We start from the raw sequence: 127,951 nt of genomic DNA on the forward strand, positions 1-127,951 counted from the left end.
TGGGAAGGGATCTTTGGGCCGTCTGAAAAAAAAAAAAAGATGGACCGAGAATGACTTACTGAGACCGTAACAGAACTTGGGCTTTGTACTTATTTGGATAATGATAATGATGATGATATACGTAGCTACTTCTTAATTTAGCTTGTGTAACATTTCCGGAATTTTTCAAGTGTTGACAGTTGCGGTTCTCTCCCGCAGTATGACTCACGGCACGAACCTTCTTAATTAGATAACCTGCCAGTCCTTGGTTTCTTCTTCACATTTCTGGACATATCACATATCACACTCACTGTGACTTTCTTCCATAATTTGATTGTATCATTAACCATCTAAATTAAAACAGACGCTGGTACAGACACTCATTCTACCTCACTTCGATTATTGCGACGTTTTGTTCAGTGATCTCAGGATTGATTCCGTTCAGAAACTACAGCGTGTTCATATCGCGTGCGTCCGCTTCATTTGTAATGTTCGATATTACGATCATATCTCACCTTCTTTCGAGAAGTTATCATGGCTTAGGTTACATGAGAAGAGAAATCTGCACTCACTTTCTCTCTTATATCGAATATATTATGCACACTTCATCCTCCTATTATTTATTCGCTCGTTTTCATACTCTCTCTCGCTATCATAATATTAATACTCGATCACAACGCGATAACACGCTAGAAATTCCATTTCATACATCATCTCTGTATTCCTCATCTTTCACTGTTGCTACCTCTCGTCACTGGAACTCTCTGCCGCCTGAAGTCAAGGGCTGCCAAACATTGAAATCTTTCAAATCCAAGTTAGAAAATTATCTTATGACGAGTTGCTAAACTAACTTACTATTATGACAAATGTTGCATTGCATGCTTCCACGTATTCACATTTTTTTATGTTCTAGTGATATTTAACTTATTTTATATTTTTGTTTTCATATTTTCCGATATAGTATATCTATAATGTGATAAGTTGAGCTATATATAATCATAATTTTCCTTACTGTGTGTACTTAAACATATTGTATTCATTGTATGCTTTGTACTGCACTATTTTATTATTACTATTATTATTATTACTATTCTTATTTATTATTATTATTATTATTATTATTATTATTATTATCAATAATTGTCTTATTTTTTTATACTTTATACTTTGTATGTCTCATTTATTTTGACCTGCTGTTCACATTTTATTATGCTTTTTTCTTTCTTTCTGTATGTTATATATTATGTCTGATTTCTACTTACTTGTTGTTTACATTTTATTATTATTATGTTATTCAGTTTCGTGTGTAAAATTGTAGCGTACTTTGTAAATTTGTAGTGTTTTTTGTAATGCAGTTTTACTCCTGGTTGAGTGTTAGAGTAGGCCGTATGGCCTTAACTCTGCCAGGTTAAATAAATTATTATTATTATTATTATTATTATTATTATTATTATTATTATTTCACAGGCTGAACATAGTATAAGAGCTCTACTTTTAATGTAATTAACCATTTCAACAACTGAGCTCATTACGCTCCTTAGGGTTGAAGGAATGGTTTTTGTCACCAAAGCTTCTCTTATGTAAAAAAAAAAAAAAAAAAAAAAAAACCATGAGCGGAAAATTTTGATTTGTTCTTCAAGCAAAGCCTTTCATTCCACCAGAAATTAACGGTGCGCCATCAGTGCACATTGAAATACAATTTTTCCAACACAGTCCATTTTCTTCCAGTGTAGCTTTCAGACAATAATAAGATGTCTGTTCCTGTTGACATTGTTTACGGATAGCAACTGTTCAGCAAGTGACTGTTCGTTTAAAAATCTTATGTTGCTTATTAACTGGCATTTTTTGCTTATGTCTGTTGATTCGTCAACTTCACGTGCAAATAGTTTTGTGCGAGATCGTGCGTATTTGCTTGGTTTCCGCACAAAACCAATCTGCGGAAAGTCTAAAATTCCATATTCAGTATTCCCAACCTAACACACATAAAAATTTTTCTCTTCTTACCGCTTAAGTGACATATTGATTTTACTGCTTTAGGCTTTTAACATATTATTTTTAGAGACGTTCAATATAGTAATAATTATAAATTGGAAACTTACCACTACAATTTCACCTAAATTGCAATGTTAATTATTGTTTTTAAATATTTGCAAAAATTAAGTAAACTCTACAACTCCACTAAAGTTACTGGATTCGTGATGCAAGTAACATTAAGGAAGCCGTGAAAAAATCAACAAGATTCCAGATGCCGATGTTATTACTGCAATATGTTATATAAATAATATTGTTAAAATATTAAAATGAAAAATAAATCATTACATAACCTTACCGTTCATTTTAAGTTCGCATTTATGGACTGGGGGGAAAAAAAGACAGACTATATCACGGCTTGCTGGAGTATAGTAAACACAGAAAACATTTTAAAGCAACAATGTTGAAGATAGATATTTTTGTTTTACAAATTTGCCGTCATTGATTAGAAACCAAGATTGAGATTTCATTGCAACTAATTAGAAATTCCTCTTTCAGGTATGTAATAAACGATCTTCGCACAAAATAATGTACGATACACGAGCGGTATGTTTTCTTTCAATTTTCGGAAATTAAAAAAGCTCAACTACGTTTCGCTTTTTCAAACTTTTCCTCGAACATGAAAACTTCAACATACCGCTCTTGTAACGCATATTACTATTATCTTCATGTAATTTTTCCGTTACTTGTATCTGAATGTCAGCTGACATGTCTTCTATAGGCGATCTTTCGAGACTGCTTACTATTAGAATGATGTGTTAGAAATAGCGTTCGAAATTCCTCTAAAGCAGACAGGGTTGCTTCTATATTAGCGATATGCAGCCATATTCCGCATAACGAAACAGTGTGCCGCGAACCAAAAAAGTTTGAGAACCCCTACATTAGAGAATACAGTAGTGTTGTGCAATGGTGAGATATTCACTGTGTCGTCGTATAGTCATCTGGAAGATATACATCAAGTGCAGAAAGGAGATTTTCGAGGACTACGTTCAAAGGCTGTTCCATTTCATCAAGTTTTTCTTATCCACTAACGTTAATATTGTTTTCCGTGTTTAAACTGGATTTCCAGAAAATTTGCGTCTAAATGCTTCTGCTACACAACTTTCTACATTTGACCTAGGCCTACGTCTTCAAGATGAATATAAATACCAGATGCAGTGAATATCTCAGCATTGCACATTACTACTGTATTACATTGTATTTATTTATATTCCATGGTATTTGTATATCACTTCACAGCTAGAATATGGAACATGTCAAAACATCTTAATAGTATGTACTACAAAGACTTATTTCATAGTCACAGTATAGTTGAAATATATAGTACTACAGAAAGGTTTTACAATATACCGAAAGTTCTACAATATACTAGTACAATACAAGGAGTTAGTATTGACAGAAATATTCATGCAGCGTTGTTGAATGACATAAATTTATCTAAACAATAGAAAATAGGCAGGCTACTTCTTCAATTTGGCTCTAAATAATCTTATGTTTTGAGTTTGATTTTTATATCCATATGGAGGATATTACAAATTTTACTACCAAATAACGCACTCCTTTTTTTATATAGCAGATTGACTTGCCGATGCAGTACGAAAGTATTTTTTTTATTAGTACTATGGGCTGTTGAATTAGTTGCAAAGTTTTCACGATTACATAGGAGGAAGTTTATTAATTATACTGACAAGTCATGGGCATTATTTGTAGTTTTTTAATGGTCCTACACGATTTTCTAGATTTGGCACCTACTATTATTCAAATTACTCTTTTTTGTAGTAGGAATAGTATTAGGCCTACTATCTGTAGAATTTACCCAGAATATTATTCCAAAACTGGTTATTAAGTGGAAGTATGTAAAGTATATTATTTTTAAGGTATTGATATTTACAATCTTTTGCATAGATCTAATAATAAAACATGATGGATTTAGTTTGGAGGTACTTTCTTTAATATGATTTTTCCAATTTAATATATTATCGATTTGTAAGCTAAGAAATTTGGTTGTTATTTCTAATAGGGGCCTATTGTTAATTGTTGCACTTGAAATTTGCGAGGTTGAATTTGGGCAGGGTTTAAATTGGATTATATTAGTTTTGTTACAATTCAATACTAATTTATTGACTGAGAACCAATCACATATTTTGAGCAGAATTACCTCTGTTAAAGATTGGAATGTGTTGGAGTTACTGGCTGTAATTTCTATACTTGTGTCGTCTGCAAATAATGTGAGAATACTTACATCTTTTATTAGAGGAACAAGCTCATTTGGACGGAGTTTCGCAAAAATAGATCAACCGACAATTTAAAAAAAATAGATATTTGGACAAATCTGTTGATGGCAGGCTAATTTAACTCGGAAAAAATCAAGAATGCAACATCTGAATTTTGCTGTTATTTATAAGCAAAAATTCGTTTATTGCATGAAATTCATTTATTTATTTATTTATTTTGCTTTGATATATTAATTCAACTGCTGATCTTTTATTAAAACTCGGTTATTCTTCTTTGGTATTATTTGTCCTATTTTTTGTTTGTAATAGTATGAATGTTATAATACTTCTTGAATAAAATGTTTTGTAAAAACAGCTTTATTTCAATGTCCAATATCTCGAAACAGGTTTTTGGGGCTTGGTCTATTATTGCGTAACTCCATCCACTTATGAACACTAGAAAAAGTAGGGGAACCGGGACCTAATATTGATCCTTGTGGACTCCATTATTAAGAGTTCCCCATGTTGAGGCAGATTTTATAGTGTTATTTATTGTATTGATTTCGACTTTCTGTTTCGTATCTATAAGATACGAGTGAAACATTGACGTGCAACGCTTTTAATTCCGTAATAATGTAATTTGTCTAGTAGCATTTATGATTTATACAGTCAAATGCTTCAGATAAATCACAGTAAATCCCCCAAACTTTGATTTTTTTTATTAATTGCCTCCAAAATTTTATCAGTTAAATTAAATGACCACCTCATCGCTTCCGAATAGCTTCGTTAATTTTGGAAAATAAATATAGAATTGTTATCATTCAAACATTCATGCTGTAGCGCTAGTATTAAGATAAAAAGAAGGTACCGTACATTTGAGCTACTTATTTGCTCTTTTTCAAAACATCTTTGTTATTGGTATTACTTCCTTCCATTGTCAGAAGTAGTTTTATGTGAAATTGCCTATGATCTCACACTGTCTATGGAACTACAGGTCGATTCTGCTTTTTAATTCTATTGAAGTCACTGACGTAGAAAAATTTGTTGAATTTACATTACTTCCTTGTGACATTTCAAGAAATACAGAATCTCTAGTTCCCTCTAGCGTCAACATACTACACTTATTTAATTAATGCTATTACTTTATGGTCGTAGTCACTCCTAATGAGTGGCATTTCAAGGTCACTGTCTGTGGAACTATTATATAAAACTCATTTATCATTTCTCCTCCTCCCCTCTTTTCAATAAAAGTAACTTCTAGGTCACAAGAAGACTGTTATCTTTAGCGATATTATGTAGAAGTGGTAACACGTTCTAGTAGGGAGAAGTGATAAAAACGACTGCCAACTCGACCGGTTTTAAAGCTTTCGCTGAGGAACGAACTGGTCACTTGGGTTCCGCCGACGGCTGAGTGTAGTGAAAGTAATAAATCGAACACATTGTTCACGATGGCTACGAAGAATGAGAAGATTGGGATCGTTGGCAGGTAAGCAGATCTCACAAAACCGGTTTAATATATTAAAAAATAAAAAACATTTTTACTTAAAATATAGTAAATGTGAAAGAAAAGCATTGTAGTAGCATTTGTTGATAACATTATCTCTTTTCAAGGGATGAAATTTAATCATAGTAGGAATACATAACCTCGAAGTCCTGTTATTTGCGTATGTTTAACAAAATACTCTCGGGTGACGTAACGCAACATCCCTCTAGTGTCAAATTGTCCGTACTCTTCCTTGCTCAGAGCACCACAATGCCTCCAATCTCTGTCGATAATACAGTGTTCTTCTAGGAAACAAACTATATATAAGTTCCCTTCCCTCTTCCCCTTCTGACTGCCATAGTTCTGTTGGTTGATTACAAGGGGTGAGTTCACTAACTAAAATTATCTTTAAAACTTCCTAAATTATTTTTACGGTAATTTTAAAGATATACTGGAAAGGTATGACGTCATGGAAGAAAGAGGGGCTAATTAATGTCTGATTTAAGTTTCTTTATGGATTAAATGAGGGGATAGCTAAGTGACATTAAGCCGAGTATGTTCTCTTGGTCGATTACAAGGGGTGAGTTTACTAACTAAAAATTATCTTCAAAACTTCCTAAATTATTTGTACTGTAATTTTAAAGATACACTGGAAAGTTACGATGTCATGGAAGAGAGCGAGAGGCTAATGTCTTATTTAAGTTTCTTTATGGGTTATATGCGTTAAATGAGGGAATAGCTAAGTGACATTAAGCCGAGGTATATAATAATGTTAGTGGGTTAGTCGAGGGGATTATTTAAGTGATATGAGGCGGAGGAATTGTATGACGTCATACCTTTCCATCGTATATTTAAAATTACAATTTTTAGTAGTAAAAAATTGAGGGCCAGTTTAAACATTTGTCTTATAAAGACGAGATTGGGACGAGGGTAGAAATACTGTTCTCCAACCAGGAGATCAACCGTGAAAGGAATGTGCTTACTATTGTGTCATCTATTGAAGCGAAGTAGATAGATAATATTACCGTTATAACATCAGTTTAAAAACATGCGCTCTCCTGAATATGTTATTTCCTATATGGAGGGATTAAAAGACCAGGAGATTAGCAGTGATCTAATTTTGTAGCAGGGTAGTATAAATATGTGTGCATCAATGTTATGGTTTGTGCTGTGAGAGCTAGCCAATAGAGATACGAGTACCCACGTGTGTGACCTTATGACATCTTATGACATCAACATTCATTCACAGCATTACCCCGCTTCGTCTCATTCCGCAGAGACTTTCTCGTGGTTGGAGTACAGTAGTTGCTATGCACTGTAATGTAAAAGAACACCACAGTATTTGTTTTCTCTCAATCCGTTATCTTGTTTGTATACGAATTCTTATACTGTATTCAAACAATCAACGATAAGACATCAAGCCTTGGCGATACAAATTAATGACATAACACACTTCTTGTTTGCCTTCATGCTATATTTCTACACTGGGAACGATGAGAAATATGTAATTAAATTACAACCATACAATTTTCATTAACTTTTTAAAAAAATTATTTAGGTAACTTCAAATACAATGGGATAATGATAAACAACCAATGATGATATAATGAGTTAAGATAATATGATATGATGGGCGAAAGAACCTGGGGGTTCCCTTTTTCCTTAACCGCGGTGTTATATTCGTACTTGCAAACCTTACAAAATGATAAATCTTATGGTGCAGTTCCTGTGAAGATAGCAAAGAAAAAAACCTCTATAGAGTAGGCCTACTCGGACCTTAAATTGCAGTAGAGCAAAGAATGCAAACTATTCGTCTCTTTTCTTCTCATGAATTTCATCATAAGCGCTATCCTTCTCTAATATAATGAGGTTGCCGCATTTCCGTAAAACATATAGTAATCAATTAAAACACATGAATATATAGTTACGTACAAAATTTGAAGCTGCATCTGTTGGCGTTAATGAAAAATATCTTATGAAGTAATTAAAGGTTAAAATGTCAATAAAATGAATATTTACCCCAAATGCAAAATCTTCGCTACACGAAACATATCATGTCATAACTCCTATATTAAATTCGTTAGAAACCTTTCCTTTTACTGTTGGTAAAGAAACATTCACTCTCAACGTACGATCTACATTTGAATGATAAAAAAATGCAGAATGTCTCTTTCTTTTTAGTCATAGTCAGAAATTTTTACACGAAAACACGAAAAAATCAGCCAGAAAAAACTTTTTTCGGCGTTGTCTATACATGGGATCAAAGCGTGAGAAATGTCCTTCGAAGATGGAAGTTATTTTTAAAACAAACCCCAAGTCTGTAGCTCATTCAGTTCCAGATTTATTATTTAGGAAAGGGTGGATATCTGTTCTGTTTCGTTTTGACGCGCCGAGATAGCTCTTGCAGCTATCGCACAACATACTGTCCAAATTTCACGACAGGATCCCTGCGAGGGGAGTATGGTCCTTGCGGGGTAAGAGGAGGGTAAGCCAGTAACTCAGCGTTCTTGAAGGAGCAGGTGGAAGGGAGTGATGTCATTGGCCGGCTGGGACAAACAAGGCTCAGTCAATGGCCGGCCGGTTCCGTGTCGGGGATAGGTTATAAGAGTGGGGGAAAAACTCGCATTCCTTGCTCGGATCTTCTCGTGAAATGCGGACTGTACACACATTCTAATTTTGTGAGATCACGGAGTTTTATACATTTCAATCTTGAGACGGTCACGTGCATTGACGATCATAAGTAATTTTATAGTGTAATATACCCAATTACTGTCGGACCATCGGATCTGTGCCCCTTCAGCGCTGTCGTCGTTCTTGGAAAAGTTAACGCCTGTGCTCACTCCATTCCACCCGCTTTCCTCCCACCATATTAGACAGCAGGCCACGAACCTTGTCGGATAGGGATGTTGCCAAACTTCCATCAAACGGTGTAATAAACAACTGTTCCTCCATGCTACAATATTATTTCTTTCAATCATAATACATCATGTATTTCTACATTTTTTAAACCTAAAACCCATGTTTCGAATCACTTTCCGTAGTTTTTCTCTCCAATCTTGGAAATCATTGCTTCTCTCGCAAGCTTCAGTAATTTCTTCAATGTTGAAACTTCTTTCCGAACGGTATAAAATTCTTGTATCTTTCTTCTTAAAATACATCGGTTCATATCATCTACAATAATCAAAGTTCCCTTGGTCTGTTCTTCTATTGTGATTCTAGCTTTTCATCTCCTGCATTCCCTCTCTCCTGATTTTCTTTATTAGGAGTTCTGACCTGTCTATATAAATTACATAAAATGTTGTATTATTAGTATTAGTTAAGTAAGTAATTTTAATACATAATCAATTGAAATAAAATAAGCCTCACCTGTAATATCAGTTGCTCTTTTCGTTGCCTGATTTATAGGAAACAGATATTGACCTATTTGTTTCTCTTCATCGCAAATTGCTATTACGTACTTGCTTAATAATATTTATTTTTCCACTCCGTGCTACAGTGTTCATGTTGAGTTGACAACACTGAAGTGCAAGTGCAAATAAATTGTCCCGCAAGAAGGCTCAAAATTGTGAATAGTGGGGGAGAGATAGAAAAGAGAGAGATAGGAATGCAGGGAGAGAAGTGAATTACCGAGGCTGAGAAAGAATTAGGGTTCAGTTCGCATATCTTACGGGGGCACAGATGGTCCGACTATATATACAAGTAAGGATAGTAATTTTATGTGTGCGTGTGCGCGTGCGTAGAATTTCTTAAAGTAAAACTTGTGCAAGATAAAATAAGTTTGTTTGCGACCCTCCCCTCCACTGCCATTTAATTTCATTTAAAAAAACACAAATCCCTGTAAAATCGAAAACGACAATTTTACTCAAAACCAGTGGATACCACCAAAACTTCTAATATATCGATAAATGCAAAACGAGAAATTGGAATATGCAGAACTATTTTCCAATTATCTTTGGCTTCTTAGACTGGCCTTCCTTGCTGATATATTTTTCGAACACATAAAACACTTTGAACAGTAGTTTGCAAGGCTAAGATATTGACATAAAAACAGCCAGAGATACAATTGAGTGATTTATAAGGAAGCTTGGTTTTTGGGGTCGACATCACTTAACAAAAAAAAAAAATTATTCATTCCAATGTATTAAAGAACTCATGGGGAATTTGTGATAGACTACAACAAATACTGAGTGTAGACTAGTTAAATTGAAGGGTTCAGAACCATAGTGGGCTAAGCGCCATTTACTAAAACCGAAGAAAACAAGGATTAAAATGAAGTTATTACCATAATTCAATGGAAACATATAGCAAGTAATATAAAGTATACACATTCAAATTAAATATGTCAATCTTCATTAAACTATGGTATTCACTTAACTTTAACCCTTGCTTTCTCCGTTTTTAATAAATGGCGCTTGGCCCACTATAGCTCTGAACCCTTCAATTGCGGTCATCCAGTCATTCTTGACCACACAACACATTGTTTCACTATTCTGCGAGCAGGATCGTCGTGAAAATTCCACCAAGCTAACAAAAAGCGACTTTTGATAGCTCCGCCCCTTTCTCGCGCTATAACTTGCTTCACACAATAGCGTCGGTACCGAATAGGAAGTTAAGAATGGGGAGGAACGAACTTTCTCGGACGAAGCTGTTGTTTCCGAGGGCAGTGTCAAATCCCGCCCTATACAACATCTACCAATGTGGCAGATGTTCCTTCTCCAATAATTCGCTAATAGACATACGTGATAAGCAGATGACTTCGCCTATTGGGTCACCCACCTCTTACTCCCCTTAGGCCCGGTTTCTTCAACCTTTGTTAAATTATAACAGTAACAGTGTGTTATTCCATTTTAACTGTAAACTTAACAGTTGAAGCATTTCTTCAACTATTGTTAGTACTAATAGGCTGTTAAAACCTATGTTAATTTAACTGCCCAATTTCATGCAGTTAAATCATTTAACTCTCTGTTAGCATAGAAGTATCGAATATGGCTGGTGTGTTAGATGCTTAACTTATATATCTGGATTATTTAGAAAATGATATCCATGAATACATAAACAGAGGGGATGATTTCTGTGATTTGACGGACCAGAAGTTCATACAAAGGTATAGGCTATTTTCCGCCAAACCTCACTTTTCGCTTTCAACTTAGATCCGTTTGTTTGTTTATTCTCAATAATTGGTTTATACTGCGAAATAATTTCCAGCAGAAGGTTTCTTTCGAATAAAGAGAAATTAGTCCCACGATTTCTTTTTGTTCCAGTGTTTTCCATTTCATAACAGCAATACCAATATGCCGCTCCATGTTACTGTGATACAGATGAGGAAAGAAGCAGAACTCAAACCTGAGAGAATAGTCCTCTTGCTTCTATCCTCTCTGAATCAAACAACGGAAACAAGCGAGAATCGCAATTGTCAGAGTTCAGAAAACAGAAGTGAGCCTATACTTGTTTATAGGTTATGGTTAAACTCTAGAATCTCTGGTCCTAACAGAGAGTTAACAAACAGAATGTTAAAATGTGAAATGTAAAGTTGAAGAAACGTAATATTTTTAACAGCAATTCATACTTTTAACTTATAGTTAATTAACGCTATGTTAGGTGCATTTTAACAAAGGTTCAAGAAACCTGGCCTTAGTCTGGCAATGTCTAAATTGGACCAATAAGTGACTGAAAGACTCACTTCTATCAGGCGATTTCTCTCATATGTAGGAACATCCCTCACACCTAAACTGTCCTGGATAAAAGAGCGAATCAAATCTCTAGGGAAAAAAATCTCAGCCAATAGACCAATAAGCTACCTGTACCCAAGTGACATAACCGGTCAAACAACATCACGAAAACACTTTTCCACCTATACAAAGCATGGTTGGATCCCCTATGCATACACCCTTCATGTTACCACAAATTTGTCCCATTCAAGTCCCCACACTGCCAGCTGCGCAGAAGATACGACAGGACCCAAATTGAAGCGATGGCTTGCCGCCATCTTGAGGTGGACGGAAAGCAATGCTGATAGAAGGCAATTGTAAAACAAACTAAGATTTATTACTATACAACATAAAAACAACCAAACATGAGCCTAAAAGTAACAAGGATAAAGACAAATATAAATAGTAAAACGTAATTACCTGCATTCTTGTGGTATAACATCAAATAATCAAAGATATTAATCCTGCAACTGTCAGTCAATAATCGTCGTCGTCTTTGTGACTTGGGGGTATTTATATTTACATAATTCATCATATCCGTAGGATGGGCTTCCTGAAATATATTTCAATAACCGAGTGAGAACTTTAACTTAATCTTGCACATTGTGTGCATCTTGCGGTCGTGAAAAATAGCGGACGAAAAGTAATGCTGATAGAACGCAACCGCAAAAGACACGAAGATTTATTACTATACCATAAAAAACAACCAAATATAAGCTAAAAGAGTAACAAGGATAAAAACAAATATAAACAGTGAAACGTAATCACCTGCATTCCTATAGTAGTCTACAACAGCAAATAATTGGAGAAACTGGAACTGTCAGTCAGTAATCGTCATCTTTGTGAACAACAGATATTAAGCTGTTATGCTAAAACTGTCAATTAAAAATTCTTGTCTTCGTGATTAGGCCTATTCATATTTACACAATTCATCAAATCTGTACCGATGGAGTTCCTGAAATATTTAATTAATCGAGTTAGGACATTAACTGAATCTTGCACACTATGTGCATTTTGCTTAGGCCTAATAATAAATATTTCAATAAACAAGGAAATGCATCAACTGTTATTACAGACATCGGATTCTAGGGCAAATGCCTATTTTGTTTCTTTAGGAGAAAAGTAAAAATAATTATTAATATTTGTGTTTCATAGAAATTGAAAAGTATTCAAAGAGTTTTATAGTGCCCTAAAATGCCCTAAAACGGTTATTAGAGCCTAATTTGTTAATATTCGCCTAAAAATGCCTAACTCACTGTAAAGTTTCGCATTTTACTCTTACTTTTTATAATTTATACATGCATTCACTGCGAAATTTAAGGCATTTAAAAAGTGGAAAGTTTGCTTCACACCGGCCATGAAACCATTGATAAAGGAAACAAAATGTTTTGAATCTCACGATACTCGCAATAGATTTCACCGAATTTAACATGTTTGGAGGCATAAATGCCGACCAACCTTAGTTTTGAAGCAGGCAACAATCACAACATGTGCTGCTACCGATTCAGAGATATACTATACTATAAAAATGACTGTTTTCGGTCTGAAACCGATTAGCTGTACTGCCCTTCAGAGTGTCATAAAATCACAATTTTTGGAGAAAGGGTGTTTTTGAAATATTTATGAAAAGTCGTAAAACTGCGAATTAGTAGGGTAAACCGTTACAAAATATTTAAAAGAATGGCCCTCCTAGTGTTAACACTACCAGGAAATGCAACAATAAGTGGAACTTTGTATTTTTGTCCAATTGAATCTCAATAACAACGGTTCATTTGAATGCTCGTTAACAGTTGCTCTTTCCCTCACCTTATTTGTGTTGAGAAGTTTTGAGCGGTAGGACGTTTTCCTGTGAAGTTTAACGCGATAATGCCGAAAAATATAAGTGCAAAATCTACATTGATCCGGCAATGGCTAACAGAATATCCAGAATTCACTTATGATGGAAAAATAATATTCTGCAAGATTTGTAGCAAACAGGTATGTAACAATAGTTGAAATATATAAATTATATTAATTTTAATGAGTAGGCCTATAATATTTATACATTGACTGAGCTATCCTGAGGTATAATTCTTTTTAAGACCACTACACTTTAACCTTTTAAATTCCGATAGTTAAAGTATTTGCAGGTCATTAAAATTTTGATTGTTCGAACCCACTAACTTTGTGATAGAAATACGGCAATACAACAATTAGGATTTTATTTTAATTCAGTTTACTTTACATTTTTAGATTTCGCAAGAAAAGAAGTGCCACCTAAAGCAGCATGTGCAAGGAGCGGCTCATAAGGCTAAAGCTCAGCAGAAAAATCAACTGCAACAAACTTTACTAACACAGCCTACTTCATCCAATCTCAGCAGAAATTTCTATGCTGATTTAACCAGAGCGTTTGTTGCTGCTAACATTCCCTGGAATGCAATTGGAAATCCGGTTTTAAGACAATTTTTACAAAAATACTGCAAACAAAATATCCCATCTGAGTCGACCCTAAGAAAAAATTACTTAGACAGAATATACAATGAAACTTTAGCTTCCATTCGGGAGGATATAGGTGATTCTTACATATGGGTCTCTGTGGATGAAACCTCAGATCCTATGAAAAGGTATATAGCAAATATGGTAGTAGGAAAACTTAGTCCTGATGGACCTTCGATTCCAACCTCGTATGTGTTAAGGAATTTTCGAAAGTGAATAGCCAAGCTATTGCTTATTTTGTAAATAAAGGCCTACAGTCTTTATACTCAGGTAATATAGACGATTCTAAAGTTCTGTTGTTTTGTACTGATGCTGCCTCATACATGGTTGCTGCAGCTCCACTTCTTGAAACATTTTATCCTAACCTCACGCATGTAACCTGTCTAGCACATGGCCTTCACAGGGTTTCTGAAACAATCCGGAATGAATTTCCTCTTGTCAATTCGTTTATTTCTAACACAAAAAAATGTTTTTGTAAAGCCCCATCCAGGATTTCAATATTCAGAGAGAACTTTCCAGATATCCCACTCCCACCTCAGCCGGTTGTTACACGATGGGGAACCTGGATTCAGTCAGTGGTGTATTATTCTAAGTATTTTAAAGAAGTGGTCACAGTTATTGATAAATTACCTGAACCTGATAGTGCAGCGTGTGTGAAAGCAGTGAAAGATTGTCTGAATGACTCACGAGTGAAAAACGATATTGCCTACGTAACATCAAACTTTTCTTTCATACCTGCAAGCATTGAACAATTAGAACGTGAAAAACAATCTCTTTGTAGCCAAATAGCAATAGTAAAGGAAGCTCAAGTGAACATACATTCTGCTTTGGGCGAAACTGGGAAAAAAGTTAAAAATAAGTGGGACAACGTATTAAATAAGAATGTAGGATTTTCACTGTTGGAAAAAGTATCAAGAGTGATATCGGGGGAAAGTGTAAATGTTCCAGTAAGTATTGATGTTTCTATTGTACCTAATTTAAAATTTGCGCCTCTCACATCAGTTTCGGTTGAAAGAAGTTTTTCTGCTTTCAAAATGATTCTCAGTGACAAAAGGCAAAGGTTAACTGTGGAGAATTTAGAAAAAATTCTGGTGGTGTACTGTGCAGATAATTATAATAAAGTCTGAGCATGGAACTGAATTTCAATAACTTAAAATGAGTAATCTTGATATCAATAATCATTATTTCATTAGTTTCAATGTATTAAATTTGTGCAGCTCTGTTTATAAATATAATATAGTATTCTTTTTTAATGTTTAAACATACTTTTTTGTGCGTATTTTAGTGTATAACTAAAAATTTCAGTGAAAGAAATAAGTATGATACCTTGATGTGCCTAAAATGCCTATTTTCATTAAAATAGAGCCTAATTTTACAAATTTTGAGCTTATTTTAGGCGCCTAAAACTGCAATTTTTAGTGCCTAAAAATCCGATGTCTAGTTATTATTAAATCGAATATGTGCAAGAATGTCAAAATATTGTAACTAGGCCATATCTAGATAGTATGAAAATACTTAACCAGATTTATTTTGCACTCACCTATTGATTCATAAATAAAATTGATTGAGAGATATGCTGTCTATCTTCTTGTGCAAAGCAATACTGGTGGTGAATTGATGGTATAAATTTATCGCGTTTAACAGCAGATAACCATTTACTGAGAAGCTCAGGCTTTTGCAATGGAAACCTAAAAAGAAAGTTTGCGCTTACTCCTATAAAACATTCTCTTCTATTAACATAATAAATATGTACTAATGTTCTCAGTCATTTTACAATATCCTAATACAATATATGTAACTAACTTACTAATTGTGAAAAGAAATTTCCGAATCCTTCTTACGTCGATTCGTACAGTTGTATGCAGCACAACTATGCACCATGATTCCACTTACGGAATTTATATAGGAGTACGATGAAAATAAATGATAAAAGAACACTATTTGTACAGTTGTATGCAGCACAAGAGCATACGATGGTTTCACTTATAACAAAGAAATATGATTAAAATACTATTTGTATAGGCCTCATATGTAGCACAATATTAGGCCTACACTGTGATTTCACGTATATCACAGGAGAACGATTCATTTAAACTATATACACACATACTATTGATTAAATTAATACGCACTTACTCCTAACACTTTCAATAATACTGAATAACCTTCTATGTTATTTTAAATTAGGCGGAGTCGTGATGTAAACATATTTTAGTCACATGACACTCACCCTCAAGATGGAGATGCGCGAAAGTGTTCAATTTTTGGTCGAGGAACAGCGCTCGTAGTGAGTCTAGGTTAAACTATAAAACGTCTTTGGTCCCATTAGCCAATCAAAATCCATAATCACTCAGACTTTAGTATCGTTGGAAAGGAGAATCATAAAACAAAGAAAAGAAATCGACATATAACAGCTTTTCTATGTATTTTCCGGAAGAAACTCAAAACAAAATAAATACAACAGTCATAGATGGATACTGAATTTGTTTTTAGACAATTGCACTCAACTAGCTCAAATTCAGTATTAAGAAAAGACTCATTGAAATGTGTACCTACTGATGGAATATTCAAACTGTAGTTTTTTCTTTTTTCGCAGAGCTTTGACCAGTTTTGGATGAAAAGAATGTAAGAATACCTCGAGATTAAAAGAAGTTTCTGAATTTTTTATAGCACTTGCAAACTCGTATTCATGCAAATTAAGTTTCCCGCCATAATTGTCATCATAATACAAGCGAAAATTCCTTAAAATTGAAAACGCTACCAGTGTGTGTGTGTGTGTGTGTGTGTGTGTGTGTGTGTGTGTGTGCATCGAATATAGAGTTTGAGAAGCTACCATCTCAAAAACAGGCATAGGTTAGTTATCTATAGTAATGTCATAAGAGGTCTGAGATTTGCTGCTAATTTGAGATTTGGGAAATATCAGACCTCGAGTGACATTTATTAGGACTATTTCGTGAATAAAATAAAAATGTAAATAATATAAATCCTTAAAATTCGCTCACAAAATGTTAATAATTGTATATTTATGAATACTAAACTTAACCTATTCAGACATTGTGAAGTTGAAATAGATGAATAACGATTACTGCAATAAAGAAATTGAATGCTATTCAGTAATGCCAATTGAGAAAAGCGAAATACAGGTTTTAAAATGTTAATTACATGTACTGCGGTTTTCTCTTGTTATTATAACAGGAAAAGGTTTTCATTATCTGCTGAAATCATAATTTAATTTAAACATTTTATAGTATAATTCGTCCTCAGGTTGCGGATAGAGGAGACGGCCTCCAGATATGGAGGGTAGCTGCGAATATATTGAATAAGCAGTCGTGGACAGCCGATAAGGGGTGGTCCTCCAGCTTGGGGGTTGGGCGAAGGGTTAACAACCCATCACCGTAAAAAACAGCTTGTTACGAATCCTTCAAATAAGCCTTAGGGAGGCCGGAGGGAAAAAGACCTTTGGGGAGGCCGAGACGCAGATGGGAAGATAATATTAAAATGGATTTGAGGGAGGTGGGATATGATGGTAGAGACTGAATTAATCTTGCTCAGGATAGGGATCAATGGCGGGCTTATGTGAGGGCGGCAATGAACCTCCGGGTTCCTTAAATGCCAATAAGTAAGTAAGTACATATAGTATAATTACAAATAACCTTATTAATACATTAATTAAATGAACAATTGTTATGAAGGAGTGTCATTTTCTTTAGATACAATGGACGTGGAATTAGAAAATGAAGATGTAGATGTGGAAGTAGGATTTCGTACTTTATTTAGTACAATGTATTCATGCTCATCGATTTACTTGGAAACAGTTAGCGACACTGACTAAACAAAAGAACGACCATGCGATAAATTGATAGTGATAAATCGAGCTGCAAAAATTATCGCGATGTATGACTGGGATTGGTTGTAATTCAAAATTTCATTACACTTCATTGGTCAAAATGGAATGACGTCATATAAACGAAATAGTCGCATTAATTATTTTTTACACAGCTACTGAAAGATTTTTTATTTTCACGTTCAAACTTGTTTATGTTTTTAAGTACAAAATAAATGTACTATTAATAAGGCATTTTTCTGTTTTTATTTTGTAAACCCCAAGGGGCCCGACCTACACTTTGGGAAACACTGGCCGCACCCGTGAACTACATGTAGTACTATTGTAGACCTTTATCGATCTGTTTATCAGGGTCACAGCGTGCTGTAATGACGTGTAATTGGAGTTAGTTTACACGCAATTCAGTATTTACGATGCAGATTCTTTCTTGAAACGTTACGCGTAACCAGTAAAAGCCTAATCTATAAATTCGTTACAAGTAACCATTAACACTAACGTAAAATTATAAAAGTAGACCTACTGCAGATCTCCTTTGTATCACATTAACATTTTGACATGAAATAATCCATTAGAACCTATAGTCTGAACCTTCTCATTTCTGGCATCGAATCAGAAAACAATTCTGTTTAGCTGACGCATTGAGTATTCGCTTCCGACGACGTAATACTGGTGGCAAAATGCTTCCATGCTGTCAAGTCTAGTGCATCTGTTGTGATTATTGTTCAGGAAGTATTGTTAAACGAATGATCATTATTCAAACAATTTTTATCTCGAAAAGGAAGCAAAAACGAGCAAAATTGTATTAAGCTTTTTGTTTGAAATATCTCAAAGAATAACCCCCTGAAATTAATGACATTACTTACGGTTCACCTCCTATAGTGGATAATATAGATCTTTGCTACTTGTGAATAGTCATGTGAAACTTGTTACCTACATACAGGTGGATTCCCATCAAGATTCTGACAATTTGTTTTTCTGGAACTGTACAGATACAGATAAGGAATTAACATTTGGAGCGAGTCTTGATCAGAGTCCACCTGTATATAGACAACAATTTCGCACGACTGTTCACAAGTAGCATATATAAAGGGGCTCTTGTTAACTGCACATGCGCAGTGTGTTGTAAAGGTGCGTACACACTTAGCGAACGAACAACGAACGAACGACAAACGAATGGATTCGCTGATTGAAATCTGTACGTGTGTACGTCGCAGCAAAGGCAACCGATCGTTTGGTTTGCCTTCGAAGCGATCCGTCGCTTGTCGGTACATCAAAGGAAGTTGGTATTCGTTGTGGACGGGATTTGCCACTAGTTTGTAGTTCGTAGCAGAAAGCAGAGCTTAGTTCAATTTCACCAATAGGATGTCGAAACTGGGGTGGACGGAAGACGCTGTTATAAATCTTATTAATGCATATAGGGAGCAGGAAACTTTATGGAATCCCAAGCATCCTACTTACCACAATAAAAGTAAGGAAACATGAAGTTTGGGAAGCTATTGGAAAGATGTTCAGCTGCAAGATAGGCGAGTCAAACACGTGCAAAATTTGAAAATTATTTTTGTTTATTTATTTTCAGTGGATACATGTTTGTTGTTTATTGTAGGGAGCAGAAGTCAAAAAGAAAATTGAGTCCCTACTGACATCATTCCGGAGGGAACGACAGAAGTCCACAAAAAGATCTGGAATGTTTCGCGTATAAACATATGTCGTTCCTTTTGGACAAATTCACGCCTAGAAAAAACAAAGTTCCAACCTTGTGTACACAAAATAAATTATTGGCACTGAGAAGTGCCTTTTCGTAAGCATGATGCACATTCGACAAACACAGACAAATCTCTCTTTTTAGTATTTTAAGATAATTATTGTCAGTGAGGTATCCGTGTACTGAAACTTTCCCCTGCCTTAATAAAATCTTCCAGTTCCTCAGTTATAGCTGTACATACTTCTGGAACAATCCTGATAATCAGCTGTTTCGACACTTTGAATAAATATATTAAACTTGTATACGAATCTCCTGTAGCGAGATATCGAAGTGTTAATGCTAGCCTTTCCTGAATAGGTCTTGCTTCTCGCCAGCCTGTGTCTTTCTTGGAAATTGTTGGCTCTATTTTGCACAGTAATATTTCGAAGTCAGTTTGTAAAATGCGACAGAAGTTGTGAAACTGTCCCGATTCCATTCGACGTAAATCAAGAAGCAAATCAGTTGCTCTATATTGATTGCAGCTTTCGTAGAGTGGCGTCTGCCACCATCGCCTTTTGTTTTTTAACTTTCTTTTCATGAAACTGCCTATAATAACAACGGCTGCACTTAATATATAATTATATTTTCGTCTGCCTTTATTGCGGATAATCAGCGAACGTGAATGTTTTCTGACCATTTGCTGATGATTTGTACGTTGCTCCAAACAGCGAACGAACAACGAAGTTTCGCTTTATCATTCGTTCGTTGTTCGTTCGCTAAGTGTGTACGCACCTTAAGTGAAACATCCACTAAGGGAACTCCAAATTTTATTTCTGTATCTGTACATAAATAAATATTCTTCCTGCAAAGATGCGTCCTTTGACCCGTTTCTTCTACATTATTATATTTTTACATTTACATTTAACGAACTATTATGGGGTTAATACGGCGAAACCTATTGCATAATACAACTCAAGACAAGCGGAAAACAAGGAATCGATATGTTATTCCAATGGATGAATCTTAATTTTCCTGGCTCTGACTCGAATTCGGATCAACCCAGCCTGCAAGTGATGTTTCGACCTTGGTAGCCTTGCGTTATACACTCTGAGTCTTAAGTTTACGGTAACGACCCAGCCGGAAGGAATGTATTTTAAAGGGCGATAAAATCCGGGAGGCAGGTAAAGCTGGGAGGTTTCTGTTATTTCTATCGTAGGTTCACAGTACATATAGGATTTCTGTTTCTGCTAAAGAGCTCCAGACAAAATTTGTCATTTTCTCGCTCACGTTAATCGATGCTTAAACGTCGGGAGTTGAAACGTCTTTAAATAAACTACAGTATTGCTGCTGCTGCTACTACTCCTACTACTACTACTACTACTACTACTACTACTACTACTACTACTACTACTACTAATGTATTATTTCTTAGGGAAAGCTCTTTAACTCATGATTAGTGAATCCCGTGGATATGACGTAAGATTTGTCTGATGCTGAGTCACTTACACGGACAAATAGATTAATGTGAAAAAAATATGTCCACCCGGAAATTCAGTGTTGATGCAGTTTAAACATCCGCTGGAACGAGTGTAAATAATTCCATGTATATCAGAGGCACCTGCTTGGGTGCTTAAGACTCTTTCCACGGAATAATAATGAAGAAGAAATAAATTAATTTTAAACAGTTGATATCGTGTGTTCAAAAACGTTTTAAATTTCGTTCGTGTCACAGTGATTCAAAATGTAACTTTAATAATAATTTAAAGTGGCACACAAATCCAAAACTGAAAGGATTGCAACAACATTTAGATAGCAAATAGTCCATTCGCTTGGCAGTGTTTGATTTATGTTTTTTTATATACATTACTTGTGTGAAATCCTCTGTCCATTGGACTAATCCATAGTGACACTAGAAGTGGACAAGCTCGCAGTTGGGTTTTCTCTAGGTTCACCCATTACAAGCATCGACATTGTCAGATTTCCATTCCATTATCATTCTCCGATCATTGGTTGGCGACATGAGGAATAGATTCATCTAAGTATATGTGGGATTGTCTGCTTGTATCCTAGATACATAGCAAATCTTAGCACTGGTGTGGGTGAAAATGGGCCTAACTGGGGGGTTAGCCTAGAGCAATGGACCAGCAAATGGTGTACATGTTGGCTCATAATGACCGCTTTCCGCATGTAATTCTAAATCAAGACTATGATAATCACTGATTGATAGTTAATTATTGCGTTTCCGGTCATTGCATTTCAGGTCGAATATCATTTCCGTGGAGTCCTGCATTCAAGCCATAGTTAATCCATAACGTGTACAATCTGGGGATGGAGATATGAAATGAGTGGAATCCCTGCTTGTGGATTTTTGAGCCCCGGAGAAACTATACAAATAGCTCACATAGTTCCATAATTATCACCAGATACACGTATAAGTTACCTCTGATTGAGGTTCTGGCTGATATAGTGATACCCATCCTACTTCTATTATCAGGAGTACATCTCACTTAACTATATATGTCAGAGGAAGAACAATAATTGTTTTTATACTTCTGAAGTCTGATTAGTGTAATATATATCCAGTCAGCGATGTATGCAATGGAGAGGGAAAGGAACTGGCCACCCTACTCAATTATCTCCTGGCCTAGTTGTCTCATGAGTTATGCCTTGGTATCACTTGTGGGGTCCAGACCTGTCTTCGGACAGTTGACTGAACACTACGTATAAGTATAATGACCGCCCATTGGGCGTCCTTCTTCTAACACTGTAATCATCCCTTGTATGCTAGCGAATTTTGTGAACAGAATGTCTGTCGGCTAGCACCAGAAATACTCCAGTGTGCCATCTAGTCTCACCAACTGCCCTTCCACGATCAATGGCTGTACGACTTGCTCATCGGTTCCGTATTATGATTGATAGTTAATGAAAAAAAAAAATGGTAGGGCTTATGCCAATGACAAAGAATAACATTTTTAAAAATATATTACAATCCCTCCGCCAATGGATTATAATAAGCTCTTCCAAGCAGGTTATGTATGTAGGCTTATAGGTATATGTACTTGTGTATAGGAATGGACTCTTGATTGGCATTTTATCTGATAAGACGTAAGCATTTCCATGACAGTCTTAGCGGAATTTCCGTTCCATAAAATCCTTTCATTTTTCCTATTAGTGAAGGACGGATATAGACATTAACCTACACGTCAAAGACTCGCTGAAAAGTTTTCCGTGCAATTCCGTATAATCTCAAAATTATTAAATTATTTTTCAGTTTTTTATTTATATTAAAATAAATTGTCTTTGTATCTGTTGATTAATTTTTTGAAGTTGGACTATAGGCTAGTTAATTTTTACTGTATTTAGTATTTTATGAATTTTCGAAATTATATTTTTTGTTGTATCTTTGTAAAATACGCAATAATATAATTCCATTTAAGATACAACCATAACTGTTACGAAACGCGTAAAAATATAATGTAATTGTAACTAAAACTATTCGTTTGCATGACTTTGTTAAAATAATGGGAGTGTATGTGTCTTTGCAAAAAGAAAAATACGTTAGGCAGTGATTATTCATAATTCATTTGACATAGAGTTACTGAAAAACACCAGTTTTATTACGTAGTGTATAAAATGTATAATGAGAAAAATAAGTGTCATTTACGTTACACCGTTTTTTTCAATCTCCTCCGATAAGGTACTTTTTATACGCAGCATATTTCACTTCAAAATTTATCTATTTCTTTCCCTTCCATAGCTCATCAGCGATCACACGTCTCATATTTGGCTTTAGAAACGAGTAGCGCTAGGAAGTTGTAGAAATGCGTAATAAGCGTGATTCAGGACATTCCGAAGACAAACCGAACCGCTAACCACATACGTTCCTCTTCCTATTCCATGCGATTACGTCAGGTAGGGATTCCTGCCTGCAGGCAAAACATGTGACGTGTTGATATGGATAATTTACGATAGAAGTAATGGCGTAGTTCATCCGATTCTAATATGTTGGCTTTTGTGGTCGTTCATTCACGAAGCAAGTCTATGACGACAAACTTTAGTTTCCGATTGAGGACTTAATTAGAGCTTATTGATGCCGCTAATTATAATGTGTGCTGTATGTGTAAAATTGCCTGTAGGTCAGATCGCGGAAGGTTTTTTCTCTTGTACGGAGGCGGGATCCGAAGGCTTACACTGCTGTCTGAGGCTTATTGTGCTTACCACTTCTATTTTGTGAATGATAGGGTAGCCGTAGCTGAACGGTCGCGCTCTTGTAGGTATACAAGTAAAGCACGCCGTACCGTGAACTTAACGCGGGCTATGGTAGCCTATGGATGATACGTGAATTCATTCATTCATTCATTCATTCATTCATTCATTCATTCCGTGTTCTGCCTAAAGGCAGGTCTTTCATTGCAAACCCAGCTTTCTCCAATTTTTTTGCTATTTTCTGCCTTCCTTTTTGTCTCCTCATATGATCCATATTCTCTGATTGAGATTCTGGCTGATATGTACTTCTATTATCAGACAGTACATCTCTTGACGATATGTGTCAGAGGATTTTTTACGACGCTTTTTCAATTGCTATGGTTATATAACGTCAGAATGAGATGAAAGTGTTAATGCCGGTGAAATGAGTCTGGGGTCCAGCACCGATAGTTACCCAGCATTTGCTCATATTGTGTTGAGGGAAAACCCCCGGAAAAAACCTCAACCAGGTAACTTGCCCCAACCGGGATTCGAACACGAGCACCTGGTTTCGCGGTCAGACGCGCTAACCGTTACTCCACAGGTGTGGACTGTGTCAGAGGAAGAACATGAGTGGTTTGTGGAAAAAACCAGGCAGTTCCAATTCAGTGCTTTTCGAGATAATGAAGAAAAACTTACTACCAAACAATAAGCATGTACAGAAGAGGCAGGTACAAAATGCATTGTAACTGTGAATGTAATTCTTGGAACTACCTGTTCTTCGACCAAACGATAGAGCGTATTTTTTTTCCTCTGTGCATAAATAGCTCAAAAAAAGAAAAAAAATTGGAGCTGCCTGGTTTTTCTCCCAAACCCCTTTGTTTGTATGCATCTGAAGTCTGATTTTATTAGTGTAGTATGTAACTAATTGATGTTGTATGCAATGGAGGGAACTGGCCACCCTACCCCATTATCTCCTGGCCTAGTTGCTCATAAATGATGCCTTATTGATATCACTTGTGAGGTCGGACAGTTGACTAAATAACAACAAAATGATCAATATATCTTAATGTCGACTATCATCTGATATCTTCTTTTGTCCCGAACTCTTCTCCCGTTCACCATTCCTTCCAGTGCATCCTTCAGTAGGCAGTTTCTTCTCAGCCAGTAACTCAGCCAATTCCTTTTCCTCTTCCTGATCAGTTTCAGCATCATTCTTTCCAACACAGCTTCATTTCTTATTCTGTCTGTCCACTTCACACGTTCCAGTCTTCTCCATATCTACATTTCAAATGCTTCCAATATTTGAATTAATGATGGCGAAATGAGTTCGAGATCCAACGCCGAAAGTTACCCAGCATTCTGCTTCAATTGGTTGAGGGAAAACACCGGAAAAACCCCCAACCAGGTAACTTTGAACCCAGGCCCGGTCATTCACTGTCAGACACGCTAACCATTACTTCACAGCAGTGGACTTTGCGGAAGGTATAGTAAGAACCCATGAGAAGGTTTTGTGTCAGGACACTGCAAGTTCGGCAAGGGAAAACATAGCTATAAGAAATACTCGCATTCAATTTTTATGGATATTCTGGTTCTCCTCAAAATCGGGCAACTTTTGTTTGAAAATTGAGCTTGCCTGCTAAAAACCTGGACAAGTAGCGAATATTAATGCAGTCAGATGGTGTGGGTTGGGAAAGCGTCTAGCTTGAGGATAGAGCGCATTGCTGGGTTGTAGTACCCCCTTCCGAAATTCAATATTTACCAATCGTAGCATTTTCCACATTTCAGTAGATTAAATAAAGAAACTAAAATAGCGTATTTTTAACAAGAACAAGGAATGTTATTTTGTTTAAAAGAAAATAGCAAAGTGTCATAGCTTACAATGAAAGTGTTTTGAAACTATTTTTGTATGAATTTTCAATATACGCGTGAAGTGAAGGAGCAAAAGGGTGCTTTAACCTTCCAAAGCACTCTTCTTCCAAGTGTAACCCTTCCTACATAAAAGAGTAACAAACCAGTTAGGCAAATAATTATAAAATTATACAAAAATGAATAAGTAGATTGAGACCAATGTGACTAAACTCATTGCTACCACTGCTACTGGTTTTGTTAGTGGTGGTGGTGATACAAATTATTAAACAGAAGAGCTAATTTAGTGCCACTGAGTTAGAAATAACAAGAATAAATCCTTCTCATATGAATTATACATATTCATACTTAGTTACTACATCCTCACATTAAAGCTGACAACAGACTGATATTTCTATATTATTATTGGTTAGGGTTTTAACAAAATAAAGTCGGCCTCAGTAGCGTAGTTGGTATAGTGCTGGCCTTCTATGCTCAAGGTTTCGGGTTCGATCCCAGCCCAGGTCGATGGCATTTAAGTGTGTTTAAATGCGACAGGCTCATGTCAGTAGATTTACTGGCATATAAATGAACTCCTGAGGGAGAAAATTCCGGCACACCGGCGAAGCTGATATAACCTCTGCAGTTGTGAGCATTGTTAAATAAACCGTAATTAGAAAATTAACAAAATAAATAGATATTCTTGTACATACATTTATTACTGTTTCAATTTGATTGTGTAATATTATGTAGCTCAACTCTGGTTTACTTCAAGATAATGTATTGTAAATAGATCATGCTGTTAGAGATGTTCACGCTAAAAAAATCTAGTCTACTATGCCATGTCATATTTGAATATGAGTCAAATGTATTTTTAGGACTAGCATCAGAAGTGTAGTTTAAATAATTATGTATTTATGTTTGTTTCCAGTGGTTTGATTGGTCGTAGCTGGGCTATGCTATTTGCTAGTGTTGGTTACAACGTGTACATTTATGACATTGTTCAGGACCAGATCACATCTGCTCTTAAATATATAGAGGAGCAGACAAAGACTCTGGAATCAAAGAAATTACTTCGAGGAAAACTAACAGCAAGTCAGCAATGTTCACTCATTAAAGGTATTCTCATAACTAAATTTGTCACGTATTTTTGGTGGTTGGGAAAGAGTGTGTGAGAGAAAATATATATCATATTCTAGTAGAAGAAAATTTGAAATTTTATGTGTTTTAAAAATATTTTCTTATCATATTACTATGGTGTACCAAAGTACATATGATATTTCCGTGCAGGAATTCTGCATTACCATATGGTGAAGAATGGGTAGAACAGAGAAAAATTCTCTCCAGCACCGGGACTTGAACCCGGGTTTTCAGCTGACACTTTATCCATTAAGCCACCCGATGCCAGATTGAATCCTTCTCAGTTTAAGTTCTACCTCTCTGTTCCCCTTTGGTGGCCTATCCTCATGTACTGTGTCACAGAATGTGTGACAGTGGCACAATGTACACAGTACATGAGGGTAGGCCACCAAAGGGGAACAGAGAGGTAGAACTTAAACTGAGAAGGATTCAATCCGGCATCTTAACTCGAATCCGGTGTGGCTTAGTGGATAAAGCATCAGCTGAAAACCCGGATTCGAGTCCCAGTGGCGAAGATAATTTTTCTCCGTTCTACTCATTCTTCACCATATGTTTCTTATTTTTTATATTTCTATTACATTAAATAAAAGTTATGTTTATTCCTATAATTTTTTCAGATGCAAGAATATATATTTTATTTTACTGCTTAGGGCTTATATGACATAGAGACAATTCAGAAATTGCAAGAGAGAGATAGCCATAAATTTAGAATAATTATCGAATTTAAAAAAGTAATTTACACTACATATTGCTTCAATAATGATCCAACAGTCAAAATATATTCCTATATTTGGGCGTAAGATCTACAAAACTCTTGAGAGACTGACAATAAATTTGCCAGGTGTTACATATTCATAATATCTTCTTCTTTTGGGCATGTTAAGCAATTTGAAAATATTAATAAATCAATTCTATAAAAATGCTTACTTAGTCAATCGTGACCAGTAACCATTCCAAACATAGATACAACAGATTTTCTAGACACATAAAGAATTAACTTTACAATTTTCAGGAATACTTACATTTGAATTTTGATTTTCAGCTATTAAATTGTGGTAAAGGTTGAAATTAATCATATTTTTTAACTCGTCACCCTACCCCATTATCTCCTGGCTTAGTTACGTCAGGAGTGATGCCTTATTGGTGTCACTTATGAGGTTCCAAACTGTCTTCAGATAGTTACTAAACAATAATAATACTTTGAAATATATAATTTATTTATTTCTTTCACGTGTTAAAACTAGGTTACCTTGTTGACTAGTTTCAGCTTGTTGTAGGCTATCCTCATAACTGGGTGGTATTGGTTTTCGCGCCTTCTGATTGTGCTTCCTGTGGGGGTGTGTTTGTCTAGTGTAATGTGGAGTCAAAAAGTGTGTGTGCTCTGAAACTGAGTCGTGTCTTGAGGATTTCATGGGGATGTGTTTTTGTGTGTCTGTATATTTCGTACCGGCATTGTTCTAGTGTTTAGTTTTTTATTTTTTGGTTGAATACGTAGAATTTCCATGTCTGTATTTATGTTGCCGTAGGTGTAGTTAGCATTTGTGATGTGTTCTGCGCATGTGGAATTGTTTTGTGATTTTTTTATGGCTGTGATGTGTTCTTTGTAACGTGATTGAAATGATTTGCCTGTCTGTCCTACAGTCGGACACTAAAGTCTACATACACCCCCATTTTTAGCATATCTTGTACAACTCTGAATGCACAGATGTTAACGTGAAACTCTATGTCTGCGTTCACTTCCATAACAACAAAAACCAAGGTATTCAGACCAGTATCTTGCACTACATGCTTGATAGATGCAACTGTTTGTGTTTACTGAAGTACAGAAGTCAACATACACTTCGATTCTTTCGTCAGTTGTAGGAGAGACGTTGCAGTGAACACAGTAAAATTGGTGCAGTTTGTTGATACAGTAGCTGTGTATTACAATACATAATTTGATCGCGTATCATGGATCCAAAAAGAACTGAAATACCAGTGGAAGTGAGAAAAAATATAATTGAACTCAATAAAAATACCTTTCCACTGCTTAAAATTGGGGAAATTGTTAGAAGGAGCCATGCAAGTGTCCAAACCGTAATAAGGAACTACAATGATCGAGGTAGTGTAGAAAACAAAGCTAAATGTGGAAGACCAACAAAATTATCTAACAGGGAGCAACGACACATCACTAGAAAAGTGAATTCAGATCCCAAAATTACAGCAACGGAGTTGGCGGTAGATGTCGCAAATACTATTGGAAATATTGTTCATCCCATCACAGTACGAAGACTTCTGAAAAAGCATGAGTTTCAAAGTAGAACAGCAAGGAAAAAACTATTCATAAGCATGGTAAATGAACAGAAGAGCCTAGAATTTGCAACTCTGCATCCAAACTGGAATACAGTGTTCTTCACGGATAAGAGTAAATTCAACATCTTTCAGTATGATGGAAAGCAAAAGCTCTGGCGAAAAAGGAATGAAAGTTTGAAAAAGAAAAATCTTGTCCCATCAGTGAAGCATGGTGGTGGAAATATTCTTGTATGGGGTTGCATGTCTGGAGCTGGGGTTGGGAATTTAGTATTTATTGAGGATATTATGGATAAATGGAAGTATTTCACCATATTAAAGGAGAATTTGAAACAATCTGTTGAGAAACTGGGGCTAGGAACAGACTGAGTGTTTCAGCAAGACAATGACCCCAAGCATACGGCCATTGTCGTAAAAGAATGGCTAATTTACAATGTACCAAAACAGTTGCATTCGCCTCCCCAGTCACCAGACATCAACCCAATTGAACATCTTTGGGGGGAACTAAAACAGAGGATAAAAAAAATACAAAAGAAAAGGCAAGAAGGATTTGAAAGCTGCCTTAGTGAAAGAGTGGAATAAATTTACATCAGCGGACACAAAAAAATTGGTGGAATCTATGCCTCGACGTTTAGAAACTGTGAGGGAGCAAAAAGTGGACATACAAAATATTAAATGGTGCCTGAAAGTAAAAATAATCAAAATGTATGTTGACTTTTGTACCTGAACGGTTTTTCTTTTGTGTGCTTAAGATGTTATTATATGGAATTGTTATTAATAATGCAGCATATATGTTGTTTTTCATTTCCTAAAATGTCTGTTTATGTCACAGAAAGTGAATACATAATATTTTCTTTATTGATTTTGAATTTAAGTGTTATTTTTAGGGTGTATGTAGACTTTAGTGTCCGACTGTATGTAGAAGTTGTTGCAGGTGTTACACTTGAGTTTGTATACGCCTGTGTGGTGTATTTGTTTCTTTGTGTTGTTTGTGTGTTGAGATGCTTTTGTAGAGTGTTTTTTGTTCTGTATGCTATATTTAATTTAATTTCTTGAATGAGGTTGGAATTTTGTGTGTGTTTTTATTTTCGTATGTTAGTGTGATGTATTTTTTCTGTTCTTGTGTTTGTGTTGTATTCCTATGTTTTTTGTAATTTTGTTTTGCCTTTCTTATTACCGTATGTTGTCTAATATGTTGGGGCTGAAACTAGGCTGAAACTAGTCAACAAGGTAACCTAGTTTTAACACGTGAAATAAAGTATATATTCCGAAGTGATATAGTGTTAAAAGTTATGTAGCCAAGATGAATAATAATACACTTTATACAACCTTATGAGAAACTTTGTTTAATTTTTATTTTAGTTCCTTCATTTGCTAATATATCAGCTACTGATAATATTAGTAAGCTGTGTAATTTGTCCGTACTCACTTATGAAACCAAATAATGTTACGGAAATAACAGTACGACCAGTGGCGGCTCGTGAACTTGTGGATTGGGAGAGCTGCAGTAGATTTCGGTACATACAAATTTCACTTCTTAATACCATTACTAATAAGTATAGGACAAAAATAAATGCACTACATATCGAAAAACCAAAACTTCCTGACTTAGTTGGGAGATGTCTGTGGGACCATTTGCTAATCCCTAAGAAAAACTAATACCATCGATTTCAGTCTGAATTTCAGATCGGCAGATACTCAACTTACAATCTACCAGTTCATTCTGAATTGTCTTAGAATAACCTTAAACAGTGGCATGTTCCAAATGATTTTTGAGAGGCTCGTTTAGATTACTCACGAACTGTAGCAACCCACGAAACACATCAGGGTTCTTCGAATCGTTTTTTCATCATGTCCCCTAAGGGGAAGTTCACATTGGCCACAAAATTTGATACAATCAATATATTTTTTTTTTTAATCATTTCACGATTTTTTCTCACTTCTTGATTATGTTTGAGAATGTTTGTTCTGTTCGTTTCACTTAATAGCACAGCAGTATGAGTTGCGTAACATAGCCAATGAAGCAACATTTTTCAGGTGAGACTGCGAAGATTCGTGCATTTTGCTTTTTAGGGACAAATGTCCTAAATCTGTCACACCACTCCTAGTCCATGCAACATCACCGAAGAGGAGGCAAGGAAAACAAAATACAGATTTTTTTTGTTCACATCCACGTAACCACAAATGCTTAGCGTAAATTTCATTGTTATACTTCCTTACATATATGCACTATTTCGGCTGGATGAAGCTTACGTAAGATTTAAGTCAGGTAACGGACGATCCTTTAATTCACTTCATTACATCAATATTCTCTGCAAGGGAAAGTTGAGAAAAATAAAATTAATATTCTGTAATTCACACACATTCATGCTTGCAAATTTGCACTCGGTATTAAGACGTCACACCAAAGCAACACTCAGAAATACTGATGGTCAACAATTTTCTAAAACTGGAAAAGAAGTCTCTTTCGTATTTTACGTGCTATATCAAAAGGATTCTACTGGTGCAATCATTTTGAGTTAAGGCAAATATTAGGTTCTGCTGGAGGCTGGATATATACGTAATAATAAGGCAAAAGAGAATATTAATTTCGTTATATTAACTCGATAAGATTCTACAACAATAAGTATGTGAAAAGAAAATAAAAATTTTGTCATTAAGTTTCAAGGGAACAGAGAATCCATTTGACACAGCATTACAATAGCGGTGTGGGAGGAGAAGAAAGATCCCTTGTGGCCTGGCTCTGCAAGCAACTGCAGCGAGATATGGGTTTTAAACAGCAGCAGTTTCCCTCTGCTTCCCTTCACCTCTCTACCCCCTGACCATGCAAGACACACTCTCTATGAGCTGCAGATCCCAGGATGACTTTGAATGCAGTGTCAATTCCAATACAGTCGATGCGCAAAAAGATTATGCATAAGATAATAATACATATTCTCGGCCAGATGAAATATAAAGCAATTTACCAATAAAAGCTGTAACAATTCTTCTACAAATTAAAATAAATATTATTTTTATTTTCCTGTCAAAGCAGGGAGTGCTGCAGCTCCGCAGCTCTTATGGACGAGCCGCCCCTGAGTACGACACTGTGTTCTGTTTTCTATTATTTATGTCACCTTTCCTCAGCCTTTGATAAATTGACAGTTTTATAAAAGTGAATTTGCCTAAAGGATTTGTAACGGAATTAAAATTAAATCATTCTCACAATTAGGAAAAACGTAACAGTTATATTTTATATGTTACATAATACTATTTAAAAAAATATCAATTGAAGTGTAAGTGTCAATAGAAAATGAAGATATGGATAATATTCAGTAGTCAGGTTGTGCAATATATTTCTGTTATCAATCTCTTATATTGGCAGAAAGTCATAGATTTCTTTGAGTGACATCGAGAAAAAAAATATATTATTGAAGAAAGTAAATCTTTAAAAAGTGACTGACAGATAAGCAAGTCCCCCCACTATCTCCTCACTACTGGCACACCTTTTTAATTTTTTACATTGTTATCACAAAGCTATTTTATTATTGTACATCCTTGGCGTTGATATTTTTGGGACAGTATTGACATATCAGTTCTGATTATGCATTCTTTCTGTTTGTTATCAACATTTTAAATTAAAAGATCGTCATAAACTCAGTACAGAAAGGAGGACTGTGAAGAGAGATAATACCAGAATCTCATTTTATGCTGAAATATCGATCATCAACACTTGAAACATTTTGAGAAATCTTATCTACCTTAAATTTGCTTTGCTTAAGGAAATAGAATAGATTCACGAGAATTACATATGAAAGTCCTTGTCAATTAGATTAGATTAGATTAGATCTTTATTAGCCGAATAGAATTACAAGCATTCATGGCGTCGTCAGTACACAAGAAAATTGACATAACATACAATATAATACAAAAATAGACTTAATTCTAATTTTTTTTTTACAATTTTTTACAATTTATTTACAATTTACATTTGAATTTACATTTGGATAGATACCCGAAATGAGCATATGCTCGTGCTCGGGTACAGTCCAGTAGTCTACATAAATTTTACAGGGATCAAATAATAATGCTGATGATATAAAATAATAGTAACAATAATAATAATAATAATAATAATAATAATAATAATAATAATAGAATAATCCTGACAGAAATTATACAAAGATTGTAATACAAAATAAATTTAACAGTTTAATATTAAGTGACATGCAAAAAAAGAGAAAAAAAAAAGAATATATATATATATATATATATATATATATATATATATATATATATATATCTCTAGGACAAGCTTGATCTTCAGTCTCCACTGTTCTATCTAGTATCTTCTCTTTTTGCTTTTCCCTGTCTTTTCTTCAACTCTGAGTTACCTGAAACATAAATGGTCAAGGGCAGTATCAAGAAACGTTAAATTCTAAAATTTTAAATTTAGGTATTCATTTGTGCAAAATGGCATATGTGTTAATAAAATATTCTTTACCTCTTTTTTTAATTTTCTTATGTTAAGTTCTTTGATTTTCTGTGGAAGTTTATTATATAAATTGCTGCCTCTATGTGATATGCTGTTAAGACTTCTGGTAAGCCTGTGGTAATTCAGATGTATGTCTTGGGATGTTATGGTGTTATACTCATGATAGGTTGACACTCACTCATTTGCTCTCAACGTCCTTTGCCCTGATAATATAGCACACATTCTGGTTTCTGGGTCAGAAGTTTTACAATTCAATTTATGACTCGATGGATATTGTAAATATGCTAGATGATTATAAAAGATTTTTCAAGGTTTTCTCATTCTCTCTATAGCAAGTCTGTTATGGCACAATGTGAATATGACATGAAGGAGTATTGAAGACTATTCTGTTTCAAGTTCACAGAATAACGTGCTATCAGGAAAAGAAAAATTACTTTCTAAGGCACGACTTAAATTAAACTGTTAATATGAAGATCTTAACATAATTTGCTCTCTGTCTTTTGTTGAATATTACTGTACTTAAAAATAGAACAACAGTGTAGGAATACACTTACTGCTGTTCATCAGTTATCATTCTGTGACTGCACAAAAACTGCAGTAAGTATATAGTTTAAAGCAATAAAGCGATGTTACGTAATTGCATCAAATGATAAAATTTTTTTTTTGGTTTGCCAGGTCTCATAGTATTGTACGGGATATCTTGTATTTAGAGGCTTGATTGAAAAACTTGTCCCATATGAAATCTACACAGGACATAAAAAATCCCGTATTTATGGACATTATGTCACAGATGGATACGGTTTTTTATTTTATTATTTCCTCATACTTTTTATACATTATCATGTTGTAGAATTATGAGAAGAAACAATGAGACATCATCATCTTTAGAAATGTGACAACGAAGAAAATAAATTTAAATCTCTAGTTATGTTTTGTTAAAAAAAATAATTTTATTCCCAAGCAATTACTAGTAGGCTGACCATATGTACTGTTTTGAATGGGACAGTACTTTCCCTTCCCCCTGGCTATCCCATCGTTTTATTAGAAATTTCAATTTTGCCCTATTTAAAAAAAAAAATGTCAATATCAATATACTTCTATCTTGGTCGATCTTCAGTTTGCCTGTATGCTAACCAGTAGTTTTGTTATTCAATGTTTTAAACCAAAATGAGTATTTCTCATGGGCATGAAATAAAGAGAATGTGTTTCATTTAGAAATACATATATAATTTATTTGATATTTGTATGGACACAAACTTTGCAATTATATCTTTCCAATATGAATCCCAGATATCATTACTGTGTCTTCTAAATTTTAGAAAAAAAAAATTATGGTTAGTAATAATTATTACAGCTTTAATGGTGTAAGACTAAGGTATTTTTTCCTTAACTGTGCTTCAACATGCTAATACGAGTATCTGGTCGTAGATAGCTCTTGTGTGTTTATCTCTCTCTATCTTTCCTTGAGTTAAATGTTGCAACTGTTCCTCATTTGCATTCTGAAAACCTGGCAACCCTAGATAAAATATTCATAAACAATAAAATCGAACCAACAATTTTGTGCATGCAGCTTATAAACTTCTAAGACCATGTTAAACATAAAATTGATAAATAGGTATTAAACGCTTTCTCCTTAAGGCAAAATATTGTTTAAACAACAGATGAAAAATGGATGTACGATTTTCAGGCACAACAAAACTGGAGGAAGCTGTCAAAGGAGCAACACTGGTGCAGGAGTGTGTTCCAGAGAGACTTGATCTCAAGAGACAAGTGTACGAACAAGTGGACAAGTTCATGGATAGCACAACTATTCTTTCGAGCTCTACCAGTACATTCCTTCCATCCAAGCTTTCTGAGGGTCTTCAACACAAAAACCATTTCATTGTATCACATCCTGTAAGTTTATCTCAATATATACATTATACAGTAGCGTGCAAATTAATCCGAACACGACATATTTTTACATTTTCTGCCATTGTTGGCCTCACAGCTGCTCATACCGCTTTAATTGACATCTGTAGTACGTGTAATTCCATTGTTGAAGGTTTATCGTTATTATTTTTTTATAATACGTATGTGACATTTTGCCTGTCGTTTTGTACTTATAAGCATTTCAGTTGTGTTGAAGACTTAATACTGCAATCCTGTGTACATTCTGTCGTCTTCACAAATGGATACAACTCCACGAAAACGGTCTAAAATTATAACATTAGCAGAGCATTCTTCTATGACACAGAGGCAAATTGCTGCAGAATGTCACATCGGTTTGGCTACTGTTAATTCGATCATAAAACGATACAGGGAGACTGGATCCATCACACCCCAGAAAAAAGGAATCTGTGGCCGGAAAAGGAAGACTTCACCTGCAGATGATCGTTTAATTGTCAGGAAAAGTAAATTAAATCCTAGACTAACTGCTGTCGACTTAACCCGCGAGTTAATGGCTACCAGTGGGGCGAATATTCACGTCACAACAGTGTGGCGTAGGCTTTTGGAAGCTGGACGAAGGGCTCGTAAGCCTATTATGAAGCAACTGCTAACCCCTGTTATGTGTAAAAAACGCTTAATGTGGGCAAAATTACATCAACACTGGACAGTGAATGACTGGAAGAATGTACTTTTTTCCGATGAGTCTCATTTCGAGGTCCACGGCCACCGTGTTTCTTACGTAAGGAAAGGATCCGAAAAAGTGACAGCAGCCCATCTCCAACAAGCACCCAAATATCCCCCTAAAGTAATGTTTTGGGGTTGTTTTACACATGAAGGGCCTGGAGCATTAACACCTATCAAGGGAATGATGAATCCTGACAAATATATTCACTTATTGGAAACCAGAATAGTACCCCAGCTGCAAAAATCATTTCCGGATGGCAGAGGTGTTTTCCAACAAGACCTGGCACCATGCCATACGTCTCGAAAAACTACAGAATTCTTCAACAAGAAGAATATTCAGGTACTCCCCTGGCCAGGCAACTCACCCGACATCAACCCCATTGAGAACCTGTGGTCAATTTGCAAAAGAAGAATGCAAAAAATGGATTGTTCTACAAAGGAGAAGATGATTTCTGCCCTCATTGGTGTATGGTTTCGCGATGAAGAAACGAAGAATATTTATGGGAAATTAGTGGAATCCATGCCAAATCGTCTCAGAGCTGTTGTTAGGAACAAGGGAGGCCATATAGATTACTGAGGTATGTCTTAGATCCTTTTTTCATCCCCTTTTGAGTGTTTTTGCATAAGTAATTGTGTTGTTCGGATTAATTTGCACGCTACTGTATTTCTAATTTAATTTGTGTGTCTCGATTTGTTTACTGTTCAGACCTACTTGAACCATAACTACTGGTATTCACATTAAATTTATAGGAAATGGTTCGTAAAGTTTTTAGATGAATGCAGACTAAAAAAGGACTAAGATCTTATAAACTAATCATTAAGACAATTTTCAGATGTATTTAATCTTTCATTTTTTTCATACTAGTATTATTTCCTTCTGCATTATTTGGATTTTACATCTTAACGTATACCGGTAATATACTGGTATTACAACATCCTGAAATAAAGGGTGCGGCAAAACATCCTCCCTAATTAAAAGTTTAAATAAAAAACATATGGATCAAAATAAGGAAACTGTATTAATATGAATGGTATCTAAACAGTGGGAAATTCAGGTTTACATGCGTGAATCATCAAAATTTCCGATATTGGAGTGGACAGAACCCTCGTGATCTTCATGAAAAACCTCTACATAACGACCGTGTTACCGTATAGTGCGCGGTTGCAAGAGTCGGGATACTTGGTCCTTACTTTTTTGAAGAGAATGGTGCTACTGTGACAGTGAACTCTCAGCGGTACTCTTTTATGATCAACAATTTTTTGGCACCAAGACTCAATGTGCTGCAGATTGACCAAGTATGGTTTCATCAGGACAGAGCCACCTCTCACACAGCTCAGATTTCTCTCCAAGTCCTGAGACAGATGCTTCCTGGACGCTTAATTTCTTCACTTGGCGGCGCCCCCTGGCCAGCACGATCACCAGACCTTGCACCCTGCGATTTTTTCTATGGGGGTCTGGCAAAGACCTCGGCTGATGTTTGAACACCTCAGCCGAGGTCTTTGCCAGACCTAAGAAATGCAATACAGGAAGAAATTGGTCTTATTCCTCAATAAATGCTAGTTAGAGTGATGCAGAATTTCCGAAGTCACATTCAACAATGCATTGATAGTGAAGGACACCACTTGAGAGCCACGTTATTCAAAAAATGAAAAATTCCCCACTGTTAAGATACCATTCATATTAATAAAGTTTCCTATTCAATTCTTGTTGTTTTGCGCATGTCATTTGATATCACTATGGCAACGCATGTAAACCTAAATTTCCCACTGTTTAGATACCATTCATATTAATACAGGTTCCTTATTTTTATCCATCTGTTTTTTATTTAAACTTCAAATTAGGGAGGTTGTTTTGCCACACCCTTTACTATTTTTAGTGTTTATCTCTCTTGTTATATTGTAACTTTTACTAAAAAGTAAGTAAATTGAACAATATATGTAAAAAATAAACAGAAATGTGAAACACAAACTTCTTAGTACTAGTTGATCAACTACTCCGTAGAATTATGTAGAGAATTCTAAGATTTTATGTATTATTATGTCTTCTATCCTTAAATGCAACCATAGGAGAAGAGAGAACAGTTTCCTTGGGGGGGAGGGGGCAAAGCAAACCGTAGAATCTCCATATAATGGGGTTATGGGGGACATCATTTACCTCATCCCCCCGTTATAGTTTGACCGTGGTGCAGTATATCGGAATACGACCATTTAATAAAGGTATTTTCGGGGGGCATGTTTCTTACAGTGTTACATCCACACTCGCGATATTTCGGACCGAATTGTATAGGAGCTTGAACTGTAGGTCTATTACAAATTATAATAGTGCATAACTTAAAACAATCTCCCTCTTTTCCTTTTTCCTACAGAAACACATATACATCAATAAAAACTATGCAACTTTTTTTATATAAAGCTTATCTTTCTGAAGATATCATATGAAATGTAAATTCTAATTATTTTATTTAATCTCGTCTTTAAGTTTATATATTATACCAGGATCACTTTTCTTTTTTCTGCATTGTTGTGCAGTATGTTATTCATATTTCTCAAAGTGCCGGCCTGAATTCCTGCAGACTTCTAACACATGAGTACAGGCTGTTACAAAAGAAACATTACAATGTTTCCATTCCTCAAATGAGGTATAGAAATTCTTCTACATTCAGAAATTTAAAATAAATATTATAGTCCAGACACATGATCTGAAGACATTAATTCGTCAATTTAAGCATAGAAACTTGATCATAAACAAAAGCAAAACAGATCTTTTGAAGTCAATATTTTCTAACGTTAATAGAAAAAATAAGAGTACTGACAAGTTTGGGGGGGACAGTGCCCCCCCCCCCCAATGCCTCCTCCTATGTATACGACTAAGCTACTGATATCACTGCCGCAACTTTAACATAACATGAGATCTTTTGATTGTTGGTACTTCTCTGATAACCTCATTTGTTTGAGTAAAGAATGTTGTTTGTCATCCAGTAGTAGATGCTTGTGGAAATCCATACAACATAGAATAGATACCTTTAATTACGGTACATGTTACAGATATAATTTCTCTAATGAACTCCAGGCAGTCTTACATTAAATTTCACAAATCTAATTCGTCTAATGGACTCCAAACATAAGAAAGTTTCTGTTTTTGGTTCACTGAAAATTGACAAGAGAGAAAAGGAGGACAATTTCTGATTTTCTACAATGGCTGGCCGAGCATAGGACACACACTAAAAGCAGAACATGTCTGGCAAAATCCGGACGTCTCTTAATTCTACTTCTAAAAGGTTCTCCCCTACCACCGTCTGGGAATTATCGCAATACCCATATGTGCAACATTGCATTATTATTTACACTTTATTATTAGCGATAATAAACATAAGTGCTCTAAGCATAATTTAATATTTTTCGCATTTTCACACAAATTGCTTTCGAGATTTTGGTAGGAAAAATTTACATGCGAACATATACTGATAGCAAATATTTAATTAATGACTTTCCGAGAGAGAAAGAGACAGAGAGTGAGAGAGAGAGGAAAAAAAGAGAGAGATAGAGAGACAGAGAACGAATTTCTAATACTTTCTCATCTTTGTTAGTGACAATAAAATGCTATCAGAAAGTTAAAAGCACTTCATTTATATTACATAACACAGACACTTCAGTTTATCTGTCAAGTATATGTTTTCATGGCGAGTGCCAATCGTTTATCACGATAAGCTGAACTCAATCATGCATGGTGACATTCACAGCCTCATTTTATCATTTATTTGTTTACTATATCACGATGTCAGGAAAAATGTACAACATTTTCTTTAAAAGCATTTGAACACTTCATCTTTGTGATAGGTTGTGGGTTTAGTAAAAGTTACAGATTTAAGGGTTTGATTTTCCTCTATATCAATGATAATTTATTATAAACAATCATTATAACATATTTTTTATTTAAGGAGTAACCAGTTTTATGCAACAGGTTTACTATTACAATAAAACCATGGAAATATACGATACTATTAAAATAAATCCATGGAAATGAGCGATACTATTAAATTAAAACCATGGAAATGTGAGATACTATTAAAATAAAACCATGGAAATGAGCAATACTATTACAATGAAATCATGGAAATGTGTTGTATTATTAAAATAAAACCATATACATGTGCGATACTATTAAAGAGCACCATGGAAATGTGCGATACTATTAAAATAAAACCATGGAAATGAGCAATACTATTAAATTAAAACCATGGAAATGTGAGATACTATTAAAATAAAACCATGGAAATGAGCAATACTATTACAATAAAATGATGGAAATGTACGGTACTATTAAAATAAAACCATAAAAATGTGCGATACTATTAAAACACAACCATGAAAATGTGCGATATTATTAAAATAAATCCATGGAAATGTGCAATACTGTTATAATAAAACAATGGAAATGAGCGATACTATTACAATAAAACCATGGAAATGTAGGGTACTATTAAAATAAAACCATGGAAATGTGGGATACTATTAAAATAAAACCATGGAAATGTGGAATACTATTAAAATAAAACCATGGAAACGTTATGCAATTATAGTTTATTAAATCGGATTTGGGAAAATGCCTCCTCCTTATGTCATGTGAAATACGATAATCTACTAATAGTTATAAATGAAATAAGGAAATGACTCATCTCTAAATCCTAATGCGGTAATTATATCATCATGTCTTTTAATTGGATAAACATTAAGCCACTCCTACTGTCTCTGATGAATCATTAGATAATTTTATTTCTGTCAAACTGTAATGCAGGGTGCATAAGTAGAGACTGTAGCTATTTTTTTGGTGAAATAAGATGTATAATTTCGGCGTTAAAGCTGCCACTATATTTCGGTGGGTATTTTGTGAAATAAAGTTTTCAATTAAATGTATTATGTGTAATATGAAACTTTGTTATTTTTTTCTTACACATATCACATATCAGCACCACCAAAATATGAACTAAGCATGGTTTCTACAAAGATATGTGCGAAGTCACTAAGTATTTTCGTGTACGGTATGCAGAGAAGCCCTTTCACTACCACATTAAATGTAGGAAACCACTCTGCCTACGAACAATTCACATCAAATTCGCTGTGGTCCTCTACCAGTCCCCCCAAAGCCTCTTCATATAAAAATATAGCCTCTGGTGCATAACATACTGGAGAAATCGATCTTTTTTCGAAAGCTATAGGTATAAAAGCCCAATAGTGAGTGTTACAACATCCATGGAGAAAATACAGAAATATTGGAGCTACCAAGCGATTGACAAATTAACTGTAACGAAAGTCACAAACATGTTTTTTTAGTACTGTATGTAATATTAAATAAAATGTTGGTGCATATTTCGTAGTTTTTACAATAGATGGGGTATAGTTTGTGGTTCTTGACATAGGTATTCGCACAATGATCCAAATTTCGCGAATTTGTTTTGCTTAAATATGATATTTTAGTATCTAAAAGGGTAAATGTAACAAAAAAAAAAGTAATTGTAAAAAATTTTGACCGTACGGTATCACTATTACCAAAAGATATATTCTCTATGCATAAGACGTTTAAACATTTCCAACTAATTCCTGAGATTAGTTTCATGAAACTATACTGATAGGCCATCTACTCTTTTATACTTAGCCTCATTCTATTACTAAAACACAAAAAATGATTTATGTTTCTGTTTCTTTTTAATGATAGGCCTAATCCTATATAAGTTACTGTTCATGCAGAACATCTTCAATTCTGAGGATCAACATACTGTATATCAATATCCATCCATCTGTGCCATGACAGCCCATGAAAGGCTAAAGCTGGCCAGTTGACTGGTGTCTCACATTCACATGCCTCAGCAAAGGTTAACGATCATCCAATCAGTAAGGAGGTTAAGTGTGGTTCTCCCAGCCGTTATAGCTGGCTTTTAGATTTTGCTCCCAAATTCATCACGATGCTGGGTGGGCACTGGTCCCATACACCGGCCGAAATTTAATGAAAAAATTTCTCCTCCCCCCTCCCCCCCAGAACTCAAACCACAGCTCATTCCATAACACGAGTCCAGACATGATACCTTAGACCATGACTCTACAGAAGGTGACATCAATTTTCTCTTTCATAAATTATAACAAATTCAAAATTAAATATTAAGAGACATCGATAGCAATTGTACTTCGTGGTGTATTTCTCCCTCACTGGTAATTTGTACATGAATAGCAAGAACTCGCGGTTTCTCTCTGCAGGTGAACCCACCCTACTACGTACCACTGGTAGAAGTTGTACCAGCTCCATGGACGGAAGCCTCAGTAGTTACCAAGACTCGTGAGATCATGAAAGAGATTGGGCAAGTCCCTGTCTGCTTGCAGAGAGAAATTGAAGGATTTGCTCTTAACAGAATTCAGTAAGTTTAAAATCACATAACTAATTTAAGGAAAATACATTACAGCAGTGGCGTAGCATGAAATTTTGAGCAGGGGAAGCTAACTCAAGATGTCTTTCATGCAATATGAGAAAACGTATTACAAAAATACAGTCTTAAAATAAATAGTAGTCAATTTCAAGTCAGCAGTCGAAGATTGGTTGGAACATCGTAAGTAACACCAATAAAGCATGACCTCAAATGATACGTAGTAAAATATGATTTCACGGTTTACACATATCTCTTAACAAATAGACATGTAAACATATAACATTAGCTCACTCCCTGTCATACTTAGAGAAATCACAATATTAGTATCATTACGTAAGTATGCATCTGTCTTTTGGTTGTGTCCTTCATTAACAGCAAGGGAGTCGGTCATCATACTTTTGTTCGTAAGTCACAGTCTTAATAATACAATTGTTAAAAAAAAATTCAAGTAAATTAGTGTCAGGAACTGTTATTTCGCTCATTATTTATTATATCAGCCACAATGCACACTAACACTTCAACTGACGAAAAGGGAAACTCGGAAACTACTTATTTTAAATGTTAAAGCTAGCTTCTTGCAAGCCTTGCTTGGAAGCTGGTGTGTGCAGGCTTCTTGTTTACTGCTGCATCACAAATCATCTTGAGCTGTTGCATCACAATATTTAACGCGTAAATATAAACTCTATTAAAATTAATAAATAATTTTCTCCATATACTGCAGGTTTATTATGAAATTATTATTAACTGGGAAAGCTAAGCTTTTTAGCTTACATTGACGCTACGCCACTGCATTACAGAAGTTAGTTTATGGTGCAAGCATAACATTTCTGTCTACATCACATACAATGTCATCTTATATAATGTCACTTAAGGTGCAAATGCTTGTGTCCCACAAAATAATTTTACAGGAGAATGAAAAAATTGTTGTCACCATTTGTGGGGTTACGTGTTATTAAAAGTTTTACTTTTCCTCCATTAATATTAAAATGAAGACTTTGCAGGTAGATGTGTATCACTTAGACGAATTCAATGGTATGAGAACTCAATTTCGAAAATGTTTATGGTTACGAGTATTTGCACCTTAAGCGACAATAAGATGCTCATCAATCTATTTATATCTGTGACATGTTTTCAAAATAACATAATTCAGTTTTTGACATGAGCAGCTTCATGGTCTAATGGTCAGAGCTTCTGGCTAGAGTTCACGTGGTCCCGGGTTCGTTCATGGTCTGGAATTTAGGTTAAGTTTAGATTTAAGACCTCTCCTGGCACCACATAATCATATCATCGGGGTAAGGTAACTCTGTCTTCCAGGCATCCCAACCTCAGAAGTGGGTTACAACTAAGCCAATGTCAGGAGAGAAGACCAGAAATGTCAAAAAAGACAACCTGATGGCATTGGTTAAAAAAAAAGTTTTTGACATCTTGGAATGAGAAGGGATTGAAATATTTTTGTTTATCCATTTTGTGATTGTAGGGTGAAAAGGAGCAAAATATTAAATTAAGAATGATTAGGAAAATTTACAGAAATGTTTATCTTGTTCAGGTACTGCATTCTCAATGAAGTGTGGAGATTGGTTGCTGATGGAATCCTAAATGTTGAGGATATCGACAATGTCATGTCTGAAGGCTTAGGCATGCGTTATGCTTTCATTGGGCCTCTTGAAACTGCTCATCTCAATGCTGAAGGTCTGTATACATCAGATACATTAAGTCATGTCTTATACAGAAAATTCCTCTTTTTCTTTAACTAAATTCAGATAAGTGTATGAAGAACACACAAGCAAATCAAGATTTCAGGTATAACTCTCTGTAAAGTTGATTTGAATAATTTCGAGGGAAAAACTGTTCCGGAGCCGGGTAGCTCAGTTGGTAGAGCGTTGGTACGTTAAACCAAAAGTCTCGGGTTCGATGCCCGGCCCCAGAACAATTTTTTCCCTCGAAATTATTAAAATCAACTTTACAGAGAGTTATACCTGAAATCTTGATTTGCATAATACACGTCACTGTTCATTAACAGAAAACCACAATTTAAGTCACACGGAGTTAGTGTGCACTCGAAGTTGGTTGCTTTACGGTTGTCAGCCCACTTTGAGGTCTGTGGATATAGAGGGAAAAATTGGATCGGTGTCAGGTAAAGTTCCCGGGTAGCTCAGTTGGTAGAGCGTTGGTACGTTAAACCAAAGGTCCCGGAACAATTTTTCCCTCGAAATTATTCAAGAACACACAAATATGTACTTTCTCTTATTTTATTTAAGTTCTTTAGTCAGCTATCAATCAATGACATTTGGTTAGTTAGTGGGGTTTAAAAAGGACGCGTCAGCTACTACGGCTATTTGTGCCCTTATCTAAAACTCTTCACAAAACAGAAACACAATACAATAATCAGAATACTAAAAATAACTAAAAAGTGTTGTCAAGGTTAAAACGAGGTACACAAATGCAGTATCCACAAGGTGATTTGTAAAGAATCATAAAAATGAGCAGTTCTCAGACCCTAGGTAGTATTTGAAACGAAACAATAAAATAATAAAACTAAGGCCACAAGAGATAAATTGCATAGTTCATTCAAAACAAAAAAAAAAAAAAATTATAAAATATTCGGATGTAAAGGTCCAAAATGTCAAGGTTGTTAAAAACATATATTAAACAACAAATGTAACCTCCAGATGTAAAGGGTCTGGAGGATAGTAAAACAGGTCAATAAAAAACTAAATCACCCTGTTAAGTCCTGTAGTTGATAAAAACCTCAACCAGGCAACTTGACCCAATCAGGATTTGAACTTGCGCCCACTCGTTTCACAGTCAGGCAGGTGGTGGACTTACAGACATAACAATCACTTTGTCTTTGCAATCAGGAAGTTGCTCCAATTTTGTTTTCTATATGTAACCAAAATTCATATCCTGACCCTTCATCTCAAGGAATTCCTACAAAAACTCGTTGTTGAAACCACTGAAACAGAATGGTCGAACAGCTTATGCTTCAAAATCCCAAAGCCAGGACACTTTTTCTTTTAGAAATACACCACTGTTTATGTGTGAAACAATGCTGTCTGTAAAGGGCTACAACAATAAATCTTAAAATAGCTATCTCCATTCCAATATACATGTGTGAAAATGACGATTGTTTCTAAAACATATTATGCTGGTAGTTCAATTTTTGCATTTTTATATTGTACTTTAATGAAGTCAACAGTCTCTGAACTGCTTCAAAGGCGAAGTTTCTGTTGGTGTTATAGTCTAAGAAGTGAGATATCTTGAATAAAGTTGTCTTTTCATCGTTCACTATTCTTATCACTGCAATGTCTCTTGTGAGTAGCTACACTGAATAGATGAGAATCAATTTTGATCTCTTCATTTCTTGTCTCGCAAACTTCGCATCACCTAACCACAGTCGAAAAACGAAATACTTGTTTCAGTTGATAGCATTGCACATACGGGCTATTCCATATTAAATCGATCAGTAAAAAACCTCACATTTTTTTAATACTCTAATTTTTTCCCTATTTATACAAGGTGCTGAGGACAGTGCATTTTCAAAAATATACTATCGAAAGTCAAACGGTTTTCGTATTATTGAGCAACAAATTTAGCGTATTTTATAAAAACAAGCCTCTTTCAGCGCTCAGAACTCTGGAACCATTTACTGCAGAACATTGAACGGGAGCTCATTTTGAAGCTGACATTTGGTAGGTTATGTTAAGAAGTAATCCTTATTTTTATTGTATACAGAGAGAGAATCTGATTTTACTTACTTTTAGGCTTTTTGCCAACTTGTAAAAATGTAAAAAATATTGAGAAAAAACCTTGCATTATTAAGAGGGACTTCGGCATTGTTTGCTTAGTGGTTCGGCAATAAGTTTCGAGAGTATTAAATAAATTATTTTCATACGCCTGGACTTGAATGGCACAGAACCGCATGCACTGGCCGAGAGATGAAGATAAGTGAGCGTTGGGCGTCATTTTACTCCTGTGTTTATGAAATCATGTGATAAAGCTAGCCCAGCTATGCGCTACTAGACGAAACCACGTGTTTGTCTCCTGGCCTTACTTGTCTCGGCTAGCTCCCATCTCACAGTCAGCTGGTTACTTCATGCACGTACTATTTATTTTCTTTATTTGATATTTTCAATACTTTATCAATGGTGCACCTGTAAAAAATATGTGTTTATTTGTACTTTCAATGCGGAATCTAACCATATATTTTTAAAATATTTTTTCGTGGTCAGGGGCGTCTTAATGAAGAAGAATCTAAATTTCTCCATTTCCATAAAAAGTAAGAAAAACTGTTTACCTGTCAATATAAACTTTAATTTCTCAGCATCAAAATAAACCATAATTTTGATCATTAAGTGAAAGGGTTTCAGAGCCACAACGGTTTAAAATTGCTAATTTTATGAAAATACGGTAAATTTAAATATTTTTAATTTAAGCACTATGAAGTTCTGATACCTCAACTTTGCACAAAGCATTGTATCACAGTTGTCAACGGACAGAAAAAGTTTCATTGTATTTAAAAATTGCAAGGTCAATTTTCTCTATATTTCGGTCGATTTGAGATGGAATAGCCCATACATACATTGATCAGACCGGTAGAAATTGAGGAATTTGTTTTCGGTTAGAATGTTAAATACTTGTCAACACTGCATTTTTTCGTAATGAAGGTCTGGTTGCTACTGTTCCTTCGTCCATGTGTGTCAATCCATTTAAGTAAATGGCTGGAAAGGAGAGGCTTCTTTGCCATTTCTAAGAAATAAGGCCATCAAGGCTTGTTTCAAATTATATACTATAAAAATTTATACACCAAACGCTTTGAAACTCGTCACTTTATCTACTTGCATTCTGTAATATAGGCTACAATGGCTACTATTGTGGTGAAGATTTTGTAAAAAAAAAATTCTGTGTACTGTAATTCTGAAACGGTGAATAATACAGTTGCAAAACTCAGTATCTTCATCAAAATTACTATAAATGCTCGAAATGTAATATAATTACTGATACTTCACTTTATTTTTCATATGTAACTTATAAAATTACTTAAGTAAAAAACCAACCAAGCTAATGTGGATTAGGTTTGATAGTGGGAATTTTCTGCACTTTTGTAGGTATGGAAAGCTACTGTGATCGCTACAGTAAAACTATTTACGACGTAAGTGTCACATCTGGTCCAGTCCCCAAGTTCGAAGGACCACTTGTTAAAGACATAAACAAGCAGCTCTGTGCCAAAGTCCCGATTGAGAAACTGCAAGAACGTTGTGCATGGAGAGATGCCTGCCTCACCAAGTTATCCGTCCTCAAGAACGAGATGAACAGCTAAGCAGTTTTTCTGCGGTCTCAATGATGTTACAAAGAAATGTAATTTTATACTGAATTTTGTTCTGTATCCAATCATCTGTTTCATTTATTCAAGTAACATTAAAAAACGATTAATGAGAAAAAAAGTTGCACCGCATGTTACATTCAATTTCCTCCATATGGCTGCCTTGAATAGTCACTGCTGGGAGATTTTCCTGTTGATTTGTTCGGAAAAACTATCATTCTTCACATGTTTCAGTTCAAATATCAGGAATTTATGGCAAGAGTGAAATTTCTCGAATTCTGTGTTTACTATAATATAAAATTAATGAACATATTATGATAATTATTATATAAAAAGTTCATATTGTTATCAATCCAATTTGCAGATGCAGCATTAAATTCTAACTAATGTATAATGTGGATGTCTTGAAAAATTGAAGAAACATTAATAAAGACTGTGAATGGTTAATTAATTGATGTTAATTTCTTAAAAATAAATATAACAAAATATGCTAATATAATAGTATTCCAAAGTTCCTAAACCCTGTGCATTTGTATTTTAAGAATGTTTTTCTTCTACATCTTTCATTATTTCTCGAGTTTGTTTTCCTCAGTTTAATAACTAATTGCAATCACATTTCTTAAATTCAATATTAAACTTTAATAGATATACTTTGTCTTACGCCAGACCATAAAATGAATGGTAAGTTTGGAAAATTAATTAATTTAACCATTTCAATTGTTACATTTCAGGAATTTCTTTTTCACTCCTATTTTATTTACAGAAAGGACTCTTCTTCTATAATTCTATAACCTTTATCATGAGTTCTCTTAACCCTGGACTGCTCACCTGGGGTGTTGTCACCATACGACTTTTCTCTCCTCCCTCCACTACAGGTAATTTAAACTTTTATTGTCTTTGAATAGCACAAGCTATTATTAAACTACAGAAGAAAATGGAGTCATGAGGTGACGAGTCACCCCGGGGAGTATTGTAGGGTTAAGATAGCCTGCGAAAGGAGTTAATGTCCTTTACTAAGCTGTTGCCATTTTAGACCGAGTTTTGTGTTGCCTAGTATAAACAGACGAAACAGACTAGAGGGACATCAAGGTTAGAGCATTAGTACACAGCTGACTTCCATTCAATGCAGTACACATTACAAAAGCGAATCTTCATTATGGAACATTATTTACGAAGAAATTATGTAGGCTAAAAAGTGTCGTACTATATTTCTATTTAAATATCCTTGAGTTCAACAACTATCTGATTAAAAAGTCGCGAATTTAGTTTTAAAAGTGAGAGAAACCAGCTCATTTTTAAATATAACAAGAAGGCACATAAATCACATTCTAACTGAAGAAAAATTACATAGAATGTGGGCTAGAATAGTCTCCTAAATAATCATTAAATTAGCTAAACTGGCAGTGCAGTCAAGACATCAGCTTGGAAATTGTTAAAAGTAAAGCCTTACAAGACAACAGTTATCCATACATATGCCTAGGCTTCAATTCTATCGATAAAGATTAAAAACAACATCTAGAAATCTTTTCAAAATATGCAAAATGTTTATTAGAGTGATAGTGACAGTTCCAACAGTTATTATAAGGTAATGTAATGTATAAATCGGAAGATTTTATTGCTGAAAGTTTACACAGTGAATCACTGCTAACCAAGCTATTACTTGCCCATGTCACTTCTTGACCAATGCAATACCAAGTGAAACCTATTCGACCGTATACTGCACAGCGCACGCTGGAGTAACAATGGCCAATTTGTCGGCATTTACCAGCACAAACGACTGCAGCACTCTAGAATCTATTGGCGGCTAATTAACAACACATGCAAAGATTAGTGTGCTGGCAACCATGCTCCAAGATGGACAATGCTAATATCCTTCATGCTACAGCCCACATTGCAGCTCGTATCTGGGACTTTTTACATCCTCCCTAATCGCCTGATCTCAGACCATGGAACTTTGATGTCATTCTGCAACTGAAGAAGCTACTGCATGGAATGCACTTTGCAAACAAGAAGGACATCTTAACATTTCGACAACAGGTAGTTTCACACACAGCCGCTGGTATGCAACAACTTCTCCATCATTGGCAAAGCTGCGTGGAAGCCTTGGGGGACTATTTTGAAGGGTATTAGTTGTGTGTAATGTACTTTGTTTGTTTTCTTTTGTGCATAACAAAACAAAAATTTCTATTTACGCTTCTTTCAATTGCCCCCTGCCTGGTGGTGCTAGCATTGCGAAGCACATTCCAGTGACCACCACTAGTGGATTTCCATTGCATCAGCTTTATCGGCTGATGTAACACAGATTCCATGATTTATGAAACAAATCTCGTAGTTTTATAATTAATGATATATGCATATTTTTTGGAGGAGATTATCAACGGCCATTTAGGCCTGTAAATTTGCTCTTATAACCCACACATGATCTCTTAATTCTGCGATCAAGATATCAACCATATGACTAACGAGTAATTTACTCTTAAGTTCAGATTAAAAAAAAAAAAAAAAAAAAAAAAAACCATCTGCCAAATTCACTTGTGCCATGGATCTCCATAAACACAGGTATGTAAAATAATATAAAATTCTACTTCGTTAACGGAGGAGTGCTTAAATGTCAACCAAACAAATTATGAGAAAAGAAATGAAACTGACACAGTATAATAACACCACTTTTATTTAATACAAGATATACACAACTGCATTAGCGCTTTCCTCCAACACGTGGTGCACTCTTCTGTTGGACTTTGGATGCCTTCTGCTTGGGAACAGCCTTAGCCTGGAACAAATAATACTAAAGTAAATAAAATGCTGATTATTAGATTACAGAATAACAATAACAATAATAATAATAATAATAATAATAATAATAATAATATCAACAACAACTACCTTATGCAATGATATTAGATAGGTCTACTATAAAGTTCAAGGTACCCTACAATAAAGTTAAAGGTCTATCTATACCTCGAATAAAAATTTGATTTTACCTTTAAAGTAACACAAACTTTGTTAAATATAAGGGCTGCATAAAAATATGAAATCTATTTTGTTCACAAAACAATAGAGTTTAATGTCGCTGGTTTTCAACTACATTTCGGCTGCTTTGGCTATATTTACTTTTAAATTTAAGACATAAAAGGTATTCAAGCTAATCTTATGTGAATTGTTGCGTTTCTAACCCCCCCCCCCCACCAAATTTGTTCCTCAAACTAATAGTTTTGTTTTTTTCTGACGTGAAATGGTCTTAGTTATTTTTTACGTATCAGGATTTTTGTGTTTGTGTTTGAGCATATTATTCGTCTGATATTCATGATAGGAATTCTTCAATGACTGTGGTATAATATTATACAGGCTATTAAAAATTCAGGTCATGGCTTTCCAATACACAAAAACGGAAGTTGTTGTTATCTAATGCCGGGCTTTGGCAACGAAGCCATTAGTGTTCTTGCTCTCCAATATTTCTCTGTGGTGGATCCATCAGATAGAACTTCACAGCACAAAAACGGAAGTTTGTATGTTAATTACGTGAATATTTTGAAAAAGAAAGAAACAATTGAGGGATTGGTACATGTGTACACAAAGTTGCCATGAGAACAAAAGAACTGCTGTTGCCCTAAAAATTAGACAGAATGAAAATACTTTATGAACGATCTCTTTAAATATAATGGTGATATTTACAATTAACTGTGAATTGTAGTTAGCCGTTTATTACAAAGAGTATCTAATAAATATTTAATTACAATTTACAGGTAGCTCAGTTGGTAGAGCAGCTGGCTACGGACTGGAAGGTCTGGGGTTCGATCCCAGGAGGTGACAGGATTTTTTCTCGTTGCCAAACTTTCAGAATGGCCCCGAGGTTCACTCAGCCTCCTATAACATTGAGTACCGGGTCTTTCCTGGGGGTATAAGGTGGTCAGAGTGTGGTGCCGACCACATCACCTCATTCTAGTGCTGAGGTCTGGAAAGCATGGGGCTCTACCTCCATGCCCCCCATGTGCCTTCATGGCATGTTACGGAGATACCTTTACCTTTTTTACTGGCTTTTTGTATGGGCCCATATCTAGTACAAGGTTTTATTTTTTTTTATTTTTTCTTTTTGCATAAAAACGGCTGTGTGGAAACTGTAATTCTATGTTTATTATAATCGCAGCCTAGCCCTTTTCAGTCATAAAGTAAGTCTACGTAATAGAATGTGGTTAAGTATGCAGTTACTGATTCAGTGGATAATTACAGCATGGAATAGTATCAACAGTGAGTCAATTGTGTACGGTTTAAAAAAATTGCTGTTTTTAATAAAAGATGGCAGTGGTAATGACTTTTGTGGAAGGATATACAGTACATAACACAAAAGTCAAAGTATGTATGTACTTACATATATATTTTCTGTACATAAATCTACATGTTTTGATCAATATTTACCTAACTTTGCACATTTACAGAAGATTATTATAAGGGGAAAAAAAAAATTATTCCCCTTCCATTTGGTACTCTGCAACTTTAAACTGGTTAAAAAATGAAAATTACATTCTCGTAAACAATTACGTTAATTAAAATGGTTACTTAAAATCCGAAACAATATACAAATACATTAACTTTTTTCTAATAATTACATGACATTTGCAAGACAACAGATCATAATTAGGTAGAGTAAAATTGTTCAATTAATAGCCTAATCTCAGGCTGTGTGTGGGCTGTATCTGTTTTGGCATGCACCAATACTGCCTCTGATTGAGATTCTGGCTGATATGTGCATTATTATCAGGCAATACATCCCACTTGACGATATGTATCAGAGGAAAAACAATTGTTTGTATGCATCTGAAGTCTGATTAGTATAATATGTAGCTAATTGGCGATGTATGCAATTGAGGGGGGAAGGAACTGGCCACCCTACCCCATTACTTCCTGGCCTAGTTGCTTCATAAGTGGTGCCATGTTGGTATCACTTGTGAGGTTCAGACATGTCTTCGGACAGTTGACTAAACAATAATACTGTAATGTCAAGAGGTGTTGTCACATTTTTGTTGTAAAAATTATCCCTAGTTAATTATTTTTATACAGACATCAATACATTTATTTCTACCACCATCATCCACGGTGAATAAAGTTTAAGCTATAAGAGGACTGTTAATTAAAATTGAAATTAAAATTACTAACCTTTTTTATGATCAATCAACTCGAAATATGACAATGTTGATTTATACTCCACAAAAGACAATTACATTGCTAGAGATAGGAATTTTTTGTGAGTTTTAAATACAGAAAGTGGCATTTTCAGTTGGGAAAATTGATATTTCTAAATTGAATTTTTCGACATTGTCAAAATACACATAAATACCCTAGTTTTCAAAATACATTACAGAAAAAAATGAGAGATTTTTTTTCTGTTGACAAACGATAGTGATTATCAGGTAAAACATTACTGTATGATAAGAGGCATTCACAGTTTGCATTTGCACATGGCACGTAGGAACAAAGGGTGTATTCAGTCACCTAACAGTGCTTATAATATGACAATTACTACATACGCACACACCAAAGCTGATGTCAGGAATATGTTCATTTGAATTAAAACGGATTCAACACTATCAAATGTGCAGACATAGATACTGACCTTAACTATACTGCAACTAGTGATCATAGTGGGGGGGGGGAAATAATAATAATAATAATAATAATAATAATAATAATAATAATAATAATAAAAAATTCGTGCACAATATTTGCTCACTGTTAAAAAATTCGCATTAAAAAAAAAAAGGGAGGGATGGGGGGAATTCACGGTATGATACGGATTTCGCGATGTTTGTAGGTCAGATCAGGCACAAAGGATTGTTGAAGGATGTATATTTACCATAATTAGATGTCGAGAAATATTCTTCTAAAAAAATCGCGAAATAGTCCATTCCTTAGATATTATATTTCTTTGTTTAATTCACTGCCCTGATTCTCTATCAAGAAGACCCAATTTAGTCACATTCACCCTGCATAGTATAAATTATTATAACGAAATCACATAATATAATATTCTCTCACTTAGTAAAAATGGGCATGCCAGATATGAATTACCCGAATGGACACATAGCCAGTATCAGCAAAACTGTACTCTCCCTAACAAACCTCAACTACGAATTTAATTTAATCAGACAACAGTCAATAATTAACAAAACATTCTCAGAGAAAAAATTCTCGAAAATTAACTTTGAAATTTCATCGAATTTCTTCCAAGAAATATATATCTGTCAACAAACTGGACATACAAACATAAAATTTATACTTTAGTTGAAGTGTTTATATTACAAAACATTAAAACTCTTAACATTATTGTTCCTGAGCAAGATCTGCTTTTAGCTCCCGCTATATAAACAAGCAAGGAATAATTATGGAATGCCACAAACCCAAACAGATCCATGAAACATCAAGACATCATATCAGAAAGTAGCCTTTCTAGTTGAACTCGTATTTTTATCAGAGGCAAAAAAACAATAATACTGATAACCACAATATTGTAACGCACCTTGGGAGGAGCCTGTACTTTCTTCGCTGCTTTCACAGCCTTCTTCTGCTCCTTTGCAGCCCTATAACATTAAAAGAAAAATATATTATTCTTTCTTCAAATATGAAATAATATAAATTATGTACACATATATGCCTAATAATTGCTCAGAATCAAATAAAATCACAGTTTATTTTTCATTGGATTGACAGATTTTAATAATAATCATCATAGCATTAAGTCACAATGAGTCGATTTTCTATTTAGCTTACAATTCAAAGTTCGACAGTTAGGGAAGTGAACTAAAGTACACAATGAGCAGATGCCAAAGATTTTACTGCACAGAGAATATTTAAAACGCAATTTCTCTAACAAGCCTGAACATGTCTCAGAAAGGTAGGTGGATCTGTATGGCGTGTTCGGATTTTTATTCTTTGCATTATTTTAAATGGAGCATTGTTCACTTGGCCATATCGCCTCTGTCTGCATGACCGGATTCCTCTAAACAGATTTCCGTACTGTCCAAGATCGAAATAGAAAATCTCATGGCAATTATATAGATTGCAAGGCCTCCAATCACGGTAATATTGAAGGTATAATGAAATGTATGACACGAAGCTTATTTTATTAAGTCCAACAGTATGAAGAACTTTATAATTCATGAAATTAGAATTATAGCAATGTAATATGGAAAAAGAACATATGGGATGAGACTGGATATGTCCTTCATAGTTTAATTAAGTTAAGAGCTATTCATTTTATTTCCAGATTCAGTTCAGAACACTATAATTAAATAAGGTGCTCTAGCAGTAAATTACAACACTATTTGATAATTCATTCGGAAATGCGGACAAATGATACTATAATAAAAATCCAAATGCATTTTTTTTTCAGTAAGTGAGCACCTACTCAAAGAGTAATAATTGACAATAAGAAGAAGAATGTAGACGGCAGACCACGACCCTAAAAAACATCCCTTTCTTGTTGAAACATACAGTAAATATGGACAGTTTAGCTTGGCTGCATCAGGTCAGGGCACAAACACATTGGTGGATCTTTCTCTTCAATGATGTGTTGAGATTCAGTCTAAGACGACAAGGCAAGGATATGGAGAGTGACACAATGGATATTGCTCTTGTATGAAGAAAACAGGCTGTCAATGCTCCTGTGTTCAGTCAAGCTGATGTGCAAAGAGAAGACGAACTGTCTAATGTTTGTGTGTCAACAAAGAATCCTTACATAGTCTATCTCCCCAGTCTTCTCTCTGTCACTGTCACTAAGTCTCCTTTACTACACCTTTTCCAGTTGTATTTCAGATTAGTCAATTTAATTTCAGAAATTATCAACTGTATTTCAGATTTGTCAATTCAATTTCAGATATCAATTGTATGGGAGTATAAGGGTACAGTACATCAGTTATTCATAGATTTCAAAAAGGCATATGACTCGGTTAAGAGGGAAGTATTATATGATATTCTTATTGAATTTGGTATTCCCAAGAAACTAGTTCGATTAATTAAAATGTGTCTCAGTGAAACATACAGCAGAGTCCGTATAGGTCAGTTTCTATCTGATCCTTTTCCAATTCACTGCAGGCTAAAGCAGGGAGATGCACTATCACCTTTACTTTTTAACTTCGCTCTAGAATATGCCATTAGGAAAGTTCAGGATAACAGGCAGGCTTTGGAATTGAACGGTTTACATCAGCTTCTTGTCTATGCAGATGACGTGAATATGTTAGGAGAAAATACACAAACGATTAGGGAAAACATGGAAATTTTACTTGAAGCAAGTAAAGCGATCGGTTTGGAAGTAAATCCCGAAAAAACAAAGTATATGATTATGTCTCGTGACCAGAATATTGTCCAAAATGGAAATATAAAAATTGGAGATTTCTCCTTCGAAGGAGTGGAAAAATTCAAATAACTTGGAGCAACAGTAACAAATATAAATGACACTCGGGAGGAAATTAAACGCAGAATAAATATGGGAAATGCGTGTTATTATTCAGTTGAGAAGCTCTTATCATCCAGTCTGCTGTCCAAAAATCTGAAAGTTAGAATTTATAAAACAATTATATTACCTGTTCTTCTGTATGGTTGTGAAACTTGGACTCTCACTCTGAGAGAGGAACATAGGTTAAGGGTGTTTGAGAATAAGGTGCTTAGGAGAATGGAGAAAGCTACACAACACAGAACTGCACGCATTGTATTCTTCACCTGACATAATTAGGAACTTAAAAACCAGACGTTTGAGATGGGCAGGGCATGTAGCACATATGGGCAAATCCAGAAATGCATATAGAGTGTTAGTTGGGAGACCGGAGGGAAAAAGACCTTTAGGGAGGCCGAGACGTAGATGGGAGGATAGTATTAAAATGGATTTGAGGGAGGTGGGGTATGATGATAGAGACTGGATTAATCTTGCACAGGATAGGGACCGATGGCGGGCTTATGTGAGGGCGGCAATGAACCTTCGGGTTCCTTAAAAGCCATTTTGTAAGTATTTCATATGGTATCAAATGTATGTCAGATTTGTAAATTGTATTTCAGATGGTATCAAATGTATTTCAGAAAATAAGCGATACATTTAAGATTACATAGTCACTTTAAGATTCGTTCCAACAAGTGGTTCATGGATCAGTTCATGTACGGTTCCTGTACCATCTTATGCGCATGCGCTAGTTGAGTATCTACTATGGGATTGAAACTGGACTGGATGCTGTTGGAACGCTTTCACGAATCGTTATGTACTAAATCCAGAGATGCTGTAACTGTGATCATCTCTGCTAAGAATGAGAAGCTTAATTATTATCGTTTCGCAGAAAATAAAATTTCGATCATTTTCTATAAAAAAGGTGACAAAAAATATGGAAGGCAAGAATTCCGATAATTCAATGTCGTATACTGGGGGATTCTTATCTAAAAATAGTTATTTTTTTTAATTATTAATTTATGTACATTATTTATTATAATTTTAATCAAAGCTGCATGTTGAAATTCTAATTAACTATTTCCATACCCAAATAATTTCCATTCCCTTTTTTTTTGGCGACAATTTAAATTAAATCTTTAGTTTTATTATCGTCTGCACTGTCACTTTTCATCTTAACCTCATCGATGTGAACAGTCGATCATGTTTTTCTTCAGTATCCAGGAGACGTTGGTGATTTTATGCGCATGCGCATTTCGCGTACTCTTCCGTACATGCCTCAATCCACTGACTACTTCTGACCGTTCCGAACCCGTGTCAAAAGTTTGTTGGAACACCCGATTGCAGTACATGTTTCCAGTTCAGGACTGGTTTGGATTGTGTTGGAACGCTTTTTCTGTACTGCGCATGCTCATGATAGTTACATACGGTTTCTGACTGTTGTTGGAACGAACCTTTTATGTCACAAAATAACAAATGTAGGTCTACTTGAGATTTTAAAATAGGCCTATATTTAAAAAAAAAATGGAAAATGAATTTTAAAAATTCTCAACTTTATTGCATTTTAGCATCCGACAGGCATATTCTCCATAGCTAAAGCTGCAGCTTGTACTGTGTTGTACCGCATGAGCACAATCACCACCAACAATATTATGTGTGTTGCTTCATCAATTTTACTCTCTACAGTAGGTAAATTAGCCTACAACACCAGAAGCCATGACGTCAGGAATTCCAAGATTGGTTTTTATGTACGTCTTCACTTTACACCAAATGATCTCGATTGGATTTAACATTGGAGAATAAGGTGCCAACCATAACTTCTGAAATACAATTGATATTATCTCAAATTGAATTGACTAATCTGAAATACAAACGATACTATCTGAAACTAAATCGACACATCTAAAATACAAATTGATGTTTTCTGAAATACAATTAATACTATCTGAAACTGAATTGACTAATCTGAAATACAATTGATATTTTCTGGGGGGGGGGGGGGGGGACAACTGGAAAAGGTGTAGTTTAAGGCAACTTCTTGCTTGTGTAGTGGTCATACAGTGATCTCGTAAAAAATTTCAACAGCAAATACTGATCATTCCTGCGAGATATTTCTCTTCTAAGACCTGCTTCAAACCTTGAACAGAATGTGTAAAATTCTCTGAACAGTAAAATCAGTGACACTTATACCCAAGTACTTAACACATACTTCATATACCATTCACCAATGAAACTGTAACTTACTTGTAGGTTCCTCTGAACTTCAAGTCATGCTATTCCTCAAAACTGTTTGAAGTGACGAAAGAGCATTAAAGATTACAATTTCACTAAACATTAACATGAAGTATGGCTAAGATTATGGCTTAAATAACTACGAGAAGGTGATTTAACTTTGTTGTTTTAACAACAATCATTTACAGTATTACATCAATTCAGGACGGATATTGGAAAATAGGGAACTATTACACAATCAATGTACATAAAACAAACTTTTGTATTCTGCAGAATCTCAGAAATAAAATGTTATAATCAAGACATTATTATATTATACATGTGGTGCAGTGTAACTGATTGTACCTTAACAGTGATCACTGGTGACATATTTAATTCCTGGACTTGCTGTTATCATACCAGTCTTACAGATTCCTTTGTTAATACCACTAAACCATATTTATGAAAATAACAGATAATAAAAAACGGACATTACCAACAGAAAAACGCAACTGCATTTGCATGTACTAAACTGTACTTCATGATCAGATTAGCCATAATTTTGTGGCCAGCAAGATAACCTAGTACTTTTTTTATCCAATGCCACCAAGGATGCCATTTGACTTTCTGGTCTCTCCCGGCAATGGCTTATTTGTAACTCATTTCTGAGGTTGGGGCGCCTGGAAGGCGGAGTTATGCTGCCCCGATGATATGATTATGTGGTGTAAGGCTTAAACCTAAGCCTAACCTAATTTCCAGACCATGGACGAACACAGGAACATTCCCCTTTAAGGAAAAATTCCTGTGTTCTAACCAGGAATCAAACCCAGGATCTCATGAACTGTAGTCAGAAGCTCTGACCATTAGCCCATGAGGCTGGTCATAATCTGGTATTAACAATTGTGATTTTTATCCTTGGAGAGATTTTGGAGCATAAATAAGTAGGTACAAAAAATTCTCACCTACTGCAAGATATGGAAAACAATCTTTAAAGCAATCACACTTATTGAGTGTATATGTCAGAATTTATTTAAGACGTGTGATGTGCAAGCATCTGACAAACTGGCACACATTTCCAGCAGTACCAATGTCAGCATACAATTTAATCAAATTAGATTGCTCTTTGTGACTACAGTTGGTAGTGTTCAGTGAGTACTTTTCGGAACAAGTGCGTAATGCCGACTATTCTCGCCACTAGTGACCAGGCTGTACTGAGCCATGTCAAACAAAAGATCATCGAAATGTTGCTAGTAAAACTCATGTGATTACATTCTTTAAGAATTCACTGCACTAGTCAAATGCAAGATTTACAGAGTATAATGGCGGATTTTTTAATGTACTAAATAATCATCAAAAACAAGATCAACCACAATTACAATATTAAAATATTAGCAGAATGTGAAAATACCAAATGGAAAAATCTGTTGGAAAACACTCATTTACTTCCTCGTACATATGCTGTTGCTATGTTCCGACTATTCACTGGCCATGACTGTTCAAGTAAACATCTCCACAGAATCAGTATAACTTACTGATTTCACCAAATTGTCTGTTTGCTGTCAGGAGCAGGAAATGGATATGGATCATCTGGCAAGCTGCACAGCCCTTCAATAGCTCAAGACATCACACCGAAATATTGGGAAGCACGAAGGAGAATGACTTAATTGTTAAATCAAGAGCATTAGATACGTAATATTAATGCACTAAAATAAAAAGCTCGTTTTCGAAAAAAAAATTAAATTACGGTTTATTTAACGACGCTCGCAACTGCAGAGGTTAAGCGTCGCCAGTGTACAGAATTTTGCCCCGTAGGAGTTTTTACATGCCAGTAAATCTACTGACATATGCCTGTCGCATTTAAACACACTTACATGCCCTCGATCTGGGCTGGGATCGAACCTGCAACCTCGAGCACAGAAGGCCAGCGCTATACCGACTACGCTACCCAGGTTTACTCATTTTCGAAGATGATATAACACGTTATCACAGTGAAATGAAGAACATTTTTCAACACTAACTTTTTCACTGTCCTGCGCTGTAGTGATGTGGTCTAAGGAATCATGTCTAGACTCTCATTACGAAACGAGTGCGGGTTCGCATCTTCATGGGGAAAGAAATTTTCTCGTCAAATTTTGGCCAGTGTATGGAACCAGTGCCTAATCGGCATCATGATGGATATGGGGAGCTACAATATGTAGCAAAATCTGGTTACATGAACCAGCTATAACTGGGGAGATTATCATGCTAAGCATACAATAATCCTGTATTGATTGGATGATCGTTCAACTCTGCTGAGACATGTTGACATCAGGCCAGCAGTCAACTGGTCAGCCTTGGCCATCTATGGGCCATCGCACCCAGAGTGTTATTTGCTTCTTCCATTTGGAATATTGTGAACAACTAAACTTTACATACAGGTATCCCATGACTTCTCAGCTTGGTGCACTGAGTACTCTACCAACTGAGCTATGACAGAGATCCACTACAGTACCAGTCCGAATTTCTTTCTTTAATTATTCTTCTATGTAAAGATTTCTCCTCTAATATCAATTATTCTTCTATGGCCTACTCCGGGTTTTTGACATATGACATTATACGTATGCTTCAGTACTACATAGAATTCAATGGTTACTGAGTATTATAGCATTTATTAATTTTTTGGGACAACCGCAATGACTCTTACTGGTAAGCCCCCCCCCCCACCAGTATCCCCTCCACCAGACACCCTACAGGACGTGTGGGGACATCTAGCAGACAAAAATTAAAGTTGGGATACACTATCTAGTAACGGAAAATAAAACTTCAATCTACATGCATTTTCCTTCTCTTTTTCGCTCCTTCCCCCCCCCCCTCTCTCTAGTTTTTCCCCCTGTTACTTCACTGAGGGCTAGTTTCGATCTGACGAACCTACCTACTGAGCATGCTAACAGTAAACGAGCAGTGCGCTAAGCGTCTGAGCTAACGAGACGAGATGAGGGAAAATTATTTTACTTAAATTCACTGTTGAATGACGAGAAATGGCAGGGTGTCTTCCATTCTCTATTGGTTCGTAACAGTGGGGATGAAAAGAAAAAAGAAATGCATACCACAGCCTAGTTTCTCATTGTTTGTAAGATTGGCATGGTCAGTAATTCAGAACTAACGATTACTAGTTGTTACTTAATTTATGAAGTATTACTTTAGTAGATGTCCAATAAAATCCCTATTATTCATGTCGTTATTTTACTGTGGATGTGTCAAACGCACATTTTTGGTTGTGCCTTAATTTTATGTGTTTCTTTATATTACGAAGTCTGGATGTGTCGAATGCACATTACTAGTCTTTATTTTATTTAATAATGTTGTCCAGAAGGTGTCCGGTCCATGGGTGTGAGCGGGAAACTGGTAGAAGTAGTGCCAGAGAGAGGGGATAAGGGAGATAGGGAAAGTGTTACCAGCAACAGCTATTGCGTATGTACCTGATGTCATACACAGTTTTATTCGAAGGGAACAACTGGATAATACGCACGGCAGACCAACATCGATAGTCGACTCTACTCGCTGGCCACTAGTCACCGGGCCGTACCAAGCCGCATCAAACAAAATATAATCGAAATGGTGGTAGTCAAATTCGCGACTATATTCTTAAATAATTCACTCCATTAGTCAAGTTCAAGGTTTTATGCAGTACAACGGCGGTTTTTTGAATGCATTAAGAGAACATGAAGATGTAATAAGATAATAAACTAGGTTATCACAAGGAAATTAACAGGAAAAAAGGTGTGTTTCACAGAATACCATTAAAATGACGGAATGTAAATTTCCGGTTAATGTTCGCCAAAGCGTAAAGTACGTAATTATGACAGCGTTGCTGTTTTATTTCTGGCCTATAGAAAAATACCTAGCCTTTTACGAAAAAAAATTTAGGGACCATGAAATTATTCACCGCTTACATTATAGGCCTATTATTTATTAACAATATTACGAATCAAAAACTGTCATATTATATAATTTTAACTACTACATGGACGAATGAAATCAAGCTAACCTAACCAAAGCTAACCTAACCTAACCAAAGCTAACCTAACCTAACCTAAGCTAAGCTAAGCTAAGCTAAGCTAAGCTAACCTAACCAAAGCAAAGCTAAGCTAAGCTAAGCTAACCTAACCTAACCAAAGCTAAGCTAATCTAACCAAAACTAACCTAACCTAACCAAAGCTAATCTAACCTAACCAAAGCTAACCTAATCTAAGCTAACCTGATATAACATAACCTTCGTAAATGCAAGGCCTGTAACCGGAGCAAGAAGGGATCTCAATCATTTAATCTGCATGTACACGCAAAAATAAATTCAAGTAAGGATCACGCTCCCACTGCACGAGAGGTCCGCGCATGCACTACAGCAAAACTTTTTCTGTCCCGAGCCTCTCATCTAAGGCACTCGTCATAATTTACTCGCAATATTTACGCAAATACACATTGTCGCTAACAGTGGTGCTATCTCTCAATAATGTTCAGAACGAAGGAGGTAGACAGAGAAAGAAAAAATTCCTCCCGCCAACTACGCCACACACCAACGTCATGTTCTTATGTTGGTGACATTGTGTATTTACTTAAATTTGGTGGTAAACGTAACGGCACGGTTCAAAGCGACCGTGCTAATTCTCCAGTATAGCGATTCGAAGTAATAACCTAAAAAAAAAAAAAAGATGTTTATATGTCTATGTAGAGAGTAGCTACTTTTTATTTTCGAATCGAACTGTCGCTATGCCATGGGTTGTTTAAATGATTCAATTATCGCCTTTTCGACAACAATCTTTTGCTTATATTTTCAATAGTATCTGCCAAACCTCATAATACAGTCTACATATCGATGGAAGCAAATCGTGAGATATTCGACAATTATTAACAATAACTCCCCTACCCCTCAAAATCTGAAATAGTAAAAGAAATGGTGCAAAAATATAATCTTCACACCCTGCAACAACTGAAAAATACAAAATAGATTTCCTCTCTCAAAAATAAATGTAAAAATTGATAAGTAAATTATGTTGGCGAACACTACCCTAAAATTGTAGGTCTATATAGGCCTGATGTGGAGAAAAATATCCAAATATTTCCAAAACTGTCATACAATATTCACAATTTTTACAACAGGTCGCAAATTCTACAAATAAATTCGCTAAAAAGAATAAAGTCGAGAAAATTAGCATAAAACTACCGCCAAAATTACTACACAAAATACGTTCATGTTTAGGCCTACCTGATAGCTTGTTCCCGCTGTGCTTTCCTAACTTCAGGCTTCATATTTCTCTTGGCCATAATATCAGTCAGAGAAGCTCCAACAATGGCCCTCTGGAACTTCTGGGTACGACGTGTACGCTTCTTAGCCTGTTCTTCTTCTTGACCTTTTTTGTGCTTACGTCTGCGAAGTGAAAACATGTAACAATCATCTTACAACACGAAAAAGTGTTCTGAGAGAGAAACAAAGACGAAGTCCTTGCATTTTGCTCAGTTATGCTCTTATTTTCAAGAAAAATCAATGGATTGACAGATTATATGTTACATCATTGCAAATAAAGAACGTAATTATTCTCATCCATAAATTACTAACCTGTAAAGCACAGTCCATGTAACCTTCCGTGGATTCCTCTTCATTAAATGTGAAGATTCGCATTTTGCATTCAGGAAGGTAAACGTCTGAAACGAACAAGTGTTTAATTACAAACGTAAATTATGAGTTAAAGTTGGAATACTTAAAACCACGTGCATATTTGTCACTTACCTTTCCATCAGTTTTAACCATGGTCTTGCCATGACCGGGGTAAATTTTATACCCACTGTAAGCACACAATCCAATCCTGAAACAAACATAAAGAAATAATGTATATCTAGAATCTTGTTCCTTAATATATAATGATAGGATGACTCTAAATAATTGCGATAATATTCCATGTAGATTTCAAACATAACATACTTCATTTTGCCACTTATGAAACCGGAACAAACAAGACCACTGAATGGCGCTACAGTCTACATCTTCCAGTATTACCAACATGTAATGATACGCAGAATTCCCCCTTGAAACCTTATTCAATTATGAAATTCAATCTTAAAATCCAGAAATGTTCTTATAATGAACTATTATTACATGAATAATGTTAAAAATATTTCCTTTCAAGCATGCATTAAACTATAAAATTAATTACATAAATATATTTGTAATTAATACAGGAACTTCATCGTCTTGATAGTGGAGAACATGCGTTGCTATGACAACTGTGTATAAGATGGTGGTTTTGTGAGACTATAATATAATTTTCTTAATCATGAAGTTAACTACTTCTCGTTATTGTATGATGATATTAGTGCAATTTGGCCTTTTACTGGTTGATATTTTAGTAAACTGTTTATCAGACTTTGCACGCAAAAGTAGTGTGGTTCTTCTACTTATTTTTATGTAAGTTTACAATTATGAAGTTGAAGCTATCAAATACTATCAATAGAACAACAGATTGTATCTAGTAGGTAGTTTATAGTTAGATGAGTTCTGTCATGATTATTATGAGCTGGAATAATTTGTAAATATTTCTTCTCAGGATACAGCTCCAAAATAAGCGGTTGTTGCACTTTTCGGTCACCCAAAAAGAGTTGTAAATTTCAAAATAACATTGTCAGAATAAATGTTAAACAGGATCGCTTCTCGCACATATTTCAACAATTCAATTCCAATACATTTCATGAGTTGAAGCTTCAAGTTAGGAAACAAATCAACGGTTTTTTTTTTTGAGGGGCGAGATTCAGAATTATCTAGTTTTATTATTTTTCTGTCTGTAAATTTCAAAACAGCATTCTCTTTTTACAGAATACAAGATGTTTGTTTAATATTTGCATTAATATCACTGGTCCTCAGCTTTTTCTCCACGTACGCCTTTCAGGTAAAAATACATTTTTGATGTTTTGTTTTGCCTTGTGTATACTGAAGAAAACAAAAACGTGTAAATATATCAATTTATATTTTGCAGGCTGGTTTAGTGGAGTTACTTTATGATAGATTTCGGGCAACAATTATCATTAGTACAGTCTACCTTCTGCTGACAATTGCATTGCACAGTTGGTCATTAAGCGAGAGATGGGGACATCCATCAGAATACATTTGGCCTAATGGATTAATCTGGCTATTTGTTGCACAGAGAGTGTGTGAGTAACTGTGTTTTGATATTGTTATTAGTTGAATAAATAGTTACAGCTGAAGCATAATAAAAGGTTGCCGAATTTTTTATACTTACAGTGGCGGTGTTTTACTATTACCACTACAAACGTTCAATATTACGCATCAGTGACCCCCGATTCTACGAAGATTTTGACTGGGTGAAACATCGAGTTGAATCATGAAACACAAATGTGAGGTATATATTATGCATTATTGAATCTAATGTGTAATAGGTAACTAATACAGTTCAGAATAACTTCTTGCATGCATTGAGATAAATTGAAATTTAATTATTTTTTGCTAGACGTGAGTTTAAGAGAACGAGGAGTTGTATTAGGTATCATCATATCCTTTCCTTGGTAGCCTAGTGGTTACCAATCTTGCAGTTGAGTTATAGATTCGCGGTTCAAACCTGGCCTAGGAAGATGAAATCCTTGCTATGGCTCTCTCTGGGAGAAAAGTAGCCTAATGCTGTGGATCTCGTGTAGTAGATTTACGGCACGTAAATGATAAAACGCCCCAGGAAAAATTTGCCAATCATTTTTAGCCTACACTGAATTTCAATGCTGAATACTTCTGCAGTTAAAAGTGTTTTTAAATAAAATAGCCTACTACCACCTACAATTAATAATACTGCTACTACTACAGCTATATCATCATTCTCGTCCTTTCAAGGAGTAAATCTGCAAGATTTGTTCTGCTGGCAAGGAATTCAAATCACCTTATCTTTTTCGACATCCAGTGTCTATCTTCCTTCCTACTGTATTGTAAGCCCTTAACTTTTCATGCCCGTCTAGTTAAGGTGACCAGATTTTCAAGCCCCCAAAATCGAGACACCTCGTAAAGTAGGATAGTAAATGAATGGTGATCTTTTTATATTTACTCGAGAAATATAAATACGCAATACAAATAAACAGAATCACAATAAAACCAACACATTGTTGTACATGGATACAATAACATAATAACACAAAAATAAAATATTAGGCATATTAAAATCGATTGCATGTGTTGAATAGATCAGTCCAGAATGGAGCCAACTGATCTGCTGTGTCCTTGAGATTTTAATTACAAATTCCATTCGGTCCAGTTGCTTTCTTGTTTTTCGCCTTGAGGTTGGCTGCTCTTATATCCACTATTCTTATCAGCTCTATGTCATACGACTCGCAGTGGTTTGGTTGCGCCTGTTGGGGAGAAGGGAGATTTGTTTTTTCCAAGATTCCATTGGGATCTCCGTGACAGTGCTGGTTAACTTCTTACTAAGGGCAAGAAAGGACTCTGTTAATGCCTCTTGAGCTTGAACTTTTCCTTGTTCTTCTATGAAATTAGTAACCTTAGTCTTTAGAGGTTTTTGTATAATTTCCTTCCCCCCCCCCTCTCTATCTATCTGTATATATATTTTATGTGTGTATGTATTTATTAAACACTACAATTGGGTATACACCCGGTGGCAGTGATCTATAATATACAATAATATTACAATAAATACTTATTGGCTTTTAAGGAATCCGGAGGTTCATTGCTGCCCTCACATAAGCCCGCCATTGGTCCCTATCCTGAGCAAGATTAATCCAGTCTCTTATCATATCCCACCTCCCTCAAATCCATTTTAATATTATCTTTCCATCTACGTCTCGGCCTCCCCAAAGGTCTTTTTCCCTCAGGCCTCCCAACTAACACTCTATATGCATATCTGGATTCGCCCATATGTGCTACATGCCCTGCCCATCTCAAACGTCTGGATTTAATGCTCCTAATTATGTCATGTGAAGAATACAATGCATGCAGTTCTGTGTTATGTAACTTTCTCCATTCTCCTGTAACTTCATCCCTCTTAGCCCCAAATATTTTTCTAAGCACCTTATTCTCAAACACCCTTAACCTATGTTCCTCTCTCAAAGTGAGAGTCCAAGTTTCACAACCATAAAGAACAACTGGTAATATAACTGTTTTATAAATTCTAACTTTCAGATTTTTTGACAACAGACTGGATGATAAAAGCTTCTCAACCGAATAATAACAGGCATTACCCATATTTATTCTGTGTTTAATTTCCTCCCGAGTATCATTTATATTTGTTACTGTTGCTCCCAGGTATTTGAATTTTTCCACCTCTTCAAAGGATAAATTTCCAATTTTTATATTTCCACTTCGTACAATATTCTCATCACGAGACATAATCATATACTTTGTCTTTTCGGGATTTACTTCCAAGCCTATTTCTTTACTTGCTTCAAGTAAAATTTCCGTATTTTCCCTAATCGTTTGTCGATTTTCTCCTAACATATTCACGTCATCCGTATAGACAAGCAGCTGATGTAACCCGTTCAATTCCAAATCCTCTCTGTTATCCTGGACTTTCCTAACATTACAATACATAATAATAATAACATTAATAAAATTTACAATAATTACAGAAATAAAAAATTATATATATATTTTTTTTCTTCAGAGACGTCTGTTTGTGCCCTGTGTAGGAGTTTGATAGTTTTTTTTCTCTGTTCATTGCACTAAACATCAAACCAAGGTTTGACTGTCCTTTGCTTCTGGGGGATGAATGATGATTGTATATAGTTTTATATTCTTTTCAGAGCAGGATCTAGTTGGCCCTATTTAAGGAGGGCTAAAGCTTTATCAATTGCATGTTTTCCGTTTTCAGTTGTGTTCCCTTCAGCTTTCTTGAGACTGGGGAATTTTACTGTTTTTTTGTTGATTTTTCTGTTTTCTTAGTTAAACTGTTGATTCCACTGGTAGATGTTTTCTTAGAACAGCGGATGGTGAGGAGGAGAGTATTTGTTGACATATGAAAATGTAATCTTGTATCGTCAGACTACTATACCACGTGGAATGGAAACATTAATCACTTAGCCAATCATATTCATAAATTATCTTCCAGCCCAATCACAATGCGTTGGGATACTGACACTGCCAGCTTCTCTCATTGGCTACCACCCATGTTCAATTCGGTTTTGAAACAAATGTGATATATTACTAACATCAGTAATGACAACTGACTGACTATATTCCTTTAAGGGGAGAGGATGGTATTTTTTGGTGAAAAATGAGTAAATTAAAAAAAAAAAATTTTTCTTTAAAATACTCCATGATATGTGTGGAATGCATAGCATAACATTTTGTGGGTATTTGTGCCCTTATCGGATGTTGAGTCGCCATTTTTAAACTTTCTACGTTATGGATTTTTAAACCACTCGCCCACTTTTATTGTTGTTTCCTGTAAATTAAATTTAAAAAAAATTTTTTTTTTGTTTAAAATACTCTTTGATATGTGTGGAATGCATTGCATAACATTTTGTGGGTATTTGTGCTCTTATCAGATGTTGAGACGTCATTTTTAAACTTCCTGCGCTATGGATTTTTAAATCACACTCCCACTTTTATCGGTTTCCAGTAACTTCATTTTTTTTGTACATTGCCAGACAATAATGGATATAATTTCTGAACTATTAAAGATATATGCAAGAAATTTAGAACACACATTCTTTAGACTATTAGGAAACTTTTCTCTGTAACAGAATTTTGTTAATTGATTTCATTTTAAAAATACGTCCGTTTGTTTGCAAGAAAGGAAATCAGAAAATTGTTATTAAATTTTAATTGTTTATTTTACAAACGTAGGAACTAATATCAAAATTCTGTTACAGACAGTTTGTAGAACATGCTTTTGCAAATACATTGCAAAAAAAGTTTGAATCTATCTTTAAAAACGGTTTAGATATATCGGTTTTAGTACAATCCTGCATTGGGTATATTTTTTTTCAAATTTGGGCTCCCAAATAATTTTTTTTTTTTTTTTAATATTTGTATGTGGTTGAGTTCCTACAGCTATGAGCTCTCTACATAACAAAAAATTAATATTTTACACCAAATAGGAAAAAAGTTTTAAAAAATATCATCCTCTCCTCTTAAAACATTATGTGAATCTAGAAATATCTAAATTGGGATACATCATGACAACTTGGCAAAATCCAGGACAAATTGGCATCCCGAAAAGACTTTACAAAAATTCGGGACTGTCCCAGAAAAGTCAGGACGGATGGTCACCTCATTCTAGTACGGTTAGGTTACCATAATTTGGGAAGCTAAATACGGGCACTTTAGTAATGTATAAGTTTATAATATGTCAGTAGACTTATTGGTATGCAAAAGAACTCCTGCGGGACAAAATTCCGGCACACCGGTGATTCTGATATAACCTCGGCAGTTGCAAGTATCGTTAAATAAACCATAATTTGAAATTTTAGTTCATGTATTAAGCATGTGGGTTGTTGTTATTTGTTATTATAATTATTATTGTTAATACAGTACACCGATGTTCGGTAACCAAAGGTCAATGCTGTCATTCAATACTGTAGCGCATCACAACCAAACAGATGAAATAATTATTTGCTTGGAAACTATTTCTTTCAACCCGAAGTCTACACTTGTGATGCATCATTACTGTTTATTGCCAGTAAAACAGCAAATGACACCTTTTCTGATCAGGGCGATTTATAAATAGGGGACTGTGAAAAGTGATAGTTGTACCCATGTAAATAGTCTGAATAACTTTTATTAAACATCTTGGATAGTCTCTCTTATACATGCTTGTAATTATTATTACAGAAATTAGTATGTTCAATCGTGAGACCTTCATCAGAAGAAGTTACGTCAAAATCAGCACTGAGCTACGTGAATGTTGTCAGCTTTTGTACATCCTTCATCTCGAAAAACAAGCATAAAAGTTGAAAAAAAAAAAAAAAAAAAAGAAGTGATTTGTATTAGTGTGTTTACCAAAAGTTGGTTACATTGATTTGATTGCGATCTGGAAAACATGTCGACCAGAGAAGTAACAACTTGTAAATGTTTTACTCTGCTAGAGATGAAGGATTTCTGAAATGGAACTAAGATGACCAGATCTAGATTAATACCAGTGAAGAAAATGTTACTTATTAGTATGAACATTTTATCAGAAAAGAGAAAACTTTCTATTTTTGCACAGCATTATCTTTTGACTGACAGCAGCAATCAAAATATACGTTTTTGCAGATAAATGCCTGTATTTTTATACTAAGAATAATTATGTTTAAGATTAGTTTATGAAGAAAGGTTTATTTATAACGGTAATGTTTTGAAATTATTGTAAAACTTTTGACCATTTCATATGAAAATAAAGATTTATGAAATAACTCATATTAGCATGAATTATATCATGAATGTTGCCTAAAACTGTCCAATAATTTTTGCATCACCACATTTACGGTGTCATATACTCTTTCTTTGGACCTGCTTCACAATGCACAAAAGTAGCATGCACATAATTTTATTCTTACATGTTTACAGTACGATTATTTCTGTGGTCGGGAGGAAAAACGTCTTAAGTAAAAATTTTATACTTTTCAGGAGAGCAGTAGAAAGATCGAAATTAGTGTCAATTATAGAGATTTTTAATTAAGAGGTTTTTCCTCGATGCTATTTGTTTATATTTCTTCTAAAATAGGTAATGTTGCTCATTTAACAATTTTCTTGATTATTTCCAAAAATAGCCACATTTAAGCCCTTTTAAGACTAGAACCCAAACTGAGAAGAAGGGACTATTTAAACATAAGATCTTTTTCATGTCAAAATAAATGAGAAATGTAAATTATTAGGGATGCAAAATGGTTCTTAAACAATTATAGGACTGTTTACCCTGGTCCTTAAAGTTTTAAAAGGAAAGGGCATCAGTATGTGATAAAATAGCTAAAATACAAGTTGAAGCATGGAAAGTAAACATGTGATGTTTGTATGAAATGAAGTATTAAATATTCTTAAGTCTTTTATTCTGTGTGTGCTCGATTCAAAAAGTACTTAGGACATTTGGTAACACTCTATAAATCCAGTCAGGAGTCTTATTTGACTTTAAACGTTTTACCAGATTGTAGAGAATTGTTTCCGCTTTCAGAATATATTAAAAATCTCATTTTCACAAAACACTGACTTAAGACCTTTTTCTTCCCTGCCATAGATTTAGTCCTGACAGTCGCTGACAATGTGCGCCTGGGTCAGGCAAGTCCATTAAGTTATGCCAAGGGATGTTCAGGTTAGTCTGTCGCCTACAGTCAGAGTGATCGTATGTTATGCATGCAGTATAGCATTGTATTTCCAGTACAGTTAAGCTGTACTGCATTCCTTTACCAACTGTTCGCCCTTATCTCTACTCCGGAATTCTCCCCACTACTCCTATTACTTCCCCTCTTTTGCGTTGCTGAGTTGTCAGGACTAAATAATCGGTCCCGGAATTCTCCCACTACTCCTATTATTTCCCCTCTTTTGCGTTGCTGAGTTGTCAGGACTAAATAATCGGTCTGTACTTAAGGTGTAATGCTGTAAGTTCGATTCCAAACGGCAGTTGTGAGTCTAATCCTTCCAGCCACATTATGGCCCTCTGGGGTTTATTACTCAGTTTCTACAGAAATGAGTACTAGGGGTATTTCCTTGAGGGTCAAGGTTGCAGGCACATTCTTACTGCCAATACTGCTGGCTTTCTGTATAGGTGGAAGCATTAACATTAAGTGTCATGGTGCTTAATAACTGCAGACAAGAAATTCGTCACATTTTCCTTATTTGTCTGTATTCTGTATGTGGTACTTCAACTTCCTGTACATAGGTGTGAAGGAAGGCACTTTGCTTGATAATACACTCGCTTTATTTTACAACAAACCAATGGAATGTCAGGACATGAAACACTGAGTAGACATTTGAGACACAACAATTATGTACAATATCTTAAATATTTTAATGTATTAAATAAAAGTTCTAATTTAATTATGTACAGCAATGTATAAAAACATTTCAAAATTGTACAATATCACACTTCCCAAACTCTTTCCTCAGACCTTACAGCATATAGCTGTAAAGCATATCTTTAATGCACCTTCTATAGGAGCAAAATTAATCATTTATGCTACAATCACTTCAAATACCATGATACCACCCATGCAGGTCTCTTCGAATCACTTCTCTGTTGACATTGATGATCATTCACTGCAAAATGCACTACAGTTACCTGTATAGATGATATCCTGAAGTCTCTGTAATTAAAAATATGTAAAAATTAAACCCTCATAAATTTAGTTGCTTTGCAAGGTAATATGAGAAACTATTATTATTATTATTATTAGAAAGTAGCTGCATTTAGATTGGCAACAGGCCATGACTGTTTGGCCAAACACCTGCATAGAATTGGAATATATCAGTCTCCTAACTGCCCATTGTGCAACTCAAACCAAGAAATGGATTCGGAACACCTCAAAATCTGTGCTTCAGTGGCTGACCATGACAATATCTTTGAAAAATATTGGAGTGCAAGAGGTCAAATGACTTTGTCAAATGCCTGGTATTAGAAAACAACAACATATTATTAGACATCAGATTTTAGGTAAAAACTTATTTTGTTCCTGAAAAGACAGACTCTCATTAAGTCCCGGGTTTGATTCCCAGTCAGAACGAGTTGCCTGGGTGAGGTTTTTCCCTCACTCCTATGGATGAATATCAAGTAACTTTATCAGGCGATTGGAACCCCACTCATCTTTGCCTCTTCCTTTCCTCCCCCATCATCCTTTCCTCATCATCCCATTTCCGGTTTTTCAAATCACTCTATAGGGGGCATCCTAAAGCTGCTGGCTCTCTCGACCGGTCTCTGTGGAATGTAGTTAAGCAATGTTGGATGGCTTCTGCAACGAGCACCCGAGGCGGACCTACTCGGGGAAGGAGTTTTGCCTCGGACCAACAGTGGGGCCTTGGGGAGAGATGCCGAAGCAGGAATGGTATATGGATTTCTGTCGGCTGTAGGAACCGGTCATTAAGGGAGTCATGTGGTTAGGGTCGGTGCGCGTAGGGGATCTGTGGGTTAGCTCAATAGATCTCAACAAGTCGCAGTGCTGGGCCATCCGTGCCCCCCTCAGTTAAATTCCATTCCAAGTTGTGTTAACACGTTTCCTGGGTTGTCATAAATATCGTATTTACTCATGTGACAGACATCGCATAATGTATGCACCAACATTTTTTACAGTAATATGTAGGGGGGGAAAAAAATCCCCATATAATGTAAACATTACATTTTCAATTGCTACCTGTCGCAATATATAATCGTAATGTTGGATGCACTTCTCATGTTTAAATTTCTAAAACAAAGAGTTAATTTATTATGACTGGTTCTTTTAAAATGCAAAAATGGATTGTGATTGGTTCTTTTCAATAGTTTAAAAACTCTCAACGTATTATGAGCAACATTAATGTCGAGTGTTATCTCTTGTAGTGTTGCTTGCTTCAGTTGTGTTCTGTGGTTATTATTGTGTTGCTTTATAATGAACTCCAAGGCGATCTGCAAGAGAATACTTGTTGACACCAACTTTTCTTCCTTCCCCTTGCTCCTCTCATTGGCAGGAACAGTAGTCTTGCTCAAGGTTCCAGTCACAATTTCATCATTGCTATGTATGTTGTGGCTGGAAAGTTCAGAATAATTTTCCAGCCACTGTAATTAAAAATATGTAAAAATTCATCATTCTCATTAAACTGAAATTTATTCTCCATCAATTTCTTCATCCTGCACAAGCTGAACTTTGTATCTTCCTGCTGCTCGAATCCCCAGAACAATCTGGCAATGTCCTCCACATCAGGATTATTTTCTTCCATGACCATTTAATGTTCAGACTCATAACATGTGTGTCAAGTACAGGGCATCCTTAATGTTAATTGTTTTCCACAATTCTACCATTCCGTCTTCTTGATCCAACAGAAAACCTAGCAGTTCTCTTCTGTAATGCCTTTTATTTATAACTATGACAACCTGGTCCATCGGTTGTATAAGTGATGAAGCATTACAATACAAAGATGTTTCCAGCTGTCGACTTGAGTTCACTTTGAAGGAGTTTATTTCCAGGAACAATACAGTTTTAAGTGGTAAACCTTTTGACCTCAGCAATTCGCATACTTGAGGTACAAATTTCGAGTGAAACCAGTTTTTAAAAATGTTTTGAGTCCTTGCCGATTTGTATTATTATAACTCAATGGTAAAAATTGACTGAATCCCTTCCAAATAGTGCTGAATTTTAGCTTTGCCAATTGCAGCAAGTTTAAATTTATAATTCCTATTAGCATTTGCACAACTCAGTAAGCTGATTCGTTTCTTACTAAATTTATAGCTAGGAGTCTTTTCTTCTGGCACAGCTGCTAAGAGTTTTTATTGGCAGACGTTTCCAATAAGAAACTGATTTCATCTGCATTATAGACTTGACTCTGTGTAACCCTTACTTTTCAACAATACGATTAAATTCACATTTAAAACACTGCACAGCACCAATGTCACCATTAAGTTTTCCTCCATGGATATGTAGTTCTTGGAGGCTGTGCCTTGTACCTGTCTTTAAACAATGAAACCATCTATGCGAGGCAGTGAAAGATTCTGGAAATTTAAATTTCTCATTAAATATCTTGGAGTACCTTCACTAAGCTTCTGTTGATATCAGGTGCAAAGGGCTACATCTAAAGTTTTCATGTTGGATTCTTTCATAGTTTTCCTTCGTTTAGTCTATCAAAACTGTCAGAACTCGAGGCAAATTGCAACAATTGATTATTTTGATTTTATTATCAATGTTAGCAGTGTACATTTTCTGTCAGAAATCAGCATGTTCAGGCAGGAGAATTAGTATAAATGTTGTTGTTGTTTTCTAATGCCAGGCATTTGACAATAGTCATTTGACCTCTTGCACTCTAATATTTTTCAAAGATATTGTCATGGTCAGCCATTGAAGCACAGATTTTGGTGTTTCGAATCCATTTCTTGGTTTGAGTTGCACAATGGGCAGTTAGGGGACTGATATATTCCAATTCTATGCAGGTTTTTGGCCAAACAGTCATGGCCTGTTGCCAGTCCAAATGCAGCTACAGACGATTTTCGTGGTAAATCGGGAATTAACTGTGGATTATGACACAGAGAGTTCCATTTTTTCCCTTGAGATTGTGTTATCAAATTTTGTTTGTTGAAGTCTAAGTATGTAGATTTAATAAATCTTTTCATAGAGCATTTCTCTTATTTCATATTATAATTATATTGTTTGAGTTAAAAAAAACTATGAAACTAATATATTGATCTGCAAAATGGATAACCAGGGGTCAGAAAATTGAGATTCTACTGTATAATAAAGTCATTAACACTTACCAGATTATTAGTCTCAAAATCTTTGGGTAAAACAGGAAGAATTTTCTTCAGCACTTCAGACATTATGATTCCCGTTGAGGAAGAGAAGTTTGTCTACGAGTTCAGGACCAAGGCAAGCTCGTCTCATGTCATACAGAACTTGGTTCTCTTGTGGAATACGGTGTGGAGGTGTGGCAGATGCTGGTACACAATTATATTTACGGGCAAGACGTGCCAGGTTCGGACATTTAGCTGCAGCTTTGGCCCACCATTGCAGAGGACAGTAGTCCAGGGCAGCGGTACTCTCTGACTGGTATTGAACAAGCTCTAGGTTGGCTCTTTCTTCAGCAGGCATTCCTGTCTTTGATGAACACAGATCTCCCAGGAGGAATTCCATACCTGTAGAAATGTAATTTTAATGAATAATGAGAAATAATATGTACAGAGACCAAAGGAGAAAGATCCGGTGCTGTGGATTGAGCCTTGGATTAGCTCAGTGGGGGTCCTGGGTTCAATCCTCGGTGCCGGAGTAAATTTTTCTCAGACATCAACAAATAATAACCATAACAGATAATTCTGTAAGAACAAAAAATTAATAATCTTTACATAGGTTATTCGTCTAACAGCGACGCAGTCATTCGTGAATGGCAAAGTATACCTTTTAAGAATTTTATTATTAATAATCGCATTTTAAATACTATTTTGTTTGCTGATGATATGGTCACTTTTAATGATTCGGAAGATGGTTTGCAATTAGCAACAAATAAACTTATAAATATAATAAAAGGATATAATTTAAAGATATCATCAGCCAAAACCAAAACTATGGCCTTCATAGGTAAATACCATTTAAGAACTAAAATAGTCATAGAAGGTAAAATAATTGAACAGGTTAACTCCTTCAATTACCTAGGGTGCAATGTATCATACTGCCAGAAAAACGATACAACTTATAAAGTGAATAAGTTCCAAGGAATGTGTGGCACTATAAGAAGGATCTTAAGATGTAAAACTTTGAAGTCCACTGTAAGTTTTATAAAGTTATGTCAGTCCCTATGTTCACATACGGCAGCGAGAACTGGACTTTGAATAAATCAGACAGAAGGAAGATAGAGGCTGCAGAGATGAGATTTTTGAGATCAGTTGCGGGGTTTACTCTCTTAGATCATAAAAGATCTTAAGACATACGTGCTGAACTTAAGATTTTTAACCTCAATGACAAATTATTACAATGTAAAGAAGACTGGAAAGAACATATTGAACGTATGGATGAAGACAGGTTCCCAAAATTACTTTTGAACTATACCCCAGTTGGACGACGGAGTATAGGTAGACCTTATAATAGACAGGAAGATCAATTTCTCTGAGAAGGAACGGATCAAATGGCCCAAACCTTGGTGATAATGATTCGTCTAACAGCGCAAATAAACTGTGAAGTCCCAGCCACATGTCACTCACATGAGAGCGCTCCTTGTATGATGACATAATATAGGCTATATTGAACATGGACAAAGGCCACAAAGGGAAAAAACTAAAAAAAGAAAGATTCGATCTGGTGCTGTGGATTGAGCCTCAGCTTAGCTCTGTGACAGAACACCCACTGTGTAGAAATGGGGTTCTGGGTTCGATCCTCGTCGCTGGAGTGAATTTTCCTCCGTCATCAACAAATAATATACATAATATTTGTTACTAAATATGTACAGAAATTTAACACAGGCAAATGCATAAAGGGAGAAATGATGGTGCCACAAAGTACGACGTGTTTTAAAGTGTCTAATTTGAGTAATTTTACAGAGTTTCAACATAATAAAATTTCATTACGAACTATTTGTATTATTTACACGATTCTGCTATACTACAATTGCAAAATATACTTAAGCATCCACAGCAAACACAAAACTAAACCACTTCGAGTTTAAGTGTAAGAAAATAACTGGTAATATTCACTTCCGAAATATAAACAGAATTCAAATATTCAAGAATGTAAGGAATTTTAGAATTTATTCAAAATTACAAACTGAATTGAAGGAAGTATATCAAGAAGTGGAGAATGACAAAATTCCAAGACAAATTGAAGAATATGATGATGATACGATGCTGATGCTATAGCTTTCATCAACTTGATTACATGTTACTGAATAAAATTTCTTACCAGACAGACGACTTTTCTTGCTTGGGGAAGACTCTTCGACATTTCCTGAGTTCCTGCCTCTTTCTTCCTCTATGAATTTAATAAGCATATGTTTCATTGAAGTCGATATAATATTCTTATCTTCCTCGGAGGCATAAGGTAGCAACTTAAAGCGAGGATCAAGTGTGGTGGCTGTCTGTAGTAGTAGATTCACTGCTGAATCATTATACCTGTAGAGAAAATTCCAATTACAGAAAACGTCACAGAATATCATGAACAAAGAGTGTTTGAAGTAAAAGACAGTTTACCTTTCTGACAGACTCTCTGAAAGAGCTTCTTTAAATGCTCTAGCTGTCTCAGAGTCGGCTTCCTTAGCTTTTAGGTGAGAACTATTCAACTGCCAAAGAAGAGGCTTCAGTAGTGAGATTAGCGGCGTCTTCTCTTCACTCAGTGTCATTATTGTCACCTAAAACATAATTATTACCACATAAGATAATTTGCAGTCATTGGTTTTTCAAAGTCGAGCACTTGACAACACGTCATTGGCTCTTCTGGTACTGTTTCAATTTACTTGATACCAGTGAGAGAAGTAAACCGGTATGTGACAGTATGGAATACCACTACTGGTTTCTATGGCCAGAAAACATACAGTTAGTGAAAAATGACATACCGACACTGAAAAAATGTGATTGTAAAAATTTATTTATACATTCCTTCTCAGCAAAGAGTATTATATGTTAGCTTCGTAAATCTAAACCATAGCCTTCTGGAACTGTATTCAGTGTGTATTTAGACACGCTTATTTGATAAGCTCAACCCCTGGAATGCTTACAACAGTAGTATTTCAAGTATAGAAGGCTGTAGTCTGTAGCTTGTGGTAGCCATTGTTGCCAATTTAATGACTGTCATTTTTTGTTGTTGCACTTTTTAGAGAGAAGATCATCAAAATGATAGCCGTCCAAACCTTGGATTTAAAATGTCGGCATCCTAATCAATTCAAATGAACAAAAAAGAAAATGTGTGTGTGTGTGTATCTAATGCTCTGGATTTAACAATGAAGTCATCATCCTGTAAATGTAAATTAATGTTAAAAAAATACAATTAAGTAAGGCACTTTGAAGCTTTAATATTATTTTAAATGATAAGTCTCAAAGGACATTGTAAAATGATCTAGTAAATAACTGAAGTAACTTGAAATTATTTTATTAAGAAATTTAATGTGTTTCGTAAGCTTCAAAGAATTGCGTTACTGACTGTACAAAACAATTTATTTTATACATAATTTATGTCTATGTTATAATGGAGAGGTATGCCTTTTTATAAATCGAGGTATGCCTGAGGAAAATCTTGGGGGTACATGCCGCCTCTGGTTTTTTCCCCACTTCCCTCACTGCTCGATACCAATTTTAAATTTTTGCAACCTACATACATATGCAGTGGAGTAATTCCACGTCAAATCAAATAAAATCAGGTGATAATAATTTACCTCAGGGTCTTCGTTTTTTTTTTTTTAAATAAAATTTGGTTTTAACAAAGAAATACCAATTGTGAGGGTTAAAAATGCCCTTCTGACATCAACAAGAACAAGACCAGATGGCTCAGGGAAATAAGGGGTGCACTGAGCATGTGCGAATACTTCCTAAGATGTAGTGGTTCAAATGGTAGGCCATTACAGCTCGATTCAGCATTAATGGTCCCTGTCCTTGGTTGTTTGGCTAGTGAGTGACCTATGTGTTGCGTCATAAGAAAGAAATTTAATCACAAATTTGCATAGGAAGGGAAGAGGAAAGAGGAAGAATGAAAATAATATCTATGCTCGAAGTTGAGGGACACTCATGTCAAGAAAATATGTCATCATGACATTGTTTAGTCAACAGACGTAGTGGTTAGTAACGGGACGTGTGGAAGTATATTGTGTTTTAAGGAGGACTGTACCATGACATGATAAGAAGGAAGGAATAGGTGTTATGACTGCGTAGCCTGACCTATGTAACCCAGTCCACCAGTAGTGATGAGTAACTCGCTCTTAGTCTATCTACTTACTTTTTGCAGGGGCCAAAATCCCTGAATCAAGCTGTATGTACTTAGTGCTTGTTCATATTCAGAATCTAACTTTTAAAATATTATAATGCACGAACATACCTTAAACGGCTCCAAAACCATGACTAGATCTTCCACAATTTTCCATTCATCTTCAGTCATTGTAATGGCATCTCTGTCAACAGCCTCAATGTTATCCAGAACTGATGCCATGATACCTTTGCGCACAAGCATCTGTTCTAGCATTGTGTATGTTGACGTCCACACTCTGGGATAGTCCATCTTTAATCCATTCTCCTCAAGCTGTAAGTAATATTGTGGAAATTAATTACCTGCAGCTGCATATTGTACGTTATTAAAGAAATGTTTAATAATATCTAATATCTACAGTGGTATATTTTGTATTCTTATTGGAGAAAATTTGTATTCTTTAGAGACAATTAATATTAGGTACCCTCCACAAAACTGGCTTCATTTATACGCTGACGGATCCTTGATCTCCAGAGAACAAGGTGCCGGTGCAGGTGTTACGTGCTGTCTCTTCTCACTTTATAGATCTCTTGGGTATGGAACAACAAGTTTTGATGGAGAAATCATTGCAATAAGTGAAAGTCTCAGGAATCTTCTATGCCACATCAATAAATTTAAGAATGCAGTTATATTGTCAGACTTCAAAACAGCTATTCTATCAATAGTCTCTAAACATACACCTTCATCTCAAACAGCAGAAATAACTAAAATGCTCTCTCAATTAATATCACTCAATAAAAGAATTGTATTCCAATGGATACCATCCCACTGTGGAATCCTGGGAAACGAGAATGCGGATGCTTTAGCAAAGAAGGGCAGCACTGCTACTTACAGACCTGTTACTAAATCTACGTATTACTCTGTGAAAAGATTTATTAAATCTACATACTTAGACTTCAACAAACAAAATTTGATAACACAATCCCAAGGGAAAAAATGGAACTCTCTGCATCATAACCCACAGTTAATTTCCGATTTACCACGAAAATAGTCTGTAGCTGCATTTAGATTGGCAACAGGCCATGATTGTTTGGCCAAACACCTGCATAGAATTGGAATATATCAGTCCCCTAACTGCCCATTGTGCGACTCAAACCAAGAAATGGATTCGGAACACCTCAAAATCTGTGCTTCAGTGGCTGGCCATGATAATATTTTTGAAAAATATTGGAGTGCAAGAAGTCAAATGACTTTATTGTCAAACGCCTGGCATTAGAAAACAACAACAACATATTTTGTATTCTAAGAGATTCCTTCTTAAGTATGAAGAATATTTAAGTCATTACAAACCTGCATCATTTGCTCCTGAATACGAAGTGCTGTTGTTGCTGTATTGCTCCTAGCGATGAGTCCAATAGCAGTTCTACATTTATTTAATATTGCGGCAACATCTGGTTGTTCAAAGCAGGCTCCAGTGCAAAGCTGTTAAACAGAAATTATTTGTTCTATTATTTAAATGTTTAAATTTCTTGATGAATTACCAATGTTACTATCCCTGAAATGAGGCCAGCATTAGTAAAACTAAACAAATTTCGGAAAGTGACATGAATACCTTAAGAAAAATAGCTAGGAAAACCAGACTTGATTACATTTTAAACCAAGATATAAAAGAGGAGAGCAGAATTCATCAACAGAATCATGGATGACAAGAAGAACAGTGTAATGAAAAAACTTGTCTCCAGAAAATAGAACAGCCAGAATTCTTAAAGACAAACATTCCAATAGGACACAGGAGCCTGGGAAAGCCTTGGCTTGACTTTGACGTGGCTGGACCCGGGACGGGTCCAAGTCTGACAGGTGACCTGGGTGGCATTTGTGAATCCGACTCTAACAAGTGGGTCATCCTGCCTCAGCCCCTGATAGATCCAGGTCCAGCTTCACAGACGAGTAGCCTTATAAGGCCCAGGGACTCGGAGCCCCAAGTCCTTCGTGATCAGCTGATGCTGACAGGTGGGCCATCCTGTCTCAGCCCCTGATAGAGCCAGATCCCGTCCGCAAGTGAGTGGCCTTGTGAGCCCCAAGCCATTCCTATATAAGCATCTAAAACCCGTACTACCCCAAGACTTCACCCCAGCCTATTTTTACTATTGTGGATTATAGATGAAATGAGGGGGGAGTGAAGTGTGTTAGTGGAATGAGAGAAATGGGAGTACCCCGAGAAAAACCCTCTGCAACGTCTTCTTTGTCCATCACGACCTGGCATCCACATCTGTGGAGTAACGGTTAGCGCATCTGGCCACAAAACCAGGTGGCCCAGGTTCGAATCCCAGTTGGGAATCCCGCAAGTGAGTGGCCTTGTGAGCCCCAAGCCATTCCTATATAAGCATCTAAAACCCGTACTACCCCAAGACTTCACCCCAGCCTATTTTTACTATTGTGGATTATAGATGAAATGAGGGGGGAGTGAAGTGTGTTAGTGGAATGAGAGCAATGGGAGTACCACGAGAAAAACCCTCTGCAACGTCTTCTTTGTCCATCACGACCTGGCATCCACATCTGTGGAGTAACGGTTAGCGCATCTGGCCACAAAACCAGGTGGCCCAGGTTCGAATCCCAGTTGGGAAAAGTCACCTGGTTAAGATTTTTTCCGGGATTTTCCCTCAACCCAATATGAACAAATGCTGGGTAACTATTGGTGCTGGACCCCGGACTCATTTCACCGGCATTATTACCTTCATCTCATTCAGATAACCTAAGATGTTGATACAGCATTGTAAAATAACTTACTAAAAAGAAATCTGGCTGCGGATCAAACCTGGGACACCTTGAACGGAAGGTCAGCACTCTAGCAGCACTGTAGCTACAGATGTGACCTGGGAAAACCTTATTATACTCTGTTTTCTACAGTTTATTGCCAACACAGAAAGAATGACAAAAACTATGACAAACTATGGAAACTGAGAACTATATTCGACTCATTGAAGTTAGTTTGTTGCAAGAGCGTGTATAGGACAATATTCTCCATAACTATTTTTGCAATGTGTATTTTGAATTTCAGTCCTATGTTAAATGGTTTACGAGATAACCTCACAGCAGTAAAGTACCACGTAATGTGTCCGGTGAACTGGACTGACAGCATGTAGCACTACATCAGGTGTCCGGTAAAGCAGATGCACATGCGATAAAGGTTAATATCCAACTGTCTTTAATGGCCCAGAGAAAAAAAAAGTTTATATATCCTTTGAGTACAACACAAAATATTTCCTTCAATTCAGGATAAAAAATTATTCTAAAAATTCACGTGTTTTACATTCCTTTCATTATATTTAATTAAAGTTTGTGAACACTTTACCTGTAGGCTATGAACAAGACATGGAACTAGTGTGAGATCTTTGTCTGACAGAGCACGCAACACTTCAGGTCGTGTCGTTGCCACTACCACAGCTGTCACTCGTTCTAACTTGATGTCCCACTCCATGAAGAGATTGTCTAATGTTACGGACCACTGTGTTGAATCCATGTCACACGGACAATGAATTGTGCTCAATACTTTGGTCTCCATCATAGTTTCTGTTGATTGGTGTTGGTAGTGTACAGCCATGGTGATAAACACTTCTCCATTACCAGATGTCCATTCTTCTACAGAAAGGCCAACTTCGCCTGAAAAGCAAGAGCTGACTTGAAAAACTGTTGGACAAATAGAACAATAAATCCCAAAAACAAACTATGAAACTTGAACAGACGGCTGAAAAAAGTAAAACGTAACAGTATTAACAGTTGATTGTAAGAAACATTTTAGTCATTTCTATTCAATATTATCTCATAGGTACATATGTTTCCATTCCTGTCATAATTGATCCTTACTGTAGGATTAGAGTAATAAAAATTGTGAGAGAGAGAATTTAAGAAATTTGATACAGCTCTGACACTTTAACTTGTCTGTGTGTTCAGTAAGTTAATCATTTTTGTGTGAGAGAGAAATATGAAAGATGTTGATGGAAGATGCTGCACATGTGCAGAAGAGCACTTTTCCCACTCTACTGCATTTACAGAAACATCAGTTGTTGAAATTTAAAAAAAGGACATAGGCCTAATTATTATATATTTTCGGGAGCACTTCCAAACATGGACAGCGGTATTTCCTCTAAGGTTAGAGCCCAGTTTAGGTGTGTGTGTATTAATCGAAAATTAGAGGTTAGAAAATATTGAGAATAGGATGCATGTTTATATGACTTTTTTTCGATTAATACACACACACCTAAACTGGGCTCTAACCTCAGGGGAAATGCCACTGCCCCTGTTTGGAAGCACGCCCATATTTTCTTGTATCAAATATATATTAAAATAAAATAAGAGTAAAGCAAGAAATAGTAACTTATAAAACCTACATTCCTCTTACAAATAATTCCAACCCTCTTATTAAACTAAGACGAGACATGCATACTTAAACTGATATTTTTGTTGTGAGTTGTAATGAGACATCTCTCCATCCCTCCAACATCGTCAGAGCACACAGATAGTGTCAGAACTCTTCATATTGTTCCCTCAGCACAGTACCTATGGTAGATTATAAGTGTTTCAGCCAAGTTCAGCATAACTATCACGAAACTAACACCAAACCAAATGGAACTTCATCTGAGAGTCTATTATTCATACATACATTTGTTCGACTAGGAACACCTGTTATACTGTACATAACTAGACCTAGGGGGAAAAAGAACCGAAAAGATCTAACACGACTCTACTGGGAAGCAAGAGGGCTAATGGTGTGAAACCAAGCACCAGCCTTTAGATAACAGCAATGTTGTTCAACATTTGTTCGACTAATTCAGGATGGGATGGAGACAGAATAGACAATAGAGAAAAAGGGTTTACAAGTACAGTAGAACCCCAATTATCCAAGGTAATTTGGACCGAGGCCACTTCAGATAACTGAAAACTCGGATAATATGGACAGCTGCAAGGACATAAAATTTTTTTTAACAAAAGTTACAGTATCATTAAACATCTTCTCTTATATAAAAATAGAGGAAAACACTTTTGCACTTATTTTTGCAGAAAATAATTTACAGTACAGTACTGTACTTTATTACTTTAGTCTACCTATACTGACGTTACAATAAAATCTACATCTTGATAAGCTCATTATTGATTTTGTAATGAATATTCTATGCAAACCATTTCACACATCTCACCAGGGTCGAGAAAACAAAATAAACAAATGGGGATTACTTTGCAATGATACGAACGAGTTGGAAACATTTTTCGAAGTTGGCAAACTTGCCACTTTACCGAGAGGACTATGCAGTGCAGAGCTTTGCACTATAATCCCCTTGGTATGTACTACATCAAGCTTATATTATGCCAAAATTTTCAGGAGTCGGCACATTTTGCCCACACATACGATGAGAAAATCATTCGAGTCAAGATAAAGATACATATACTGAAATATATTAAACATAAATATCTACTCAATGCAAACACATGCTCTCAGAGACGCGCTGTGCTCTTCACTGAAGCTTATGGTGACAATTATTTTGAGATCCGCAAAAAATGTAACAATATTAATCTAAAATGCACACTAGAAACGTCTTCCTACGACTGCTTTTGTTAACATTATGTATGTATTAGTTATAATGACATAGAAATCAAAGTATTAAATATACTGACTGGCAAAAAAAAATGGAACATTTAAAATAAATTACATTTTTCTATATAATTAGGAATAAAAGAATTCTCTTCCCATTTTTAAGATGTTTAACACAATTAGAACATCCCTCTGAATTGTTTGTGAAAAGAAATTGAGGATATGACCATCTTTAGAGCAGTTTATTGCATCCTAATCTCCGAAGTACTTATCTCTATGATTTTATTGAGGATAATGCAGTAACAGCTTTTAAGGTTTACAATCTTGTGACATCCTTATTGATGATCTGTGGATATCGGAAACCATTTTGAACTATTCACTAAAATTTTAGTCAGTTATTCATGTGCTGTTGTAAGTAAAACATGCCTCTTAGCCGTGAAGATGTCGCAAGGGTAGTTGCTTTGGTGGTGGATGGACACAGCCTTCGTTAAGTGGCTCGGGTCATCAGAGCATCGCTCGGTAGCCATTCACTGTGCAATGCAACGCTATAGGGAACTTGAAACATACAACAGGAGAGACGGGGATCAGACTGTAGGAGGAGCACAAATGCCAGGGATGATAGATTTCTCACACTGCAAGTTCTGCGTGATCGTCATACCACAGCAGTACAGTCAAGAAATCGACTGAAAAATGTCAGGAATGTGAGAGTGAGTGAGCGGACAGTGAGGAGGAGGTTTGCAGAAGCTAATCCTCTGTCCAGAAGACCTGCATACGGACCACAACTTGAGCCACAGAACAGGGAAGAGCGCCTTCTTTTCGCGAGACAGCACCAGGGATGGACTCCAGAGCAGTGGGCCTCTGTCCTCTCCACTGATGACAGCTGCTGAGGGACGAGAAAGGGTGTGGAGAAGGCTGGAGAGAGGTAATAGCCCATTGCTTTTTCCTCGAGAACTCTGGGGGCAGCTCAGTAATGGTGTGGGCTGGTATCAGCAATGTAGCCTGCACTGAGCTCGTGTTTGTCGAACGCAGGACCCTCAATCCACAAAGGTACTTTCAAGAGATCCTTATATCTTTGAAAAATATTGGAGTGCAAGAGGTCAAATGACTTTATTGTCAAATGCCTGGCGTTAGAAAACAACAACAACATTTCAAAAGATCCTGGAGGACCATATGATGCCCTTTGTACCTTTCACTGGCCGGAACTTTATACTCACGCACGATAATGCCTGTCCGCATACCGCTTGTCGTGTTGTGCAGTACCTACAGGAAGTTGGGATACAAACCCTAAACTGGCCAGCTCGTAGCCCCGACATAAATCCTATCGAGCATGTGGCATGTCCAACCGTGTGACATCAACACCTTGGCGCAGTTGAGGGCAACATTGCTGGAGTAGCGGAATCTCATTCCCCAAGAGGCTTTTCAATGGTTAGTGGGTGGAAATACTCATTTTTAGTGATTAGTGACCTCAAGAGGTGCAGTGTAAACGTTAACTTTGTTTTCATTGGCCTTAAATTGACAAAATCGTGATGAGAGGTAATTTTTAAAAATTTCAAAATTTCAAGATCTGCAAAAGTTACAGAAAACTGTGAGTTACATGCATGTTGTTAAATGTTTCAGTATTTTCTATAGTCAAGTACGTTGTTTTCTTAATGTGGCCTGCCGAAGTGATGTGCAACTTGAAAATGGGTCACAGTCCTGTCATCTACCAGCAGTATGCAGAACCCGAATCATGCAAGTGAAGTGTGTATGCATTAGATACACACGCACACACATATGTTGTTTTCATAAAATTGTCATAAATACTTTTTTTTTTGCTGGTCAGTAGACCTATAGTTTTGAACTCAATAAAAAATTTCAGGTGCTACAACGACCCTCTGTAAGTTATTACATCTTCATCATGAATAAAGTCGAATAAAATTGCTTCACACCTATTCAATGTGAAACAAGTTCTGACTTATTTGCAAGATTTATCAAACAATCAAAAGTTTTGTTTTTGCTACACAATTTTCAAAGTGGAATGGAATATACTTGGAAGTCCAACTACTCGAAATTAAAATTTTGAAAGTTTTTTTTTACGACTGTCGGTCAATAAGTAACTCTGGAACATAAGATGTGAAGCCAATATGTAACAAATTTGTACTAGGCCTAATATGGTACCGATATGATGAAAATTTGCATTCTTACAAGGTATAAGTTCAATAAGACAGGACTTTAATCTTAGACTTAAAGAAATTGGTTTCATGAAACAAATGTAATTCTGTACAAGACCACTACAAAAGGAAACCAAATTTTAGTGAAAATATTTGAATTCAATGCACCGCTATTTGTATAAACATATATAAGCTTCACAGGAATTCTTCGAAGGACCATACTGATGAATTCATATGTTAACAATGCTGCAATATACAATATTGGAGGGAATGCATTCAAGTGTCATTCAGTTGCGGTATGCCACATGTGGTTGTGTCAGTGTTTACGCAATAAGACTGAAGGCGAAGTAGACTAGTGGATTTTCTGTCCCAAATTGGCACCACCTCCTCAATTTTTCTTTTGTTGCCGATGCATGTAACTTGACTAGAAGCGCAAGTATGTAAAAAAAATCACGTCTACCTTTAGTAGCACTCCTGTACAGAAATACCGAAACAATTACATTGCTTGGTGAAAAATACATCATAGTATGATATGGTTCAGTAATCGTCTTGTACTACAGTACCTTGCAAAGTTTCAGTGAGATACAATATGCCTAATTTGCTCAGACGACTTCAAAAAAAGCAACACAAAACAGTCCATGCTTGACAAACATAACATTTATAACCTATAAACAGTTATTAATGTACTGTTATGATCAAATTTCAGTTCAGTAGGCCTAACATAAATTCTGATCTTTTTTCTACACAACAATTAATAACTAATAACTACAGTACCTTGCAAAGTTTCAGTGAGATACAATATGCCTAATTTGCTCAGACGACTTCAAAAAAAGCAACACAAAACAGTCCATGCTTGACAAACATAACATTTATAACCTATAAACAGTTATTAATGTACTGTTATGATCAAATTTCAGTTCAGTAGGCCTAACATAAATTCTGATCTTTTTTCTACACAACAATTAATAACTAATAACTGTAAGTCTAATGTATTTTTTATCGACATTCTCTACAAAGAATTGCAATATAAGAGTTCATAATTACTTGTGTCTCGTACTTACCAGGAATACATGCCACAGTTGATTGTACAGCCTCCTTAAAAGAATCGTAAATTTTTGGTATTAATTCCTCTTCAAGCTTCGTTTTGCTTGGGATTTCACATGGAGATCTTAAGGTTGCAATAAGCCTCTGAAAACCACGCCCTTCCACAACATCAGGTAACTGCAAGTCAAGAATCACAAACTCTGCTATTGCATCGGACACTGTTTTTCCATCTACCATACCATGAATATGGCTATTAATATTGTCTTCTGGTAGAATAATGGCCACATTTTGATTTGACAATCCAGGACTACTACCCTTCAACACAACTCGCACATTATTTTGATTGCTTGTACCTTCCTCATCTTCAAAGTTCTGAAGGCTAATATTTGGGTCTGTTATGAACTGAATATCACCTTCTATCTGCACAGTACCATCTGCAGCAGTTGTATAGATATGGGGAGGTCCACCTATGCTACCAGGAGCTTTAAGAGATTTCTTCTGTGCTCTTTTTTCTTTAGGATCCATGCTTGGACGACGTGGTGGAGTATTCGCTTCCAATTCCAATAATTCATGAGCATGTTTGTTCTGCAAGTGCATCCGTAAATTGCTTGTATTACGATTATATGCTATTTGTGTTTTGCATAAAATACATACAATCTTCACTTTTGTCAAAATATCTCCATCATCAGTAGCTGGAAAGCCAAAATACTTCCAATATATACTTCGCATTGACATGGGGACCACAAGTTTTTTGTACGTGAAAGTGTGTTTTTCTTCCATCATTCTGGCCAACATCATTTGCATCTTTTGCTGGTCCATGTTGCATTCTGCTCCTTCCTTATCTGCTACTGCAATAGCAATAAAGAGACAACACATCAAGTATAGAATGTAACGTAATGCACATTATATTATAAATATACATTATGGATTGTGTAACACTAGTATGGTTAACCTACAATGACTCGATGAACATTTCTTACCAAAATGGATGCCACGCGTCGCGAAATCCATAAAGAACTTAGCTTTTCATATTCAGTTAAAATATTGTCTTCCTCTCTTTCATAAAAGTGTTTAATTTCTTTACCACTCCGAATTTACCGCGATATAGCCGATATAATCAACTTTTGACAAATAGATAAATATCGAACCCCACAATATTCTGATCGAACTTCAATTCCTCGTTTTTGGTCGCAAATAGTCGCAGTCAGATGACGCTATCTGAGAATATCGACTATACCTAGGAGCCGAATGAAAATACGTCACTAGGTGACGTCATGTATCGTCACTTCGATAACCAGCCGGTAGTCTGCGCAAGCTCCACTGACTCGAAATGCATGGTGCCTCATAATATCTGGATGAAAAATAATAGCTTCAACGCGCGGATTTCACTGAATGTAATACTAAAGTTGTGCAAGTACTCTTCACTTCTCATCAATACCAGAGTCTCCTATATTTTATAGTAAATTATAGATGGCTTTGATCAGTACTATTACCACAGTCTAGTACATACAGTCACGAAGCTCAATACGCGGAGAATATGCACTCAATGACAGTTGAACTTTAGTTGCTAGCCACTAGGATCGCTACCAACGCACAGTATATTGTTCCAAGTACTCACAGTTGCTAACCGCTTGGAGCACTATATCGCGAGAAATGCAAAAAATCACCTCAAGCTTCGTGACTTCGTGATCTAGATGAAGGCGGCAGTTTGAATGTTTTAAATCAGATAGAATAAACTAAAATAATGAATAAATAAAGATAAGACGATCAGTACCGTTAATATACTGTATATCACTTTATGTTTCATTCTCCATTTTTGTACATATAAAATATAAAATAAGTAAATAACTATGAAAAATCAACAATGCTATTGTCCTAAGCTACCAGATAACTCACACTACCTCAGATTTTCTGATGGTTCACAGTATTTTTTATTACAAAGTCGGTGGGTATCGTACGTTATTTCGTTCAACAGTAGCTGTAGCGAGAAACTGTTCTAGGTGGCCATCACTAAACTGAAAACTGTTTTGTTTGATGATTTTAAACTTTTTAAGTTGAAAATTACTGGAAGTGTGATTAGCTTTATGATCGCCTAACCTTTCCCGTCTCGCACAACTCACATGCCAGGTCTCGCCTCCTGAACTATACCAATATAAAAATAATACGGGTACGTCTGACATATTCCTCTTTAGGTCTACCTGGTCACATAGAAGTTAAAAAGGTGATCTTTATTACAGTCCATAAAGACTCACAAAATAACAGGACTTTTAAGGCTTCCACCTTTGCAGAAGATCGGCATTAGTAGCAGTAGGGATTCAGTCCTTCATGCTTCCGCGTTTATCTCTAAGGAAAATTCCCTGGTATTTAATTTCTGTTAGAAATTGAGCCGACTCCAGTGTAACCAGAATGAATAAGTCAATATTGAAAGAATCCATAACCCATCAGGAATCAAACCCGCGACCTTCGGCTTTGTAGCCCATTGATTACGTTTACACCAGCCGTGGCGAGAATGTGATCGTGCGCCGAGCCACTGTATAACCTGCAACGTGCATAGCACCTATGGAGAGAGGCGGACACCCGAAGGGGAAGTGAAGCAACTGCTGCTTATTAACGGACTTCATTTTCCATATGTCAACCACTTAAATATAATTTTATCTAGTATAAGGTTACAAACTAATGTTTAGTATGTGTAACGAAGAAAGAAATGAACAAGAAAACATAGGACACATTATCACAACCTATTAACTGTCTTCAGAATGTCTCTTTGACAGAGTTTCAAAATCAGGAATTATGTCACTTACTGCCAGTCGTAGTTGATCACGAAGATATCTGTCTGTCAGCCGTGATCTAAATTTGGTATTTACCATTTTCATTGTTGAAAATAATTTTTTCACAAACGTAAGTTGTAGCGAACATGGCTTCAAAAGAGCAAGCGAAAGAACGAAGCTTCGGATATTTATTTTTTGGCAAAGATTTGAAAAGTTCAACATTTGTCAAGTCCTTACATCAAGCTTTCATTTAACATGACATTGTAAACCTGTGAGATTAAATTGAAGATCTAACCACATTACTCGTACATCTGCTGAAAAAGGATCGACGTAAGAGATAATAATAATAATAATAATAATAATAATAATAATAATAATAATAATAATAATAATAACCATTTAATGTTTCATAAGTGACATGTAGTATAATGCCGTTTTATGTTATACAACCGTTTCCTCGTAATACTTGTGAACAAATCATACATTTAATATTCTCATCATATTGGCAGCAAAAAAATGCGTCCTCCCATCCTACTTGAAACTTTCGTTTTTGTAGATGTACATGGTTTCGAGAGAGACATTGGACGATACGCCACTCGCAGGTCAGAGACAAATACAAATGGAACGGAGTTTGACTCCAGTGAGTGAGAGAGTGGGGGTTGGGGAAGGTAGGAAGCAAGAGAAATAAAGAGCTATCATTGCGAGCCATAATGTGGTCGTGAGTCACGTTTTCGCCACGACTGGTTTACACGATTGTATCAACATTATTTGACTGCCGTAATATATGAACACGAAATAAAAAAAATGATGATGATGATAATAATTTAAACGGTAAAATAATACAATTCTATTACACATTATTTACAGATACCGTATTACATGTAAAGCATTTCCTTTCAGTTTCTAGAAATAATTTATTATCTTTGCATGTATTACATAAGTTAAAGAACAAGAACATTACAGGTATTATATTGTACACGAATAAGTGCAGTCTTAAGCTTTTCCATGTGTTTGCAGTTAATTGTGCCTTTATTCTTGTACACAGAGTGCAAATTACTACTAATGTTGGGCAAACTCTCGGAATATATTCCACATACAAAAAACATGAAAAATTGTTATATTAACGTGAGTGCGAAACTACTTTTATTTTGAGTTATGAAGATTTATTTTCATGACAGATTACGTAACAATATTAATAACATGTTGAATTAAATGTTCAAAACATCCATCTTCGTCCTTGGGACCTTATTGATTCTCGAACGTATCTAAATATCCTGGGCGTCCTGTGTATTGTTCCACAAGCTACCACAACCCTCTTATGGATATTCTATACATTTTCCACTTCAGACGAAGAAACCGTAGGAAGCCTTGATAGTTTTCAAAATCCAGAGAATTTAAATCAGCATGAAATAATCAAGTTTACAATTTCTTAAAATTCAAACACATTAAAAAATTTGTACCGTAGTCGAACTTTATTTTTGATCTTTGTCCTTAAAGTGCTTTCGAAAGCTTGTAGATCTATCTCGAATTGGTTTGGGTGCTACAAACCAGCTAGGAGGACGAAACTTATTTTTATCTTTATCGGACATTGGGAAACTTACTTGTTTCTTTCCTACTACCAATTCCTTAATGTGACTAGCTGTATCTTTGACTGTATTTTCTGCTTGCATATCTACCATCACTATTACTTCCTCTACTTCATTACTTTCCTCTGAGGAAACTTCTGTCTCTGGTGTGCGCTTCACTATATCCGATTGTGTTGCCCATACCTTTTGACTCTTTGAGGAATATCTTCTTGCTTCTCGTTTGACACTAACGCGTCTAATGAACGATTTAAACTCCATACGAAATCTAGAGTGAGTCACAGCATAGACATATGGATCGATACAGCTTGCAATCTTGCAGAAAAGAGCAGGAATCATCGACGACAAGGGGGTTATGTATTGTTTGTTGCCCGTTATTCCAAGCAGGGACACTGCAGCATAAGGCGTCCACGCAGCGAACCATAAGCTGATTATACCGATGACGACACCTGCCAGTCGAATTTCTGACCTAGTTTTCTCATGTCTTGAAGAATCTTTACCAGAGGCTTGCTTCACGTTCCGAGTGACAAAAACAGCATAGCAGATCCCAATGTAGCAGACTGTGATAATACAGAATGGGATGACCCAGGCTGCTGTGAAGAACGAGAAGATGTATACGCGATTGGCGAACGAAAGGTCCAAGTAGTCATAGCTGCAGCTGGTCAGGTATCCCTCAGGCACGTACTGTTTTAGTCCAAGCAGGGGAGGGAGTGAGAAGACGCAGCCATAGCACCACGTGAAGAGGGCGTACATGCGGGCCCTCCTGTGAGTCGTCTTCCGTTTTGGTTCCAGGGGATACATAATGACGAAGTAGCGGTCCAGAGCTATTGCAGTGAGGGTTGTTATGGAAACAGTGCCTGTGAGTCCACCTATGAATCCAAATACTTGGCAACCTGCAACGACAACATTGATTCTTCAAATTATACATCTTGAATACACACTTTTATCACCTAAGATTTGTTATAGAAACAACTTCCCTCTGTTAATGTGAACCTTAGTTGGTAATTTACCTTAGTTGACTACTTTCAGCTTCAATTTCAGCCATCTTCATAACAAGTGAAGTCCTTGCTTGTTTTCGGTTTATTCTGAATTTGCTTTGGCGGTGAATTCATTTATATTATTATGATGTACGGAAGTACATGATGTGATATTTTCGTACCATATGATGAAGGATGGGTGGAGCAGAGAAAAATTCTCTCCGGCACTGGGACCCGAATCCGGGTTTTCAGCTCTACGTGCTGACGCTTTATCCACTAAGCCACACCGGATTCAATTCCGATGCCGGATTGAATCTTCTCAATTTAAGTTCCACCTCTTAGTTTCTCTTTAGTGGTCAACCCTCATACACTGTGTCACTGCGCATTTATGTTCAGTGGTGTGTCAAGAGGTTATGTATTCTGAAATGTAGACTAATTGTGTATTGAGGATATGTTGTGGGTGTGTTTTTGTTTGTATATTTCATAGTGTTCTAGTGTATTTAACTTTTGGTTTTTCGGCTGAATATGTAGGATTTCAATATCTGTTTCTATTTTGTTGTAGTTGTGGTTGTGGTTTGTGTTTGTGACGTATTCTTCGTATGTGGCGCTATTGTGTGATTTGGTCAACTAAGGTAAATTGCCAACTTAGGTTCACATTAACACGGGAAAGTTGTTTCTATACCGAATTATTCACAGTTCTATATTCAACGACTCTATTTCATTTCATCGACTGTTTAATGTCGTTGGTATGGTGAAGCAATAATAAAAAAACATTTTGCGCTAATTCATTGTAGGTCTACTTTTTCATCGATGGACCTTGTAATATCATTTATAAACAAACAATATACAGAATGAAAGTTAGTTCAGATGACTAATGATGACTGCTGAATTTAAGAACGAATTTATGATATAAATGAACGGGAGATTTTCATGGCGTACACACGTCCACATATTAATGTTATTTCCTTGTAGTAGATGAGTTTGCACGCTAAGAATATTTTTATGAAAAGTTAAGAGTTTAAATTTCATTATTATTATTATTATTATTATTATTATTATTATTATTATTAGTGGTAGTAGTAGTAGTAGTAACTTCGAAATCGGGTTGAGTTTTGAGAGTTCGCTATAGGGTTACCTGACATTCGCCTTACAGTTGGGCAACTCTGAAAAAATTCAACCAAATCAGACCCATAATGGTTCGAATACACTTCCGAACGCAGGCCTAAAGTTCCGGTTGCTACTACTAGACCACGCCTGTAAATATTATTATACTATAATATAAAATTGGCCCGCGCCACAGTATCGTGGTCTAAAGTATCACGCCTAGCTAGTTCGAATTCTCATAGAGGAAGAAATTTTCTTATGAAATTTCGGCCATTGTATGGGATCGGTGCCCAGGATCACGGTGAATTTGGGGAGTTACTATAAGTACTGAAATCTGGTTTCGCGAACTAGTTATAACGTTTGAGGAAATCATCGTGCTAACCACACGATACCTCCGGAACTGTTTGAATGATCGTTCAGCTCTGCTGAGGTATGTCTTCTATGGACTGTCACATCCAGAATTAATAATAATAATAATAATAATAATAATAATAATAATAATAATAATAATAATAATAATAATAATGGTTTAATTAACCTGGTAGAGTTAAGGCCATACGGCCTTCTCTAATACTCAACCAGGAGTAAAACTGCGATACAAAAAACACTACAAAATTTACAAAATACGGCACAAAAAATAAACTGAAGTAGATAATCATAATACAATGTAAACAAGAAGTCTGTAGAAATGAGACATAATATATAACATACCGTCATTGTTCCTGCAATAACTCCTATGTGACATATTTGTCGATTTTCATATTTTTGCTCTGTTAAATAATTTAAATAGTAACACAGCAAATAATAAAATCTCCTATATGTATTTATATTTCTTTCTTTCGAAAATGTAAGAATTCACGATCTCCTATGTACCACTGCCATAGAATGAATAGATGTGTTTCTTCTTCCTACTGAAAAATTTTTATATTTTGCACATAGGAGTTATTGCAGGAACAACGACGATATAGAAAGAAAGGAAAAGGCATAATAAAATGTGAACAGTAAGTCAAAATAAATGAGACATACAAAGTGTAAAAGTATGATACAATAATAATACTTACTTACTTACAAATGGCTTTTAAGGAACCCGCAGGTTCACTGCCGCCCTCACATAAGCCCGCCATCGGTCTCTATCCCGTGCAAGATTAATCCAGTCTCTATCATCATATCCCACCTCCATCAAATCCATTTTAATATTATCCTCCCATCTACGTCTCGGCTTCCCCAAAGGTCTTTTCCCATCCGGTCTCCCAACTAACACTCTATATGCATGCCAGAGTATCAGTCCTATTCCGAAGCTTATTGTATGGATTTGTAACAAGTTGTTTTTTACGGTGATGGGTTGTTAGCCCTTCGCCCAACCCCCAAGCTGGAGGACCACCCCTTATCGGCTTATTCAATATATTCGCAGCTACCGTCCCTATCTGGAGGCCGTCTCCTCTATCCGCAACCTGAGGACGCGCCATGCCGTGGTGATAGGGACCCACAATACATGGACAAGAATAATAATAATAATAATAATAATAATAATAATAATAATAATCATAATAATAATAACAAAATAGTAAGATACAGTCGGCCTCGGTAGCGTAGTCGGTATAGCGCTGGCTTTCTATGCTCAAGGTTGCGGGTTCGATCCCGGCCCAGGTCGATAGCATTTAAGTGTGTTTAAATGCGACAGGCTCATGTCAGTAGACTTACTGGCATGTAAAAGAACTCCTGCGGGACAAAATTCCGGCACACCGGGACGCTGATATAACCTCTGGAGTTGCGAGAGTCGTTAAATAAAACATAATTTTAGTAAAGTACAAAGCATACAATGAACACATTATTTATTAGGTACACACAGCAAGGAAAATTATGATTATAAGTAGCTCAAGTTATCACATGATAAACCTGTATAGTGTTTCTAAGCTTTAATTATTAAAAAAGAAACAAATTTAATATGAATGACATCAGCAGCAGCAGAACCAAAAAGTACTAGATCAGTTTGATTATGGCTTCAGCTTCAATACAGGTAAAATGTATTAATATAATTAATTTTCGCTGTGGTACACAATACATAATAATACTGTATATTAAAAATTTTAATGCAGCCATGCCAAGTTAAAATCTCACGAGCTGCTACTGTCAAACACTGATTTCCGAGTCGAAAGTGAATGCCTAAAAAGTAACAAGATATTATTTAACAGAAAAATAGCACGTGCTAATACGTGCATCTCGAGTAAAATAGAAGACAGGGAAGAAGAAAACGCGCTGAAAATAATAAAGGACTCGATTATGCAGCAAAAAATGTTAGAGGACCAAACTTACTATATCTATTAGCAATAACAACGATAAGAGAGGAATTTGAGAGGAGAAGATTGTCTAAAGAGACGCGCGGTTTTGTGTTATCGGAAGGAGTGTCCAGACTAAATTAAATACGAATAACTTTCCCACTCGTCCCACAGCTAGCAAATCATGTGATAGAGAAATGTCCTGGAATGGCGCATGCGCTAGCGGAACTTCCAGAGTGCTCTTAGTAGCTTCGTTGCATTGGTTGAAGATGGACGCTTATATTCCAGCTCCCGCCGCGTGTGAAGTGCGGTCAGTGATAAAGTTTTTGAATGCACAGGGCATAGCGCCGATTGAAATTTATCGTCAGCTGTGCCAGGTCTATGGGCAAGCAGATGGTGCGTTGGTGCTGTAGACAATTTTCAGCAGGACGCCAAAATATGCATGGCGAGGAGCGCAGTGGGAGGCCAGTCATCATCATAGACGACCTTGTGGAGCAATGCACCATCTGCTTACTCATGACGTTAGGCCCACAGACCAGGCACAGCTGACGATCAATTTCAATCGGCGCTATGCCCTGTGCATTCAAAAACTTTATTACTGATTGCACTTCACACGCGGCGGGAGCTGGAATAGGAGCGTCCATCTTCAACCAATGAAACGAAACCACTGAGAGCACTCGGGCAGTTCCGTTAGCGCATGCGCCACCCAGGACATTACTCTATCACATACACGCAGTCGCTTCGCGCAACATATGGTTTGCTAACTGTGGGACGAGTGGGAAAGTTACTTTATGGACGCGGCTCTTATGTTCAGTATAATATGTGAGATTCAAGTTTGTTAGCCACTTGTCTCACTTGGCATTTACCATATGGCAGGGGCGTAAGAAAATTGTTCCTTTACGAAAAGTAGATTGTACAAATGTTCGTTCAGCTACTTTAAGGAAGTTCACTACAAACCTATGTATCCTAATGCTGGGCCACAGTGAAAGCTGTTGAATACGAAGAGAGGTAACTTGCTGAGCAGAAGAAAATCACTCACAGCAAGATTCATTATCAGAATATTTGCAGGAGTCTGTAGTGCTCGGCATCTGTGGAAAAAAGCTACAGTTTTAGTAATCTTTTTACGAAAAGGATTATCGGCCTGTAGTTACATGGGATATGTAAACAATTTCAGATTTAGTTTCCATTATTCATCAATTTGTTCTAGTTCAAACTTGGTGGTTTTTGTGTTTTGATTTTAATGCTACAGAGTTTTTAATCGGCGTCGGAATTTATTCATCGGAAAATAAATACTGAAATGTGAACAAAATTACTAATCTGTGATTTATACAATTAATATGAAATTGCAAATATCATTATAATTAATTTGAAATCATAGCAATGAATCTACCTTGTTCTCTGTTGTTGCTGTTATGTACGCCTGATGAAAGCTTTTCTGACATTTCTACTGACGTGTTTCTACATAAATTGACCACTGAAGAGTGTTTCATAAAATGAAAATGCTATTTCCACTCTAAAGGACCCATTACTAACAAATGGATTTTAAAGAATTTGAAGGTTCACTGCTGCCCTCACACAAGCCTGCCATCAGTCCCTATCCTGTGCAAGATTAAACCAGTCTCTATCATCATATCCCAACTCTCTCAAATCCATTTTCATATTATTCTCCCATCTACGTCTCGGCTTCCCCAAATATGTTTTCTTCCCTCAGGTCTTCTAACTAACACTCTATATGCATTTCTGGATTCACCCATACATGCTACATGTCCTGCTCATCTCAAACGTCTGGATTATACTTTGGCTAAATGAAATCATTCACTATGCATCTATTTCTTTTTACAGAGTGCACACAAAATGCATTTTTTATAATCCCACAAATTAAAATGTTCAGAAAGTCCTTTACAAAACTGATAGTTTCTATAGAAGTTCATCCACGCATGACAGAGTTTTCAATATTAGTGACCGTTAATTTTTCAAAACGAGGTATTATTTTCTGTAAACATGTAAGAGTTACAGAAAAAAAAATAGCTCGATTCTTGATGGTAGTCACCTGTATGTAGGCAACACGTTTCGCACGACTGTCCGAAAGTAGGATATACAGAATGAATCGTAAGTACTGTAATGCCATTTATTTTATGAGATTATTCTTTGAGATATTTCAAACAAAAATAATATAATGTTGCTGGTTTTTCTTTCTTTTCGAGATAAAAGTTGTTTTATATGAAATATTTCATGGTGTATTTTGGAAAAACCATTGATTTAATTCCCAATATGCTCAGTCAATTTAAGAAAGCTGATTATTATGATAATAAACACTTGAAAGAATTTTAGTTTTTTCCTTTAAATGCGGAGAATTTTTATCCGAACAAATGTAACTTTTTCTTCTGAAAAGTAATTTTAAAATGTTACATTTTTTCGGGTCAAATTTCTGCATATTTAAAGGACAAAACTAAAATTCTTTCAATGATTTATTATCATAATACACTGCTCTCTTAAATTGACTGAGTGAGTATATTTGGAAATAAATCAATGGCTTTCCCAAAAACACGTTATGAAATGTTTCATATAAAACAATTTTTATCTCGAAAAGGAAGTAAAAACGAGCAAAATTGTAGTAAACATTTTTATTTGAAATGTCTCAAAGAATAACCCCCTGAAATTAATGGCATTACTTACGGTTTTCCTGTATGTAAGCACTCTTGTTTACTACACATGCGCATTGTGTCGTATCTGAAACTTTGTAAAATTAGGAGAGCCTTGTTTTCTTTCTGGAACTGTACAGTATTTCCAAGAAAATCTAGAAAATCTATGTTTGCAGCATCACAATACATTTTTTTCCAATTTCATTCCGTTAAATGAAATAATAAACATAACTTATTGATGAGTCAGCTTGTTAAGAATTACAGTTGAAATAGTAACTATTTTCTATTATTAAGGTACTCACTTGACGAACATGAAGATGACCAGAGCGTTACCCGCAATACCGACGACCATGATGAAGCAGTACAGGACGCCAAGCACGTAGTGATTGACCGGGTCAGGTGGCGGGAATTGAAGCCAGTGAGGGTTGATGATATCCAGAAACTCTGGAGTGAACAACCCTCGCGACTCCCACAGTTTTAACGGATACAGCCTTTTGAATTCCAGGAGAGCTCTGTTCTCAAATTCAGAATAGTTTTGACCGGGAAGAGACGTCTCAGTTCGATTCCTTTGCATTGTAGAAGAGTTAATATTATTTTGGTTACCATAAGAGTCGTAGGATTCCAACAAAATTTCATTTCTCGTGCTATTTTCAAAAACTATTTCGCTTTCATTGTACTGCTGGGAATTCCTCCAAGTTTCCTGGGTTGACAGAGTTGATTTGTAGACAAACGATCTTGGTAAGACGTCAGAAACATGAGAAGATGTAGAAGACATTGGTAGTTGAAAGTTGGTATTATTATTATTATTATTATTATTATTATTATTATTATTATTATTATTATTATTATTATTATTTGTTACATGTGTAACTCTTCCACTTTTTGTTGGTATTACTGGAGGTGGTGTTGAAATTTTAGATATTTCACTTTTGGAATCTATATTTAAAACTTTATCCTGGTTATAAGCTTCGAACTGCGTTAATATGTTTGTGATTTTACTATTATTTGAAATACTAGAAGTAAATTCCAAAGGATTTATTGATCGCGATATTCTAGTATTATTTGCAAAAATGTGGATGTGTTTAATTGTGCTTGTTGGGAGAGTTGTTGAATACATTACATTGAGAGGGCATAATTCTTGCGGATCAAAAATGCTATTGTTCGAATGTAAGGTCACATCTAATAACGTTGCTTGAAGACTGTGGTCTTCATTAAAATATAGCGACATATTAATATGTTTACGACATTTATCTGACATTTTTCTTCTTAATTTCTTCTTCGACATTACACTTCTTTTCGACAGAGGAGCTTTTGAGTACGGCCTGCATTTTCTAACGAGCATAAGACGTCTCACAAACTGTGTATACTTTTGACACAATGCCTGTATTATTTTACTTTCATTATTGTTTATAAAATGCTTTCCTCCCCTAAAATTTTTATTGTCCGTCTTAAATTCATAATTTCCTATTTCTCTCATTAAAATGTTGATGATATCTCTAAGAGGTTTACAGATAACGGTTGCTTTAATATATCGAATTGGAAGCTGACAGTAAATTTCTTTCTTGTTGAGGGAATCATTCAGAAAGTTATCGTTATTTTTCAACGTACAGTTACGGTCATTGTCCTTTCTGTTACTGCAATTCGTCAAGTATTGGATATCCATTAATTCTTTGTGATTCGGTTCATCATTGGAATATGCTTGTATGTAGACCATGTTGTTCATTACAGCTGTTACAGTAACAATCACGACTCCAAGTTTGAATGTTTTCATTGCTGGCTGAAAAAAAGAGAAAAATAAACTTGAGGTAATGGCTATAAATGTGATAGGTATCATACAGTAATAACATAATGGGTTTAAAATATGCCACTGCAATACTTCCAAGTAATATTATTATGCCAAGTGAGGGTATTGTTAACTTTTTCGGAAGACGGGAAGGCATACATTTTATCTCTTGAAGATGCAAATTGATATTCATTTCGTTCTTGAGATGCGTTTTGAAACTCTGGTTGAAAATAAAAAATACTTTTTAGAATATGAGAATCCTACAAAGTTATAATATAAAGAATACTGCTGAACTTAACCACAACTTCTACAAAGTAATAGTATGTAGAACACTACTGAACCTAATCGCGACTACTGCAAAGTGATAATATATAGAAAAATGCTGAAATTAACCACAGGTTCTACACGTTGATAGTATATAGAACACTACTGAACCTAATCGCGACTACTGCAAAGTGATAATATATAGAAAAATGCTGAAATTAACCGCAGCTTCTACACGTTGATAGTATATAGAACACTACTGAACCCAATCGCGACTACTGCAAAGTGATAATATATAGAAAAAATGCTGAAATTAACCACAGGTTCTACACGTTGATAGTATATAGAACACTACTGAACCTAATCACGACTACTGCAAAGTGATAATATATAGAAGAATGCTGAAATTAACCACAGGTTCTACATGTTGATAGTATATAGAACACTACTGAACCTAATCGCGACTACTGCAAAGTGATAATAAATAGAAAAATGCTGAAATTAACCACAGGTTCTACATGTTGATAGTATATAGAACACTACTGAACCTAATCGCGACTACTGCAAAGTGATAATATATAGAAAAATGCTGAAATTAACCGCAGCTTCTACACGTTGATAGTATATAGAACACTACTGAACCCAATCGCGACTACTGCAAAGTGATAATATATAGAAAAATGCTGAAATTAACCACAGGTTCTACACGTTGATAGTATATAGAACACTACTGAACCTAATCGCGACTACTGCAAAGTGATAATATATAGAAGAATGCTGAAATTAACCACAGGTTCTACATGTTGATAGTATATAGAACACTACTGAACCTAATCGCGACTACTGCAAAGTGATAATAAATAGAAAAATGCTGAAATTAACCACAGGTTCTACATGTTGATAGTATATAGAACACTACTGAACCTAATCGCGACTACTGCAAAGTGATAATATATAGAAAAATGCTGAAATTAACCGCAGCTTCTACACGTTGATAGTATATAGAACACTACTGAACCTAATCGCGACTCCTACAAAGTGATAATATATAGAAAAATACTGAAATTAACCGCAGGTTCTACACGTTGATAGTATATAGAACACTACTGAACCTAATCGCTACTACTGCAAAGTGATAATATATAGAAAAATGCTGAAATTAACAGCAGCTTCTACACGTTGATAGTATATAGAACACTACTGAACCTAATCGCGACTCCTACAAAGTGATAATATATAGAAAAATGCTGAAATTAACCACAGGTTCTACATGTTGATAGTATATAGAACACTACTGAACCTAATCGCGACTACTGCAAAGTGATAATATATAGAAAAATGCTGAAATTAACAGCAGCTTCTACACGTTGATAGTATATAGAACACTACTGAACCTAATCGCGGCTACTGCAAAGTGATAATATATAGAAAAATGCTGAAATTAACCGCAGCTTCTACACGTTGATAGTATATAGAACACTACTGAACCTAATCGCGACTCCTACAAAGTGATAATATATAGAAAAATACTGAAATTAACCGCAGGTTCTACACGTTGATAGTATATAGAACACTACTGAACCTAATCGCTACTACTGCAAAGTGATAATATATAGAAAAATGCTGAAATTAACCGCAGCTTCTACACGTTGATAGTATATAGAACACTACTGAACCTAATCGCGACTCCTACAAAGTGATAATATATAGAAAAATGCTGAATTTAACCGCAGCTTCTACACGTTGATAGTATATAGAACACTACTGAACCTAATCGCGACTCCTACAAAGTGATAATATATAGAAAAATGCTGAAATTAACCGCAGGTTCTACACGTTGATAGTATATAGAATACTACTGAACCTAATCGCGACTCCTACAAAGTGATTATAGAAAAATACTGAAATTAACCGCAGGTTCTACACGTTGATAGTATATAGAACACTACTGAACCTAATCGCTACTACTGCAAAGTGATAATATATAGAAAAATGCTGAAATTAACCGCAGCTTCTACACGTTGATAGTATATAGAACACTACTGAACCTAATCGCGACTCCTACAAAGTGATAATATATAGAAAAATGCTGAAATTAACCACAGGTTCTACATGTTGATAGTATATAGAACACTACTGAACCTAATCGCGACTACTGCAAAGTGATAATATATAGAAAAATGCTGAAATTAACAGCAGCTTCTACACGTTGATAGTATATAGAACACTACTGAACCTAATCGCGGCTACTGCAAAGTGATAATATATAGAAAAATGCTGAAATTAACCGCAGCTTCTACACGTTGATAGTATATAGAACACTACTGAACCTAATCGCGACTCCTACAAAGTGATAATATATAGAAAAATACTGAAATTAACCGCAGGTTCTACACGTTGATAGTATATAGAACACTACTGAACCTAATCGCTACTACTGCAAAGTGATAATATATAGAAAAATGCTGAAATTAACCGCAGCTTCTACACGTTGATAGTATATAGAACACTACTGAACCTAATCGCGACTCCTACAAAGTGATAATATATAGAAAAATGCTGAAATTAACCGCAGCTTCTACACGTTGATAGCATATAGAACACTACTGAACCTAATCGCGACTCCTACAAAGTGATAATATATAGAAAAATGCTGAAATTAACCGCAGGTTCTACACGTTGATAGTATATAGAATACTACTGAACCTAATCGCGACTCCTACAAAGTGATAATATATAGAAAAATGCTCAAAAATTAACCGCAGCTTCTACACGTTGATAGTATATAGAACACTACTGAACCTAATCGCTACTACTGCAAAGTGATAATATATAGAAAAATGCTGAAATTAACCGCAGCTTCTACACGTTGATAGTATATAGAACACTACTGAACTTAATCGCGACTCCTACAAAGTGATAATATATAGAAAAATGCTCAAAAATTAACTGCAGCTTCTACACGTTGATAGTATATAGAACACTACTGAACCTAATCGCGACTCCTACAAAGTGATAATATATATAAAAATGCTGAAATTAACCGCAGCTTCTACACGTTGATAGTATATAGAACACTACTGAACCTAATCGCGACTCCAACAAAGTGATAATATATTATAGAACACTAATGAACTCAACTGCAGCTTCTTATAATTTGATACTATGTAGACTACTAAACTCAATTACGATTCCTATAAAGTGATATGTTGAACACTACTGAACTCAACCGCAGCTCTACAATTTGGTAGTACGTATTCAATCAATCGCGACTCTTACAAAGTGGTAATAATTACACAGAGCACTGCTGAACTTAACCGCAGCTCCTACAATGTAACAGTAGAATATTACTGAACTTACAAGTTTTGTCACTCTACAGGTCATCTTTCGATATACTGCGGTTAAGCTATAACAGAAGTGCAATATATCGGGTTTTTACGGTGTTTCTAACTACTCAATGACAAAAGCAAAATACAAACCCAGTATTTTAACTATAAAAGGATGAAAACATTTCTACGTAAATCACTTAGCACTGCACAGTACATTATCGTGTGTTCAGCACCCCAACATCTACCTATGCAGACCAAGGTCGTTGCGAATACGAAAACGATCACGAACTATTTGCGAACTTTTAGGAACACATGAACGCGAAAACTCCGCGACCGAACAGTGTTCTGAGGGCAGCATCGCGACGAACATGGATCCTTCCCAATTTGAAAAAGAATGTCTTCTTGTAGCAGACTTGGATGATAAAAATAATTGTATTTATACATGTATTGTAAAAACTGAGATATTTTGTCAACTTAACGTACAGCGTGATACCACAGAATATTATAAATGGAATATTTTTCTCATTTTGCCCAGACCATAATTTTTTCTTAATAGGAAGAAACACCGTAGAAAATGGGTGCATGAAATTAACATGTCAAGAAAGATGATAGGACAGTTTAAGAATGTGTACCATCAGCTGAGGGAAGATAAGGCAAACTGGGCGATGAACCCTACATCTGCGATCTGTTCTCCTGATCCCCCAGCTGATCGCGTTGACCGCGTGAACTGCTCGCGTGCTGGTCTATATCACTACATTACATTACCATTCGAGTGTTGAAAAGGGTAAAGGTTGGTAATATTGTGATTTTAATAATATTATGATAGTACTTTTAGAGAATTTTTTTACAATTTTACTGAACGACAGAAGGACCGATTTTGTGCAGAACATTCCCTTAATACGTTGACGCAAAAAAACAATCTTCCTCTCGCTCAGTAAAATTGTAAAAAAATTCTAAAAAATAACTATAATATTATTAGTATCACAATTTTACCAACCTTTACCCTATATCGTCTTCGCGCTCGCTTTCGCATATTCGCATTCGCTCAGTAAAACTGTAAAAAATTCTAAAAAATAACTATCATAATATTATTAGTATCACAATTTTACCAACTTTCACTCTATATCGTCTTCGCGCTCGCTTTCGCATATTCGCATTTGCTCAATAAAATTGTAAAAAATTCTAAAAAATAACTATCATAATATTATTAGTATCACAATTTTACCAACCTTTACCCTATATCGTCTTCGCGCTGGCTTTCGCATATTCGCATTCGCTCAGTAAAATTGTAAAAAATTCTAAAAAATAACTATCATAATATTATTAGTATCACAATTTTACCAACCTTTACCCTATATCGTCTTCGCGCTCGCTTTCGCATATTCGCATCCGCTCAGTAAAATTGTAAAAAATTCTAAAAAATAACTATCATAATATTATTAGTATCACAATTGTACCAACCTTTACCCTATATCGTCTTCGCGCTCGCTTTCGCATATTCGCATCCGCTCAGTAAAATTGTAAAAAATTCTAAAAAATAACTATCATAATATTATTAGTATCACAATTTTACCAACCTTTACCCTATATCGTCTTCGCGCTCGCTTTCGCATATTCGCATTCGCTCAGTAAAATTGTAAAAAATTCTAAAAAATAACTATCATAATATTATTAGTATCATAATTTTACCAACCTTTACCCTATATCGTCTTCGCGCTCGCTTTCGCATATTCGCATTCGCTCAATAAAATTGTAAAAAAATCTAAAAAATAACTATCATAATATTATTATTATCACCATTTTACCAACCTTTACCCTATATCGTCTTCGCGCTCGCTTTCGCATATTCGCATTCGCTCAATAAAATTGTAAAAAATTCTAAAAAATAACTATCATAATATTATTAGTATCACAATTTTACCAACCTTTACCCTATATCGTCTTCGCGCTCGCTTTCGCATATTCGCATCCGCTCAGTAAAATTGTAAAAAATTCTAAAAAATAACTATCATAATATTATTAGTATCACAATTTTACCAACCTTTACCCTATATCGTCTTCGCGCTCGCTTTCGCATATTCGCATCCGCTCAGTAAAATTGTAAAAAATTCTAAAAAATAACTATCATAATATTATTAGTATCACAATTTTACCAACCTTTACCCTATATCGTCTTCACACTCGCTTTCGCATATTCGCATTCGCTTTAGTCTGCGCAAGTCTTTACAACAGCGAAACTGAACATTCTGCAGACCAAAATTATAGCTGAATGAAATTTGTTTGCCGTAAACTCTTTCTGTTCACAACAGTAACCTTGTCTAACATTAATTTTAATTCTGTTTTTTTTGTAAAGTATATTTAATGACATCTAAAAACTTTCGTTTAAGTTACTCATTACTGAAAACAATTTTTTTTCAAGTTGCATAATCACCAAACAATTAGTTCCTGGAGAGTCATTGCAACGCAGGCAAGACTACAAATTACATGATTAGTTGTAGACTCAGGGGCAGCTGCTATTCATTATCCAATCAAATGTACTTACTACGGTATGGAAAATTACTGCTCCAAACAAGTAGGCCTACGAGCAAAACGTTCTTTGTTGTATCTGTTATAGATTAATATGTTTATGTTCTCCATACATTTACGCAGTGGCTTTCATCATTTTATTTATTGTGTTAGTTGATGGAGATGATAATGATGATGATGGTTAAGTAGTAGAATTATAATAAATAAAATGAGGGTACTGTCGAAAAGAATATTCCATTTATCAATTACAGATCCCAATAATTGATCTCCTCTAAATTTGAATCACGGTATCCGACAATCCCTGACTGTTCAAGTGTTCAGTTAACGGTTCAACTAAGCCGCGCCTTAACTACACTGTACACTATAACTGCTTCACATAGAAAAATGATGATCGTATCGATGATACAATAACATTCTATCTTAATTCGAATCATAAAAAATGTTTAAAAACAAATAGAAAAACGAAAGAGTGTTTGAAAACAAGAAAAAGAACAGAGAACATTTTGAAAGCACTTTCTCAGTTTCAAAGATACTGAAAATGTGTACTGTATTTAACTGGTAATTGGTAAATTAATTAGTACTAGTAGTAGTAGTAGTAGTAGTAGTAGTAGTAGTAGTAGTAGTAGTAGTAGTAGTAGTAGTATTGAATTGAATTGAATTTACGGGAGGGGAGGCACTATGGCCCAGCACTGCGACCTGTTACGATCTATTGCGCTAACCCTCAAGCTAGGCGCATTCCCAAATCCACACCGGCTGACTACACTAAGGTTCGCTGCGTACCCAGGTGTCGAGCAGGCAACCCCCCTCGTTCCTAGGCCAGGCCCCTCCGTGCGTCGCCGGCCGGCGATAGGGGAATGCTATGGAATGATGACGAAATGGAGAAATGGTGACGGAATGATGTAAATACCTAATATGGGGGAAAATGGGAGAACCCCGAGAAAAACACCAACTGCGACCTTGTCCGCCACAAGTGTCACTATGGATTTTTCAAAGTAGTATTAGTATTAGTAGTAGTAGTAGTAGTAGTAGTAGTAGTAGTAGTAGTAAAAGTAATGGTGGTGATGGTAGTAGTACAATATAATCTTACTATAACCGCAACCTAAACAAACATTTTAGCTTTCAAAGGAAAACGTACACTGAGGACAAATATAGTAATTAATAATACGAAATTAAACCAGGTACAAGGTTTTATCTGCTTAGGATGAGTAATAGGCAACACTAGAAAACTAGATAAATAAAATACAATGATTTAATACATGTGTGAAACAATTAAACCCACCTTATTAAATAAAGCTCGAAAGGACGCAATTCTTAAATTTTATAAAATACTGACTGTGAATGCTGGACGCTAACAAAGGCAGATAGAGTCAGCAGAAATCAAAATGTTACGGATGGTGGCACTATACCAAAGAATAGACAGAAAGTAAATTGAAGAGATAAGAAAAGAACTAAATATCTACAATTTAAATGGAAAACAAAATTTACAATGGTGGCAGTTCACTGTACAGTGATGAAGCGTTTCCCTCCCTCATAACTCATAAACTTGTTAACTTTTTCATCTTCTTCCTCTTTTATTTTATTGCTGAAACTCATGTTTACAATATCATGCTCTTTCAACTACATTTCTTAATAAATAATATTCTTTATATGTGGATCATTATTTAAATGAATTTATTTTTTTATCAGATAATCTATCCAAGGTAGAGAAGTGATCTTGCATCATATTGTAGATATTACATGCATAAATACAAACAAAAAATTTCGTCACAGAATATTGGATAGTTTTTGAGTTATATGGGAAACGCTTGATCACTGCACAGTGAACTGAATTTCGAAAAAAAAAAAAAGTAAAGAATACTTTTTTAATCGTAAAAATATTTTTTTCATATAGCAGAAGGACAGTGTTTTAGACATACTAATTTCCATTATTGTACAAGATACAGTAATGGAGGAAAAAATGTTGAATATTTCCAAAATTTCACTCCTGTAAGCTGTACCTAACTCCTTAAATATAAGCAAAAAACAAAACACGTTTCAAAAGAAGCAAAAAGAAACTAGATATTATAATAATTCTTCCCGAATGCGATAAAAGAAAGCGGTATCCATACGAAATGTTGACTTACAGAATACGATGATGCCTTCCTACAGTGAAGCTTTAAAATGACTGACATCTCCGCTGAAGATCGTGCATCTAAATGGGATACAAAAATGAAGAGCGCGCAGGCTCCGATAAGTTGCGTGCTTACAGGCTTTATCACTGCCATGGGAGTTCTACTGAAATGCTGGACTCATTCAAAACTTCAAGAAAACATGAACTCAGCGGTCAGATTAAAGTGGTTCATCGTGGATAGTGGAGTACTGATTTATAAATAAGTGAGAGGTCACACACACGCACGCGCGCACACACACACACACACACACACACACACACATATATATATATATATATATATATATATATATATATATCATTTAGTGTTCTGCCCAAGGGCAAGTCCTTCACTGCAAACCCAGTTTTCTCCAATCATTCCTATTTTCTGCGTTCCTCTTCATTTCCTCATATATCATTTGATATCTTCTTCTACTCCGAACTCTTCTCCCGTTCACCATTCCTTCCAATGCATCCTTCAGTAGATAGTTTCTTCTCAGCCAGTGACCCAACCAATTCCTTTTCCTCTTCCTGATAATTTTCAGCATCATTCTTTTTTTTTACCCACTCTTTCCAACCCAGCTTCATTTCTTATTCTGTCTGTCCACTTCACACGTTCCATGCTTCTCCATATCCACATTTCAAATGCTTCTAATTTCTATTCGCTTCTCTTCATTTCGTCGTAACGTACATGTTTCTGCCCCATGCAATGCCACACTCCATACAAAGCATTTCACTAGTCCCTTCCTTAGTTCTTTTTCCAGAGATCCACACAAAATGCTCCTCTTTTTATTAAAAGCTTCCTTTGCCATTGCTATCCTCCTTTTTACTTCCCAGCAGCAGGTCATGTTACTGCTTATAGTACACCCCAAGTATTTGAAGCTGTCCACTTGCTCTACTGCCCCATTTAGAATTCGCAAGTTTATCTTCTGTGTTTTCAACACATTACTGATCAGCTCCAAATTAAATGTAGCCGCACGGAATAAATCAATCAATGAGTGTAATTAATTTGGAGCCGCAACAAGCCTTAAAAGGCTTAAAGCTTGGAGAAGGAGAAGAAGAAGATCTTCTGTATTTTTCTTCCTATGACCATGCTATTCGTCTTATTTACATTTTTCTTCATCCCATACTGATCACAGCTGTTATTTAGCTCCAGTAGCATATCCTTTAGTATCATTTCCTCTTCTGCTAACAATGCCATATTATTATCAAATCTTATGCACTTTATTCTTCTTCCTCCCACTATCACTTTTCCCATGTTCTGAAAAAGTTCTTTACTAACTCCTCCAAGCTGATGTTGAACAGGGTAGGTGATAAAGGACATCCTTGACGTAGGCCTACTCCTCACCCAATTTCACTTTCTTCTGACATTTTTTCTCCTATCCTGACTTTGACTCGTTGTTTCATATAAAGATTACTGAACAATCTTCTCTCTTTCCAATCCACACCAATTTTATTTAGGAACCCCCATCAGTTTATTCCAATCCACTCTGTCAAAAGCCTTTTCTAAGTCTACAAATACTACATACACTTTATTATTCTTCTCTAGGTATCTTTCGCCGATTGTCTGTAGCAGTCCAATTGCAACTCTCGTATCTTTTCCCTTCTTGAAGCCAAACTGCTCTTCTTCCATCTTAGAAAATAAACGTCGATTCAATATTTGCAAGAGAATCTTCGCCGAATGCGATATTAGACTGATAGTCATGAACTCCTTACATTTCTTGGCATTATTTTTCTTCGGTATTGGAATCAATACTGTCTCCGTAAAATCTTCAGGCCCATTGGACATTTCAGAATATAATATAATCATGCTATTAGAATGTTAGAGCTAATACAGTTAATAACTTATTCTCTCTCTGCATCTGATTCAAGTTTAATACATTACTTCGAGTCAGTTGGACGGAAACTCGAATATGCATCCGCAGTCTGGAATTCTGTTACACCAATATTGACTCGGCTGATTGAGGAAGTATCCAAAGTCAATTTTATTCATGTCATAATGTAAACGTATAAATTTCTATGCAACGACTTCAAGAATAATTAAGAGAAAAATTGTGATTTGTTTTCAACTGCCAGTTAATATTCTAACGTCAAGAACTCGATGACCTGTTTTAATCAAGGCCGTTAAAGGAAATATAATCTTTGACTCATTAATATATTATTATGTTAGCATTCGTGTTCCTATGAAAGGCATGAGAAGATGCAATCTCTTCTACAATATGAACTCTAAATTTTTCCAGATGATTAAACCACAAACTTGTATAACAATAAATGTGATCAATAAAATTAACGTATGAATTCTGAATTTGCATAATGGTAAATATTTACAATACATATTATTATTATTATTATTATTATTATTATTATTATTATTATTATTATTGTAAGTATATTATTATATTCTTATAAACTAGCTAATCTCTGTTGCTTAGCACATCAATATTATAGTAAATAAATAAGCAAATAAAATAAATTTTATGGTGAGATGAGGCCGAGAATTTCCTATGGGATTACTTGACATTCACTTCACAGCTGTAGAAAACCTCAGGCATGTATTCAGTCCAAGAGGGACTGAAACAAAGTCTGAACGCAGAATTACACCAATTTTCATACTATGTACTTAATTCATGAGGGTCACTGATTTTTAGCCGACAGAACAACACGAACCATTCGCACTTGGCAACGTTGCCTATTTGTAATTTTAAGAATCAGTCGCTGTTAGTTATGATAAGTTAAAAAAATATTACATGCGCCCAGACAAAATATAGTAACCACAAAGGAGATGCGACGTATGAACTAAGTCGCGGTGTTAATTTTATGCTTATAACACCCGTTATTAAAACTGAAGTGGTTTGAATACAAGCTAAAATTTGTATATCCATTTACAGAAAGGGAAAGAAACCAGGTCAGTAAATTCGTATGTGTGAAATAGAAAATAAATAGGTCATGTATTTTTTGTATTCAATAAAATGTCACTTCATTAACAAATCTAGCTTTTATTGTCAGCAGAATCATATATTTAGGCCTATTTACTGAAACAGAAAAACATATATCATGAATAGCCTACGTATTTTTTGTCTGTTGAAATATGAGTTTACACGCATGCATATGAGGCTGGAGTATACTGCATCGGACGAATGTACGCAATATGCTAGTCTCATAATAAGAATGCTTGTAATCATCGTTACATCGGACGGTCTGAGACAAAACTGTCCTGTCCGAGACAACATTTCCTACGCAGTATGCTACAGTCTCATAATAAGAATGCTTGTAATCATCGTTACATCGGACGGTCTGAGACAAAACTGTCCTGTCCGAGAAAAAATTTCCTACGCAGTATGCTACAGGCTAATAATAAGAATGCTTGTAATAATCGTTACATCGGACGGTCTGAGACAAAACTGTCCTGTCGGAGACAAAATGTCCTACGAAGTATGCTACAATCTCATAACAAGAATGCTTGTATCACCGTTACATCGGATGGTCTGAGACAAAACTGTCCTGTCTGAGACAAAATGTCCTACGCAGTATGCTACAGTCTCATAACAAGAATTCCTGTAATCACCGTTACATCGGACGGTCTGAGACAAAACTGTCCTGTCCGAAACAAATGTCTAACGCATCGGTCGGTCTGAGACAAAACTGTCCTGTCCGAGATAAAATGTCCTACGCAGTATGCTGCAGCCTCATATGAATGCCTGTAATCACCGTCGCATCGGACAATCTGAGACAAAACTGTCCTGTCCGAGACAAAATGTCCTACGCAGTATCCTGCAGCCTCGTATGAATGCCTGTAATCACTGTCGCATCGGACAGTCTGAGACAAAACTGTCCTGTCCGAGATCAAATGCTGCCGACAAGACAACGACGCTACGGCACGGGACAAAAATACTCTACAACGTTTACTTCGTCCACCAAAAATTCCATCACAACCTAACTAGGAATCAAACTGTCGCCTGGATGGAAGGCTAGTTAGCCAGGCTGAGCCCATAGACTCGGTCTCAGGTCAGTAATAGTATTGCTCTTGCTATAACGGGAGATGGTAGAACGAAGTGGGATATTCGGTAGCGTCTGTCGACAAAGGGCGCTTGCATACACGAAACTGACAAAATATTGTGAATTTTATTTGTAACAACAATGTAATTTATTCGTCACAACAATAATTCCTTTCTACAATTCACCTTAACGCTCTCGTCAACAATTGGATCTTCACTCAACACAGTATTCGTTATAGCACTCCACCGACGACAATGACAATTTACTTGGACTATTACGCACAACAATGAACTGTTAATCTTAACTAATATTTACACAGTACTATTTACAAATCAGAACTACCAGTTCTCAGTTCACAGTTCTTCTATCTCAGTCACTCGAGTTCACTGTACTCGAACTCGGGTCCCTCCAACTGCGGCCACTGCACTCGAACTCAGGTCCCTCCAACTGCGGTCCACTGCACTCGAACTCAGGCCTTCGGATGCTGACGCAGATGCGGACGCACACTCGAGTCGAACTCCGGCTGGCTTGCTTGCTCTGGCTTTCTCACTGACTGAATAACTGAAAACTCTACAACAACAACAACTCTCTAGTTCGCTGGCGCCTGCTCTTTTATAGCAAAATCATAGTTGCGAGAACCTTCTACAGGTGTGTAGAGAATTATCTCAATATCTCTACATCGACATTTCTGGAAGGGCCGGGAAGGTCCGTTCCCCCTTCCCTCCGTAAGCAGCTGCGCGCGCGGACTCGTCGCGTGACGTAATACACCCTCTCTCTTCTCTCCACCGCGCGACGTCATTCAATGTTCCGTGGAGCCTGTGCGATCTGCTTTCTTGCGGGACGCTGGTCGTGAGTTCGATTCTCACGTCGCTGTCACATTGCCCCCTCCTTAGGGCTGCTCGTCCCGGGCAGTCCCTTGGTAGACGGCTAGTCGGGCCAACGTTTGGGGTCCTCCGGCTGCTCCCTCCTTATGGTGGTGCCACCCCATCCTTGGCTTGGCTGGGCAGCAATACTCGTACTGCATGGGCGCCATCTTGCTTTTCCCCTTGGCCCTCCAAGGAGAGCTCGCTGGCCACGGGTTGGTCCTCGGCGTCCATCAGGAACACTTCATCCCGACCAAGACGGAGTATACGGCGCCGGACGTCCACCGTCGCATCGAGTAACCGCATGGCGTCGAGTCCCAGGACGACGTCCTCGGTGATGTTGGCGACGAACACCCACATCTCCAGTTTCCTCTTCCCCAAGGTCAGGTCCAGGAAGACCTCTCTCTGGATGGGCAAGCTCTCGCCTGAAGCAGTCCGTAGCTCGTATTGGCGCAGCGGCGTCCTCCCAGGTAGGCCACGCACGACGTCTGGTCTGGCGATAGTGAGCATCGCCCCAGTGTCCACCAGTACTCTGCATGGACGGCCTTTTATCCGTCCTTCAGCAATCAGCCCATCGTCGCACCTTCTGTCGACCGGTTTCAGGACGAGCCGAGGGGACGGTGATGATGGCGCCGACGTGCTCCTCCTAGCATCGGCCCCCTCTCTCTCCTGACTGTTGCCACGTCGGTCGCAACTCCTCCGCAGGTGCCCAGGTTCACCGCAGGACCAGCAGGTGGACACCCGTCGTCCCCGTTGCTCAGGCGACTGCTGACTCCTCTCAGTGCCAGCCACCTCTCTCTCCGGCCGGTGGCCAGAGCGGTCGCAGTCCCTCCTTAGGTGTCCCGGTCTGCCACAGGACCAGCAGGTGGGTGCCCGTCGTCTCCGCCGCTCCGTTGACTGCTGGCGCTCCTCGACGTCGGCCACCTCTCTCTCCTGCCTGTGGCCGGATTGGTCACAGTCCCTTCTCAAGTGTCCCGGTTTGCCACAGGACCAGCAGGTGGGCGCCCGTCGTCTCCGCCGCTCCGTTGACTGCTGGCGCTCCTCGACGTCGGCCACCTCTCTCTCCTGCCTGTGGCCGGATTGGTCACAGTCCCTTCTCAAGTGTCCCGGTTTGCCACAGGACCAGCAGGTGGGCGCCCGTCGTCTCCGCCGCTCCGTTGACTGCCGCTCAGGTGGCTTCGGTTGGCGCCCCCCAGCATCCGTCGCCGTGACGCTCCTGATCCAGTGCGGTGCTGAGACTCCCGCCGCCGACTTGGCCGCCTCCATCCTGAGGGCCGCCGCCAGAGCTGCGTTGATGGTGCGATGCTCTGCCAAGAGTAGCTGTTGCTTTATTTCCGGGTCTCGAACTCCGCTGCCGAAGGTGTAGGCCGCCTCTCCAGCGATGAAGTCATTAGGTAGGCCCCTGAGCGCCTTATGGGCCAGTTGTTCCACCGCCATCGCGAATTCTTGCAGGGACTCGCCTGACTGTTGGACCCTCGTTTTTAGTTGGGTCCTAAATGCTGCAGCAAGTTGATGGTCACCATAACGTCCCTCCAGGGCCGCCATTATCTCAGCGGCTGTCCCATCTTCTGGAACGCTGTGAAGAATCTCCGACGCCTGTCCCTGAAGCGCGGCCAGCAGCTGAGTAGTTTTCTCTGCCGGCGTCCACCCATTGTGCTCTGCGATGGCCTCGAACTGGCGACGGAATATCGCCCAAGACGTCGTACCGTCGAACTTCGGCGTCTTGACGTTGTGATGTCTGGCTGAAGCCGATGGTTCCGCAGGGGCACTATGTGAGGTCCTCAATGCTGACGTCGATCTTTCCACGGCCCGTTGAACTTCCTCGGCAATTATCTGTTTCTGTTCTCTAGCCTGGCGATCCACCAACGCGAGGATGTGTTTGTTTTCTACAGCGTGTTGGTCCATTAACGCGAGTATGTGCTTGTTTTCCTCAGCGTGTTTGTCCATCACCTCACTCGTCTGCTCTTGACGACGCTCGAGATCGCGGATTTTGCAGTCGAAATGGTCTACATCCTGTCTCAACTCGGCTACTGTCTCGTTTATAGTTGTAAAATTCTGGTTTAGTTTATCCAAATCGGCCTTAAGTTCGTCTTTTACGATGGCGACAATTCCATCTACGTGGGCCGAAACGCTTTCAATTTGCGTAGTGACGTCATCTTTCACTCCGCTTATGTCACTTTTCATCTCTGTTTTCACTTCACTTATGTCACTTTTCATCTCCGTTTTCACATCATTTATGTCGTTCTTAACCTCACTGATGTAGTTCTTCATTTCTGCTTTTACTGCACTTAAGTCGTTTTTCAGTTCCGCGATGGCTTGCAGGATCAGCTGTAGGTTCTCCATTGTCGATAATGTCCCGGTTCTGACACCAATGTGAATTTTATTTGTAACAACAATGTAATTTATTCGTCACAACAATAATTCCTTTCTACAATTCACCTTAACGCTCTCGTCAACAATTGGATCTTCACTCAACACAGTATTCGTTATAGCACTCCACCGACGACAATGACAATTTACTTGGACTATTACGCACAACAATGAACTGTTAATCTTAACTAATATTTACACAGTACTATTTACAAATCAGAACTACCAGTTCTCAGTTCACAGTTCTTCTATCTCAGTCACTCGAGTTCACTGTACTCGAACTCGGGTCCCTCCAACTGCGGCCACTGCACTCGAACTCAGGTCCCTCCAACTGCGGTCCACTGCACTCGAACTCAGGCCTTCGGATGCTGACGCAGATGCGGACGCACACTCGAGTCGAACTCCGGCTGGCTTGCTTGCTCTGGCTTTCTCACTGACTGAATAACTGAAAACTCTACAACAACAACAACTCTCTAGTTCGCTGGCGCCTGCTCTTTTATAGCAAAATCATAGTTGCGAGAACCTTCTACAGGTGTGTAGAGAATTATCTCAATATCTCTACATCGACATTTCTGGAAGGGCCGGGAAGGTCCGTTCCCCCTTCCCTCCGTAAGCAGCTGCGCGCGCGGACTCGTCGCGTGACGTAATACACCCTCTCTCTTCTCTCCACCGCGCGACGTCATTCAATGTTCCGTGGAGCCTGTGCGATCTGCTTTCTTGCGGGACGCTGGTCGTGAGTTCGATTCTCACGTCGCTGTCACAATATTCATGGCCTATATGGAATTCGAACCCACTACGTGATTTTTACGCAACATTAAAGCAGCACCTTACCCGTTTCTTATATTGCGGAAAAATTAAATTCTGAAATAAAATCACAACTTTTATCTCACGTATCTAATTTCCTATATTTTACAAGTCCATCTCTTTACTCTATTATGAACTTACAACAGCGAAAATCGACTTTAAAGCTATGGAATAAACTTGTCTTGTCCACAGCTTAATCAGCTTACGAGGAGATATCGCCGTTTAATAAGTCACTCAACAATGGACCGTGTACCGTAATCCAGGCTTTCTAATATTCTTTTGCTAGATATTGAATTCAGAGTATCGACATTTCTCTTGGAAAGAACGTCACGACTTGATTATTGAAAATGACAAATGCAGGGGTATACAACATGCATTTTCATTTAGAAAGAACCTGAAATAAGCTTAGAAAACACAAGAAAATGCACTTAAATTGTACTTTGGGAATACATCGAAACAAACGAGAACTGGCCACTGGTGTAGTCTGGGTATAGCGAGCGGGACTCGTACTTCGAGACTGTACATGGACGTGGATTCGTATCCCGCTTGGGCTCATTACCTGCTTGAAGTTTTCCCACAAATGAAAGGTAACACAGTGACGTACTTCTGACTGATCTCGCTAGCATCACTTTTATCGAAGTTAGAATGCTACTTACGTAGTTGACATAATGTCCATAAATAACAGATTAAAAAGAAATTAAATTAATCATCTTCCAGTGCCTTTCAAAATAAAACGTTTATGCTTGAATGTCAAAATTAATAAAATGTTACGGAAATTGCAATATCTGACGTCAGTTGCTTAACAACGGCAATGAGTCAAATCAAATAATGTCACATGTTAGCAACAGATCACACACCTAGATTGAAATAGTGTTTGATGGTAGGATTATTTAATTTCTAGCATAAAATATATTCTTTTTCTTATCGCAGGCGCATAGTAGCGATTCTCCAAAAGCAAATTTTTCGCCATCAAGAATCCTGAAAATGTGAATTTCCAAGAAAAGATCGAAGTGAATATTTTGCAACACCATAATACTTTCTCTAAAAAGGAAGTAAAAATCATTTTTATTGAAATTATATATCTATGTCCTCTATAGCGTAAACATTGATAATTTCGTGAAAATTAATTTAAATTGCAAATGTTTAAATATATCCTTATTCTGATTTTTTCATCCAAAAGAGATAATTTGCTGTACAAATCTGGAGACATAAAAGATTGGACACGTTTTTGAACAAGTGCCAAAAACCACTTTTACAACTTAAGCTAAAAGGTTGGTTATTTCGTGATAACCTTGGTAATTTCGTGATATTACATTGATAATTTCGTGAGAGGTAGAAGAATTGTGGAAAAATTCATTAAAGTCAAATGAAATTCTCATTTACTGTTACAAGACTTCAAACATAGTAATTCCGTCTAATATTCATAACAAGAAAACATAGAAATATTTATCAACACATAATAAGAATGAAATCAAAGTAAAACTTGAAATTGAAAAGGGATCTTCTTTGCCCTGAAAGGGTGAACACTTTTATTACGGACTTTACTATAGCCTATATACTAGGGTAACTCCAAAATAATGCATACCATTTCTTTAAAAATTATATTTTTACCCTACAGCTTTGCCATTTTCACAGAATGTAGATACATACTTTAGGAACAAACTGTCACTTTTTCACATAATCCCCGTTCCTTTCAACTGCCTTACGCAACCTAGGAACGAGGTCTGTAGACCAACACGTCTGAGCCACTCTTTAGCAGCGTGCACAAGGGAGTCATCTTCTAACCTCGTTTCGCGAAGGGATCCTTCAGTTTACCAAAGAGATGGTAATCGCACGATGCCAGTTCAGGACTGTAAGTCGGATGTTTCAGTGTTGTCTATCCGAATTTTCTGGTCTGGTCTGTGGTCTTGTAACTGACATATGGCTGTGCGTTGTCGTGCAATAGCAGAACATCCTGCTTCTCCCGATGTCGTCGAACACGACTCAGTCGAGCTTGAAACTTCTTGAGAGTTGCCACATACACGTCAGAATTAATGGTGGTTCCTTGTAACATGTCCACAAGCAAAAGTCCTTCTGAATCGAAAAACACAGTAGCCATAACTTTTCCTGTCGAAGGTGCACTTTTGAATTTCTATTTCTTTGGTGAATTTGCATGATGCCACTCCATTGTCTGCCTCTGTCTCAGGTCCAAAATGGTGGATCCATGTTTCATCTTCTGTCACAATTCTTGCAAGTAAGAGTAAGTCATCTAGCACTTATCATTGGCACTTAGCATGATAACAAATCAAAAAGAGGCTTCTGTGAACCCATTGTGTCCCCCTTTTCTTTTTTGTTATCACATCTTATCTTCAGATTTCTAAAATTCGTATTGTAATACAATTTTTAAAATAGTATAAAATGTAACGCTTAATGCTCAACAAAATTCCGCCTCAAACAGCTAAGATTTCTATCAGTAAAGCTAAGCCTATATGGCGACTACAGCTGTATCTAAAATTCCAAAAACATTTCCTAAAATTTCATTACGATATAATAAATCATTGTACCAAATATCATATGCTTACCTTTAGTAATAAGCCTGTAATGTAATTACAAACATCCACAAAATTTGTACGCCTGAGAAATCGACGCTAACTTGCTCTCTCCTAATATAAAAGCTCACTGAAGCAGCTACAATAGTCATACAGAGCGTAGCTGTGTGTTTCTGGAAACCGGACAACATATGCAATCCCTTGGCGGAAATTTGAATCTCGTAACGCCATTGGTTAGTTCACGAAAGAGCAAAGAAAAAGTATCACGAAATAACCACTGCCACGAAATTACCAATGTTTACCCTACAGAATGAACCGTAAGTAATGCCATTAATTTCAGAGGGTTATCCTTTGAGATAATTTAAACAAAAAAGTCTAATACAATTTTGTTGGTTTTTGCTTCCTTTTCGAGATAAAAATTGTTTTATATAAAACATTTAATAACATGTTTTGGGAAAGCCATTGCTTGAATTCCCAATATGCACAGTCAATTTAAGAGAGTAGTGTTTTGAGGCAATGAAGGATGAAAGAATTTTAGTTCAGTTCTTTAAATGTGCAGATATTTGATCCGAACAAAGTAACGTTTCGTTCTGCAATGGAATGTTTCGATGTTACGGGGTTTCATTTGATTGCAGTACCTAGGCTAAAAGTATTTTGTTTTCTTATACAAAAAAATTCATAACAATTTAAAAATATATAAGATTACAAATACTTTTAATGATCTCAACACCATAAAAAATTAATGAATGCAGTATGCAAATGCATAAAATATAAGCATCACATAGAAAAAATAAATAAGAGAAATTGTAATGTTTCTTTTAGGCAATAATTATGGAGTAGTCAATGATTTTTAATAGTATCCCTTTATGATGCTTCATTGTTATTTAAAGATGCAATTAAGAAAACCTTAATAGCGTAGTATAGTCAAAATATTTCTCCTTGAGTATACGTTTGAATATTCATAAAATCTTGCTTCTGATCATTTCGATATAAATATTACTCTAAAATATTACGATTTCAGGACTACATTTTCTAAAGTTCTTTTTCTGCTACGAAGTTAAGTAGAGCCCGACCGCAAACTCGTGGCACCTGCGCGAAAGACGAATTGGCATCCACTTACATGGACTCGCCCATGAGTCTTGCTGGAGGGGTGTTTCAACAGTACGCTCTATGAGTAAGCAGTCGCTCGCACACACAGAACCCCCCACTCCGAAGCCTCAGAAAGAAGCTCGCGCATGTTGGTGCCACGAGTTTGCGTTCGGGCTCTACATAGTAACTTCAGAGCCTCAGAGGGTCTTTTATTTTGTGACGTCATCTTACTAGTCCAACTTTTGTTCTTTCTTTCTCTTTTACGAGTAATACGGGAAAATCTTACATCGAAACAGATTGAACATTCGCCTTTCCCATTCCCACCAAGATCCATCCCTAGTGGACATACACAACAAAATGGTTTTACCTTGAATTCCTTTTTTATATAGAGTAAACTTTGCAGTGGCGTATGTTGAACCTGGAGTTTGGGTGTTCTGTTAAAAATATATATAGTTGGTCTATCTCGCACTATTATTATAGGCCTAAGTGAAATATCGGGTCAACATTAACTGCCATTTTTAATATATAATTTAGTATTATTTATAAATAATAACTATGGGGCGGATGTTGATGACCTAAAAATCTACTTAAAATGATCATTAAAATGCCCTTAAACTAATGGAAAAATGACATAAAATTGAAAGAAAATGACATTTAAATATTATTCAAAGTACTCGCACCACAACTTCTTAAAAATCAATCACCTTGTTTCAATGACTGCCCTGCAAATGCCGGAGAAAGGAGGCAACTACAAATAATGTTATTCAAAATTGCATTATTTATGATCAAACAATAACCATGGCCAGCAAAATAACCTGTTTGAAGTTCCACAACCCGCTAACTATTCTACAATTTCATATTGTGAAATAGAAAAGTGTCTAGTATATTGTTCGCTTTTTGTTTTATATTGTTGCACTAAATTCAGAAGTGGCGGGGTAGGTCTACCCTTATTCACTATATGTAATTTCTCTCCTACTGGGCGAGAAGAGAATGGCTTTTGCAGAAGATCTTTTACAGTGTACATTTCCAAGTGCTATTATCATTAAATAAGTAATTTAAATTGTTCACCTGCGTGGCACACAACTATGAACCCTAGTAAAACCTAAACACAGTAAATTCACTCACACAAACAGTAAACACACACGTCAAACACAATATTTTGTAACGCTATTGACAAGTTGAGCTGCCTGTATACAGGACGACCTGCGAGCTTGAGAGAAGCGAGTATCCCCACCATGCCGCCTTGCGCGCGCAGAGAATTATAGCAGTAACTCTCAGCAGGGGATGTTCTTTTATACGGACAGAACAACCAGACCAGAACTCATCCCACTTCGTCAGGCAGAGCGTACGTTATAAAACGATAGCCATTCTGGGGATGGTGTGCACATTCAACCAGCAGGCATTTAAAATATTTAAATGGTAATTAATTAAAATTAGTCTTGAACTATATACGTCAACTTCCAATGAAATTACCACGCATTTAAATTGTGATAAATTAAAATTATTGTTGCATTATATAAAACAACTTAAAATAAAAAATGAGATTACCGAATTTACAGGATGTCCAGCGCACACCTTGAACATCCGCAATATACGCCCTGAAACTTTGGTAATATTGTGATAGTTATTTTTGAGAATTTGTTACTATTTTACTGAGCGAGAGGAAGATCGGTCAACGTATTAAGGGAATGTTCGTGGAAAAGTTGCTGCACAAAACCGGTCCTTTTCTCTTTCTTTCTTTCTTTCTCTCAGTTTAACCTCTCCTTTCTAGGTACATTTACACGACCCACGCCACCCGGGCGTCCTTTTCTCGCTCAGCAAAATTGTAATACATTCTCAAAAATAACTATCACAGTTTGACCAACCTTTACCCTATACTGTATCAGTATAGTACGTATTGAAAGGTGCATTTAATATCACGTTTCACGTGCTTGTAAGATGATCATGCATTGTAACTTAATACAATGTATCCGTTGGGAGCCACTCTTTGCGAAGATGTCGCTCTATCGTCATGCAACTTCTTTAATCAAGAGATCGAATCTCACTTATATAACAAGGAGATGCCAAGAGATCAGTTTCAAGGAAATTACGCAACTTCTTGATAGCAGTCTGTTGTACACTGCAACATTCCGATAAAGCTGAATAAGTAAATTATACACAACTAAGATTCTTTGTCCCTGCGGTGGCTGAATGGTCAGGCCTCCAGCCTGTCACGCAGACGGTCCGGGTTCGAGTCCCGATAAAGTCTGGAATTTTTCAATTGAAAAATCCATAACCTCGTGAGTTCTGAGAATATAGTATATCGTACTTCATGCATTATTATGATATAAGATGTATGTGCAGAGACTCAAAACTAAGAGACTAGTGAAGTGCTTTGTGTGATGTGTGGCATTGCATGGGGCAGAAACATGGATATTACGACGAAATGAAGTGAATAGAAATGTGGATATGGAGAAGAATGTGACGTGTGAAGTGGACAGACAGAATAAGAAATGAAGCTGTGTTGAAAAAAGTGGATGAAGAAACAATGATGCTGAAACTATTCCTTTAGCTGTGTGATTATATTCATATGTATTTTCCTGCTTATGATTATACTCATATGTATTCAATCTCTCTCTTTTTTTAAATTAATTTTTATTATTATTATTTTTAAGTTAATACTTGTATACCGGTATGTATTTTTCTATATGTGCTTTGATCCTGGTTGAGTGGAAGAGAAGGCCTCAAGGCCTTCACTCTGCCAGGGATAATAAAACTATTATTATCAGGAAGAGGAAAAGGAATTGGTTGGGCCACTGGCTGAGAAGAAACTGCCTACTGAAGAATGCACTGGAAGGAATTGTGAAATGACAGACGACATTAAGATATATGGATCATGTGCAGAGTCAAAGAGGAAGGTAGAAAATAAGAAAGATTGGAGAAAGCTGGGTTTGCAGTGAAACACCTGCTGAAAGAACACTATGAATGAATGAATATACAGAGTTTTCCAAAAGTAACACATAACTGCATTAAAATTGAATGGGGGGGGGGGGGACTTTGGACAAAAATATATATTTTTATAGAAACAAAATATTTTTGCGACTTCTGTTGTGTGAGTTATGTCATCGACTTTTAAAATGACACCCTATAATTTTAATATCATCCGGAAGAGTATATATTTTACGTAATAGTTCATTTGTCGATGTATTGTGGGTCCCTATCACCGTCCTCAGGTTGCGGATAGAGACGGCTTCCAGATATGGATGGTAGCTGCGAATATACTGAATAAGCAGTCGCGAACAGTCGATAAGGGGTGGTCCTCCTGTTTGGGGGATGAGCGAAGGGCTAACAACGCATCACCGTAAAAAACAGCTTGTTACGAAACCTCAAAATAAGCCTTGGAATGGAACTAATTCTCTGACAAGACTTCAGCAAAGAAATAAGGTTATGAGATTTGGTACTTGGAACATAACTAGTCTTTAAGTTATAGAACAGGAGGGGTAACAATAGTAGCAAAAGAAGTAGCTAGATATTATAGAGTAGATTTTGTGGGAGTACAAGAAGTTAGGTTAGATGGGAATGGCATATCACAAATAGGACATTATTTGTTGTATTATGAGAAAGAAAACAATAATCATCAATAATTAGGAACAGGATTCTTTGCTCATAAAAGAATAAAATCAGCAGTAAAAGAGGTCGAATTTATTAGTGACGGGTTATCGTATTTAGTACTTAAAGGTAGATGATGCGATATCGTAGTTATAAATGCTCACGCCTATACAGAAGAGAAAGACGACCATATAAAGCAGGGCTGGGCACAGGGAGCAAATCCAAACTCTAAACGGGGACACTTAATATTCATCTGTCATGGCATTATCGCTGCGTGATGTTCGAAGGGGAAGAAAGGGGTTGAAGTGAAGTCATATGGCTCCCCGTGAGAGAGTAGAATCCGCTTTTGGTGCCCAGCCCTGATATAAAGGACAGCTTCTATGAGGAATTGGAACATACTTTTGATCATTTATCTAGATATCACATGAAAATTTTATTGCGGGATTTCAATGCTAAAGTAGGACAGGAGGATATTTTTAAACCGACTATTGGAAAAGAGAGCCTACACGTTACTAGTAATGACAATGGCGTTAGGTTAGTCAACTTTGCCACATCAAAAAATTTAATTGTCAAAAGCAAATTTCCACATAAGGATATACATAAATATACTTGGACTTCTCCAGATGGACTGTCACATAACCAAATAGATCACTTCTTGATATCTTAACGAAACATTTCAACGATGATGGATTGGTTGGGGAGGACCAATGCAATGCCACCACGTTCACCGGATTTTACTCCCTGCGAATTTGGCTATGGGATATGCTGAAAGCGTGTGTATATACAACCAAGCCTCGTAATGCTAACGATCTGCGATGTAATAGCAACAATTTCAAAAGAAATTTGCATCCAAGCTCTGTATACCGCATGGAAAAGGTTCCTTACATGTGTTGAACACGATAGTGAACAAGTGTTAACATTTTTTAGCGAAATGCTATATTTTGTTAGTTCTTATATTATGAACGCAATTTTATTGATGAAATCAACATAGAAAAAAATATTCTTAACAGAAAATGACATGCCCGTGTTCCCTGAATTTCACTTCTATTCTATACACAGTTGACTAAGAAATAGGGGGTCGACTGGATAAGTTTCGTTAAAAAGTATGCATATCTCTTGTGTACGCCTTCCGTCACCGAAGCTATCATCATCAAAATCTCAGTTCTCTCATTATTATTGTATGTTTCACAAATGGGACTGCAAGTAAAAAAATAATGAAGGAATATGAAATACCCACAATGTAGTAAAATACGTGTATATGATCAGTTTTACTGACAAGAAATTTAATCTTACGCAACAAAACTCACTCATTCATTCGCAACAAAAGAAGAAATAGTGATAATATAAAGTTGAAACAATAACATGCAGGATTTTACTTGTTTTGTCATTGTGAACTCAAACAACCCAGAACTCACCACAAAAAGGTGGCTACTAGTGTCATGCAATATTCGAACATCAAGATACGACAAACTTCGTCCTACTCCTTAGACATCCAACAATACGTAGGAATGAAGCATGTAAACTAAAATAAGCGAGTTTGTTGAAAACCAGTAAGAGGCCTTATGCCCGGTTCAAGTTTGCCGAGTCACTACAGAACCGAAGCTCCCTTTGCATTTGTTCAACCTTACCCCTTTCTTACATAGTACATGAGGCATTCCACATCAAATCGAACAGGCTTGTGACTTGATGTTTCGAAACAGTTTGAACATTTTTGTGTGTTTAGGGAGTTAAAAAAAAGTATATTTTTAATTCGAAATTTTATTTTTGGAATATAGAGCAAAATTGAAAAAAAAAATAAATAAATAAATAAAAATGGAGACGCATTGATACACACAAAAGCTTGTAACTTTGGTTCTGTGTCTTGCACAGAACTCATCTTAAGCTCAATTGAAAGTTTAAGAGTTGCAGTTTTATTTCACATCACTAATATCATTTTTTGGAATAATTTATTGTAAATACAACACTAATACATTTAAATTTTCAACATGTTCGCGAGAATTAGAAAAACCTACAAAAACAATCAATATATTCCCCCTTTAATTTTCTCAATGTGTGTGTAATTTGAAAATGAAAATGCGAAAACTGAATTGTAAATATGTTTTAGAAAGTGCGTGCGCTGCCTTTACTCGTGGATGCATAGCTACGCTCAGCAGTAAGGATCTGATGGGAGATATGTTTTGACCGTCATAAAAAACATTAATTCTGTTGAGTAAACACTTCCTTGTGGAAAATTACACTAATAACCAATAATATTATTTTCAATTATGCTACAAAAACTTGTAAAATTCACTAATAGTATTAGTATCTTTACCAATAGTAAGTTTTCGTCTTAGCATTATGCAGCAGAAATATTCCACAAATTACAAATCACAAGTAAATTTACTAATATTATTAGTTTGTAAATTATTATGCAACAGGGTCAAAGGATGATGCATCCACCTGGGCTTCGTTGTTACATAAGGTGCCAGTTTTGTGAAGGTGATTTCCAAGGCTGTCATGACCTGTGAGTAATCTGAAGGCACTGATGATTTCTATCAGCCTTGCAGTATGAGATTCCGATTTCTGTACAATTTTTGCCATTTCTTGTTCTCAAATGAGGTGTAACATAAGTCGCCTCCACGTGGTGCACCCTGGATTACGTCAAACTACTTACATAGTAGAGAACAAAATATGACATATGTTCCCT

The 127,951-nt window shown here is 36.2% G+C and overlaps 4 protein-coding genes across 6 annotated transcripts; 1 reads left to right on the forward strand and 3 right to left on the reverse strand.

Moving 5' to 3' along the window:
• The first annotated feature begins 5,464 nt into the window (after positions 1 to 5,464).
• Positions 5,465 to 48,150, forward strand: Had1 (beta Hydroxy acid dehydrogenase 1). Its single transcript, XM_069828991.1, has 6 exons — positions 5,465 to 5,709; positions 26,379 to 26,566; positions 35,038 to 35,246; positions 42,213 to 42,370; positions 43,926 to 44,068; positions 47,485 to 48,150. The coding sequence occupies exons 1-6, from the start codon at positions 5,672 to 5,674 to the stop codon at positions 47,694 to 47,696; spliced, it is 948 nt and encodes a 315-aa protein (XP_069685092.1). The 5' UTR covers positions 5,465 to 5,671; the 3' UTR covers positions 47,697 to 48,150.
• A 2,202-nt stretch (positions 48,151 to 50,352) lies between these two features.
• On the reverse strand, positions 50,353 to 64,393 carry RpL24 (ribosomal protein L24). The gene is made up of 6 exons (XM_069828992.1): positions 64,292 to 64,393; positions 64,100 to 64,175; positions 63,929 to 64,014; positions 63,578 to 63,739; positions 54,214 to 54,274; positions 50,353 to 50,472 (listed from the first exon to the last, which is right to left on the reverse strand). Exons 1-6 carry the CDS (start codon positions 64,294 to 64,296, stop codon positions 50,398 to 50,400), a joined length of 465 nt encoding a protein of 154 aa, XP_069685093.1. The 5' UTR covers positions 64,297 to 64,393; the 3' UTR covers positions 50,353 to 50,397.
• A 7,696-nt stretch (positions 64,394 to 72,089) lies between these two features.
• On the reverse strand, positions 72,090 to 89,873 carry LOC138701762 (E3 SUMO-protein ligase ZBED1-like). Its single transcript, XM_069828990.1, has 9 exons — positions 89,607 to 89,873; positions 88,644 to 89,474; positions 83,198 to 83,505; positions 81,196 to 81,327; positions 79,978 to 80,178; positions 78,144 to 78,301; positions 77,857 to 78,065; positions 75,726 to 76,103; positions 72,090 to 72,597 (listed from the first exon to the last, which is right to left on the reverse strand). The coding sequence occupies exons 1-8, from the start codon at positions 89,635 to 89,637 to the stop codon at positions 75,781 to 75,783; spliced, it is 2,193 nt and encodes a 730-aa protein (XP_069685091.1). The 5' UTR covers positions 89,638 to 89,873; the 3' UTR covers positions 72,090 to 72,597; positions 75,726 to 75,780.
• A 2,397-nt stretch (positions 89,874 to 92,270) lies between these two features.
• Positions 92,271 to 110,206, reverse strand: LOC138701761 (opsin Rh3-like). 3 transcript variants are annotated; one of them, XM_069828988.1, is made up of 4 exons: positions 110,002 to 110,206; positions 101,585 to 101,753; positions 98,292 to 98,422; positions 92,271 to 93,870 (listed from the first exon to the last, which is right to left on the reverse strand). In XM_069828988.1, the coding sequence occupies exons 3-4, from the start codon at positions 98,383 to 98,385 to the stop codon at positions 92,867 to 92,869; spliced, it is 1,098 nt and encodes a 365-aa protein (XP_069685089.1). In that variant the 5' UTR covers positions 98,386 to 98,422; positions 101,585 to 101,753; positions 110,002 to 110,206; the 3' UTR covers positions 92,271 to 92,866. The 3 variants fall into 3 exon arrangements, with proteins under 3 accessions (XP_069685089.1, XP_069685088.1, XP_069685090.1); XM_069828987.1 differs by lacking the exons at positions 101,585 to 101,753; positions 110,002 to 110,206 and adding an exon at positions 100,279 to 101,567; XM_069828989.1 differs by lacking the exons at positions 98,292 to 98,422; positions 101,585 to 101,753; positions 110,002 to 110,206 and adding an exon at positions 100,279 to 101,567.
• Between the last annotated feature and the right edge of the window lie 17,745 nt (positions 110,207 to 127,951).

Source organism: Periplaneta americana, chromosome 6, assembly GCF_040183065.1.
Source record: "Periplaneta americana isolate PAMFEO1 chromosome 6, P.americana_PAMFEO1_priV1, whole genome shotgun sequence".
NCBI lineage: Eukaryota > Metazoa > Arthropoda > Insecta > Blattodea > Blattidae > Periplaneta > Periplaneta americana.

Excerpts from the sequence above, each read along its gene's own strand:
- Had1 (XM_069828991.1), top strand. The coding sequence starts at position 5,672 with ATGGCTACGAAGAATGAGAAGATTGGGATCGTTGGCAG. Across the intron at positions 35,247-42,212 it reads ATTTCATTGTATCACATCCT|GTGAACCCACCCTACTACGT; the intron begins GTAAGTTTATCT and ends TTCTCTCTGCAG. Across the intron at positions 42,371-43,925 it reads TTTGCTCTTAACAGAATTCA|GTACTGCATTCTCAATGAAG; the intron begins GTAAGTTTAAAA and ends TATCTTGTTCAG.
- RpL24 (XM_069828992.1), bottom strand. Across the intron at positions 64,015-64,099 it reads TGGTTAAAACTGATGGAAAG|ACGTTTACCTTCCTGAATGC; the intron begins GTAAGTGACAAA and ends TGTTCGTTTCAG. Across the intron at positions 63,740-63,928 it reads ACATGGACTGTGCTTTACAG|ACGTAAGCACAAAAAAGGTC; the intron begins GTTAGTAATTTA and ends TTCACTTCGCAG.
- LOC138701762 (XM_069828990.1), bottom strand. The coding sequence starts at position 89,637 with ATGGATTTCGCGACGCGTGGCATCCATTTTG. Across the intron at positions 83,506-88,643 it reads AACTGTGGCATGTATTCCTG|GCGAAGTTGGCCTTTCTGTA; the intron begins GTAAGTACGAGA and ends CTTGCTTTTCAG. Across the intron at positions 76,104-77,856 it reads CAAGAAAAGTCGTCTGTCTG|GTATGGAATTCCTCCTGGGA; the intron begins GTAAGAAATTTT and ends ACATTTCTACAG.
- LOC138701761 (XM_069828987.1), bottom strand. The coding sequence starts at position 101,453 with ATGAGAGAAATAGGAAATTATGAATTTAAGACGGACAATAAAAATTTT. Across the intron at positions 98,423-100,278 it reads GTCATCTTCATGTTCGTCAA|ATGCCGAGCACTACAGACTC; the intron begins GTGAGTACCTTA and ends TTTTTTCCACAG. Across the intron at positions 93,871-98,291 it reads CCCAGCATTAGGATACATAG|GTTGCCAAGTATTTGGATTC; the intron begins GTTTGTAGTGAA and ends TTGTCGTTGCAG.